The 132,320-nt window shown below is 44.4% G+C and overlaps 3 protein-coding genes across 5 annotated transcripts in view; 2 read left to right on the top strand and 1 right to left on the bottom strand.

Annotated features, from left to right (window-relative positions):
- The window catches only part of cd59a (CD59 molecule (CD59 blood group) a), a 7,567-nt gene extending 2,513 nt beyond the window's left edge, over window positions 1-5,054 (top strand). Inside the window, exons 4-5 of the mRNA XM_084326094.1 lie at window positions 246-319; window positions 3,916-5,054. Coding sequence (XP_084182220.1) covers window positions 246-319; window positions 3,916-4,038 — 197 coding nt within the window. The 3' untranslated portion in view covers window positions 4,039-5,054. The remainder of the gene's footprint in view (window positions 1-245; window positions 320-3,915) is intronic.
- Window positions 5,055-11,055: 6,001 nt separating this feature from the next.
- On the bottom strand, window positions 11,056-79,519 carry atg13 (ATG13 autophagy related 13 homolog). 2 transcript variants are annotated; one of them, XM_084335560.1, is made up of 17 exons: window positions 79,357-79,519; window positions 68,073-68,162; window positions 66,779-66,859; window positions 58,395-58,514; window positions 56,296-56,342; window positions 52,325-52,489; window positions 49,310-49,350; window positions 47,832-47,928; window positions 37,625-37,723; window positions 36,998-37,091; window positions 33,550-33,624; window positions 33,225-33,334; window positions 31,887-32,022; window positions 16,485-16,559; window positions 16,084-16,194; window positions 14,705-14,833; window positions 11,056-13,290 (listed from the first exon to the last, which is right to left on the bottom strand). In XM_084335560.1, exons 2-17 carry the CDS (start codon window positions 68,145-68,147, stop codon window positions 13,213-13,215), a joined length of 1,533 nt encoding a protein of 510 aa, XP_084191686.1. In that variant the 5' UTR covers window positions 68,148-68,162; window positions 79,357-79,519; the 3' UTR covers window positions 11,056-13,212. The 2 variants fall into 2 exon arrangements, with proteins under 2 accessions (XP_084191686.1, XP_084191687.1); XM_084335561.1 differs by having other exon boundaries at window positions 79,361-79,519.
- Window positions 79,520-79,752: 233 nt separating this feature from the next.
- harbi1 (harbinger transposase derived 1) lies at window positions 79,753-126,750 on the top strand. Of its 2 annotated transcripts, none has more exons than XM_084315194.1 (7): window positions 79,753-79,825; window positions 81,233-81,414; window positions 100,673-100,875; window positions 101,632-101,719; window positions 104,138-104,348; window positions 122,118-122,283; window positions 122,810-126,750. In XM_084315194.1, exons 2-7 carry the CDS (start codon window positions 81,250-81,252, stop codon window positions 123,030-123,032), a joined length of 1,056 nt encoding a protein of 351 aa, XP_084171320.1. In that variant the 5' UTR covers window positions 79,753-79,825; window positions 81,233-81,249; the 3' UTR covers window positions 123,033-126,750. The 2 variants fall into 2 exon arrangements, with proteins under 2 accessions (XP_084171320.1, XP_084171321.1); XM_084315195.1 differs by having other exon boundaries at window positions 122,118-122,293.
- Window positions 126,751-132,320: the final 5,570 nt, after the last annotated feature.

The raw sequence follows: 132,320 nt of genomic DNA, 5'->3' as shown, positions 1-132,320 counted from the left end.
CTGTCTGTCTGTCTGTCTGTCTGTCTGTCTGTCTGTCTGTCTGTCTGTCTGTCTGTCTGTCTGTCTGTCTGTCTGTCTGTCTGTCTGTCTGTCTGTCTGTCTATCTATCTATCTATCTATCTATCTATCTATCTATCTATCTATCTATCTATCTATCTATCTATCTATCTATCTATCTATCTATCTATCTATCTATCTATCTATCTGTCTGTCTATCTAAACCCTGTTTGTGTATTTGACTCTAGGAGGACAGACGTATCGTCAGTGTATGAAGTATTCAGACTGTGACTACAATCGACTGGCTCAGATGTTCCCTCAGGTAACAACCTCTATTATATTCTGGTCTGATCTGGTCTATTCTATTCTATTCTATTCTATTCTATTCTATTCTATTCTATTCTATTCTATTCTATTCTGGTTAGGGTCTATTCTCTATTCTCTAACAGTGTACTAGGCATAACCTTGTCTGTCATGGTGAGCATTAAAATAAACCAACCCAGATAACTGTAGTGTTACCATGACAGCCATTCCCCTAACAAACACAACAGTAGGTTACATTGTAGCGTTATGATACAACCCTTCCCGAACAAACACAACAGTAGGTTACATTGTAGTGTTATAATACAACCCTTCCCCAAACAAACACAACAGTAGGTTACATTGTAGTGTTATAATACAACCCTTCCCCAAACAAACACAACAGTAGGTCACATTGTAGTGTTATAATTAGGGCTGTCAGTTTATCGTGTTAATTAGATTAATTAATTACACAGCAAATTATCGCGTTATGAAAATTAACTCAAAATTAATTACAATTTATTTTTATTTTTTATAATATATATTTTTTTATCTCATTCATTCCATAAGAATGTAGAATACACATTTACAGACTTTTTTTTAATATGGTCCATTTGCATGTTCTTGGTATCTGATTCTAGGGACATCTATGGATCTCAGGGAATGTATTCCCAGTGTCAGAAATACTGTGGGCTAGATCCACAAAGAATGGATTGCACGGTGCAAGTTGCACCCTTACTTATTTCATTATGAATTGAAAATGGGGGACCCTGATGTAAACAAGACAAAAGTCTTTCTCTGGTCTGCATCCCCTTAACACTATGGCGACCGGCAGGGCGCGGCGATTTAGGCCTCAGAGGACAGAGGCTTGTAAACAAACCGATGTACTTTCTAAGAGCTTTATATATCATTTATAGTATTGCTATCTGTCCATTCTCATTGTCACTTGAGTGCATAAACCGTGCCTTCATAATGGCTTAAAGGGGAACTATCTTATAAATGGCCTTTTTCAGTGTTTAGCATTGTTTCCTAGCTATGTGGACTTATATTAATATGATCTATGTCTCTAATTCTCATATTGGAGCATTCTTCCAATTCTCCTCTCACAATATTCACCCTCACTGAACTGAGTCATCTGAAAATGTGCTGATTTGTGATGTCAGAGAGACTCAGCTGTGTGAGACTCTGCTGAGACTCACACACTCTACACAGTTCCGAACACAGTAAACTCAAAACGGCTTAAGATCTTGAGGTAGAAAAATGCTGTTTTTGAGGACTTCATTAGAAATACAAAACAATGAATTAAAAGAAATAAAAAATTACAGAGGTGTTCCATAAACTCACAGGAATTGTGTAAAAGTGCCCAAATAGTGAAAGAAATAGTAAAATAGTTCCCCTTTAAAGAAAATAAAAATCCATCGGTTGGTTGTCATTTTATAGCGTCGTGAATATAAGGTATATCACACTTTTCGTCTAGGCTTTTCTGCAGGAGGCTGCAGAAAAGGCTAAACGTTGGCGCCGTTATATCAAACGCCATTTCTGCTGTATATATACGAATGAAATAAAACAAACAGCGTAGCATCCGGACTATTACAGAGCATCTATGGATGAAATGGGGGCGGCGGGGAACGCCGATTACTATTATTGATTAGCAATACAGTGTGCGTTCAATATAGCATTTTCATTGATCGATCACGTTACGTTATAAAACAATGTCCAATCCAACTGTAATTTGGGGTAATATTATCCTACCGTCAGGCCATGTGATCGCCGGCAGCATTTCCTCACCAGTCATCGGATTCTGGTAGATCGATATGCACATTGGCTAATCATAAATCCCATTATTCCACGCTGAAAAAAACGCTTGGCAAGCTGATCCAAGATGGAGGGTCTTCTTTTGGAATCAAGGATCTATGATCCGCCCACAGAACTGTAAATGCATTTTTTTTTAAATCCACATAATGATACTGCAGTGGAGCGATGGCGCCCCTAAGCGGGTCTGGCCGGTACTGCATGTTTAGAAAATCAAATATGTGAAAAGATCCTGCTAGTGGATCGGGTACCTAAGAAGCGTTATAAATATGGAATAAAACAATAACAACTTGCCACGAGTATATACGTGGCTCTGGTCCACAACGCTCTTTTTCAAAACACGTATATATACATGGACGGACGCCATAGTGTTAACAATTGTGTGTATTGAGCCGTACTGTATTGTACCCATTCTGCAATCTGTTAATAACATTTTCATTCAATCAATCAATCTGCACGGTGATTGATTGAATGAAAATTTTATTTTGAGTAAATTGTAATGAACCAAATGAGAATATCAATAAACATTTTTTTATCTTTGACTGTGAATAACACCATGCTCAAATTGACCAGACCTGAAAAATCTAAGCAAATTAATAGATGGAAGATGATTAAACAGAAGGTTTTGTATAGTACTGAATTCTGCCATCCGGACACATGCAATTTGAAATATGATTATAGAATATAGAATATCAGGCATAAAATGGTTATGCGATTAAAATGCGATTAATTAGATTAATTAATTACAAATCCTGTAATTAATTAGATTAATTTTGTTAATCGCCTGACAGCACTAGTTATAATACAACCCTTCCCCAAACAAACACAACAGTAGGTCACATTGTAGTGTTATAATACAACTTGTCCCCAAACAAACACAACAGTAGGTTATGGTACATGGTAGACAGTCTCTATGTGTCAGGTACATGGTAGACAGTCTCTATGTGTCAGGTACATGGTAGACAGTCTATGTGTCAGGTACATGGTAGACAGTCTATGTGTCAAGTACATGGTAGACAGTCTCTATGTGTCAGGTACATGGTAGACAGTCTCTATGTGTCAGGTACATGGTAGACAGTCTATGTGTCAGGTACATGGTAGACTATGTGTCAGGTACATGGTAGACAATGTGTCAGGTACATGGTAGACAGTCTATGTGTCAGGTACATGGTAGACAGTCTCTATGTGTCAGGTACATGGTAGACAGTCTCTATGTGTCAGGCATGGTAGACAGTCTCTATGTGTCAGGTACATGGTAGACAGTCTATGTGTCAGGTACATGGTAGACAGTCTATGTGTCAGGTACATGGTAGACTATGTGTCAGGTACATGGTAGACAATGTGTCAGGTACATGGTAGACAGTCTATGTGTCAGGTACATGGTACAGTAGACAGTCTATGTGTCAGGTACATGGTAGACAGTCTCTAAATATCTCCTCTGTAATATTAATTATGGTAAATGGCTGCTTTTTTATATAGTGCTTTTATCCAAAGCGCTTTACAATTTGTTACTATTATTTTACACATTCACACACCGATGGCGGAGGCAACCATGCAAGGTGCCAACCTGCTCATCGGGAGCAATTATGGGTTAAGTGTCTTGCTCAAGGACACATCGGCACGCTGCCCGGGAGGAGCGGGAATCGAACCAGGAACCTCCGGATTGCCAGACGACTGCTCTACCTCCCGAGCCACTGTCACAGACCATTAATTAATTATTATTAATGAATGTGTTAAATATCTCCTCTCTGTAATATTAATTATTATTACTATTATTCATTAATAAATGTGTTAAATCTCTTTCAGGTCTCCAGTTTCACCTACAAGTGCTGCAACTCTGATCTCTGTAACTCCGCCCCTACTTCTGCTACCAGCTCCCTGATTGGTCTGCTGGCCTCCATGGGCATGATCTGGTGCTTTATGCTCTGAATAGACACAAGCTTACACACACACACACACACACACACACACGCAACACACACACACACACGTGCACGCACACACACACAAAGCTTCACTTTTGATGTTTGCATCACCTTCATCATCATCACCTTCATCATCATAGACTTAAACGGACATGATTTTACTGAATCAATTCTGTCTTCACCTCCTATGTGATTAAAATGTAAGATTAAGAGTAAATGACTGGATTCTGTTCAGTATTGATTAGGGGTGTGACCCACAGGACACAATTTGATTCGATACACAATACTGGGTTCACATTTCAAATTAAACTTTAATGAAATATTCAAGTTGAAGTTATTACTGAAAACATTTAGTGTTGTGTTGAGTTGAGTAATGTGTCATAGCATATAGCCCTTTCACTGCCACACGACAGAAGGTTAACCCTCTACTATCACACAACCGACAGTGGCAGTGAAAGGGTTAACCGGCTGTCGCGTGGTAGTGAAAGGGGTTAACCGTCTGTGTGTCATCGCAGTGAAAGGGTTAACCGTTATGGTAGCGTGGCAGTGAAAGGGATAGTCTTCTCACCATGAATGGCATAACTAAGTTTAGCTGACATTCTCAGGTTATGATTAGGATGGTTAGATGTAAAGGAGCTCATATCACCATCCATTTTTCATATTGTGGCACGATATTTCCTCACACCCTGACTATTATTAGTAGTATATCTATTGTAGTATATATATATTATAGTATTAGTATACCTGTAATATTATTATTAGTATACCTGTTATATTATTAATATACATGTTATATTATTAGTATACCTGTTATATTATTACTAGTATACCTGTTATATTATTACTATATCTGTTATATTATTATTAGTATACGTGTTATATTAGTATACCTGTTATACTATTATTATTATACATGTTATATTATTAATATACCTGTTATATTATTAATGTATCCTCTACTGCTATTTTTGATGTTTTCATTGTGTCTGTGGAGTTTTTAATGTAAGAGTTTGAGTTATGGTTGGTTTTAATATCCTCTGTGCCCAGTAATGATTAAAATGAGATTAATGGAGACAAAGATGGTTTGTCAGTTTATTGACAGTGAGGCTCCCCCTTCTAACCAATCAGAGAAGCTCAAAGGGAACCTCGTGAAAATAAGCATTTTAGTGGTTGAATCATTCAACACAGACTTCTTGGGACCAGACCAGTCTTTATGATGAGTGGGTTCCAAGTCATTCTTCTTAAAGGACCACACCAGTCTTTCTAGCCAGAATGAAGAGCACGTTTAGCCAAAGACTAGCTTTATATTCTTATATCATACATTTTAGGCCATGTTTAGATGAGTCCCGCAGAAGTCTGCCTCAGGTAGTTGAGACCATAGATATATATAGAACACTAGATAGCTTACCTGCGCTGCCGGCCTCGTCTATGCCAAATACAACGCTGTTCGGTTTCCGGGTTCCTCTGATTGGCCACGACGCCCACGTGACCCCACGCTAGCACGCCCCCTTATGCCTGCCTGCCTGCCGCTACGCCGCGCCAAGCTCCGCGCCGTGCGCGCGCTCCTCAGCTTCCTCAATTTATACGCATGGAAGTATTGACTACGCCGTAAGCGTAACGAATCATTACAAAAATATACCGTTAACTGGAATATGTTGTTTCTTTACACATATGTTGGATTATGTAATTGGTTTGTCATGACAAACAGAGTACAGAGCTACAGAGCTCTCATATTTGCTATGAGTGGCGACGACTTGACTTTCGTATTTCGCTTTCGTCTTGTTTAATCAGCCGCTTCTAAAGTCGCTGTCGAAGCCTGTTTCCGCCTCCGCGTGCTAAAGTTCTGGTAAATTTAAAGTGCTAAGTGCTGCTAAGTGCTTTATAATATAGAAAACGCAGTCATCTTATGCAACGCCACTCTGAGTCAAGAAACGACCCTCTCAGCAGCATCACTTATCACTTGAAACGCAGTCATCTTATGCAACGCCACTCTGAGTCAAGAAACGACCCTCTCAGCAGCATCACTTATCACTTTTCACATCAAAACAAAACGCAGAACTGTAATCCAGTTAATGGTATATTTTTTTAATAGTTTATGCATTCGCAAATATGAGAGCTCTGTCATTGAAGTGGGTGGTGTTACCAACAGCGTTCAGCCTGATGTAAAGTAGCGATTTTATTGGTTTGTCATGACAAACCAATTACATAATCCAACATATGTGTAAAGAAACAACATATTCCAGTTAACGGTATATTTTTTTAATGATTCGTTACGGCATAGTCAATACTTCCATGCGTATAAATTGAGGAAGCTGAGGAGCAAGCGCGCCGCGTATAGAGCTTAGCACGGTGTGGCGGCAGGCGGGGATAAGGGGGTGTGCTAGCGTGGGCGTCGTGGCCAATCAGAGGAACCCGGAAACCGAACAGCGTTGTATTTGGCATAGACGCCTGCCGGCCAATGGAGAGCGTCGTCGTCGTAGGGTGGCCATCTTGCCCCAGGCAGCTCAGCTACTGATAACATTAATGTCTATGGTGCATGTACTATTTAAATAACCATAGATTGCTCAATTCTTTACCGATTTTCAAACGGGTTGGTTTGCTATAAACATCAAAGATGTAGTTATGATACTGCATACTTATAATTTTATGTTTTTTTACAAACAGTTTGAATCATAGCCACATTAATAATGCTTGTAATAAACCAAACCGTTTGTAAATCCGTAAATATTTCAGCGAGTTATGAGTATTTTTGTCTGTGCAGATCACTCACCCTCACTCAAGGCTGACTGGGGCAAGATGGCGGCGGTTCAGCGACGCTGGTGACGCGTGTACCACTTCCGCAACGGATTTGATTTCCGGGGTTGGCCTGATTGGCCACTAAGCCCACGTGACCCTACGCTGGCCCGCCCCCCTTACCCCGTTTACGCCTTTAGTCACACACCAGCTAGCGGCAGCCAGAGAGCCTTGCTACTACTAGCCGAGTGATGAATGAAGCGCTATCTGTTGCGAATGTGTATCGTTTCTAGGATTTCCACCCAGGAAGGTGGCTTAACTTTTTTGCGGATTCTCCCAATAGTATCACCGCCACAGGCCCGCTCAGCAGCGCCACCCACCCAATGGCTGAATTGCCAATGGCTGAATTGGAGTATTGCACTGTGCGGGCGTTTATTTAGATCCGCGATGCGTTTATTTAAACTTTATTTAACAGATTGTAGAATGGGTACAGTACAGTACAGCTCAATACACACAATTGTTAAGGGGATGCAGACCAGAGAAAGACTTTCGTCTTGTTTACATCAGGGTCCCCCATTTCAATTCATGACATTTATGACATACTCAATGCAGTACGGTTACATTTGTGATACAGTAAATATATACAAGGGGGAGGGAACTGTACATTTATGATGAATTGAAAATGGGGGACCCTGATGTAAACAAGACGGAAGTCTTTCTCTGGTCTGCATCCCCTTAACAATTGTGTGTATTGAGCTGTACTGCAGATTTTGACAACAAAATTAACAATATGATGCCGCAAGTTCTGTTATATTTCAATTGCCTTACTTATTTACATAAGTATTATAGGCCTACAGCAGTATTGTACAGCCAGTAACTATACTTTTGCTCACACAATATCTTGAATGAATGAGTTTATTTATTTCAAACATAAATTGAAAATAAATAATAAAAAAACAACTTGATGGATTGTATCTCAGTAGAGATCTGAGAAACGTGATTGTCAGTTGTGTATACAGAGCTCCAGATTCCAGCATTGAAGCATTCAAAGACTGCATGGAGGTGTTATTTGCCAAGACTCAGAAGGTTACATTAATCTGTGGGGATAAATCGCTGTACATATACATTGTATAATATAATATAATTGTGGGGCGGCTTTGGCTCAGGGGTAGAGCGGTCGTCCAATGATCGAAGGGTTGGTGGTGCGAATCCCGCTCAAACCCATGTCCATCCCATCGCCGTTGTGTCCTTGGGCAAGACACTTAACCTACTTGCCTCGTATGAATGTGTATGCATGTGAATGAATGTTGGTGGTGGTCGGAGGGGCCGTAGGCGATGATTATTCACCACGCTTCAGTGAGTCTGCCTCAGGGCAGCTCTGGCTGCAATTGTAGCTTACCACCACCGGTATGACTGTGTATGAATGAATAATGGACTCTGTGAAGCGCTCTGGGTGTCATGAAGTAATCCAATGGCTGGTATTGTTATACCGGACGCTCTGAGCTAACCGGAGCTAACACAGATCAGGATGGTAAAGCATATATAATTTCTGGGGTTTTCAAAATAAAAGTGGGACGTTTATAGCAGCGGAAAACATTTATTTTGTACATTATCTAACGTTAACACGAACCTAAATACTGCTATATAAATCCAAGTCATTATTATTACATTCTATATTGCTCACTAGTATACCATATCTGAACTACTGTGTGGAGATTTGGGGTAACACTTATAAAAGTAAAACCATTTGCTATATGCTATACACTACAGTCTATGTGATGTGGTGGGTTCGTATGATGGTAATTAAGGAGTTATTATACATGACTATTATATGCAAGTATATTTATTTTCAATTTATGTTCGAAATAAATAAACTCATTCATTCAAGATATTGTGTGAGCAAAAGTATAGTTACTGGCTGTACAATACTGCTGTAGGCCTATAATACTTATGTAAATAAGTAAGGAAATTGAAATGTAACAGAACTTGCGGCATCATATTGTTAATTTTGTTTGTCAAAATCTGCAGTACAGCTCAATACACACAATTGTTAAAGGAAAACTCCAATATTTTGGGAAATTAGCTTATTTAACATCTTCCCTGGAGTTAGACAAGAAGATACATACCTTTTTTGTCTCTGTGCGTGCATTTAGCTTTGGGAACAGTCGCTCCGTTAGCATAGCTTAGCTTCATCACTGGAAGTGAGGGGGGGCCGGAGCCTGACGTTCCCTTACAGTGTATAGTTTGATTGATTGAAAAGTTTATTAACAGGTTGCAGAATACACTCCAAATACAACTCCAAAACGTTCATGTAAACATGTTGTGACCCGTGTATTCACCACGTGGAGAAATAAAAAATAATTGAATTAGACAATTACGTTTTATAAGCAAATATACTCGGAACTATTTTTAGGTTAGTTGTAACGTTAGTTTAGGTTCGTGTTAACGTTAGATAATGTACAAAATAAATGTTTTCCGCTGCTATAAACGTCCCACTTTTATTTTGAAAACCCCAGAAATGATATATGCTTTACCATCCTGATCTGTGTTAGCTCCGGTTAGCTCAGAGCGTCCGGTATAACAATACCAGCCATTGGATTACTGTTTTCTAAATTGGGGAGGCTTTTAATAGTCAAGGTAAGAGGATTTTACGTCATGGTATCCATAAACTTCAATCGGTTCGGATCCTTTGAATGAATGAGAATGTCAACAATCACGACGACACGTTGAAATCACTGGCTGCGCTCAGAGAGGAGTGGTTAGGCAAAAAATAGTTCAGAGTATATTTGCTTATAAAACGTAATTGTCTAATTCAATTATTTTTTATTTCTCCACGTGGTGAATACACAGGTCACAACATGTTTACATGAACGTTTTGGAGTTGTATTTGGAGTGTATTCTGCAATCTGTTAATAAACTTTTCAATCAATCAATCAAACTATACACTGTAAGGGAACGTCAGGCTCCGGCCCCCCCTCACTTCCAGTGATGAAGCTAAGCTATGCTAACGGAGCAACTGTTCCCAAAGCTAAATGCACGCACAGAGACAAAAAAAGGTATGTATCTTCTTGTCTAACTCCAGGGAAGATGTTAAATAAGCTAATTTCCGGGCAGCTACGTGGCGTAGTGGGCAAGGCGCTCGCCACGAAATCTGGAGACGCTGGGCTTGCCTGTTCGAGCCCAGCGCTCCACATTTGCTTTCAGTTTAGCTGGTCGTCCGTACTAATACACATTGGCCGTATTAGGGGGTGGGAAACTGATGGGTGGGGATCGGGCGTTGTGGACAGCGACTCCTACAGGTCGGTTGGTGCGCCTGCGCAGTAGAATCAGGAAGTGTCGGGGGCAGCGTGAGCCTCCCACGCGTTACTCCTCGCCACTGAGAGATCGAGCTGCGCAGGTGAAAAGATGCGACTGCTGTTACCTCAAGTACCGGAGGGGACTTGTGCTATGTATGACTTAGTCCACATTGCAGCCGGCTTGTGGGAGGCAAGAAACAGCGTTCGTGACAGGGGAGGGTTGAATTGGATGTTACGAAATTGGGATGGGAGAAAATATAGAAAATGGGAGAAAAAGTGGATAAAAAAAAATAAGCAAATTTCCCAAAATGTTGGAGTTTTCCTTTAAGGGGATGCAGACCAGAGAAAGACTTCCGTCTTGTTTACATCAGGGTCCCCCATTTTCAATTCATCATAAATGTACAGTTGCCTGTATATATTTACTGTATGTCACAAATGTAACAGTACTGCATTGAGTATGTCATAAATGTCATTATGAATTGAAAATGGGGGACCCTGATGTAAACAAGACGAAAGTCTTTCTCTGGTCTGCATCCCCTTAACAATTGTGTGTATTGAGCTGTACTGTACTGTACCCATTCTGCAATCTGTTAAATAAAGTTTAAATAAACGCATCGCAGATCTAAATAAACGCCTGCACAGTGCAATACTCCAATTCAGCCATTGGGTGGGTGGCGCTGCTGAGCGGGCCTGTGACAGTCTCGTGACCGAAATCAGGCATTGGGAGAGTGAGGGGCCTGACAGCGCGGGGACTGTGCTGCGCTGACGTTCTGCAGATGGGTGCTTCTCGATTCTCCCCGCAAAAACGCCGTTGCAGTATGAACAAAAGGCACATCCGGAAACATGTAAAATGGTGAGTTAAAAAGTTCCTAGGAGTCATTACAGTTTTGAAGCAGGAGTGAAAATCCTCAGCTTATGTCACGCTGTTAGCAATCTCATCCAGTTTACCCTCCAGATGAATGAATCAGACCAGTATAAATGACCAGGCAGAGACCATTGTAACCGGTTTAATGGGACAACAAAGTACTGAATAATAACAATATGAATTATTACACACTCAGTTTCAACTGTTGGAACTATAGATCCGCTTGCTGAATTGTTTCATATCAGGTGAATTGATATTAAAATATAAAGTCTCCATGATCAGCTTCTCCCCATTTCCATACAGCTCTGCTAGGCTTGTTCCCATGGCAACAGAGGAATCTGGTTCTTAACACTGTGTGCAAGATTGGCTGATTGGACAGAAGTTTATTTCCTGAAGGGATTTGATTAGTTAGTTCAGCTTTCTACTGTGTTTAAAAAAACAGAGATCAATGTTAACATATCACAGCACTGAAAGAAGATTAGGAAAGATTGCTTGATTGAATTTGTTTAATAAATTAAAATACAATCAACCTATAACCGCAATCAAATTACTGATCTGATCTGGACTCCAGGCGGTTTTCTGTTGTTGGGGTTAAAGGTCGGACACATTCTATACAAACAGAAGACAGGGCCTGCCGGGAAAGGGTGCGTGTATATAATATCCGAGTTTAGAGTGAAATATGTGTGTGTGTGTATATGTTCATTTGTGTGTGTGTGTGTGATTAAATGCATGCGTTTGTGTGAGCAGAGAGAAGCATTGAGTATTTACATTACAGAGGCATAGTATCTATACAAGCTGACAAAACACACACACACACAAGTTCTCTACAATTCACTTCCTAATGACATTAACGAGCATTCATCACAATGACTTTCTCTTAACACTTTGAGTGCCGGCGACGTGTTATGTCATCTTTTCATGCCCCCCGTTGAGTGCAGACGATGCGAATTGTCGTTTGATTTTTTTATTAGCGATCTGAATTCATATTCATATCAACCGAGTCTCCCGTTGGTACAGCAGCCCCTGTAGGAGCTCCGATGGGAAAATACAGCCCCCTATAGTCTATCCCTGTGTAACTGCAGGCCATTCGATTACACTGGTGGATCTGTGGGGGGGGGGGGGAGCCTATTGGCTCCACTATGCTGGCAAGCCGTCTGATGATGAGGGAAGTGATCGCGAGTTGGAAAGCAGCCTGGAATATATATTTACAGCAACCAATAATCAATCAATAAACGCAATCGATATTTGGAATGGCGATCAGGAATTGGAATAATCTTTTTGGAGAACATCTGATCTAAGGTAAGGAGTCTATGTTACCAGTTTTAGGATAATCAGAGCTGTATTCACCGAGATAACAGCGTGTCCCGTATATGTGTGTGATGTTGAGGAAATGAGAGAATCGATTTCTCAGCTCGCTTCTATAGAGTGCATAAGTACACATATACTATCGATAATCTAGTGTTTATTTGAAAACGATTCATAAATGGGCCGACAAATGACAACGCGTCTAATGTATTCGAGAATATTCCAATAAATGGCGTTTATGAGGGAATCTTTCTATTTTCCGAACATTTTCGAGAAAACGATAGCTTTTCGAAATGCTATAAAAAGGATATGAACCGATTAAAAACAATCCGTTTCGACAATGTTGACTGCAAACAAGTCATTGATAAGCGACGGGCAGATTAGACACATAACCATAATTTAAAACATAGATTATGCGTTTTTAACGCTAACATTGAAGTGGATGATGATGGCACTCAAGGACATTAATCAACGTTATGGCTGGCACTGAAAGTGTTAACAAACATTAATAATGAATATCTTCTGTTCTGATACTTACTGACACTTTGTCACCACCCTGTGGCCTTAAGATGGAACTACAGCTCTGGCAGGATGAAGCCCATAGATATACAAGTCACTACATATATAAAACTACATAGTTACTTCATAAATATATCTAAAATGAGGCCCATAGATGTATATTATAAGGAGTTATATATCTACGATGAGGCCAGAGGTTTCAGAGGAAATATGGATCAGAGGGTTCAGCAGAAATATTGATCACTGTCTGATCATGTTTTCAGCATTGCTATGAAGCCGGGCATTCCACACCTCTCAGCCAATCAGAATACAGTGTTCTACTTCCTGTTTGGAGTGAATGGAGAGAGAAGGCTCCTCCTCCTCCTCCTCCTCTCACCCCTCCCTCCTTCAGCTCCACTCTGCTTTTCACTCTTCTCTTGGTCTCCCCTTTTCTCCACCCCCCTCTCCTGCTGGGCTCTCTCTACTGGAGCATGTCAACGAAAGCATCAAACTCATCTATATTCTTCTCGTAGACAGCGAGCTTCTCTGGAAGAGAGTCCTAGAGAGAGAGAGAGAGAGAGAGAGAGAGAGAGAGAGAGAGGCAGAGGCAGAGGCAGAGAGAGAGAGAGAGAGATATTTATATATGTATTATGTATAATATATATATATATATTACCAGGTCGTGTCCATGCTCTGAGAATTGATGTGTAGTATTATAATTATCATATGTTGTTATATATTTATATGTATTATGTATAATATATATATATATTACCAGGTCGTGTCCATGCTCTGAGAGCTGATGTGTAGTATTATAATTATTATATGTTGTTATATATTTATAATAGGGGTGTAACGGTACACAAAATCCACGGTTCGGTACGTACCTCGGTTTTGAAGTCACGGTTCGGTATTATTTTCGGTACAGTAAAAAAAAATTGCTTTTCATTTATCCATTTAACTGTATTAAACAATATAAAACGAATTGGCCATAATTTACTGAGCAAACTAATGCTTACTGCTGTAACCTACTAATACCACTTAATGTAAATCTGAAGATTATTATATAGCAGATGCCTTGGACAACTGTAGCATGTGCTTGTTTTTACAGAGCCCCTTTCATGAGCAAGCCCTGCTTGAATACAGGGGCAGGGCTTGCTACAGTCACGAAAGGGGCTAGTTTATACAGAGCTGGTATGACTTGCTGGCTGAAATACGGACGAGAGGGAACTAGGTAGCGGGGCTCTATTACTTTTAACATGTGCTTAAACCCTGTGTTCTCGACAACAGAGTATGGTCGCAGATCTGCTGCTATAAAAACACATATGGCGTTTGTTATTGCTTTGGCCCGGTCTGAATTAATAGCGAGATGCTGCTTGAATGCCACTGGGAGCTGGGTTTGCTTCTTCGGTGTACCAGTGATATTCACATTAGGGTGATACCGTTTCAAATGCGTGATAATGTTCGCAATAAAGTTGAACAATGCCCCTTTCGTGACTGTGATGCAAGGCTTGCATCACAAGTGTGCATCACAGTCACGAAAGGGGCTAGCCGGCACGTAGCTTTAGTGCGATCCACCTGTCTTTGTCCATTACTGTGGTTAACTGGGAATCCGAAATGATCCCAAACGGGAGACTTGAATGTTGTGGGAGCATCTTCTAGCTCTGGCTGGTCAGTTAGTATTGACTCGCCATACTAAGGCTAATATGCTATGCTGAATTACAGGTCTCATTCAGTGTAGCTGCGCGCTGCGTGGGATGAACAAACAACATCCGGTTAGTTGTGCACGTTATATTAGGGCCGGGGGGATTTAAGTTCCGCAAAAAAAGGTTCCATAACGTTGCAATCGTTCGGTGCACAGCGCGTACTGTACCGGAGGACCACATTGAGGCGGTACAGTACGTATCCGCGTACCGTTACACCCCTAATTTATAATATATGTATTATGTATAATATATATATATATATATTACCAGGTCGTCTGCCATGCTCTGAGAGCTGATGTGTAGAGACAGACTGGCCAACTGAGGAGGATTCTGGAACTCTCTGTAGAATGTTCCCAAATCCATCGGCAACAAGTCATCTTTACTGAACGCTGGCTTCTAGAGGGAGAGAGGGAGAGAGAGAGAGAGAGAGAGAGAGAGAGAGAGAGAGAGAGAGAGAGAGAGAGAGAGAGAGAGAGAGATGAAGAGAGGGAAAGAGATGAAGAGAGGGAAAGAGAGAGGGAGAGAGAGAATGTGTCTGAATGAGAAGTTGTCTGTATTAAACAACCTATCAATTAGTAGAACATAAATCCTATTTTTTTTACTAGATTACAACCATGAAATATTCACCATAACATGAATTATATATGAACTAGATATTTTTTCATTATGATGAAATTAATTTACAGTCAAATGATCCAACAACAATGACGGCAACCTGCCAGCTTACTTCCTTGGCAATATGATGATATTTAAAGGTCCCCTGGCCTTTTCCAGTGTTTAGCATTGTTTTCTAGCAATGTGGGGTAGTATCAATGGGGTCTGTGTCTCTAATTCTCATTTTGGCTCATCAGTCCAGTCTCGAGTTCACGAGATCCTCCCTCACTGAACTAAGCCATTCTGATTTGACTCGCTCCCTGACGTCAGTAGGTGCTGCTGATCTGCATAACTAACGGCCCCTCTATGGTTGTAGCACACTCAACAACAGAGCGAGTGGAAATACTGACACTTCCTCAAACGGGTTGACATGCGCGGGTGCCGACAGAGAATCAACAATTCGCTCAACAACGGAGCAGTGGGAATAATGCGGAAGCGGTCTCCCTGTCCCTGACTCTCCCTCTCTCTCTCCACCTGCAGCATTTTACACACAATCGCAGTCAAGCTGCTCACACACGCGCACACGGAGCGATGTATCCTCTCTCTCTCTCTCTCTCCCTCTCGCTCGCTCGTTCGCTCATTGTCTCTCTCGCTCGTATACATGTATCAAGCTGTGTGGGTGCCTGTCACTCAAAGCGCTTATGGGCGGAGCCCAGCCCAAAACAGCCTGAAATCTTGAAGTGGAAAAATGCTGCTTTAGAGTACTTGATTAGAAATACAAAACAATTACTTTTTTTTTTTTTTTTTTTTTTTTATAAACCTTACAGATGTGTTCCATACACTCAATTGTGTAACATTGCCCAAATAGTGAAAGGAATAGCAAAACATGGGACCTTTAAACAGAACTTTAGTTGAAAGGAAAGGATTTGTTGAAGCTGTTGTCGTCCATCATGTAGCCTGTAGTGTGAAACTGAACACACGTGTAGCCTGTAGTGTGAACACACGCTAACCCTCATCCTAACTCCCTCCATCACATCTCTGCTCCAACGTACAAAGTCCACCATGACGAAGTCGTCCTGTTGTGGGTTTGAACCCTCGGACTCCTGGCTGTGCAGACTGCCCTGCAGGGGGGACGGGCAGGGGGGCGAGTCTGGGGGCTGGACCTACACACGTGTGTGCACACACACACACACAACACACACACAAAAAGCAGTACATAGCATTATAACAGTACACTAGTGTTTCAGGAGGTAGAGTGGTCATCTGGTAATCTGAAGGTTCCTGGTTCAATCCTAGTGTTGTGGTTGCTATGGTTACCGTGGGGAAATAGTGTTGTGGTTGCTGTGGTTACCATGATGGGGACATAGTATTGTGGTTGCTATGGTTACCATGATGGGGACATAGTGTTGTGGTTGCCATGATGGGGACATAGTGTTGTGGTTGCTGTGGTTACCATGGGGTCATTCTCTTCCGAGTCCAGGCCTCTGGGAGCCAATGCAGCAAACGGCAAGTCCAGGCTGGCTGTCACCTACGCACGCGCGCGCGTGGCACACACACACACACACACACACACACACACACACACACACACACACACACACACACACACACACACACACACACACACACACACACACACACACACACACACACACACACACACACACACACACACACACACACACACACACACACACACACACACACACACACACACACACACACACACACAGTGTGTTAGATTTCTGGATGTGTAGCAGTAGCAGTAGTAGTAGTAATAGCAGTAGTAGTAGTAGTAGCAGCAGTAGTAATAGCAGTAGCAGTAGTAGTAGTAGCAGCAGTAGTAGTAGTAGTAATAGCAGTAGTAATAGCAGTAGTAGTAGTAGTAGTAGTAGTAGTAGTAGTAGTAGTAGTAGTAGTAGCAGTAGTAGTAATAGTAGTAGTAGCAGTAGTAGTAATAGTAGTAGTAGCAGTAGCAGTAGTAGTAATAGTAGCAGTAGCAGTAGTAGTAGTAGCAGTAGTAGTAGTAGTAGTAGTAGTAGTAGTAGTAGCAGTAGCAGTAGTAGCTAAGGCTGTCCCCGAAGCCTGTTTTTGGGATTCGAACTTCATCCTGGGTTTTTCCGAACGGATGTTCGAACCTTCGTTTTTAATTATTATAATTTTTTTTAATCCTCAAACTAAATCCTCAATTTGAATAGTGATTAATCTGATTAAATTAGTATTTTTTCTTTTATCTAATCAACTTTCCCACCCCAGACCCAGCCCAGGGAGAAGCCCCAGCCCAACTAAATCAATTAAATCAACTTTCTAATGAATATAACTCATCAGTTTCTTTTAATACTATATTGGTGTAGCCTAATGTTTATCTGCAACTGTGAAGAAAAACCCCATTGGTTTAAACAGAATGAATAGGAAAAAAAAATATATATATATATTTTTTTTTCTTTATACATTTTTTTAATGTTGATTTAGAATTTGAATGACAATGTAACGAACAAAGGGATGAACGTTTGAACGTTTGGGCTCAGCCCTAGTGGACACTCGCCTTTCCATATCTAAACATCTTGTTTGAGAAATGCAGGTTTCAATCTATGTTCTTTAACAGTTGATATCTTCAGTCGTGCGCAATGATATCTTCTGAGAGAATTGTTGAATAGATACACAAATGTTCTAGAATGTCCTATTATAACATTATACTGTGACATCAGAACATGACATCATAGGCGGTTAGGTGGTCGAGCGGAGATTGCGTTCGTCACCAGCCCCGGAGCTGTGAGCTCGGTTCGCCCGTTCGAATCCAGCTCACAGCTCCGGGGTTGTCACCAGCTTGGCTGGCCGTCTGCACTGATACAATTGACTGTATCAGAGGGTGGGAGAAGCTGGCGGGGTGGGTCCGGGTCGTTGTAAACAGCGACTCCTACAGTTCGGTCGGGGCGCCTGCTAAGCGCGGATTGGACGTGAGGGGGATAGTGTGGTCCTCCCACACGCTACGCCCTCTCAATGAGAATCCGCGCTGCCAGGTGAAAAGAAGCGGTGATTGGCTGGACGTGTGTCGGAGGAAGCACGTGGTAGCCTCCACTCTCCCAAATGATCTGACTGTGGGGGGTAAAGCGCAGCGACCAGGAAGGGACTGGGAATTGGCATACGACTAACATTGGGATGGGAGAAAATCGGAGGAAAATGGAGGGGGAAAAAGACCAAAAAAAAAAAAAAAAAGAACATGACATCATAGTGTGACATCACAAATGTTCTAGAATGTGCTATTTACAATCGATCACGATATTCTAATCGATAGTCTTGAAAACCATGTCGGTTTCTCAGAACATGTGCTAGGCTGGTTTAAAACATACATCAGAGGGAGGAAATTCTATGTTAAACTAGGGCTGGGCGATATAACGATAAATATCGCGATATATTTTAATAATCGATATCGAATATCGAAATAAAAAAAAAATCGAAAAATCGTTTTTTTTTTTTTTTTTTTTTTTATACCTGCAACAGGGCAGTTTTAAGAGACAGTGGACAGACTTGTCTTTCTTGCCTGCAACTTAAAGTAATGGCTTTGCTTGTCCAAATGACAATACTGACCAAATTCAGATTTCTTTTTCTCTTGTCCATTTATTTTGTTTGCTTTCTAATTTAAAATACATTTTGAAACCGTCTGTACACAGTAGGCTATGTGTGCTAGCGGGAACTAGACTCCAGTCACGAGTCACAGTGCACATGTGCAGTGGTTTGTCCACCAAAAAAGCGCCAAAAGATCGAAAATAAACTAGCAGAGCCAGAACTGTTCAACTCCTCTGGAGCCACAGCCAGCAGAGAAGCCGGTTTACTTTAGCTTTTAAACCAGCTGCAGCCTGAGAACTGGAGTGTGAGGGGATGTAACACTAAAGATGGCGGCAATGACAAAGAATTGCTGCAAAATAAACATACATCTGTCATAAATTTTTTTTTTTTTTTTTTTTTATACTTATAACAATTCGATAATTATCGATATCGAGAAATAAAATAAAATTATCATATCGTTATCGCGATATGATTTTTTTCCATATCGCCCAGCCCTATGTTAAACTGTTACTAGGAGATCACATGTCTGATATATACGACAACAAGGTCCTTTACTCTTCTCCCTTTACATGTTACCGCTGGGTGATATCATCAGAGAACATAATGTAGATTTCCATAGCTATGCGGATGATACACAACTGTACATATCTGCTGAACCAAATTATACAGCGATTAGCTCCATTACAGACTGCTTACTGGCAATAAATAAATGGATGAGTAAGAACGTCCTGAAACTAAACGAGAACAAAACTGAAATTCTAATTATCGGCCCCAAAACTAAAAAAGAAACATTAATAAAGAACCTGGGAGGACTAACCCCTTGGATTAAATCTGAGGTCACTAGTCTCTGGGTTATCATAGATTCAGAACTGAACTTCAATTCTCATATTAGCAAAGTGACGAAAACATCGTTCTTCCATCTCAGAAATATAGCAAAAGTACGACCATTTATTAATCAGAACGATGCTGAGAAGCTAATTCATGCATTCATATCTAGCCGGTTAAACAACTGTAATGCACTTTTCACAGGTCTCCCTAAGAAAACCACAGAGAGGCTTCAGCTGATCCAAAACTCTGCAGCCCGACTGCTAACTAGAACCAAAAGGAGAGAGCACATTAGTCCAGTCTTAGCTGCTTTACACTGGCTTCCTGTAACATTTAGAATTGACTTTAAGGTCCTTCTCCTTACATACAAAGCTCTAAATCAATGGTGCCCAACCAGTCGATCGCGATCGACAGGTAGATCGCGGGCTGATTTCAAGTAGATCTTGATTAATAAAATTTTATTGTTAAAAAAAAAAAAAAAAAAAAAAAAAAAAATTTTGCAAAATCATCTCTGCCTCTCCTTGTTAACTACAACAAGCAATGCTGTTTGTTATTTAAGATGAGGTCGGACTCGGCACTGACAGATTTGTGTTCATTATGCTGCTTTTATAAAGCCTCAAATGACGGCTTACAATATACAATTTTGGCTGGTAGCTCTCGGCTAGGTGGTAAATTAAAAAGTAGATCTTGGTTCAAAAAAGGTTAGGCACCCCTGCTCTAAATGGACAGGGACCTAGCTACATCGCCAACACTCTAATAAATTACACACCAGCAAGAACACTGCGATCATCAGCTGCTGGACTACTAGAGGCTCCCAGAAACAGTCAAAAGAGGATCGGTAATGCAGCCTTTATCAACTATGCCCCAAAACGGTGGAACAAACTACCCCAAAACATCAGAGAAGCCAACTCGCTAGACATCTTTAAAAGACAGCTTAAAACCTATCTCTTTGCTCAGGCATTTCACTGTGGGGTAATGCAGGCAAATATCTGAAGATAGATATCTGCTACCACCTAGTGGCAAGGGGAAATATTATTATAGAAAGATCAGGGATATCCTGACACAAATTGTACTTACCTGCACTATTCTTACCCTGCCTACTATCAAATTCATGTGTCGGTTATCACACTTTTTACTTCTTACTGATGACTATTTTTAAACTGAATCATTTAAAACAATTTTTATTATTTGTATTACTGAATCAAACTGTAAACAGAGAGCCTATTGGGATGCTATATCCTAATGTGAAACACTGTGCTGTTGTATGTTAAATACCCTGTTGTATGTCCGTTCTATTTTATAATTCTTGACTTTTTTTATTTTTTATTACTGAATCAAACTGTAAACAGAGAGCCTATTGGGATCCTAATGTGAAACACTGTAATTTACCATACCTTGCTATATTCTTACCCTACCTACTTTCATACACTTCCAATGAAATTCATATGTCGGTTCTATGATGTTGGAGTGATACTCTGTTGTGAGGAGATGACTTTTGACCTAAATCTAGCAAAGTTGTTTACCATTCCAGTTAGGTACATCGTGAACCTCACCGCCTAGCCAAGGTTGATTGATTCTTATACTGTAACATTGCTATTTACATTTTTAATTTTTATGCTCGCTTATGCCTGTATTTTTTACTGTTGTTATATGTCCATTCTATTTAATAATTTTTAGACTATTTTTAAACTTAATAATTTTAAACTATTTTATTATTTGTATTACTGAATAGAGAGCCTATTAGGATGCTAGATCCTAATGTGAAACACTGATTTACCATACCTTGCTATGCTCGCTCATGCCTGTATTTTTTACTGTTGTGAAGCACTTTGAATTGCAACCTCTGTATGAAAAGTGCTATACAATTAAGTTATTATTATTATTATTATTATTATGACATCATACTGTGACATCACAAATGTTCTAGAATGTTCTATTATGACATCATACTGTGACATCACAACGGAACATGTTTGAGGCCCTGTCCACACGAGAGTTTGGATTTAATATGACCGAAGTTTGAAAAAATAAAACTCCGTCCACACGGTGAACACAGGTGGACAACCGTGTATAACTGCGTACTCACGGCAGAGCTGGAACCCAGCAACCGATACATTTAGTACAATGTAATACAATGCCAAAGCAGTAGGCGGCGATGTTGTTCAGACATGAAGGCCATTTCAACCAATCAGAAAAGACTGAACGCTCACTAAACTTCCTGTTGGGTTGCGATCTGCCATTAATTAACTGAAGAAGAAGAAGTAACGTTACCGATATGAAATGGATGTAAACGTTATTTAACAGATTGCAGAATGGGTACAATACAATACGGCTCAATACAAACAATTGTTAAGGGGATGCAGTCTGGACTGGGTTCCTTATAACAATAACTTGACAACACATGAGTTTAGTTTAGCTGCAGCTACATGTTTACTCTGAGCGTCAACGGACATCAGTCGATCACAACACTCTTCAACACAGACGATACGTTTTGAACAAAAGTTTGTTACAATCATTTTCATATAACGCTACTTGGGACAGCTCTGCTGTAAACACTGGTGTAGTTGGCTCTGCTCTAATCTCTCTACCCCGCGGTCTGCCGTGAACATGGGGAATAATTGCGACAGCTCTGCTGTAAACACTGGGAATAACCTCGGTTGCTATGCCCACACGCAACTGCAAAACCGCACAACTTCACCCTGGCCACCGGTTTCAAAAGACCGCGGTTGCAGTGTAGCAAATCCCCGGTTGTGTGTGGCCGAACAGTGCAACTGCGCACATACAATCACGGTTACATTAAACCCAGCGTTCGTGTGGACGGGGCCTGAGTCCATTTGAATAATATAAATAATATGTTTGGTAAGGCTGTCCCCGAAGCCTGTTTTTGGGATTCGAACTTCGTCAGGGTTTTTCGAATGGATGTTCGAACCTTCGTTTTTAATTATAAAAATATATATATATTTTTTTAATATATATATATATATATATATATATATATATATATATTTTATCCTCAAACTAAATCCTCAATTTGAATAAAGTGATTAATCTGATTAAATTAGTCTTTTTCCTTTTATTAAATCAACTTTCAATCAACTTACCCCTTTACCTGCGTTCAAACCAGAGTAATATTCGCTCTCCTATTGGACAGCGCCCCCAGGCGCCAGCGCGCAAGCCCCCAACGGCAGGTTCAAGGACAAGTTCAGGCATGTCAGAACATGCCCGGAGTCAGCGTATTGAGACCAGACAAAGACTGCGGTTTGGGACTAGATATTCACTTAAGTATAAATAGAGCGCAAGGTGCGCACAGCAGTAGTTCAGTTCAGTTCAATTCGAGTACGTTCAGTACCTTACCCACCTTCACCACGAGTCAACGTGCAGTGAAGTGAGCAACCTTGCGTCTAACAGAGCATTGAGGACCACGTGCGAATAGTTTAGTAAAGTAACGTCGAGTTCGACCTAATCTAATGTGAAGTAAATAGTCGTTCATTTATTGTATATCGTGCGGCCACAGTTCGTTCGGGTGTAGCATTACCCAGCGGTTCGTCGTGTCTTTAGCTAGTGTACTTAACCAATCTTAAACTTAAACAATCTTGTGGTCAGACTCCATGACCGTACTCACATGGATCCAGTCCGATTCTTGTAGATACAAGGTCTTCGTGGGAGTCAGAATCACAGAGATTCAAGACCTGGTAGGATCAGCGTGCTGGAGGTACGTGGACACGAAACAGAACCCAGCCGATGTCATCACACGGGGGATGTCCCTAGATGACCTCACACGTCACAATATCTACAGTGACGGTCCTGAGTTCCTCAAGCTCCCGGAGGAAGAGTGGCCTACCCCCACCCCTCGGGAGGCTAGTCAAGAGGAGGCAGAGATCAAGAAATCTATGTTCTGTGGGTTGACGCACACCCCAGTCCCCACTGACCCTAACATAGACGACTGCCTCACCTTTGAGAGTGCGCAGCTAAAGACATTCCTGTGGCACCACCCTGAGGTTCCCCCCACTACCGACATTGACGCATCGAACTACGCAGAGGCAGAACTCCTTCTGCTACAGCGAGCCCAAAGAGACTCGTTCCCCGACGAGCTAGACTGCCTGCAGGGAACAAAGCCAATCCCGTCAGACAGCAGACTGCTCCACTTAGGGATGGGAATTGATAGGATTTTATCGATACGATTCCATTATCGATTCTGCTTATCGATTCGATTCTTTATCGATACCCTTATCGATACCTGATCAATTTATAATTTACATAAATAAATTGGAAATGCAACAGAACTACATTTACATTTACATTTAGTCATTTAGCTGACGCTTTTATCCAAAGCGACTTATAAGTTCTGTACGACAAGCCATCAGGAAGGGCACAACTCTATCAGCTGAGCAACAATGTTCATCAAAGTGTTGAGTGCTACAGTGTAGGTTAGTTTATTAGGACAAGTGCATGACAGTACGGTTAGTTAGGGTTAGATATTTTTTTTTTTATTCAGATAATGGTTGAAGAAGTGCGTCTTTAGTCGACGGCGAAAGATTGGACGTGATTCGGCTGTCCTAACTGGGGTGGGTAGTTCATTCCACCATTGTGGGGCAAGGACTGAGAATAGGCGACTTCTCTTTGATGACCCTCCCGGAGCTTGGATAGGAGTAGGTCTGAGGCGGCCAGAAGATGCAGAGCGTAGGGGTCTAAGCTGGTTAGAATAACAACATGCAACTTGACATTTCTGATTGTCATTTATTGTTGAGCCCCCATGTCAGAAAAATACAAAAACTAAAAAATAAAACATTAACTATAGCCTACACTTAAATAAAATAATGTATTTGAGATTCTCTTAAAATGTATTTATTTTTTTATTCTTAAACTAATTTAATCTATTGAATAACAGGTCGTTATTCCTCCGACTTCTGTCTCACACACACACACACACACACACACACACACACACAGACACAGACACAGACACAGACAGAGACAGAGCTCCCTCCCCGGGCCCCTGTCCTATAGTATTGGCTTGTGTTGCTACACGGACACATTTGTATGTTGCACCACCATGGCTTACAGTGTTGAATTGTAAACAAACACTGCGGCTCTTTATTATATGTGAACTAAAGAGTACAAGGTTTACACAACAGCCCCCATCTGCTGCTTTATTGTATTTGTACCTGTACTATCCGCTGTCAGCTGTTTATCTCTCTTTGTGAGCTTGATTAAATAGCGTTAGCTCACGTTAAATAGCGTTAGCTCCGCGGCTAATTTTAGCTCACCCTGACCTAAATCAATGGCTAGGTTCTAAAGCATTCAAGTAGTTTTCACTGCACATAGAAGTAGCCAAACAGCGGGAGCATTTCGGGAGCATATTACCAAAATCCAGGCAATTTCGAGCCCTTAAGGAATCAAATAAGTCTGCCATGGCTACATGCTAACGCTAACGTTGTTTTGAAAACCTGGCAGCGTTAAGGGAATCGAAAGTCACGGGAGGCACACGGTTCCAGGCATCGGCCAATTAGGAACCGGTTCCCAATGGGAACCGGTTTTCGATTCCCATCCCTAGCTCCACTTGGCCCCCGAGCGCGACACCCATGGCCTCATCAGGGTGGGTGGTCGTCTGAGACGGGCCCCGGACTTAACGGATGACGTCAAGTTTCCTATAGTCCTCAACAGCCGACACAAGGTCACTGAGCTCATCATAAAGAAATACGACGAGGATGTGCACCACGCTGGGGCAGAGAGAGTCTTCGCTGAGATCCGACATCGCTATTGGATACTGAACGGAAGAGAAGCAGTACGTCGCTTCCAGCGGACTCGTCTAGACTGTCGCAAGTGGCGAGCACAGCCCAGTATACCCAGGATGGCCGACCTGCCTCACTGTCACACCCGACCCGTGGCGAGGCTGATAGAGTTGCCGAGGCTCCCTGACTCCCCTGATGACGATCATGACCCACTGACTTTGTAGATTGCCCTACTCCCCACAACAGACATTGAGCAGTTGACTGGACTATTAATCTGTCTCCTTTAACTAATTAGGTGCGGACTAATTAGGAGGCGGCTGTTGTGAAGGGCCAGATTAAACTGAGAATCTACCTTTATTGTTTGATATACTTTGTATATTATTTATATATATACACGGAATATCCCTTTACCTGCGTTCAAACCAGAGTAATATTCGCTCTCCTATTGGACAGCGCCCCCAGGCGCCAGCGCGCAAGCCCCCAACGGCAGGTTCAAGGACAAGTTCAGGCATGTCAGAACATGCCCGGAGTCAGCGTATTGAGACCAGACAAAGACTGCGGTTTGGGACTAGATATTCACTTAAGTATAAATAGAGCGCAAGGTGCGCACAGCAGTAGTTCAGTTCAGTTCAATTCGAGTACGTTCAGTACCTTACCCACCTTCACCACGAGTCAACGTGCAGTGAAGTGAGCAACCTTGCGTCTAACAGAGCATTGAGGACCACGTGCGAATAGTTTAGTAAAGTAACGTCGAGTTCGACCTAATCTAATGTGAAGTAAGTAGTCGTTCATTTATTGTATATCGTGCGGCCACAGTTCGTTCGGGTGTAGCATTACCCAGCGGTTCGTCGTGTCTTTAGCTAGTGTACTTAACCAGGGTGTGTGGCCTAAATACGTCGCCCACACCCGAGGAGTCCTAGGCGGAGAACCGTTGGACATGTACACAGGAGAATCGGCGTCGGCGATTGCAGAACCATTACTGCACCCCATACTCCACGGCTCTGGTGGCCCTCGACCAGCGTTATGGACGCATATGGGATTACGTGATCCAAGAAATACGGGATATCGACCGCCTCCCCCCAGCCAAAGACAATAGAGCACTGGATGACCTCTCTATCAAGGTACAATCCCTCGTGGGGATGCTGGGGTCCCAAAAGGAGAAGGGGAGATATGAACTGTATGCAAATTCTAATGTGGAGCGAATACTGGAGAAGCTCCCTCCAGCCCGCCAAGAGCGTTTTCGGCGACAGAGAGACCACCGTGATCCCAACGGCCCAGAGCCATCCCTCCTAGACCTGGCCGCTTTTCTCGCAAGGGAAGTTAGCAGCCTACGACTAGACACATTCGTGTGGAGTGGACCTAGCCCAAGAGATGGACCTCGGAGGTCCAACGATAACCGCCGGTCAGTGACAGTTATGCACCAGGCCGAGTCAGTGCCGCAGCACAAGAACCACAGCACCCCCCAGACCAAGGGGAAGTGGAAGATTGTATGCCAGTACTGTGAAAATGAACATTGGCTGTCTCAATGCGACACCTTCAAGAAGCTGACCGCTGACGAGGTGAGTCAGTGGATCAAAGCCAACCGCCGCTGCTTCCGCTGCGCGCGCAGCCATATGGCAGCTGAGTGCCTCCTAAAGAAAAGATGCAGCAAGTGCGACGGCGCCCACTTGGAGGTCCTACACGACAGCAACAAGAAGAAACCCGTACCCCCAAGCAGCTTGAGAGTGAACGTCATGTACATAGACCCTGCGAAGAGCGGGAGCTCCCGAGTGCTCTTGAAGGTGGTCCGAGTGATCTTAAGCTACGAGGACAAGGTCATGGACACTTACGCCGTCCTAGACGATGGGTCAGAAAAGACTCTCCTCCTCGCATCCGCCGCAGCCCGGCTGGGTCTGCGGGGGAGCGAAGAAACAATGACAATCCGTACCATTAGAAGAGACCTGAAGACCATAAAGGGTGAAAATGTCTCCTTCACGATAGCAGCGGTCGGGCAGCCCGAGAAGCAGTATAGCATCACTAACGCCTTCACTAGCCACGACATAGGCCTGTCACAGTACACCTACCCCATCCCAAAGCTGATGGAGAAATACGTGCACCTACGTCTACTACCTATAACGCTCATCGACGACGCCACCCCGACCCTGCTCATAGGATCCAACCACGCACACCTCATCGTCCCAACGGACCGGGTCCACATCGGGTCCACAAACAAAGAAGACACCACCCTCTTGCAGCACGTCGAGAGGCTATGGACATTAGACGCGATGCCCTTTAAGAATGAAAAGAAACTCATTCGCTCAAAGGAAGACACTTATGCCATAGCCCTCCTCGAGCAGAAGACAAAGAGAGTCGAGGTCAACGGAGTGATGAGATACGCAACTCCACTCCTGAGGCGAGAGGGTATGCCCACCCTCCACGCCTCAAGAGAAGCGACAGAGCGATATCTACTGAACACCGAGCGGCGTCTAGCCAAAGACCCCACTCAAGCCACTGTGTACCGCGCTGAGATCGACAAGCTGATCACAGCGGGACACATAAAGAAAATTGACATTCAAGAGGCCGACCAGACGATTGAATCCTGGTACGTGCCACACCACAAGGTCCACCACAACGGCAAGGATCGCATTGTATTCAACTGCAGCTACCAGATCGGACTACAGAATCTGAATAAAGAACTCTTGCCCGGCCCGACACTCGGCCCCTCTCTCCTCGGCGTACTACTACGTTTCCGCCAAGACAAGGTGGCCATCAGCGGCGACATCAAAGGGATGTTCCTGCAGGTGCGACTAATGGAGGAGGACAAGCCCTTGCTGCGGTTCCTATGGAGAGAGAGGATCAAAGATGAGCAACCATCCATCTACCAATGGGAGGTCCTCCCCTTCGGAACCACATGCAGTCCATGCTGTGCTACGTTCGCACTGCAAAAACATGTGACAGAAGACCCTGAAGCTGACGAGGAGGTCAGACAAAGTGTAGAGAGGAGTTTCTACGTGGACAACTATCTGCAAAGCGTCTCGACGCCAGAAGAAGCCGAAGCCCTCCTGCTCAAGCTCCGCGCCTCACTGATCAAAGGCGGCTTTGATCTCCGGCAGTGGGCCAGCAGTGACCCTCAAGTACTTCGCAGCCTCTCCCCAGAGACAAAGGCAGCAAGCAGCGAGACCTGGATGGCGACCACCCCAGGTGAAGCACAGGAAATGACATTGGGCCTAGTCTGGCGCTTCAAAACAGACTCGCTCCATTACAAATACACACCCCTGACTCCGGAGCAGGGAAGGTCGACCCCTCTACCGACCACCAGACGGAGCGTATACAGAACACTCGCAAGTCAATACGACCCGCTGGGGTGTATCCTACCTTACACCACTCGGGCGAAAATGATTGTACGAGAGCTGTGGGACAAGGAACAGGGCTGGGACGACCCCATACCCGACCACCTAGCTTCCACCTGGAGAGAGTGGGAGAGAGAACTCAGCTCGCTCCAAAATGTGAACATACGCCGGAGCTACTTCCCACCCACAGTGCGGCTGGAGACGTGCCAGATGGACCTGCACGTCTTCAGTGACGCCTCGGAAGTGGCCTACGGTTCGGTGGCCTACTTGCGGGCCCGAGAGGAGGGAGGAGAAATACACACAGCCTTCATCCTGGCTCGCTCAAGGATAGCCCCCCGCAAGCAACAATCGATCCCGCGTCTAGAGCTCTGCGCAGCTCTGGTAGGCGCGCAACTCGCCACGTTAATCCAACGTGAACTCACCATCCCGGTGCAAAGAACAATCTTGTGGTCAGACTCCATGACCGTACTCACATGGATCCAGTCCGATTCTTGTAGATACAAGGTCTTCGTGGGAGTCAGAATCACAGAGATTCAAGACCTGGTAGGATCAGCGTGCTGGAGGTACGTGGACACGAAACAGAACCCAGCCGATGTCATCACACGGGGGATGTCCCTAGATGACCTCACACGTCACAATATCTACAGTGACGGTCCTGAGTTCCTCAAGCTCCCGGAGGAAGAGTGGCCTACCCCCACCCCTCGGGAGGCTAGTCAAGAGGAGGCAGAGATCAAGAAATCTATGTTCTGTGGGTTGACGCACACCCCAGTCCCCACTGACCCTAACATAGACGACTGCCTCACCTTTGAGAGTGCGCAGCTAAAGACATTCCTGTGGCACCACCCTGAGGTTCCCCCCACTACCGACATTGACGCATCGAACTACGCAGAGGCAGAACTCCTTCTGCTACAGCGAGCCCAAAGAGACTTGTTCCCCGACGAGCTAGACTGCCTGCAGGGAACAAAGCCAATCCCGTCAGACAGCAGACTGCTCCACTTGGCCCCCGAGCGCGACACCCATGGCCTCATCAGGGTGGGTGGTCGTCTGAGACGGGCCCCGGACTTAACGGATGACGTCAAGTTTCCTATAGTCCTCAACAGCCGACACAAGGTCACTGAGCTCATCATAAAGAAATACGACGAGGATGTGCACCACGCTGGGGCAGAGAGAGTCTTCGCTGAGATCCGACATCGCTATTGGATACTGAACGGAAGAGAAGCAGTACGTCGCTTCCAGCGGACTCGTCTAGACTGTCGCAAGTGGCGAGCACAGCCCAGTATACCCAGGATGGCCGACCTGCCTCACTGTCACACCCGACCCGTGGCGAGGCTGATAGAGTTGCCGAGGCTCCCTGACTCCCCTGATGACGATCATGACCCACTGACTTTGTAGATTGCCCTACTCCCCACAACAGACATTGAGCAGTTGACTGGACTATTAATCTGTCTCCTTTAACTAATTAGGTGCGGACTAATTAGGAGGCGGCTGTTGTGAAGGGCCAGATTAAACTGAGAATCTACCTTTATTGTTTGATATACTTTGTATATTATTTATATATATACACGGAATATCCCTTTACCTGCGTTCAAACCAGAGTAATATTCGCTCTCCTATTGGACAGCGCCCCCAGGCGCCAGCGCGCAAGCCCCCAACGGCAGGTTCAAGGACAAGTTCAGGCATGTCAGAACATGCCCGGAGTCAGCGTATTGAGACCAGACAAAGACTGCGGTTTGGGACTAGATATTCACTTAAGTATAAATAGAGCGCAAGGTGCGCACAGCAGTAGTTCAGTTCAGTTCAATTCGAGTACGTTCAGTACCTTACCCACCTTCACCACGAGTCAACGTGCAGTGAAGTGAGCAACCTTGCGTCTAACAGAGCATTGAGAACCACGTGCGAATAGTTTAGTAAAGTAACGTCGAGTTCGACCTAATCTAATGTGAAGTAAATAGTCGTTCATTTATTGTATATCGTGCGGCCACAGTTAGTTCGGGTGAAGCATTACCCAGCGGTTCGTCGTGTCTTTAGCTAGTGTACTTAGCCAGGGTGTGTGGCCTAAATACGTCGCCCACACCCGAGGAGTCCTAGGCGGAGAACCGTTGGACATGTACACAGGAGAATCGGCGTTGGCGATTGCAGAACCATTACTGGTTGGATTATATTGATTTGGAACGTGGTACCCGGAGAAGAGCATCGTTGATTTCCACTGTCGTTTGGGATTCAACCTCGTGAGGATTACAACTCGGGCCGGCCTCGTGGACGGAGGCTGGCTAGCTGTCATCAATGCTGTCGAGCATTTGGATTACAATTATTACTTTGCTGCTGATCAAGGGAGTTTACAAGGACCGACTCCTGTACCTGGAGTCTCTTTATTCCTCATTGAATCAGGCGGAGTACCCGAACATTCCTCTACCCTCCAGGCCTTACACCCCCGGAGGGAACCCACTGTCTCCAGGCGGTACCAGTGTTGCCCTATCTAGTTGCTACTATACGACAGGTGGTGTCAACTTAGACCCATCGTAGGATTCCTGCTATTCTTAGTGACTCATGCTATTGACTGACTTTACGTATATTCTTCGCCATACAAGCGCAACCCTAATTCTCATTCTGTAACCTAATGTTGCCTAATAATAATAAATTACCCTCAAATACTATTTCTTTGTCAATGCCGTGTTCTTGTGGGTGTTCACCATCTATATTTGATGTACTGTCTGGCCAGTAATTAAAGTACATAACTAGCAGTGGTTTAATCTATCACAATCTTTAATACAGTCAGGGTTTTGTAACCCCTCAGTTACAGTAGCAGTAGTAGCAGTAGTAGTAGTAATAGTAGCAGTAGTAGTAGTAATAGTAGCAGTAGTAGTAGCAGCAGCAGTAGTAGTAGCAGTAGTAGTAGCAGTAGTAGTAGCAGTAGTAGTAGCAGCAGCAGTAGTAGTAGCAGTAGCAGCAGTAGTAGTAGTCGTAGCAGTAGTAGTAGTAATAGTAGTAATAGTAGTAGTAGTAGTAGCAGTAGTAGCAGTAGTAGTAGTAGTAGTAGTAGTAGTAATAGTAATAGTAGTAGTAGTAGTAGCAGTAGCAGTAGCAGTAGCAGTAGTAGCAGTAGTAGTAGCAGTAGTAGTAATAATAATAATACATTTAATTTGAAGAGAGAAGCGCCTTTCTCAGACTCAAGGACACTGTACAAGGAGAGAGAAGCTATATAAAAGGGTAGATACAAAATATAGTAACAACAGGAAAGAATATACAAAAAACAAGTAAGATAAAAAAAAGGAAGCAAGGTGCTGTCTAATTGGATGAAGTGGTAACAAGAAAGTTAACAAAACTAAAACAAAAAACAGAAATAGTAGCAGTAGTAGCAGTAGTAGTAGTAGTAGTAGCAGTAGTAGTAGTAGTAGTACTAACCTGTGTAGTTGGTTTGTTGATGAAGGCTCCAACCTTTCTGGTAAAGGCAGACAGAGCGTCTACAGGGTTGGAACATGGAGACATGCTTCTCCTCCCCTCCACCTCCCCACTCTGAGACAAGCCGTGGTCTTCGCAGCTAGGAGGAGGAAGACAGTGAGATGATAGCGATGGCCATGTTAGCTCTATGGTTGTTGCTATATATATATATATATATGAAAACTTCCAAGTTCCAAGTCATCAAACCAACCTGGAATACCTAAAGGCTAGAGATGCCTGACTGACCCTAAAAGCAATACCTTTATTAGATTAGATTAAAATGCATTGTCATCATGCAGTACAATGTAATACAATGGAAATAAGTTTGGCATCCAACCAGAGTGCAAATGTAGCAGTAAAGTGCTGTAGTAATATACAACGTACAGGTGATTAAACTGGGTATAACATTTATAAATGAGTAATTAGTGGTGTGCGGACGCATTTCCAATCTGTGTAAACTGGGAAACTCACCATTTCTCCAAACCAAATACCTGACTAACCCAAATCACCCAACTAACTAATCTACCCAACCAACTAACCAACTAACACATCCACCCAACTAACTAACTAACAAAACAACTCATCCATCCACTCAACCAACTAACTCATCCATCCACCCATCCAACCAACCAACCAACCAACCCACCCACCCAACAACTACCCCAACCAACCAACCAACCAACCAACAAACTCACAAACCCACCCACCCAAGTGTGTTGGGGGTGGGGGTGTGGTCTATTACCTGCTGCCAGGTGTGTTGGGGGCGTGGTCTAATACCTGCTGCCAGGTGTGTTGGGGGCATGGTCTAATACCTGCTGCCAGGTGTGTTGGGGGCGTGGTCTATTACCTGCTGCCAGGTGTGTTGGGGGCATGGTCTATTACCTGCTGCCAGGTGTGTTGGGGCGTGGTCTATTACCTGCTGCCAGGTGTGTTGGGGGCGTGGTCTATTAGCTGATGCCAGGTGTGTTGGGGGTGTGGTCTATTACCTGCTGCCAGGTGTGTTGGGGGCATGGTCTATTACCTGCTGTCAGGTGTGTTGGGGGTGTAGTCTATTACCTGCTGCCAGGTGTGTTGGGGGCGTGGTCCATTACCTGCTGCCAGGTGTGTTGGGGGCGTGGTCTATTACCTGCTGCCAGGTGTGTTGGGGGCGTGGTCTAATACCTGCTGCCAGGTGTGTTGAGGGCGTGGTCTATTACCTGCTGCCAGGTGTGTTGAGGGTGTAGTATATTACCTGCTGCTAGGTGTGTTGAGGGCATGGTCTATTACCTGCTGCCAGGTGTGTTGGGGGGCGTGGTCTATTACCTGCTGCCAGGTGTGTTGGGGGCGTGGTCTGCTGTCAGGTGGGCGTCGGCTCCATGACAGGGTTGGGCCGGAACCGAGGCAACCCCACCCTCCTTCCCAGCATGCACCACCTAAACAGGAAGTAGAGGAGGGACAGGATTTCAGCTGATGAATCGCAGAGGGATGGATGAACCTTTATCTTTTAGCTGCTGAAGCTAATTGTGTGTGTAATTGTGTGTGTGTGTGTGTGTGTGTGTGTGTGTGTGTGTGTGAGTGAGTGTGAAAGTTTGTGTGTGTGTGTCTGTGTATGCAAGTGTGTGTGTGAGTTTGTGTGTGTGTGTGTTACCTGATGAGTGTTGGCTGTAGGGTGGCAGAGATCAGCAGCGCCTCCTAGGGGCTGATAGAACCTGGAACTGTACAACTAGACAGACAGACAGACAGACAGACAGACAAGCAGACAGATGTTAAGAGCTGACTGCTGTTAACAGGAGAGGAGGGGTTAAGTGCCTTGCTCAAGGAGTTGTGCTGCAGAGTAGCAGCAGAAACAGGACACATATCTCTAAATGATAATACAATAGTCACAGTAGAGTGAGTGGGTAGAGTGAGTAGTGTGCAGACAGACAGCACGCCGGTTATTTGTTTTTCTTCACCAGGGAAAAGATTCTTCTGTCATCATCCACAACAGTTGTTTTCCGTGGTCTTCTGGGTCTTTTGGTGTTGCTGAGCTCACCAGTGCGTGCTTTCTTTTTAAGAATGTACCCAAACAGTTGATTTTGCCACACCAAATGTTTTTTGCCATCTCTGATGCTTTTGTTTGGGGTTTTTCAGCCTAATGATGGCTTGCTTCACTGATAGCGACAGCTCTTTGGACCTCATATTGAAAGCTGGCAGCAACAGATTCCAAATGCAAACACCACACTTGCTCCCTGTAAATGAAATAATGAGGGAATAACACACACCTGGCCCTGGAACAGCCAATTGTCCAATTACTTTTAGTCTTTTAAAAATTAGGACGCACATATAGAAATGGTTGTAATTGTTCAACTCATTTGGATGCAAAGGATGATTTAATTTAAAATCCATTGTGGTGGTGTACAGAGCCAAAATTATAAAAGTTGTGTTGATCCAAATGTTGTCCAAATATTTATGGACCCGACTGTATAAAACTAGGATGGAAATGTAGACATATAAAACTAGAATGGAAATGTAGACATATAAAACTAGAATGGAAATGTAGACATATAAAACTAGAATGGAAATGTAGACATATAAAACTAGAATGGAAATGTAGACATATAAAACTAGAATGGAAATGTAGACATATAAAACTAGAATGGAAATGTACATATAAAACTAGAATGGAGTATGTAGTGGCGCCAACATGCCTACTAGTGGTGGAGCAGGAATAATTTACTTGAATTTAAAAAGAAAAGTTGTTAGTTCTCTAATGTAATTCATTAGAGACTACTTACTAATGGTAGAACATGCAGCTACAAACACACACAAACACAAACACAGTGCAACAGGCAGTCTGATGGACTCACAGTGTGAGTGACAGGTCCAGGGACCAATGGGTGCTGCAGACTGTCCTTAGAAGCCTTGGAGGGTGAGGGGCTTAACGTACAGACACATTGACACTGACAGACAGACAGGCAGGCAGGCAGACAGGAGCAGAAGGAAATGAAAACAGAAGCTGGATAAAGAGGTGGAGTTATGGACAATGTATGGCTGAGTGTAAGGGAAAGAGACAAATTGCTTCAGTGTTTGTATCATATTTGCAGGGTTCCCAAAGACATTGCAAAAAGAAATTCAAGGACTTTCAAGTACTTTTCTAAGCACTATTTTCCAGTTTAAAAGGGCATTTAAAAGGATACAATTCACTTTTGAATGCCGTTTTATATAGGAAAAAAAATCAGATCCAATATTTATGGCTTAAAACCATTTTCCGACAATTAGTTACACTTTATTTCTTGATTGTTTTGTTGGAATCTCCTACCTGTGGTGTCACCTGTGTTGTTTTGGGATTTGGTGTGGATGCTGAACGTGTAGCAGGTATATATGTAATATACTGTTATGTATTCCACGAATAATCCTTCCCTCACGTTTTATTTTAATTAGTTTATTGTTATTTTTATTCAAAGTCTTTTATTTTGAAATAGTCACTTCCTGCCGAAGTGACGTATTTCCCCTTGCGCGTCCCTCTTCACGCCAGTCTATACTGGGTGCTTGAAGAGGTAAGATGGTCGCTCATCATCTCTAAACATATCGTTGGTCTAAAAGAACGTTATGATGGTTTAAATGTGTAAATAAGTTGCTGGGCAATGAACCAGTTGTATATAATAAGTATCTATGTTAAAGATGAGCAGTTGTGCACTTGTTGTAATGATATTTAACTGTGGTGACGATCTTTTGAATGAACACATGGTAAATGGTTTTGTAGCATGGATGAGGGGAAGGGGTGTACAGAGCTGGCGCCGATAGATTGTGACTGGTATTCTCCTCTCTGCAGCCTGTGAGCTGAGGGCGCCATCTTGTGGACAAGAGATAAAAGTGTTTATCTTTTGTGCTCCCAGGTAAATGAATGACTCATATTGTTTATTTTGTATTGGTTTATTGTACTGTTTTATTCCATGTGTTATTTCAATGTTGATTAAAAATGGCAGTATATACTGGGTGCTTGAAGAGCCTGTGAGCTGAGGGCGCCATCTTGTGGACAAGAGATAAAAGTGTTTATCTTTTGTGCTCCCAGGGCCATTAAAGAGCCTGAGATCCAGTGCTGCCTCCTGCCTGGTTACTGTCGCCACACACCACACAAGAACACAACGCAAGCGTAATCTATCGGTTACACTTACATTGCTTACAGCTTGTTATATTATGTTTTATTGTATTTTTTATTTATCTTGGTCTATATGTCATAATTTGTCACGTAATTTGTCAAGTATACTATTATATACTTATTGTTTATGTGTCTTGTAAGCCCATATGGGCTGGGCATACACCTGTATGTAAGACACGAAAATAAAAAACATCAAATCCAATCAAAATGCTGTTTTCAAGGAATTCCAGGCCTTGAGATTTTTTTGTCAAAAATCAAGCACTTTAAGCACTTCAAGGACCTGAACCCGTCTTTGGCGCCACAGCTCCAAGACCGACCAGCTCCACTGTAGTGGAGTGAGAGCAGACAGCTCCTTTTTTTTTTATCCAATTTTTCTCCCATTTTCTATTTTTCTCCCATCCCAATTTTCGTATCGTCCAATTCAACCCTCCCTTGTCTTTGAACGCTGTTTCATGCCTCCCACAAGCCGGCTGCAATGTGGACTAAGTCATACATAGCACAAGTTCCCTCCGATACTCGAGGTAACAGCAGTCGCATCTTTCCACCTGCGCGGCTCGATCTTTCAGCGTCAGGGGTCTGGGCTTTGGAGGGGCCCCGCCCCCGTCGCTTCCTAATTCTACTGCACAGGCGCACCAACCGACCTGTAGGACTCGCTGTCCACAACGCCCAATCCCCACCCATCAGTTTCCCTCACCCTAATACTGCCAATGTGTATTAGTGCGGACGACCAGCTAAACTGAAAGCAATGTGGAGCGCTGGGCTCGAACAGGGAGGCTTACCTCCCTGTTCGAGCCCAGTCTCCAGTATTCGTGGTGAGCGCCTTGCCCACTGCACCACGTAGCCGCCCTAAAGCAGACAGCTCCTGAACCAACTGCATGGAGAGATAGATAGCTCTCTGAGTGTTTGTTCTTTATTTTGGGTGAAGTGCCCCTTTAATGGTGCGTTAGTTGTGAGTTACCTGGGAGGGCGGAGAGGTGGAGAAGGAGGTGGTGCAGACCTCCTGGGAGTCCTCGACTCCTGCAAACGCACATCCCTCCTCGTCACCGGGAGCTCTGCACACACACACACGTCACACACACGTCACACGCACGCGCGCACACGCACGCACACACACAGACACACACACTGAGTGAGTAATTGACTGACTGAATGGTTTCCTGACAGTTTATACATTTCCTATCTCTATATGTATTTAACTCATCCTAACTAACTGGGGTTTGAACCCAGGACCATCCTAACTAACTGGGGTTTGAACCCAGGACCATCCTAACTAACTGGGGTTTGAACCCAGGACCATCCTAACTAACTAGGGTTTGAACCCAGGACCATCCTAACTAACTGGGGTTTGAACCCAGGATCATCCTAACTAACAGGGGTTTGAACCCAGGACCATCCTAACTAACTGGGGTTTGAACCCAGGACCTTCTTGCTGTAAGACAGCAGTGCTAACCACTGTGCCACCGTGCCTCAGAAACTGATAGCAATTAGATACATGGGAAATGGTTGCCATGGTTACCTGTAGTTACAAGTGTTTGGTTAACATGGTTACCTGTAGTTACAACAAGGGTCTGTTTGTCGTGGTTACCTGTAGTTACAAGGGTGGGGAGCCAGCTGGTTGCCATAGGGACGGTCCAGGAAGTGATCGATGATTATTCCCATAATGGGAGCGGAACGCTCAAACTGTCTGTTAGAGAGTGAGGGAAAGGACCTGTTACTATGAACACACAAATCCATTGTTTATAAAGTGTCATATTATGAAATTGAATGATTTGGTTTATTATAAAACTATGCAAATAATGTACAAAGCTAAAGCAAAGTTACTCCCAGACGGGGTGCAAAGGTTTTTTTCAATACATGAAAGAAAATATGATTTGAGAGATATTTGTAAATTTACTGTTCAAAAAGCGAAGAAAAGGATTAAAATTAGGTGTATTTCTATTATTGGCGTTAACAAGAATGAGTCATTCGCTTTTGGTTTTTAAGAAAAAAAACTACAAAGGTGAATAATACTGTTTTTTGCAATTTTCTTATAGAATACTGTTTGAGTCTTAATTTTGTTAAGAATATAGGACAGCCATATATAAGCATTATGCTTCAGTCTGTCCCTTTTCAGTCACTGTAAAATCAAATATTGTTAAATGATTGTGCATATTGTATTGTGTGAGATGAATAAACTACTACTACTACTACTAGGGATGGGTACCTTTCACATTTGAACCGATACCGGTACCTGTGAATCGATACCGGTACCCAACGGTACCTTTTTTCGGTACTTTAGTCTCAAGAAATTTAATTTACCTACCTCAGTCGTAAAAAAAAAATCCAAACTTCAAATAACTACAATTTCGACAGTTTTCGGCTTGTCATTGCTCCGACTGCTTTGTTGTTGAATCAAGTCAAATCCTAGGTAAGCATATATTGTGCGTGTGAACGTTGACATGAAAAGAAAAAATAAAAAAAAAAAAATTAATAACCCATTTTTTTATTTTTTTTCGGTTTCTCACTTGATTCGATACTCGGTAGTACCGACGTGTTTCGGTACCTCAAAAGTACCGAATTCGGTACCCATCCCTAACTACTACTACTACTACTACTACTACTACTACTACTACTACTACTACTACTACTACTACTACTACTACTACTACTACTACTACTACTACTACTACTACTACTACTACTACTACTACTACTACTACTACTACTACTACTACTACTACTACTACTACTACTACTACTACTACTACTACTACTACTACTACTACTACTACTACTACTACTACTACTACTACTACTACTACTACTACTACTACTACTACTACTACTACTACTACTACTACTACTACTACTACTACTACTACTACTACTACTACTACTACTACTACTACTACTACTACTACTACTACTACTACTACTACTACTACTACTACTACTACTACTACTACTACTACTACTACTACTACTACTACTACTACTACTACTACTACTACTACTACTACTACTACTACTACTACTACTACTACTACTACTACTACTACTACTACTACTACTACTACTACTACTACTACTACTACTACTACTACTACTACTACTACTACTACTACTACTACTACTACTACTACTACTACTACTACTACTACTACTACTACTACTACTACTACTACTACTACTACTACTACTACTACTACTACTACTACTACTACTACTACTACTACTACTACTACTACTACTACTACTACTACTACTACTACTACTACTACTACTAGTTAGGGTTACTTTAACCTTTAAGAGTTAGTGTTACTTTAACCTTTAATAGTTAGGGTTACTTTAACCTTTAAGAGTTAGGGTTACTTTAACCTTTAAGAGTTAGGGTTACTTTAACCTTTAAGAGTTAGTGTTACTTTAACCTTTAAGAGTTAGTGTTACTTTAACCTTTACGAGTTAGTGTTACTTTAACCTTTAAGAGTTAGGGTTACCTTAACCTTTAAGAGTTAGTGTTACTTTAACCTTTAAGAGTTAGGGTTACTTTAACCTTTAAAAGTTAGTGTTACTTAACGTCTCTCCAAATTGGTAGAACTGGAAGGGCTTCTCTCCACGTTGTTCTCCTCTTTACAACGCAACTACTCTTGTCGACTGGAGTTTCAAATTAAAATGTTGAAAAAGGAGATTAACTCCATTTTAAGACAACAATCTGAATTTCAAATACACAGAACAAGACAACATTATTACTTTCATGGCTCTAAACCTAGTCACCTACTAGCTATGAAGATACGGGCCAGTGAACAATTTGCGGATATCCCAGCCATCAAGGACCAACAGGGGATGGTTACCACCGACCCCAAAAAAATCAACAAGACTTTTTGTTCATTTTATTCTAACCTGTACGAGTCAGAAGTGATCTTCGATCATAATAAGCTGGAGGAGTCAGAAGTGATCTTCGATCATAATAAGCTGGAGGAATTCCTTGATCAAATTAACTTAACACAACTCTTAGAGGATGACGCTAAACGGTTAGAGGCACCTATTACACTAGAGGAACTTAGGGAGGCGATTTCTGACTTGCAAAGTGGTAAGGCCCCTGGCTGGGACGGTATTCCGCCCGAACTGTACCTCTCATGTTGGGATGTAATTGGACCCCTATTACTTGATATGATTTTACACTCAATCAAAGAGGGAAACTTTTCCAGGGATGTCAATATGGCACTCATATCTGTCCTACTTAAGAAAGATAAGGACCCCACCGAATGCGGCAGCTACAGACCCTCAAGCTGTACGCTAAGGTACTAGCCATCAGACTTCAAAAGCATATGACATCTCTAGTTCACCCTGATCAGACAGGCTTTCTAGTTCACCCTGATCAGACAGGCTTCATAAGAGGCCGCCTGATCACGGATAATATTAGACGGTTACTGCATGTGATAGATGCCAGCAAGGATGCCACAACCCCTACGGCTGTCATATCCTTAGACGCGATGAAGGCCTTTGACAGGTTGGAATGGTCTTATTTATGGGAAGTACTTAGAAGGATGGGGTTAGGTGAAGGGTTCATCCATATGATCAAAGTACTATATACAGATCCATCGGCCATGATTATAACAGGTAAACTCTGCTCTCCACTCTTCCCTGTATCGCGTTCATCCAGACAGGGTTGTCCCCTTAGTCCCGGACTATTTGCTCTATCCCTTGAACCTTTAGCACAGTACATAAGACAATCCCAGACCATAGCACCGATCTCAATTAAGGGCACACAGCATCACATCAGCTTATATGCAGATGATGTACTCTTGTTCATGCAGAAACCCGCCACCTCCCTACCTCATCTTCTCAAAGTAATAGATGATTTTGGCAATCTATCGGGATTTAAGATCAACTGGCCAAAATCGGCCTTCCTTCCACTCAATGTGACTGTGAAGGCTACCATGCTCCCAGCAAATATACCCATGGTAGAACACTTTAAATGTCTTGGAGTTGAAATATTCCCCACGATAAGCCAGACGGTGAAGTATAATTACTCTGGCTTGCGAGACAGGATCACAGATGACTTCAGCAGGTGGTCAAAATAAAAAAACTCATTATAGGCCCGAGCGTCAATAGTTAAGATGAATGTTTTGCCCAAAATTTTATTCATCAGCTCCATGTTGCCATTACACCCCCCCCCCCCCCCCCCCCAGCTGGTTACTGGCAAAAACTGCACTCTGCTGCATATAAATTCATTTGGAACAAACGCCCACGATTAAAAAGATCCACTGCACAGAGAAATAAAACCGACAGGGTTTTCAGACTTCAAATATTACTTTAAAGCGTTCTCTTTAAGACCACTGATCACCTGGTTTGATTCTCAAGCAGTGGTATCCTGGAGACCATTAGAGGAGAAGATAGTGGCCCCACATAGACGGCAGGATATAGTGTATCAATTAAGCAATGCAACTTAAGATTTGGCCCTCTTATTACACATGTGATCCGGATGTGGCGTGACACACAGAAAACGTGTACTAACCACCATAAATGGCACATGCATTCTCCCCCATTTAATAACTATTTACTCCTTATTGAACAACAACCTATCAGATACCCTGGTTGGGAAAAGAAAGACATACACACATTGGGGGATATCTTCGATGACTATGGTCTCCGCAGTTTTCAAGATATATCCTACAAATTTGACCTCCCCAGTTCCTCCTTTTTCTTCTATTTACAAATAAGAGCAGCTCTGAAGGCTCACGGCGTCCCATGGGACGTTCCACTTGAGCACCACAGGTTTCACAAATTATTTTATGACAAGGAGACGCAGAGAGGCTTCGTCTCTGACTTTTATCGCCACTTACTTACGCCCTCATATAAAGTCCTTCCCCTAGACTCGGTTTGGAGGAAGGATATCCCAGAGCTGGAAGTAGATTTTGATTGGGATGCAGTCTGGGAAAATGTTCGGCTATCATCACGCAAGCCAGATCACCAACAGATTAATCTTAACTTTGTTCATAGGACTTACCTGACCCCTTGTATCTAATGGGTCTCAGACCTGACTCTCGATGCTCCTTGTGTTCAAACGATGCTATTGGTACATATATGCATATGTATTGGGAATGCCCTCCTGTTGACTTTTTGGAAAAATGTTACCACTCAATTATCAGAGATTTTATCTCTGACCATACCAACACTGCCTTCTGTATTGTTGTTGAATGATGTTTCTCAGTTATCAACCTCTGTACATGTAAAGAGACTCATTTTGGCGGGTCTTACAGCTGCCAAAAAGTTGATAGCGTCACGCTGGATTCAACCGGATAAAATGTGCCAGAAGGTATGGATTCTTACCTATCTCGATGTGATTTATCTAGAGATATCTATTGCACGAATTTTAGGTGTTAACACATCCAGCGCCGGAAACGGCTTACGACGTGTTTCAAGTTCATGCTAATTCTGCCATTCCACGGCGTACAACGTTATTGAGATCATATTTCATTTTTTCGCCATGTTATTCATAATTCCCTCACGGAGCCTGGTCTGATGCAGTGGGAGCTTGCACAACTCTGCAACGCTTCAATACTGCCGCCTGGTGTTACCAAACCGGAAATGGACAAGTCGATCTCGGTGCATCTGGGAAATGCGTCTGGCACTCACATAGTATCGCGGGACTCAAGACACACACGGTGTATATGGATCGCTGCCATAACTCAATCATCGACAAGATTTGGGCTGTTATTATTATTATACAAACCGGAAATGGATCGACTCGATCGCCGTCAAATAAGTGGGATCTTTTTGCTCCAGTCTCGTCGGCCAACGGTAAGAGGACGCTGACGTCATTTTCAAGGCGATTGTACATTTCTTTGTTTACAAACCAACTGATCAATAAATCAACCCATACTACATTTACTGACGATCAGTCACGGACTTATAAACTACCCCCCCCGGTTCATCCGCGCATGAGTCATAACGTTTAGGATCGTATTCAGTTGGATTTTTTAATATAGCGTGTATCACGAATAAACTGCAATCGATAATCTATATTATGCATTTAGGCCTATAACTAGCGTTCTAGGAATTACTGCAGAAAACTATAAAAAAAACATATTTATATTCTAGACGGTATTTTCGTATGAATGAAAAAGTATAACGTTCCCACATCCTGAACGATAGATAATTGATGTTGAATGGGCCATAGTAATGTCAATTTAGCAATACAATTTAAAAAGTTATAGCCCTGCAAAGAAGGTGAACATCTCCATAGACTTAGAGTGTTGGCAGAGAGTGGTATAAGATGCTCAAATTGCGTGGCAGGGAATGTGTTAATGAAGCCAGCATAGCAGTCTGGGTAGCTGTGGTGGATAAGATAAAGGTACGCATATAAATATGGAGTTTTCTGGTGTTGAATGAAGTAGTGGATGTATAGCCCACGTGGGGGTCGTGATGGGGGGGGGGGGGGGGGGGGGGAGCGAGCGAGCGAGAGCCCATGGTATTGTATTTATTATTTTTATGTCTTTTAGTCTACTTAGTCTGATTTCATTACTGGACTGTCATTATTGTTATTATTATTTCGGTTATTGTCCTGTGATTTATTGTTGATTATTACTGTTACTGTATTGTTTGTCTTGTTAGTTAGTTAGTTAGTGTTACTTTAACCTTTAAGAGTTAGGGTTACTTTAACCTTTAACACTTTCCATGCCAGACCCGATGATAGTCGGGTTAACTCGCCGAACGTTCAGCGCCAGACCAGAGTATACGATATTTCCATTCATTATCCATCGAGGGAGCCTGATGTTATCATTGGGAATGGGTCTGAGATCGCAAAAGTCCAATACCGCTGCCTGGTGGGTTGACGAGCGGTTATAACGCATGGATTGATATGAATCAGACACTCCCGATTCATGTTCTTTGGTGGATTATGATGGCGACACGATCGACATCAATACTTGGAATGGCGATCAGATAATTGGAATATTCTTTTTGGGGTACATCCTAGTCAATGTAATATGCAGGGTTCCCACGCTTGCCTTGAATTTTTTTCCATGCTACCTCCTGATTTTCCAGGTACCATTAAGTGATGATCTATAGGCCCCTGAAGCTTTCCGCCCCCATCCGTGGCCCCCTCCACTCACACACACAAAACCCCCTAGGACACCTGACTACTTACTTGATTTAAAAGATGTGCCAGTCAAGTCTACATTGTAAATGTTTAGAGATTATGTCTTATTGATAATATCAATGCATGAAATAATGCAACAAGCTGTAGATGAAAAACTATTTATTGAACTGGAACTTTGAAACACATGAGCACTGGGATTGATATATGTTCTCTCTTCCACTCCTCTCCTATCTCATCCTGTCCTCTTCTCTCCACACCTCCCCTCTTGTGTCTGCTCCCGTCTTCTCTTCCTACTCTTCTCAACTCCTCTCCACTCCCTTTTCCTCTGTCATCCTCTACTCTCTTCTCCTCCTCTTTCATCTTCGCCCCTCTTCTCTTCCTCCTCACTCTTTCCTTTATTTATTAGTCTTATTAGATTATGAGTCTTACGTAGAAGGGGTAGTATGCCTACTCTTCTTTTGTAAATCAAATGAATGAACCTAAAAGGGAAAACATAAGGCTGGTTCCCCTGTGGTTCCTCAGTACAGCAACCCCACTAGTAAGCTTAGCTTAACAGTATAGATGTATAGAATGAGTCTAGGCATGATCAATGATTTAAAAAAAATATCTCATCCCAAATGTTCCTATTTAGTAGTATAACCTTTTTTAAGAAAAAAAACTAAAAATCACAAAATAGCTAAAAGTAGATATAAGAATGAATGTTACAAAATGTATCAAGACTAGACTATTCATGTCAACTAGTATAGAAGTAATGTCACAGCCTAATGTGAAAATGTATTGGTAGTTAGCTAGCAATGCAAGCTAGCCAACACTAGCTAGTAGCTAGTTAGTTAGCAAACTGAATGTTGGCTAGCAAGATTGCGCTCCATGTCATACCTGTGTCAACCGTCCCGTTTTTCCGGGATTCTCCCGTATTTCAACCTTCTCTCCCGCCGTCCTCCCGTTAAAATATTTTCCCGTATTTTCCCCCATTTCTTTTTATTTATACAAAATGGCTGCAATTCCACTCTGTGACGATAGGTGGCAGCAGTGTAGATTAGAACGTTAGCAGAGGATGTCAGAGCGGAAGCCGGTTGCGAGAAAACGTCGGGCAAAGTGGGGTTGTTCCCGGAGAGCTCACTCTCGGCCGTGGTTTCTCAGTGTATAATGACTGGTGCTCTCCCTCAACATGCGAGTAGGGTGCGACAACACCATTCTTTAGTCCAAATAATACCCTACTTTATACTATATTATTGTCATTAGTTTAATGTAAAGTCAGTCTTACATTGGCACTGCTTTAACGTTGCATTTACTTTTGCTCAGTTTCCATGACTTTTCCATACCTGGAAAATGAAAAAATGAATTCCATGTTTTCCAGGTACCGTGGGAACCCTGTTATGGTATCAATCTCGCGTTGATCCAATAATTCCTTCATTGCGATCGGAGCATATGCGTGTAATGTAGTGTAACGTATTCCGTTGGTGACGATCAAAGCATAAAAAAACTACCCCCCCCCCCCCTTTCATGCATTCATGATGAAACATAATACCGATAATATAGATGTGATTTCAAAATAGTAGCGTGTACCAACGACTTCCACTATCGGTCAAAGTCCTGCCACCTTCAGAAGTTTTCTGATGACTCTGCGATAGTGGGATGTATAAAGGACGGTGACGAGAGGGAATACCGGGAACTGGTAGTGGACTTCGTCACATGGTGCGATAAAAACCACCTGCAGCTAAATGTGGCGAAGACCAAGGAACTGGTTGTGGAGCTGGGGAGGAGGAGGAGTGCACTGTGACCCCCGTTTCCATCAGGGGAGTTGATGTGGACACGGTTGAGATGTGCACATCGACAACAAACGGGTCAAAACACGCAGAGGCACTGTACAAGAAGGGCCAAAGCCGATTCTACTTCCTCAGAAGGCTGAGATCCTTCAATGTCTGTACAAGGATGTTGAGGATGTTCTATGAGTCGGTGGTGGCAGGCGCCTTCTTGTACGCTGTGACCTGCTGGGGCAGCGGACTGAGAGCAGGGGACACAACCAGGCTGGATAAGCTGGTCAGGAAGGCCAGTAGCGTGGTTGGGGTGGAGCTGGACTCCCTAGCGAGGGTGGCGGAGAGGAGGAGCCTTGCTAAGCTCCAGGCCATCAGGGAAAACCCCTCCCACCCACTATACACAGACTTGGCTGACAGGAGGAGCATGTTCAGTGCTAGGCTCACACTACCCAAATGCAGCACTGAACGGCACAGGAAGTCCTTCATTCCAACAGCCATCAGACTATACAATGCATCACTGTGCCTCACTGCATCACTGAGCACAGAGTGGCAGCTCCATAGTGGCAGGAGGCCGCGACTAGCGGCCTCCAGGCTCCACAACAGGGGGCAGTGACTGCTGCCAGACATTGACCTAGGACTAATAGGAACCCAAGGAGGACAATAACACTACCTTAGGCATACTGCACCTTATGTGGATACTGTGATACTGTGAATAATGTATATTTCAGTTAGTTAGATAGTAAATTATAACACTAGTTGATGCATACTGCACCTTATGTGACACTGTGAATACTGTGAATATATATTTCAGTTAGTTAGATAGTAAATTATATTGACCTATTTGTTTACACTGCTTGTGTTGTTTTTACTACCTGTACCCCCCCCCTTCCCCAATGCTGCTATGATGCCTCTCAGTATATTTTTACTGTATATTTTATTCCATTTTTATTCTATTTTACTCTACTCTTATCCTAGGCAACTTGATTTGATTTGTTTTATTATTCTAATTCATAACCTGTTCTGTCTAAATGTTTAAATGTTGAGCGATTTGCAGTGTCAAATTTCCCACAGGATAATAAAAGTATTTCTATTCTATTCTATTCTACAGGTGAGAAATTACAAGGTTTTTAGTGAATTTCACGTATTGCTGCTGGGATTAGACAGGTTATTCTAAAACTATAGTCATATTCACCACGGTATAACACGGGAATGTATGGATGAAAAAATTATTTCTTTTTCTCATATTGAACGATAGATAGGTGATGTCAAATGGGCAATAGTATTATATCCATAGCTATAATATATAATACAGTTTTAGCCCTGCAAACACTGCCACGTATTCCTATACTTTAAAGCGTTGGCCTTTCAACCACACAGTAAACAGCGCCCTCTGGCGCTGAATGAGTTAAGAGTTAGGGTTATTGTGTTTTCTTTTGTAAAACAAAGACAAAAACAAAAATAATTTCTAATGGCTTTGGAAATACAGTAACCCTAACTAACCCTATCATATGGCTTTGATAAAAGTGTGTGTGTGTGTGTGTGTGTTAGGGCTGAACGATTAATCGATTTTAAATCGCAATTTGGAATGATGCAATTAGCAAATCGCAAAAAAAAAAAAATCGCAATTCTTTTTTTTCTTTTGAACCAGGAAGTCCCATTGAGATACAAGATCGGTTTGGGAGAGGGAGGTACAGGGTTTTAGATTGTGTGTTGTGAAGTTTAGACTTCAGAGTCCCGTGTCCCGAAAAGACCCACGCGTAGGCCAGATGCAAGCCGCATTTTACAATAAACCTCTGTGGGGCTGCTTTAAAAAAGAATTATAATCGCAAATGTAATCGCAATTGCAATATCTGTCAGAAAAATCGCAATTAGATTATTTCCCAAAATCGTGCAGCCCTAGTGTGTGTGTGTGTGTGTGTGCGTGCGTGCGTGCATGCGTGTGTGTGTGGTACCTGTTGGACATGAATGCCAGGTTGGTTCGGTAAGCACATGAGAGGGTCAGCGTGCCAACAGGTGTGGTGACCACCCCGACCCTCAGAGTCTGGAAGCCTAAACCAAAACAACACATGACATCATCACCAGGGACCCCTGGACCACGACCACGACGGATGTCCTGATCCAATTTCACCGATCGGTGTTGGTGCTGATCACGACATCAAGCCTTGATTGATTGATTGATTGATTTTTATTGTGGAGTAAAAGACAGCATCCAAGGGATAAAAACATGAGAAAGTGCACGCACTTATTTCCATCATGGTCCCTGATTTTGAACATGGACAGACATCATAAAACATAGAGCATCATAATAAAACAGAGCATCATAATAAAAAACATAGAGCATCATAATAAAACATATAGCAACCCCAAAAACTTGGGGGAACCACAGGCTTCTAAGTTGTAAGGCTGCTTCTAAAAGAGCTTTTCAGGGGAACAGCCTGGATTCCTGTCAGCTATTGATGTTAGAAAACACTGGATGGACCCATTTAGAATGTTTATGTTGAGTTAGAAACAGGCCATCAGTGTTGTAGTACTCCAATCTGAGTCCTGGACTGATTTTCAGGACTTGTGACTCGACTTGGACTTGAGCACTAATGACTCGGACTTGGACTCGAGCATCGACTGCATTCGGACTCGGTGCAGACGAGGACTCTGACTTGTTAATTGATAAATATTTTTATTTATTTTTTTGGTAATAGGCCCTAATCATTTGGCATAAGATATTGATGGCTAGTGCATTTGTTTAGCTATTGTGTCACAAAGTAAATAAACTCCCTTTGAAATGGTGACCGCTGTGTCATTTATGTTTAATGTAGACCTTTTTGTATTTGTATGTCAGCTCTTTGACTGCCAGAGTGGAGTGGACTCAACCTTGATGACTCGGACTCGGTCTAGGGTAATGGGGACTCGACTCGGGCTCAGGCTCTTCTTTGGTGACTCGGACTTGGATTCGGACTTGAACACTGGGGACTCGAGACTCGACTCGGACTCGAGATTTTGTGACTCGACTACAACACCGCAGTCTATAGACTGTTTCAAAGTGACAATAACGTCCAAAAAAAGGACCCAGGTGTATTTCCTGTTCGCTAATTGCAGTAGTTGACAGGAAATAATGTTTGGGTGCAAACGTTTCCCTAGCAACGGAATTCCAGTGAAACCGTCTAACGGGAAGACGCCCGAGTTCTAGCAGAGCTGTATCCATGGTAACCACATAAACAATAGTTCAGACCCAGCTGTTAATTAAGTGAAAAAATTTACAATTCCCGCACTCACTTTTTCTCTGCTTTTATTGTCGTCAACGTTTCGGCTATTCAGCCTTCATCAGGACAGTGGCTGTTAATTAAGCCTTTAAAGTTTATGTGTCAAAACATGGAGCTGGCTCAGCTAATTACTGTAGTCTAACAAGTCTCATACTAAACCCAATCTGTCTTACCTTCTCCCAATCCACTGAGCTGTACCTCCGAACAGTAGATCCTAGAGGAGAGGATGATGAGGAGAGAAAAGGAGGAGTCAGTCAATAATTCATTATAATGTTACTAGTAATAGTGTAGTTAAATTGTAGTCAGTCAGTCAGCCAGCCGGCCAGTCAAGACCGGTCAGTCCACAGAGACAACCCTCATAGCAGTCACAGAGGCTCTTCACTTAGCAAGAGCGAAATGCCTCTCTCCTGTCCCGATTCACCTGGACCTGTCGGCAGCAACTATCAGATCCTCCTCATATCATCCCTTGGGAGTTGTAGATTCTACGTTGGCCTTGGCGGGCCATCCTACCTCGCTGACCGCTCGTATTAAGTATGATGGAGAGGCACCTTATACGTCCGATACGGTGTATATTGTTGTTATTTTGTATATTGTACAGTATTGTAACATTGTTTTATTGTATAGTATTTTATGTTTCTCTTTTATTTCTTTTTTATATTTTATATTTGCTTCCACTACTGCACCTTAAGTCCCAAATCTCATATGTATGCAAATATATAATGACAATAAAGTACAATCTAATCTAATCTAATCTACAGACAGGTGTCCCCCAGGGCTCGGTTCTTGGACTCCTCCTCTTTTCTCTCTACGCCAAATGTCTGGGTAACATTATCACTTCTCATACCACTGCTATGCTGATGACACCCAACTCGTCCTCTTCTTTCCCCCCTCAGATACGCAAGTCTTTGAATGGATCTTTGCCTGCCTGTTTCCACCTGGATGACGACCGACCACCTCAAACTTAACCTGAGCAAGACCGAGCTACTTCACTTGCTGGCTGAATCCTCCCCGCTGACCGACCTTTCGATCACAGTGGAGAATGTAGCCGTGGCTCTGTCCCCGACCGCCAATAACCTTGGTGTGGTCCTTGACGACCAGTTGGACTTCTCACATGGCCTCAACAACCAGAACCTGAGCAATGTCAGAAGGATCCGCCCCTTCCTGACAAAAGAAGCCACCCAGCTCCTCCTGCGTTCAACAGTCATGTCTCGCCTCGACTACGGCGATGCACCGTTTGCCACCAAGGCGCTTCAACTCATACAGAATCTGGCGGCCCGCCGGAACTCCAAGCTACCAAAGCCTGCCCACGTCACCCCACTTCTCAGAGAGCTGCACTGGCTTCCCATCCGCTTCAAGGTCCTCGATCTGGCGTACAGCGCAGCGAGGGGAACGGCTCCCTGCTTCCTCCGCTCAATGGTCTAAAACTACACACCCTCAAGACTCCTACGCTCTGCATCTTCTGGCTTCCTGAGAACCACTCTATGCTGGGCTCCTGGGGGGCCATTGAAACAAAGCAAGCTATTCTCTGTCCTGACTCCATGGTGGTGGAACACATCTCAGGACACCTGAAACATGCCCAGTTTTCCACCGTAGACTAAAACACACTTTTTTATTCAATATCTGAAAAAAAAAAAAACTATACTACTATCTACTATGCTAATATGTATATATTACTATCTACTATGTACTATACCTATATTACTATCTACTATGTACTATACCTATATTACTATCTACTATGTACTATACCTATATTACTATCTACTATGTACTATACCTATATTACTATCTACTATGTACTATACCTATATTACTATCTACTATGTACTATACCTATATTACTACCTACTATGCTAATATGTCTATACTACTATCTACTATACCTATATTACCATCTACTATGTACTATACCTATATTACTATCTACTATGTACTATACCTATATTACTATCTACTATGTACTATACCTATATTACTATCTACTATGTACTATACCTATACTACCTGTTAATAATTGTTAGACTAGAAGTATTTATTTGTCATGCAGTTTTAACACACACACGTGAGATGGGCGACCCACAGGAACACACACACACATGCACTGAGTCGCAGATGAAATGTCTCTCTGCACTTTTCCCATCCAGTTGTCCTTCCCCCCATGGGCAGCCGGGAGCAGATAGGGCGTCAACGTGAGCCGCGCCCCGGGGACCAATCCAAGGTCTCCTGTCCGTCTTCGTCAAGGACGCCACAGCGTTAGCGATCTGTTGTGCATGTTTTTCCATTGGGTTTATCTTATCGGGGGGGAAACCCTTGCGAGCACGGGGAGAACATGCAAACTCCACACAGAAAGGCCTGGGAGATACCCCACCTGAGTACCTGGCATCATGGAAACCTGGTCCCCAAGCGGGAATCGAACCCTGGACCTTCTTGCTGTGAGGCGACAGTGTTAACCACTACACCACCGTGCCACTATCTACTATGTACTATACCTATATTACTATCTACTATGCTAATATGTCTATACTACTATTTACTATACCTATATTACTACCTACTATGCTAATATGTCTATACTACTATTTATGCTAATAATGTCTATACTACTATGCACTCAAGAGTGTAACACTCAAGCTCTGCACTGCTAAAGGAACAACACCACAGACCCTTAGCAGCCAGAAGTCTAGCCCTCCTGCTGACTTGTTGTTCACCATTTGCGAGTCACTTTGGATAAAAGCATTCAGCTAAATGACTAAATGTAAACGTCAGTCGGTCAGCCAGCCAGTCAGTCTAACTCACCTGTATAATATGACGTAGTCGTGCCCCTGTTTGCTCTAACTCACCTGTATAATATGACGTAGTCGTGCCCCTGTTTGCTCTAACTCACCTGTATAATATGACGTAGTCGTGCCCCTGTTTGCTCTAACTAACCTGTATAATATGACGGTCGTGCCCCTGTTTGCTCTAACTAACCTGTATAATATGACGTAGTCGTGCCCGTTTGCTCTAACTCACCTGTATAATATGACGTAGTCGTGCCCCTGTTTGCTCTAACTCACCTGTATAATATGACGTAGTCGTGCCCCTGTTTGCTCTAACTCACCTGTATAATATGACGTAGTCGTGCCCCTGTTTGCTCTAACTCACCTGTATAATATGACGTAGTCGTGCCCCTGTTTGCTCTAACTCACCTGTATAATATGACGTAGTCGTGCCCCTGTTTGCGGGACAGTTGATAAGCCGGAGTGACTCTGGTGATGGCCAGCAGAGACTTCAACAGCACCGACAGGCGGCTGTAGACGGCGGTTGTAGAAGCTCCCCCAGTAGCGAAGGACACTTTGATGTCCCTGTCACACCTAGACACACAGACAGACAGGCAGACAGACAGACAGGCAGACAGGTAGGCAGACAGACAGACTTGTTAGATGTAGATCATCATCCTCATCATCATCATCACTGTCACTCAAACAGATCCCTCCCCCAGTAGCACTTCACTCAGGGATTAAAGCAAAAAAAATCTCCTGACTGAACTTTTTTTCAGGCCAAGTCATATTCTTATTTTAATCTCCACTGTATTTTTTTTAATAGCGTTAGCGTTTTAAGGGAGCCTACTTGTAGAGCCTACTGTCCTGACTGTGACTATAGACCCTGCTGTTGTGGTTGTTGTGCCAGGCAGGGAGGCTGTGTGCTGGAGAGCATGAATGCAAGTCTTGTGGCTAGCTTCTGATTGATGGCAAGCTAGCACCCCTTTCCCATTACTTTGAACCATGAACTAAACGGCTTGTTATCATACAAACAAGGGACTAAACACGTTTCGCAATTATGCCACAACAACAATGGACAGTCTCCTCCCCACCGTTTGTATATATTTTTTACCACCCACCCCCTCCTAATGTACAGTCTCCTCCTCATCATATGTATATATTTACTGTTAGGATCTCTGGGTAATAGTACTGTGTATTTGCATATCGTATATGTGACAAATGTAACAGTACTATACCTGTAAGTCATGTATGTCCCTATGTCATAAATGGCATGTATGTTGTGTATGTCATAAACGTCACTATGAATTGAAAATGGGGGACCCTGATGATGTAAACAAGACAAACATCTTTCTCTGGTCTGCATTCCCTTAACAATTGTGGGTATTGAGCCGTACTGTATTGTACCCATTCTGCAATTCTGTTAATAAAATGTTCAATCAATCAATCAATCAATATTTAACAGATTGCAGAATGGGTACAATACAGTATGGCTCAATACACACAATTGTTAAGGGGATGCAGACCAGAGAAAAATGTTTGTCTTGTTTACATCATCAGGGTCCCCCATTTCAATTCATAGTGACATTTATGACATACATGACATTGACATCATGACATTTATGGCATAGGGACATACTATAGGTACTGTTACATTTGTGACATATACGATATGCAAATATACAGTAATGTTACCCATATATCCTGACAGAGATTATACATATGATGGGGAGGATACTGTACATTAGGAGGGGGTGGGCGGGTGGGAGAAAATATACAGTACTGTTACCCATATATCCTAACAGAGATTATATACATGATATGATGGGGAGGAGACTGTACATTAGGAGGGGGTGGGTGGGAGAGAAATATACAGTACTGTTACCCATAGATCCTAACAGAGATTATATACATGATATGATGGGGAGGATACTGTACATTAGGAGGGGGTGGGTGGGAGAGAAATATAAAGTACTGTTACCCAGAAACAGGTTGAATAGGATATAGATCGGGGAAAGACACTCTGAGAAAATACGGCGAGTCCGGGAGTCGAACTCGTGTACCCCGGATCCGTGACGCGCACGGTTGTCCCCGACACCGAAATAGCGCCGAGATACGCGGTGAGCTACTGGAGCTCCCCCCCGCTGATCCTTTTCATCCGAGAAACCCGCGGTGGGTTTTCTTTTTAGTGGCCGGCTTATTCCTTCCATTTAACCGACGCTATTAAGGTAACGTTAGCTAATCGGTATAGCAGCGAGTGCAAGCAGCGTGGTGGCTGTGACGTCGGTCAACAAGCAGAGTTGAGGCGCGAGGCTGCAAAAAAGGCGACTCGTAAAACCAAAACACACCGCAGTTTTTAATTATTTTACATGACTATTTTGTTACCCTGCCATGTGGCGGACAGACTTCTCAGACCTCGCAAATGTGTAACTCGCCCAATAGCCTGCAGCTGCAACCGCGGAGCGAGCCTCCGGAGCGAGCCTCCGGAGCGAGCAGCGTAATCCTGTCTCTCGAGTCGCTGAGTGATGACTCTGCTTGGCGCGGCACGATAGAATGTTTTTTTTTCATATTTGGCGCCTCTGATTGGCTCAATTTTGTTTCAATGTGTATGCATCTACAAATCATATTATAGCAGGTAGCCAATTCGGTCAGACTGCAAATCAAATGGACGGATCTCCCCAATCAAATTGACGGAAATCCGTCTGGAGACGGAACGCTTTAATGCATGACTTCACTACACTGACACTCAAACAGATCCCTCCCCCAGTAACACTTCACTACACTGTCACTCAAACAGATCCCTCCCCCAGTAGCACTTCACTACACTGTCACTCAAACAGATCCCTCCCTCAGTAGCACTTCACTACACTGTCACTCAAACAGATCCCTCCCCCAGTAGCACTTCACTACACTGTCACTCAAACAGATCCCTCGCCCAGTAGCACTTCACTACAGTGTCACTCAAACAGATCCCTCCCCCAGTAGCACTTCACTACACTGTCACTCAAACAGATCCCTCCCCCAGTAGCACTTCACTACACTGTCACTCAAACAGATCCCTCCCCCAGTAGCACTTCACTACACTGTCCCTCAAACAGATCCCTCCCCCAGTAGCACTTCACTACACTGTCACTCAAACAGATCCACGTTCTAGTCAACAGGGAATTAACTATCTGTAGGATGCGTTTCCTCCATTCTGCTTCCTTACTGTGCTTTAGCTCTGCCTTACTGTGTTTAAGCTCTGCCTTACTATATGTTATATAACTATACTATATAACTAACTAACTATATATTATATAACTATACTATATAACTAACTAACTATATTATATAACTACTATATAACTAATTAACTATACTATATACCGTAATTTTCAGACTATAAGCCGTGCCTTTTCGCCCCATTTTTCGACCCTGCAGCTTATATAACGGTGCGGCTTATATGTGACTCGACATGACCAAACCCCGAAAATGTAAAAATCGAAATATTGCTTTTTTTACTGCATTGAAATATTATTTATCTGTTCCCTTATTTGCTAAACTTAATACAACTTGTAAATGAGTTAATTCTTGTTATTTGTCCGACAGTATTGTGTCCCAATGCTAATTACATAATTATGGTAATTAAACATTAAAACACCTGCGTCTTATAGTCCAGTGCGTCTTATATATGTACACATCATTCAATTTAGCTGCTGAGGCTTATATTCAGGTGCGGCTTATAGTGCGAAAATTACGGTAACTAACTATATATTATATAACTATACTATATATCTAACTATATATATTATATAACTATACTATATATCTAACTATATAATAATAATAACTTTATTTGTATAGCACTTTTCATACAGAAATTGCAGTTCAAAGTGCTTCACAACAGTAAAAAATACAGGCATAAGCGAGCATAACAAATTAAATACAAAAAGATAGAGGTAGCAAGGTAAGGTAAATCAGTTTTTCAGTAATACAAATAATAAAATAGAATAGATTAGATAGAGTGAAAAAGTGCAGTTTGATTCAGTTTAAAATAGGCTAAAAATAATAAAATAGAACGGACAGTAAAAAGTGTGATAATATTTAACAGAGCAGTGTATCGCTCTTAATACTTTTTTCTTTACAAAGTTCTAACATAACAGAGCATTGCTCTAACAAAGGCCTTTTCAGTGAAACTTTACATACAATGACCTTTAATACCTACACAGCAAGGTTTCTCGGTTCCCTGTTCCTAAACCCTGTATCCACCCACGAACAGTTTCTCGACTCGCCTGTAATCATACAACAGAGCAGTGCATCGCTCTTACCACTATATATATTTAACTATATATTATATAACTAACTATATATTATACAACTATACTATATATCTAACTATATATGATATAACTAATACTCACTTCTCATTCATCTCCAAACACCATGTCTCCAGCTCCATAGAATCTCCCTGAAAGACACACACACAAATACACACGCAGAGAGATATAGAGAGAGAGACAGAGACAGAGAGAGAGACAGAGACAGAGACAGAGACAGAGACAGAGAGAGAGACAGAGAGAGAGACAGAGACAGAGAGAGAGAGAGAGACAGAGACAGAGAGACAGACAGAGACAGAGAGAGAGACAGAGAGAGACACAGAGAGAGACAGAGACAGAGAGACAGAGAGAGACAGAGAGAGAGACAGAGACAGAGAGACAGAGACAGAGAGAGACAGAGACAGAGAGAGACAGAGACAGAGAGAGACAGAGACAGAGACAGAGAGAGACAGAGAGAGACAGAGACAGAGAGACAGAGACAGAGACAGAGAGAGAGAGAGACAGAGAGCATTACTAGTTGTGTCCGGGTTCCGAGTGAACCGGGAAGCTTAAGACAGGCAGCTGGAACCAGTGGGATATCATGCATGTTGCCCCTCTGTGATGCCTACGCAGGCGCATCACAGCCGTGCAAGTATTTAAAAATCCCCAAACTGTCCCTTTAAGGTTTGTATTCTGGAATTAATATTACAAAATAAATTGCGCAGCACACCGTTTGTAATCATTTGAATCACGTGTATCCTGGTTCTTAACCCTTTCGCTGCCACATTAGAGAAGGTTAACCCTTTCACTGCCACACGACAGCAGGTTAAGAGACAGGATCTACAAGATACACTATACGACCGGGGTGCCCATGTACATGTCAAAATACTTCCCAAAGGTCAGTGAATACCACAACCACTACACCAGAGGAAGCTCAACAAATCATGTTAAACCCAGATTCGGCTCAAACAAGGGACTAAACACGTTTCGCAATTATGCCACAACAATGTGGAACGCCCTACCCAAAGCTGTAAAGGAATGTGAATCCCTGCCCACATTCAAAACCGCTCTTAAAGAGCACCTACGGGAGGCTGCAATTCGAAACTGGCCACCGTAAATGCCCAAAACCCCCACCACCTCCTAATAGACAGTCTCCTCACCACCGCATGTATATATTCCCTCCCCGCCGTATGTATATTTCCCTCCCACCCACCCACCCCCTCCTAATGTACAGTTCCCTCCCCATCATATGTATATACTCTGTCAGGATCTAGGGGTAACAGTACTGTATATTTGAATACCGTTATGTCACAAATGTATCAGTACTAAATACCTATATGTCCCTATGCCATAAATGTCATGTATGTTGTGTATGTCATAAATGTCTATATGAATTGAAAATGGGGGACCCTGATGGAAACAAGACAAACGTCTTTCTCAGGTCTGCATCCCCTTAACAATTGTATGTATTGAGCCGTACTGTATTGTACCCATTCTGCAATCTGTTAAATAAAGTTTTCATTCATTCATTCATTCATTCATTCATTCATTCATTAACACTTTCACTGCCACACAACAAAGGGTAAACCCTTTCACTGCCACACTACCGACGGTTAACCGGTTAAATATGGGTTAGGGTGGGACAGGTGTGGTCAGGTCTCTGTTGCAGATCTCAGGTTGAACACTGAGTCTGTCTGGTCTGGTTCTGGTGACACACAGCTGTTATCCAGTTTGTTTGGGTTGAGCTGAACAGCACCACAGGAAACAGCTGTTCCATGACACCACTAAAGGGGTGAAATGGTGAAATGTACACAAGTAAATAACAAGTCTCTTTAGTGAATATCTTAGTTGTGGCATCATTGTTCAGCTAGATCAAACAAGCTGGTGGATAACAGCTGTGTGACGGGGGAAATGTTTAGATTTCATTCATAGTTTTGAGCAGAATTATCAACGCCAAAAACATTTCAAACTGATCCGGTGTTTTATGTCTCCATGATAACGTGTAGGAACTGTTGAACCAGGGGGCGGGGACAGGGTGCGGACTGTCTCCATGGTAACGTGTAGGAACTGTTGAACCAGGGGGTGGGGACAAATGGCATGTCACTCACTTCTGCTGTCTATTATAACTACCTACTCAGCCCGGTCACAGCACTAGTCGTCATGGTTACTTCAGATGTGACCCTACTAGTCATCATAATGGTTACCTCAGACGTCTTCAGAGAGATCTCGACACACATGGGGCGTCCAACAGCAGGCAGCTGACCAGATAGAGCCTTTTTAGCTTCTGATGTCACCTCGGGGATGTCTTCAATAGCCAGGTTAAACTACAGAGAAGAGAGACATATAGTTAGAGAGACATGGAGTTATTTAATTTAATTTAAGAGGGTTGTGTATTCTTAAAACATATAAAAAGGTAAGAACTAAGGCTGTCAAAGTTAACGCGATATTAACGCGTTATCGCCCGATTCTATTAACGCCACTATTTTTTTTAAACTAAAGATTAACTAAAAAAATAAAAATAAATTCAAACAAATTTTTATTTATTTTTTTACTAGACTTCACTCAGGTGTATTATTGATGCTATCATTGATACTATGTTTGTTTCTGAAGTGTGTGTGTGTGATATAGAGAGATAGGGGGGTGAGAGAGATGAGGAAGGGGCAAGAGAGAAAGAGAGCTGGGAGAGTGTGTGTGTGAGAGAGAGGGGTGTGTGTGATTGATCAGCCCTTGTGTGGGTGAATGTAACAAGTTCCTAACGTTTTCTTTCCCCTATTATTTCATGCACACTTTATTCATTGTTTTAAATTATTATTTTCTTTTAAGTTATTTTGTGCATCACTCTGTTTTGAATTTGATACAAATGTGCAATGCATGAGGGTCATCCTTTTGTGTTAAATGGCTGCATAAAGCAAGCATTTGTTGACTCACATGTTGATAAGAGTATTAACCCTTTCTCTGCCACGCTTATATCCATCAATGTTTGATCACTGCCAGCTCTATTTGTCTATGGAGATGTTCACCTACTTTGCAGGGCTATAACTTTTTAAATTGTATTGCTAAATTGACATTACTATGGCCCATTCAACATCGATTAGCTATTGTTCAGGGTGTAGGAACGTTTTACTTTTTCATTCACACATTCATACTAAAATACCGTCCAGAGTATAAATATGTTTTTATCGTTTTCTGCAGTAATTCATAGAACGTGAGTTATAGCCATTTATGCATATATTAGATCATCAAATGCAGTTTGATAGCGATTGACGCCAGATTAAAAATTTCAATTGTACAAGGTCCTAAACGTCATGACTCATCATCTGCCAGTGACCGGAGGGGTAGGGGGTCGTTTATAATTCAATGACCGACGTTAAATGATTGATGTAGTATGGGTGATATATTGATCAGAGCAGTTTGTAATGAAAATGAAAAAAAAAATGGTAAAGAAAAACGCTGAAACTCACCCCAGTCTCCTCGTAGCGTTGGGCAATGAGAGTGGAGCAAAAAGTTCGCTATTATGGGATGTTGATCTAGATGAACCATTTGCGGGTTGTATAATAATTAGAGGTGGGCATAGATTAATTTTTTTAATCTAGATTAATCTATCTGCAATCCTGGATTTAATCTAGATTAATCTAGATTAAAATGGCTCAAAAAAAAAAAAAACTGCCGAAGGCATTCAAAATATGTGTGTTCTACCCAAATAATGACCAGAAGTAAGTCCTTACTTTTTCTTTCCTCCTTATGTTTCTCAGGCCAGGTGGCCCATTACAACATGAGCCCATCTCCCGTTTCCAAAATGCATTACAGACTGTTTGAAAAAGCTGTTTTGCTATGATAATTGGTAATGAAATATCAAAATAATGTTCAATAAGATGTACTTGTGTTTAATAAGTTGTTTTATTCAGAAGTTAACACAAATAAATAATATTACCAGTACAGTACAGTATCTAGCACTCTCAGGAGCAAAACAGAAAGAATCATTTCAAACTTGAACTATGTGACATGGCTTGAATCAACTGCTCCAGTGGAGTTGCTCAGTGGCCAATGGTGTCAACTGTGGTTGTACTGGGCAGCTCCCAGGTGTGAATGGAACTGTGTGAATGTGAAGCAGGGCGTTCCTGAAAAAGAGCATCTGTGCTCAGCGAACCTACCCTGGGTAAATAAAGGTAAAAAAAAAAAAATTTAAAAAACGCATTTGATTAATGCGTTAATTATATTATTGCGCGATACTAGTATAGCGTTAACGCAGCACGTTAACGCCGTTAACGGCCCAGCTCTAATAATAATATATACGTCCAAATAACGTTGTTTATTGAGTTATGGCAACCGATCGATTATCCAGTGTGTCAAGATGGAGTCCCGGGAGCGATTGCGAGTGGTGGACGGAATAGGGGGGACACCAAGCACTTCCGGCCCCACTTACCCACTTCCGGTTTGGCGATCGGCCACCAGGTGGCGATATTGAACCGTTGGAGAGTTGAGTGGAGATCCCCAGCACCCGTCAAGGATCCGTCGGTGAAATATGATTACCATGACAGATTTTTGAAATATTGATCTCAAAGACGCTGTAAAACGTCATTGGCAGATTACGCATGGCGAGGAATGACGTCTTAACACGTCATTGGCGATTAAAGGGTTAAAACTTTGAACTTGAAAAAGATCCGTTTAACACTTTCTGCGCCAAAGACGTCGTACAACGGGTTTCAAGTTCATGCGAATTCTGCCAGATCACGGCGTACAACGTTATTTTGATCACATTTCATATTTTCGCCATGGTATTCATATTTCACTCACGGAGCCTTGTCTGATGCTGTGGGACTCAGCACAACTCTGCAACGCTTCAATACTGCCACCTGGTGGATGATCTGCGAGTTGCCAAACCGGATATGCCGGTTGGATATCGGTGCGTCGCCTAATTACGTCCGGCCACTCGCATACAGGCATGCGTTGGTCATGGGACAGGGTTGCACTCCGTGCAGAGTAAGATTTGAGAGATGTTGTTGTGACGAAGTGATAGTCCACTCTGTCAGTCTGCAGTCTACAGCGAAACTCCCCCTACTTTGCATATCAATAGCGCCGGTCGTCAGGTGTGTTAAATACGTTCTCAGATACATTCACACCTAACTTGTGAATGATATGTCCAATCCAATCCAATCCAACTTTATTTATAAAGCGCTTTAACAGCCACAGGGGCACAAAGTGCTGTACAGGGGGAGCATATTAAAAACTATTAGCAGCACTAAAAATAGAAAAAAAAACAAGAGTACAAAAACAGAGATAAAAAACATTAGGTAAATATAGGCAGCAATACAAGTTTAAATAGATCAGAGTACTTAAAAAAAATATTTAAAAGCAAGGGAAACAGTAACAAAACGATACAACAACACAGTAAGACAATAAGATCATAAAATCAACAAGCTACATGGTGTCGAAAGCCAGAGAGAAGAGGTGGGTCTTAAGGAGGCCTTTAAAACGGGGCAGTGATGAGGCCTGCCTAATCTGCAGTGGCAACTCATTCCACATTTTGGGGGCGGCAACGGAGAAAGCACGGTCCCCCCTGAGCTTACGCCTAGTTGTAGGCACTACTAGGAGCAGCTGGTCAGTGTTACATTCCATTCGTAGAGGCAATTAGGCATTGTCTTTAGTCTATGCAAACACGAGGGAAAATGAATGCGCATGCGCGGGAGCGCGCGCACGCGCCCAGGAGCGCGCGACGTGGCGTCATTAAAACACTGTGCAGCCAGTCAGCCAATCAAGTTCAAGTTTCTTTAATAGTTGTCATACAGAAGTACAGAATACTTTTATACAAAATGCTTCTTACTGTTACGCTCCAGAGACTGTGCTAGACAAGATAAGTATGAAATAAGATAAAGTAGCATGTAAAAAGAAGTAAAAATAGAGGTCACAGTGTTCAGTATAGACATATGTACAATGTTCGATGCAGACTAGAAGTAACTGAGTTACCATACAATATACAATATACTATGCAATATACTAATATACAATACTATATAGTGCAAAGCAGAAATGGGATGAGGTACAATTTAGGTACAATTTACAGTAAGGTGTACGAGTTGTAGTGCAAATCCTTTACCAATAAATATAAAGTGTGTTTAGGTGATCTAAAGTGTGGAGAATGGGTGCTGCAGTGTTGTTTGTTTAAAGTGAGAGTGTGCGTGTGGATGTGTGTGCTGTGTGCATTTGATGGTTGTTGCATAGTGTTTATTGTTCGTTGAGCAGCCTGATGGCCTGGGGATAGAAGCTTCTTTGGAGTCTTTCTGTGCTCGCCTTGAGACTCCGGTATCGCTTGCCTGACCGCAGCAGTTCAAAGAGGCAGTTGTTCGGGTGGCTGGAGTCCTTGATGATTCTCTTAGCCTTGCCCCTGCACCGCTTGTTGTAAATGTTCTGGAGGGTGGGAAGCCCCCCTCCAATTGTGCGTTCCGCTGAACGTGTCACTCTTTGTAGTCTGCTTCGGTCTTGTGCAGTGCTATTCCCAAACCAGGAGGTGATGTTGCCAGTCAGGATGCTCTCTATTGTACATGAGTAGAAGTTCTTAAGGATCTTCTGACTGACTTGGAACTTCCTTAGGCGCCTGAGGAAGTAGAGGCGTTGTCGTGCCTTCTTCACAACACTAATGTGTGTGGTCCATGTCAAGTCCTCGGATATGTGGGCTCTGAGGTACTTGAAACTGTTCACTCTCTCAACCGGTGCCCCGTCGATGCTGAGGGGGCTGTAGTCCTTGACCCCCGACCTCCTAAAGTCCACAATCAAATCAATCATTTTGCTGACGTTCAGGGAGAGTCTGTTCTCCTGGCACCATCCTGCCAGGACCTTGACCTCTTCCAGGTAGGCCCTCTCGTCGTTTGCCGAGATCAGGCCCACCACTACTGTGTCGTCAGCAAATTTGATGATTGTGTTGTTGCTCCGCTGAGCCACACAGTCATGTGTGTACAGGGAGTAGAGGAGGGGACTCAGAACACAGCCCGGTGGGGCCCCTATGTTGAGGGTGATGGATGAGGAGGTGCAGTTGCCTGCTCTCACCACCTGGGGTCTGCCCGTCAGGAAGTCCAAGACCCACTGGCAGAGGTCATAGTTCAAGCCCAGGTCCCTGAGCTTGGCTATGAGTTTGGAGGAGACTATGGTATTGAATGCTGAGCTGTAGTTGATGAATAGTTCTCACATAGTTCCCCTGCCTCTTGTCCAGGTGTGATGCTGCTGTGTGCAGCACATGGGCTATGGCGTCCTCCGTGGACCTGTTGGGGCGCGGTATGCAAATTGCAGGGGGTCCAGGTTGATGGGGAGGGAGGAACAGATGTAGCCCTTCACTAGCTTCTCAAAGCACTTCATGGCTATGGAGGTGAGAGCTACAGGGCGGTAGTCGTTGAGGCAAGTGGGCGTAGATTTTTTGGGTACAGGGATGATGGTGGACTTCTTCAAACAGGTGGGGATGACAGCCTGTTCTAAGGACAGGTTAAATATGTCAGTGAATACCGGGGCCAGTTGGTTGGCACAGACTTTTAGGACGCGGCCGGGGATACCGTCCGGTCCTGCTGCCTTCCTGATATTCACTTTCTTAAAGGTCCTCCTCACCTCATGTTCTGTTATTCTGAACACTGAATCTCCATCAGCAGCGCCCCCCCCCTCCATTGCGGTGGTTTGTAGGCTGGTGTTGTTATTCACCGCCTCAAACCTCGCAGAGAAGGTATTGAGATCATTTGCTAAGGAGATGTCACTGTTCAGCTTGAGGGAGGTGCCTTTGTAATCTGTCATCGTTCTGAGGCCCTGCCACATGCCTCTAGAGTCAGCCTGTTCAAACTGAAGTTCAACTTTGTCCCTGTAACGCCGTTTTGCCTCTATTACTGCTCTCCTGACGTTGTATCTTGCCGTCTTGTGTTCATCCATGTTGCCTGTCACCAGCCCGGCGTTGTATGCTGAGGTGCGCACTTTCAGAGCCTCACGGACGGATTTATCTACCCAAGGCTTTTGATTTGGGTAAATTCTAATTGTGGTAGAGGGGATTGTTTCTTCTACCAGAGTACAGACAAAGTCAATCACTGTTTCAGTGTATTCGTTGAGGTTATCTGTGTTATCACGAAACACATTCCAGTCTGTGCATTCCAGCGCAGCCTGTAGTGTCTCCTCTGACGTCACAGTCCAACGCTTTAACCTCTCGCGATACTACCGGTGTGCGCTTGATACTCTGTTTATACTTTGGCAAAAGAAAGATGGCGGCGTGATCGGACTTACCGAATGGACTAAGAGCTTGTGACTTGTACCCATTCTTAAATTGCGAGTATACATGGTCTAATATGTTCTCGCCTCTGGTGGGACAGGTCACATGCTGATAGAAATTCGGCAACACCTTTTTAAGACGCGCGCTGTTGAAATCGCCCAGAACCAAAATAGCAGCGTCTACGTTAGCTGTCTGTTGTTTGTTTACCTCGTCGTGTAGCTTCGAGAGTGCGGCCCCAGTGCTTGCTTGTGGTGGGATGTACACTCCGATCATGATGATGGACGTTAACTCCCTCGGGAGAAAGAAGGGTCGGCATTTGATGGTGATAAACTCGAGGTCTGGGGAGCAGTGGTTAGACAATTCCTTTGCGTTGCCTATATCGCACCACTCCTTGTTTACCATGAAAGCTATGCCGCCTCCTCTCGTCTTTAGTGATTCTTCTGCCGTTCGGTCCTTACGGAGAACGAAGAAGTGATCTGCCAGTTCTATTGCATGGTTTGGGACGTCCGGAGACAACCAAGTCTCGGTGAAACAGAGGACGTTGCAGTCCCGAATGTCCCTCTGGAATTGGATCCGTGCTCTGATGTCGTCCAGTTTGTTTCCTATCGATTGCACATTGGCCAACAATATGCTGGGCAATGTGGTTCTGTGTCGCTTGGATCTCAATCTGTTTCGGACCCCAGCTCTTCTACCTCGTCGTCGCGCCTTTTCCTTGCTTCGGCCGCAACAAAGGATCTCTGCTGGCCACTGTTGTTGTTCAGCAATCCGATCCAGAGAGCAATCCAGTTGGTAAGTTTTCCTTAATCCAATGTCAATGAGTGACTGACGGTCATACACATATAATGCACCAACAGTTGGCAACGCATGCCTGCTCGCATATCATCCCAGGACTCTAGCCACACACCGTGGATAAGGATCGCTGCCATAACTCAATAATCTACATGATTTGGGCGTGTATTAGTATTATACAAACCAGAAATGGATCGCCTCGATCCCCATCAAATAACTGGGATCTGTTTGCTCCAGTATCATCGCCCAATGGTAAGAGGCTGCCGTGACTGTCAGCGTTTTTGTTTATTATTATCGATGCAAACTGCTCTGATCTATATATCACCCATACTACATAAATCATTTAACGACGATCACGGAATTATAAACGACCCCCCCCTCCCCCGCGCATGATCAGTCATAACGTTTAGGACCATGTACAGTTGAAATTTTTAATATAGCGTGGATCGGTATCAAACGGCATTTGATAATCTAATATATGCATTTATGCCTACATCTCACGTTCTAGGAATTACTGCAGAAAACGATAAAAACATATTTATACTCTAGACGGTATTTTCGTATGAATGTGTGAATGAAAAAGTAAAACGTTCCTACATCCTGAACGATAGATAATCGATGTTGAATGGGCCATAGTAATGTCAATTTAGCAATACAATTAAAAAAGTTATAGCCCTGCAAAGAAGGTGAACATCTCCATAGACTTAAGACTGGTGGCAGTGATCAAACATTGATGGATATAAGCGTGGCAGTTAATGTGTTAAGGTAAAAAAAAATTAAATGCGATTAATTTGCGATTAATCGCGAGTTAACTATGGACAATCATGCAATTAATATTAAATTAAATTAAAAAGTTAAATATTTTAATCGATTGACAGCACTAGTAAGAACTAATGTAAAAGCTAGACTATTGTGGAATAGTCTTAGTGACGGGTTGAAGTTGTGTACCTCTCAGGGGAGATTTAAAAAGGCCCTGAAGGATAAAATAATTCAGGAGTACAGTTTTGAGTAAACATCAAACATTTATTTTCTCTTTTCTTTTTTCCCTTAAACATTTTTCTTTCTTATATTAAAGTATATTTAGTTTTTAAGAATTGTAAAGGATAGGCAAAAATAAGCATGTGCTTCAGCCTATTCCTTTTTTTGGTCATTGAGTTTGGATTTTGTGTGTGAGCTTACTTTGAATATGTACATTTGTGATTTTTTCTTTTCCTTTTGAAAGTCCACACGTGTGTTTTTGATTTATCTGTAAACAAAGACCGAAAATAAAACTATTCATTGATCATTGATCATCAGTTAGAGAGAGAGAGGGAGACGAGACAGACATATAGTTAGAGAGAGAGACAGACATATAGTTAGAGAGAGAGAGACATATAGTTAGAGAGAGAGAGAGAGAGACATATAGTTAGAGAGAGACAGACATATAGTGAGAGAGAGAGAGAGAGAGACATATAGTTAGAGAGAGAGACATATAGTGAGAGAGAGAGAGTGAGAGAGAGAGAGACATATAGTTAGAGACAGACAGACAGACAGACAGACAGACAGACAGACAGACAGATAGATTACCCAGTCTAAACCAGTAGGAGAGGAGGATGAACAGGTGCATATCTTTTCTCCCAGACGAGCCTGAACGATCACCTGCGCTGTCTACACACACACACACACACACACACACACACACACACACACACACACACACACACACACACACACACACACACACACACACACACACACACACACACACACACACACACACACACACACACACACACACACACACACACACACACACACACACACACACACACACACACACACACACACACACATTTAGTAATTTAACTGATGCTTTTATCCAAAGCGACTTACAAGTTCTGTACGACAAGTCATCAGGAAGGGCACAACTCTATCAGCTGAGTAACAATGTTCATCAAAGTGTTGAGTGCTACAGTGTAGGTTAGTATATTAGGACAAGTGCATGACAATAAGGTTAGATTTTTGTTTCTTTCATTTCAGATAATGGTTGAAGAAGTGCGTCTTTAGTCGACGGCGAAAGATTGGACGGGTTTCGGCTGTCCTAACTGGGGTGGGTAGTTCATTCCACCATTGTGCGGCAAGGACTGAGAATAGCCGGCTTCTCCTTGATGATGACCCTCCCGAAGCTTGTATAGGAGTAGGTTTGAGGCGGCCAGAAGATGAAGAGCGTAGGGGTCTTGAGGGTGTGACGTGTGTAGTTAGAGACCATTGACCGGAGGTAGGGGGGAGCGGTTCCCTTTGCCGCATGGTATGCCAGGTCGAGGGCCTTGAAGCGGATTTGTGCGCCAATGGGGAGCCAGTGCAGGTCCCTAAGAAGTGGGGTGACATGGGCTGACTTCGGTAGGTTTGAGATCAGGCGGGCCGCTGCGTTCTGAATGAGTTGAAGAGGCTTGGTGGCAGTGGCCGGGAGGCCAGCAAGCAGTGCGTTGCAGTAGTCGAGGCGGGAGATGACTGTTGATTGGACGAGGAGTTGGGTGGCTTCTTTTGTCAGGAAGGGGCGGATCCTTCTGACGTTGCTCAGGAGGAATCTGCAGGTTCTGGTTGTCGCTATGATGTGAGCAGAGAAGTTCAACTGGTCGTCGAGGACAACACCAAGGTTCTTGGCGGTCGGGGACGTGGTCACACACACGAAAAAGGAAATTGCACAAATCAAACAACACAAACACCTTATAGTGGCTGAACTAATTGAAGGACACCAGGTAGCCTCCCAGTCACATGACAGAAAACAGCCATCTAGGCCATGAACACTATGACATGTAGTTCCTCCATCTAGAGCAAAATTATTAATAATTATACTAATCCTAATAGTAATTATAATCACCTTCAGGGAGAAGAACTTGATGAATTTGTCCAATTCCAATTCTTTCTTATCCTTAGGACTCAGTTCACCTTCCATGATGCCTCAGTCCCCCTGCAACCACAACACATTTAGCAATTCCATGCAACCTCACCATGAAAAAATTTAAATAACATGATCATAACCAAACCAATTTCGAATGTATCATCAAGGTCTATATTTTGAAGTACAAAATAGATTTGATCGTAATATTTATGAGAATGCATGTTTTTTCACACTACAGGAGGAGACACTGATGTAAAAATTTCGATTAACCTAATCAGGGTTCCCACGCTTGCCTTGAAATTTGTTTCCATACTACCTCCTGATTTTCCAGGTACCATATTAAGTGATGATCTATAGGCCCCTGAAGTTTTCCGCCCTCATCCGCGCCCCCCTCCCCCTCACACACACAACCCCCTAGGACACCTGACTACTTACTTGATTTAAAAGATGTGCCAGTCAAGTCTACATTGTAAATGCTTAGAGATTATGTCATTGATAATATCAATGCATGAAATAATGCAACAAGCTGTAGATGAACAACAATTTATTGAACTGGAACACATGAGCACTGGGATTGATATATGTTCTCTCTTCCACTCCTCTCCTATCTCATCCTGTCCTCTTCTCTCTACACCTCCCCTCGTGTCCGCTCCTGTCTTCTCTTCCTACTCTTCTCAACTCCTCTCCACTGTTCTCCCTTTTCCTCTGTCATCCTCCTCTTCCATCTTCGCGGCCTCTTCTCTTCCTGGCTAACTGGCTCGTTATGAGAGCTAACGTTGGCTAGCTACTGTACCCGGCGCTGGCTAACTGGCTATCGTTATGAGAGCTAACGTTGGTAGCTACTGTACCTGGTGCTGGCTAACTGGCTCGTTATGAGAGCTAATGTTGGCTAGCTACTGTACCTGGCGCTGGCTAACTGGCTCGTTATGAGAGCTAACATTGGCTAGCTACTGTACCTGGCACAGGCTAACTGGCTCGTTATGAGAGCTAACGTTGGCTAGCTACTGTACCTGGCGCTGGCTAACTGGCTCGTTATGAGAGCTAACGTTGGCTAGCTACTGTACCTGGCGCTGGCTAACTGGCTCGTTATGAGAGCTAACGTTGGCTAGCTACTGTACCCGGCACTGGCTAACTGGCTATCGTTATGAGAGCTAACGTTGGTAGCTACTGTACCTGGTGCTGGCTAACTGGCTCGTTATGAGAGCTAACGTTGGCTAGCTACTGTACCTGGCGCTGGCTAACTGGCTCGTTATGAGAGCTAACATTGGCTAGCTACTGTACCTGGCACTGGCTAACTGGCTCGTTATGAGAGCTAATGTTGGCTAGCTACTGTACCTGGCACTGGCTAACTGGCTCGTTATGAGAGCTAACGTTGGCTAGCTACTGTACCTGGCGATGGCTAACTGGCTCGTTATGAGAGCTAACGTTGGCTAGCTACTAGGGGTGGGAATCATCAGTTTCATCACGATACGATACGATATCGATTCTTTGGACAACGATACGATATTTGCCGATATCACAAAGTCTGCCACGATACGATACGATACGATTCAATTCAGGTGTCTGCGATCGATATGAGGCGATATTATGTGCCCATTTAACACAATCAGTCACATTTAGATCAACTAAAAAAAGGCTACGGAAATATCAATTGATGTATTTATTTTTGAGCTCTTCCAGACATTTAAATGAAAAACAATCTATTGTTTTTAATACAAATAGACCTCCTGTTCACTTTTGTTTTTATATATTGAGCTTTACCACACACACAGACACACACAGACACACACACACACAGTCCCCCACAGCCCCCACCCCTCCTCCTTCCAAGTCCCCTTTCCACTCTCCTGTTCTCTCTCACGGTTAGCTGCTTAGCTTTTAGCAGCCAACGCGACGTTCATTTAGATATTTAACGCGACGTTGGCATAAAGGAATGGCGACGATGCAACGCCTGTTATATGCATTTGACCCGTTGCGGGGAAAAAACTGCACAGACTTTTATCGGCTCGCAAAATAGACGCTCTGTAGTGCTTTACAGCAGACGCAAACACTGCTGTAATTTCTACACGGAGTTTCACAATACTGGGCGCCGGCGGATATGACTCGCGGGGATTTTCAAAATAAGAGTATCGCAATATGAATCGATCTTTTTACGTTGCGTCGATCCTATTTGATTATTGATAATAGATCGATATATCGATCTGGATCGATGTATTGTCCCACCCCTACTAGCTACTGTACCTGGCGCTGGCTAACTGGCTCGTTATGAGATCTAACGTTTTTTCTTTTTTTATCTTTTTCCCCCTCCTTCTTTTTCCGATTTTTCTCCAATCCCACCCTTCCTGGTTGTTGCGCACTTTCCCCTACTGTTGGTCCGAGAGACCGGAGACTGTCACATGCTTTCCAGCCTGGCCGCGCAGATTCTCACTGGGAGAGTGTAACGTGTGGGAGGCCGCACTACCTCTCTCCAGATCCTACCCTCGCTGAGCAGGCGCCCCGACCGAACTGTAGGGGTCGCTGTCCAAACCCGCCAGCTTTCCCACCCTCTAATACTGCCAATTGTATTAGTGTGAACGGCCAGCCAAGCTGGTGACAACGCCGGGAGCTGGATTCGAACACGCGAATCCAGCATCTCCGGCGTTGGTGACGAACGCAATCTTGGCTAGCTAGTTAGCAAGATTGCACTGCTTACTAACCAACGTTGATAAACCCAGGTTTACCACACAGTTAAAACACAGCTACTTACATTTGAGGATAAACTTGCATAAGAAGTTTCACTCAAGTTTCACTGTAGATGCCAAGGCTCCCTTGGCTCACCAAGTTGCCTGCATCAAATTCCAACATCCAATATACCATATAGGATGCCAAGAGCACGCTCTACAACATGGGATCATCCATTTCTATCTACAGTAAAAGCGGTTCACATGTAAAGGGTTTTTATAAACTCATGTTAATTCTGTGCTCAATAGTTAAATTGTATTACACATCATCCAATAGAATTTTCCAGGACAACTGTTTCTATTTCCATGTAATTGGTCACTTTTGCTCAGTTTCCATGCCTTTCCATACCTGGAAAATTAAAAAATTAATCCCATGTTTTCAATGTTTTCCAGGTACCGTGGGAACCCTGCTAATTGTATGACTTTCTGAATGGCCAGAATGGTAAAAAAATCAACAGATATTTTTCTAACCTCACCTTTGGTCATGAAGGGCTGTTGTATCAATATGTGAATCAATTATGTACTTTGTGTCTTTCCATTGGCAGGTGAAGCATGCTGTTATAATGCCCCTTTATGGGACAGGGAATGTAACATCCATAACGTTTTCCAGGAAAAGTTGTCATAAAACATGCATCTGGAATGCAATGTCAACCAAACTTCCTAAGCAAAGCCAACTTTTATAAAGATGACATATTAGCAACAATTAGTCAACAACATTTTTTTTTTTATTCTTTACAAGTGTTATGGATGTTAGTTGTTACCGTTATGGGTGTTACATTGCAAGTGACGGATGTTACATTGCAAATGTGTGTTGTTAAGTCCGATTATGACCCCTTTGTTTGAAGTATAATTTACACATTTTAGTTACACTTATTGAGATAAAGATGAGCCTGCAATAAGAAATGTTTTGACCTTTTGGATTTTGAGATAGGTGACAAAATACACAGGCGTTGTGGATGTTACGGAAATTGACAAGTTTTCGGACTCACTGAACACATGATAAACTCTGTGAATATCTTTTTCAAAGAATAACATGTTTACTATCACTTTGTAGGGAAGGGTTTGAGGTACCCAAAAAGCACATTCAGGAAAACGTGGCATTTCCTCTCAAGGAATGAATCACAAAAAAGTGCTGTTATGGATGTTACATTTTTGCGTTATGGATGTTACACGTCTGAAATAGACAAAAAACACTATAAAAATTTGTGTTGTTAAGTCCGATTATGACCCCTTTGTTTGATTTAAATCAGAAGTATTTTATGACTCCTTGTTTGATTAAAATCCAACATATTCCCAGACACAACTTTTTCACACATTGTTGGTCTAGGCAGAGCAGTGTCCACGTTAGCCGAACGCACAATTGGAGGGGGGCTTCCCACCCTCCAGAACATTTACAACAAGCGGTGCAAGGGGAAGGCTAAGAGAATTATTAAGGACTCGAGCCACCCGAACAACTGCCTCTTTGAACTGCTGCGGTCAGGCAAGCGATACCGGAGTCTTAAGGCGAGCACAGAAAGACTCAGAAGAAGCTTCTATCCCCAGGCCATCAGGCTGCTAAACGAACAATAAACACTATGCAACAACCATCAAATGCACACAGCACACACACCCACACGCACACACTCACTCAAACAAACAACACACTGCAGCACCCACTCTCCACACTTTAGATCACACAAACACACTTTACACTTTATATTTATTGATAAAGGATTTGCACTACAACTCGTACACCTACTGTGAATTGTACCTAAATTGCACCTCGTCCCATTTCTGCCTTGCACTATATAGTATTGTATATTAGTACACTGCACAGTATTGTATATTGTATGGTAACTACGTCTATTCTGCATCGAACATTGTACATATGTCTAAACTGAACACTGTGACCTCATTTTTTTACTTCTAATTTTACTATGTTATTTTATTTCATACTTATCTTGTCTTGCACAGTCTCTGGAGCGTAACAGTAAGAAGCATTTTGTATAAAAGTATTCTGTACTTCTGTATGACAAATATTAAAGAAACTTGAACTTGAACTACTGCTAATCGGCTGCTGTCGGCCATCTCCCCCTCGCGTCTGCTCAGCCTCAGCCTACATGTGTATTTGTTATTGTTTTGCCGAGTATCGCAACAAGAAGAAACCCACCCCAAATGAAACCAAAAAGTAAATGAGTATTATTCCAGGGACGACATTTCAAGACAGGCCCCAGGAATGAAGGATGCAGTGACCATAAGAGAAGGAGTCAAGCAGAAGGTTCAGAAACGCCACATGTCCATGTCCCTTATGGAGGCTTACCGCTGCACTTCCAACCAAAGAGGACAAGTCCTGGGTCAGTTTTGATCAGATTCGTGAACACCTCAATCCTCACATGGATAACAGAGATACCATTTCTCTGAACCAGTCCAGGCAGAGTGAATTGGACTTTTTTATTGGATTTTTTATAACTTTCTTTTTCATGGTGAGGTTGACATTTTCATGGAATTGCTCCAACTCATTTTCTGATTTAACCGATATTAATATTGCTGTTCTCTGTATAGAAAACACTTTTTTATGTTAATCAAATAAAGAGCTATTTTCCAAAAACTTTTTGTAATTTATTTTCAGAAGTGACTGATATTTTGAAACTATTTAAGACCAAACAATTTTTTTTTTTTTTTTTTGTGATGTCACAGTATGATGTCATAATAGATCATTCTAGAACATTTGTGATGTCACAGTATGATGTGATAATAGAACATTCTAGAACATTTGTGGTCACAGTATGATGTCATAATCAAACATTCTAGAACATTTGTGATGTCACAGTATGATGTCATAATCGAACATTCTAGAACATTTGTGTTCTATATATATTCAACTACAACATGAATCCAGACTGGTTTGACCCTCAAAATGGTCCACCGAAGTTAAACACATGTGGGTAAAGCCCTATTTTTGATAGTGGGTTTTGTCTATTTCAGACGTGTAACATCCATAACAGCACTTTTTTGTGATTCATTCCTTGAGAGGAAATGCCAGGTTTTCCTGAATGTGCTTTTTGGGTACCTCAAACCCTTCCCTACAAAGTGATAGTCAACATGTTATTCTTTGAAAAAAATATTCACAGAGTTTTCATCATGTGTTCAGTGAGTCCGAAAAGCTTGTCAATTTCCGTAACATCCATAACGCTGTGTATTTTGTCACCTATCTCAAAATCCAAAAGGTCAAAACATTTCTTACTGCAGGCTCATCTTTATCTCAATAAGTGTAACTAAAATGTGTAAATTATACTTCCAATTCAAATCGATGCCTTGTCAATGTTAAGTTAAGTTTCCAATGTTCTCTCTGAATGTAACATCCATAACGCTGGAATTGCCCATTATTATTATTATCTTTATTATTATTGTCGTTACTTAGGCAAATAGACATAGACAGACAGACGATATATAGACACAGACCTTTATCGTTACCTTAATTCTCTTTCATTTCATTCTCTTTAATGTCACTTTTGGAACATATTGGGCACACCTCGCAAATTCGCTCAAATCGCTTGGTCCAAGGACAAGACACACACAAGATTTGAGCAAGTTTGCGAGGTGTGCCCAATATGTTCCAAAAGTGACAGTGTGGAGGTGCGCCTCAGACTGCAGCAAAGTCATACATTTATATTAAATGTGTGCTTCTCACAGTATGAAACGATTTATTACAAAAGATTTGCAATACATCCATACCTCATTTTTGCATTTAGCATTTTATTTTTTTGCATTTTTGTACTTTAGTTTGTATATTGTGTACAGTGGGAGGACTTTATTCTTTTCACTTTTTCTTTTTTTTTACTGTATGAAGCACATTCTCAGGAGGCTCATACAGAACCAAGCATTTCACTGTAATGTACATTTACTTTATGTGACAAATAAAACAAAACTTGAACTTGACTGAGGATAAATGAGAGATATTACGCTGTTTGCTCGTAGTGCCTTTGCTCTACCTAGGTGCCAGCCACCCCGCGCCGAAACCAAGCTCAGAATTTCCATATGTCCGAACAGGTCTGCCCCAGAGAACCGCATGCTGTGTGCTACATGTCCGAAAGGGCAACTCCAGGGGCAACGCATCCGATTCTCCGCGCATTGTCCCAAGTGAATGTCGGAAAAGGGCTACAGTCTGATTAGATTAGATTCAAATTAGGGGTGTAACGGACGGTACACAAAAACGACGCTTCGGTACGTACCTCGGTTTTGAAGTCACGGTTCGGTACAGGTTTTCGATACAGTGGGGGGAAATTTGGCTTTCCATGTTCCACTCAGGGGTGATGTAGTGTGCACTGCAGTAACCAGGGAGCTAAATTAACTTTTTGACTCACCGGCCAGTGGCGGGTAGATGGGAAGAATCTACCCGCCAAGCATATTTCTTACCTGCCAACTTTTTTTTTATTAAAAAAATAATTATTATTATTTTATATAAAAAAAATGTTTTAATAAAATATATATATTATATAATCATACTTGTAGTTGTATTATCTGCGAGACATCGCCACCTCGCTGTCTGCAAACAGCTCCATTGTGTGTGTGTATACTCGAGTGGCCTCCAGCTCCAGCAAGGATTATCCGGCGCTGCAGCTGGACCGTAAACTCTACATTCAGCATGCAAAATAATTCTCCTGCGCTACAGCTGGACCCTATTCAGCAGCCCTCATGCGATGTAAGTCAGGGACTCGAATACGCATGTTGTAGGACATTGATGTCAGGAGCTATCTGTTAGGCTTGGGCGGTATGACGGTATTAAGGTATACCAGGGTATTTAGAAATACCTACGGTATTGATTTTCAATACCGTCCGTCACCGTCAAAATCACAGATGCGCTTCAGTTTCTATAACAGTGAAACGGAGTTTTGAGTGTAGTGCACACACTGAGTGTAGTGCACACACTCGCCAGCAGAGGGCGAGACCGCTCTAGTGGAGCGAGTGGGTCACAACGGTGTAATGTTGCGACAGTGCTGTGAAAATACCGTAAAGCGTTGTGACGAGAGCAGTGTTGTTGTGGTCCTTGTGGAGCAATCAGTCTCTTATTATATGTGAACTAAAGAGTACAAGGTTTACACAACAGCCCCCACCCGCCTTTTTATTGTATTTGTACCGTCCTGTACTATCCGCTGTCAGCTGTTTATCTCTCTCTGTGAGCTACTGAGCTTGAATAAATAGCGTTAGCTCAAGTTAGTAGCGTTAGCTCTGCGGCTAATCTTGGATTACCCTGAACTAAATCAATGGCTAGGTTATAAAGCATTCGAGTAGTTTTTACTGCACATAGAAGTAGCCAAACAACGGGAGCATTTCGGGAGCATATGACCAAAACCCAGGCAATTTCTAGCCCTTAAGGAATCAAATAGTCTGCCATGGCTATAGGCTAGATGCTAACGCTAAAACGGTGCGGGCTTCTACCGGTGCGGGACGGGACTATCATTCTGAGAGCTGACGATGATTTGTTTACTTGGTAACACGTAACACCCCCCCCCCCCCCCCCCCCGCTGATGAAAATGAAAGTCATACCGTCAAATACCGTGCACCGGGGTATTATAACATAAAGGTTTGCCGGTTTGAAAATAAGGATACCGCCCAAGCCTACTATCTGTAGCTACTGCTGGATGGCGTTGGGACAACGTCTCAGTGAACTATTTAGTTTACTGCGACATTTCGTAGTGACTAGTGAGCTACCTAGCCAACGGAGGTATTATGCACTGGACTATTGCTGGAGCATTTGTTGATGTCGGGAGCTATCAGTAGCTAGCCGGCTGGATAACGTTACACAATGCCTCATGTATTAAACTAAGTGAATAGTTGACTGGGTCATTTTGTAACGGTAGCTAACGTTATCTCACGAAGGTCCCACTGACTAGACTAACGTCACGGTGACTGTCGGAGGCAATAGCCTCTGTTTACATGCAGCATACAGAAACAGGTGCAGGAGGGGTAGGAGCAGCAGTGCGCTGCGTGTCTGTGCTGAGACAGCGAGTGAGAACTCCGCTAAAGAATTGGATCATGATTTTCGGTTTTCACATGACTATTTGATTGCCCGCCACACGGCGGGCAGACCTCTCAGTGGGAGGCGCCAAACGTAAAAACTGAGCGCCTTTAGTTTCGCCCCCTGGCAGTAACTAATTGTACTTGTAGGGCTGTCAACGAATATTCTATATTGAAGTTAATAATCGAGTTTTGAATTCAATTCTGCACGCAAAAAGAAGTTCTGCACGTGCGTTCGTTATTGGTTAACGTACCGTTGTATTCGTTCGGTACACAGCCGTACTGAACCTTAGGTCCAGTACTGAAACGGTTCGGTACGGATACCTTTACACCCCTTCAAATGTATTGTCATTATACAGCACAATTACAGTACAACAAAAAGAAGTTAGCATATAACCAGAGTGCAAATGTAAAAGTTACTAAAGTGCAATAGTAATATACAAGGTGCAGGTGATTAAACTGGAGTATATATAAATGAGTAATAATGCTAATAATCAGATGTACATACAATGTTATAGTATTATTATGTACAGTGACATAGGTATAAAGAAAGACAAGGTAGCAAGTCATACTGGCCTGTATAACTATTTATCTAGCCGTCTGTCTACCTACCTATCAATCTATAAGCTGTCTGTCTACCTACTTATCAATCTATAAGCTGTCTGTCTACCTACTTATCAATCTATAAGATGTCTGTCTACCTACCTATCAATCTATAAGCTGTCTGTCTACCTGTTCCTAATTTATGCAAATGACATGTCGTCATCTTGTGACTGCAACTTGTTCCTGTTTGCGGACGACTCAGCCCTGCTGGTCTCTGACAAGAACAAGTTGCAGGTTGAAAAAACCCTCAGCTCGGAACTAGGCAAAATCTGCATATGGCTCGCTGATAACAAACTATCATTACACATGGGCAAAACAGAGTCCATTCTCTTCGGTTCAAATAACAAACTCAGCAAGACCGACGGCTTCTCAGTTGCAGTGGGTGACAATATTGTCACAAGGAAAGACGAAATTACCTACCTGGGTTCCATCCTAGAGGCAAATCTTTCCTGTGACAAAATGGCATCCAATGTAATAAAAAAAGTCAACCAACGAACTAGATTCTTGTACCGGATCTCCTCTCTGGTAAACAAGAATACCCTGAAGACTCTGGCAGGAGCACTCATTCAAGGGTACTACGACTATGCGTGCACCTCATGTTACCAAAGCACCTCAAAGGCGCTTAAAACAAAATTACAATCATCACAAAACAAACTGGTCAGACTACTACTTGACCTTACCCCTAGAACCCACCTCACCCCTGCCCACTTTGACAACCTAGGATGGCTTAGAGTAGACGACAGAGTACAGCAACTTGCAATGGGTCTGGTCTACAAGATACACTATACGACTAAGGTACCCATGTACATGTCAAAATACTTCCCAAAGGTCAGTGAATACCACAACCACTACACCAGAGGAAGCTCAACAAATTATGTTAAACCCAGATTCGGCTCAAACAAGGGACTAAACGTTTCGCAATTATGCCACATCAATGTGGAACGCCCTACCTAAAGCTGTAAAGGAATGTGAATCCCTACCCACATTCAAAACCGCTCTTAAAGAGCACCTACGGGAGGCTGCAATTCGAAACTGGCCACCGTAAATGCCCAAAACCCCCACCACCTCCTAATAGACAGTCTCCTCCCCACCGCATGTATATATTCCCTCCCCGCCGTATGTATATCTCTCTCCCACCCACCCACCCCCTCCTAATGTACAGTCCCCTCCCCATCATATGTATATACTCTGTCAGGATCTAGGGGTAACAGTACTGTATATTTTTTGAATACCGTTTATGTCACAAATGTATCAGTACTATATACCTATATGTCCCTATGCCATAAATGTCATGTATGTTGTGTATGTCATAAATGTCTATATGAATTGAAAATGGGGGACCCTGATGGAAACAAGACAAACGTCTTTCTCAGGTCTGCATCCCCTTAACAATTGTGTGTATTGAGCCGTACTGTATTGTACCCAATCTGCAATCTGTTAAATAAAGTTTTCATTCATTCATTCACACTGTATTGTACCCATTCTGCAATCTGTTAATAAAGTTTTCAATCAATCAATCAACCTACCTATCAATCTCTATCTAGCTGTCTGTTGACAGACAGATAGACAAACAGATCACAGACAGACAGATAGACTGATAAATAGACAGACTAGACATATTGATAGCCAAGTCTATCGATCTACCTGTCTGTCTATCTAACTGTATCTCTGTCTGTTATGCCAGCATTGGAGTTTGGACGTGACATTATTTTCAACAGGAACGCATTTAGATTAAATCATCATAGCAGCCATCTTGGTAGGCAAATGACGTGACTGTAGATTAGAAAAGACTGAAACGTCATAGCTAAGAAGAATATTAGCTATAATACATAAACTAACACAGCCATCAAGTTCCTGAGCCCATCATAACCAGCAGCTGGGTGATATTGTCGATTAGACTGCAGACGTTAGCTTAAGTTATCCTGTAGCTACCTCGTACTTACTTACTATCTCATTCCAAAGTTAAATTGTCTCTTTCCCGGTTCTGCTTGTCGACAAAGCGATCTGAAATGTTTATAAATCCAACGTTGTGCTTTAAAATAAAAGATAAAAACCTCCAGATCAAAACATCACGTCAATAAAACAGCAGCTGGGCGCCATTTTGTGTTGTTTGTTATTCCTCTGCGCGACATCAACATCACTTCCGCTGCGGCACTTTGGTGCTTTATTATTTTCCAGTCTCTGGATATAAATAATACTAAATACAGTTTAGAGATAAAGCACACCATAAAAAAATATAAAACGATTATTATTTAATGTTAGATTCACTTATTGTCATTTATTATATCGCTCGAGTTATTATTTGTAGACGTCACGTGACTGAGCACCGAAAGTGCTGTCGCTGACAGTAAGGTAGCGCTGGTGTTGTTTGGGGAACGTTAGATGCTAACGTGCTGCTAACGCGATTTGAAGGTAAGTTAAAACCTCTGTCTTCATTCTTAACTCTACAGATCGAGTATTTTAACGATAGTGGATTTAATCTATTCGGTTGCCTGTGCTAGAAGAATGCTCAACTGTTTTAGTTTAGACGGATAACTTAACGCTGGCTAACATTGTAGCTAACCTGTCTGTGTAGCTGGTGCTGCTGTGTTGTGTTAAGATGCTCAACGTTAGCCCTGTACATCACTACAACATGATAGTACAGGAGGATATATAACAGATTAGTGCAGGATATAACAGAAAGCCAGGGTAGTATTATCAGCAACATATATTGTTCGATAGCCAGTGTAATATTATCACTAACATGAATCGAAAATGGGGGACCCTGATGTAAACAAGACTGTTCAATGGGTAGGAGTGGGGGGGTGGGTGGGGGGGGTTGGGTAGGAGGGGTGGGTGGGGGACACTGTACAACTGTACAAACAACACTGTACATTGGATTATTGACAAGACCATACTTGGTAATTTACTGTACATTGGAGGGGGTTGTGTTCGGACATTTACAGGGGCCAGTTTCGAGTTGCAGTCTCCCTTAGGTGTTTTTTGAGAGTGTTTTTGAAAGTGGGTAGTGATTCACATTCCTTTACAGCTTTGGGTAGGGCGTTCCACATTGATGTGGCATAATTGCGAAACGTGTTTAGTCCCTTGTTTGAGCCGAATCTGGGTTTAACATGATTTGTGGAGCTCCCTCTGGTGTTGTGATCGTGGTATTCACTGACCTTTGGGAAGTATTTTGTCATGTACATGGGTACCTTGGTCGTGTAGTGTATCTTGTAGACCAGGCCCATTGCAAGTTGCTGTACTCTGTCGTCTACTCTAAGCCATCCTAGGTTGTCAAAGTGGGCAGGGGTGAGGTGGGTTCTAGGAGTAAGGTCAAGCAGTAGTCTGACCAGTTTGTTTTGAGATGTTTGTAATTTTGTTTTTAGCGCCTTTGAGGTGCTTTGGTACCATGAGGTGCAAGCATAGTCGTAGTACCCTTGAATGAGTGCTCCTGCTAGAGTCTTCAGGGTATTCTTGTTTACCAGTGAGGAGATCCGGTACAAGAATCGAGTTCGTTGGTTGACCTTTTTTATTACATTGGATGCCATTTTGTCACAGGAAAGATTTGCCTCTAGGATGGAACCCAGGTAGGTAATATCTTCTTTCCTTGTGACAATATTGTCACCCACTGTAACTGAGAAGCCGTCGGTCTTGCTGAGTTTGTTATTTGAACCGAAGAGTGTCACAAGTCATCAGGAAGGGCACAACTCTATCAGCTGAGTAACAATGTTCATCAAAGTGTTGAGTGCTACAGTGCTACATACTGTCTTGTGTCATGTGTCTACCCAACCTTGTTTAAAATCAGGGACAGACCACTGATGTACTTTCTTCTTTCACTAGCCCCTCCCCAGGTAACCATGGCGATTCCCATAGCGATCCTGGATTGTGATTTGATGCTTCATGGCCGAGGTCACAAGACACTTGACCGCTTTGACCTGTCGTCTGTCTCTGACCACTTCCTGTTGACAACGTTTGGCTTCCCAAGGGAATTTATTTTATATCTAGTGGAGCTACTGAGAGAGGTCAGTTCTATTCCATTCTATTGTCTCTGACCACTTCCTGTTGACAAGAGTTGGTCAATCACAGTTTAACAATCACATAACTATTTAACCACAAAATCTTATTACCTAAATTCAATACATAGTACTACACCATTCAATACACACATGTACTACACCATTCAATATACATATATGTACTACACTATTCAATACACACATGTACTACACTATTCAATACACACATGTACTACACTATTCAATACATACATGTACTACAGTACACCATTCAATACACACATGTACTATACCATTCAATACACACATGTACTACACTATTCAATACACACATGTACTACACTATTCAATACACACATGTACTACACTATTCAATACACACATGTACTACACTATTCAATACACACATGTACTACACCATTCAATACACACATGTACTACACTATTCAATACACACATGTACTACACTATTCAATACACACATGTACTACACTATTCAATACACACATGTACTACACTGTAACTGAGGGGTACAATTCCCTGACTGTATTGATAAGTATGGTATCATTAAACCACTACCGATTATGTACTTTGAATACTGGCCACACAGTACATGATGTAGATATGATGAACACTTTCCCACCTGATGAAACGAAGTCCACACAAATGTATAAATCGAATATTTTATATAGCAAAGGGTATATACAACGTTCACTTAATGACATTTATGATTTGAATGCACTTGTAAGGCAAATGAGTATTTGTAGGCAAATCAACATTGAATGTCCAATCTCTGGTTACGCAGGGAGCAAGTATACAACCTGGTTCTTTAGGGAACTATAGCGATGGTACTTAAATGATTATAGCTGGATACACTAAAGGGGGGTCCCGCTGGTTGTAAGTCAGTAGGGGGGGGGGGGGTTAGGAGAGCCGCCGGCGATATCCCATCTGGCCAACGATTTCTTGGGAGAATTCAGAGTGCTGAACACGGTGCCCACAGAACCTCGGTCCACAGATGAATACAGCTGGGCCCTCTTGTAGACGGTAGCTGCCGGTCCACAACGAAGAGACGTGAGGCGACCTCACTCGGGGTAGAGCGCCGTCTCACCTGGACTCCTCTCGGGGGGTAGTTCCAACACTCAGCAGTGTTGGCTGTTATCCATGGCATAATCAAAGCACCCAAAGCATGTAGATAATCCAAGCCGTGTAGGGCTCACCGTCGTCCGGGTAAAGTAATCCAATGTACAGGTCCACTCGTCCTGGCCCAGAACTCCTCGGATGAAAGCACCACACGTGGTCTGCCCAGCCTGGTTAAGACTCTAGATAACGCCAGGAACGATGGGGGTACTGCTCACTTTATAACTCTAACTGAACGATGCACCATACATAATAGACTATTATTAACTTAATAGAAATACGTCCCACTCGACGGTATAGTGCCAAACTATGACAATTCAACTATTAATCCACACGATGTCTCAATGCCTATTCTGAGGCCAAGTAGGCCATACTGCACCACACGTGGGTCGTGGGTGAGGCTTCACGTCTGTTACTAGGTTGGAGGGTAAAGGACTAATGGACTAAAAAGAAAGTTCTACTTTACTTGCGCCATATATATATGCGCTGTGAACAAATAGTACCATTCGTATTTCGCCAGACGTATTCCTACGCGGAACCGGGCTTGTAACGACATGTTCGTCGGCACGATTGAACTTGAACCAAGGGGCTTGGCTGCTGGCGCCAGGTTCTTGTCCAATGGTAGAATGAAACTATTATGGGCTGTTAGTAGACTAAAGGGATATTCAGTGTATATGTACAAGGAATATACAAGGGATATCAAACGATATACAAATACTATTAAATATATATCCATAAATAAATATATATATTCGGTTTAATCTGATCCTTCACAACAGCCGCCCCCTAATTAGTCCCACCTAATTAGCTAAGCAGAGACAGATTAACCGCACTGTCTACCACTCAAGGTCCGCTGTAAGGGTCAGTCAACTCACAAAGTCGTGGGGTCATGGTCGTCATCGATAGTGTCTGGGAGTCTGGGCAGTTCTATTAGCCTCGCCACGGGTCGTGTGTAAGTTCGCCCTTGGACGAGCACCTCGGCTGCTCGGATTTTGCCATCGGCACCGGTGATCACTTTGCTTACGCGGCCAGCCGGCCACATAGCTCTGGGTAGTGACTGGTCGATAATCATGACGACTGTTCCTTCTGTCAAATTGTCTCTCTCTTTTACCCACTTCTGGCGGGTCTGTAGAGACGGTAGGTAGTGGAGTAGAAAGCTGTTCCAAAACTTGTCAGCTAGTACTTGACTGTACCTCCACATTCTTCGGCCGTTCGCTTCTTCAGGCCTGTACATTGTCTGGGGTAGCGCGGGGTCCAGCCGCCCCATCAAGAGTGTGTTGGGGGTGACTGGGTCGACATCTGCTACATCACTGGAGACGTAACCGAGGGGCTTTGAGTTCAATACTCCCTCGATCTCCGTGAGGACTGTCATTAGGACTTCTTCCGCCACAGTCTGGGCCCCAAGCACGGCGTACAGGGCTGTCTTTATTGAACGTACTTCTCGTTCCCAGGTTCCACCGAAGTGGGGTGCGTTCGGGGGATTAAACTGGAAGTCAATCTGGGATGGAGCGAGGTGGGTCTTAAGTTCTGGGCCCATAGCTTGGAAGCTCTCTCTCAGCTCTCTTTCTCCGCCTTTGAAGTTTGTCCCGTGATCAGACAACAATGTAGACTGTTTTCCTTTCCGTGATGTGAATCTTCGGAAGGCCATAAGGAATGAGTCTGTGCTCATGGTTGAAAGGAGTTCGATATGTATCGCTCTGGTGGTCATGCATTTGAATACAATACCCCACCGCTTCTCGATTCCTCTTCCTTTCTTTATATACAACGGGCCAAAACAGTCCATGCCTGTGGAGTGGAATGGCTTGTCGCCGAGTCGGAGGCGACAGGGAGGTAGGTCAGCCATCCGGGGTATGCTGGGCTGCGCGCGCCACTTTCGGCAGTCTAGACAGGTTCGCTGGAAGCGTCGCACTGCTTCTCTTCCTTGAAGTATCCAATAGCGACGTCTGATCTCCGCGAAGACTCTCTCTGCTCCTGCGTGGTGTACATCCTCGTCGTATTTCTTTATGATCAGCTCTGTGACCTTGTGTCGGCTGTTCAAGACTATCGGGTACTTAACGTCATCCGGTAGATTGGGGGCTCTCCGCAGACGACCACCCACTCTGATGAGATTATGGGCGTCGCTCTCGGGTGCCAGGTGGAGCAGTCTGCTGTCTGATGGCTGACATCATACCTCAATGACCGCTCCTACCAAGTGTCATGGAGAGGGACTCTGTCGGCCACCCGCCCCCTCCGGACGGGTGTCCCCCAGGGCTCGGTCCTAGGACCCCTTCTCTTCTCCCTCTACACTAAATCACTGGGTAACATTATCACGTCTCATGGCTTCTCATATCATTGTTATGCCGATGATACTCAACTCTTCCTCTCCTTCCCGCCCTCAGATATCCACGTCTCTGAGCGGATCTCGGCCTGTCTGTCCGACATCTCCGCCTGGATGACGACCAACCACCTCAAACTGAACCTAAGCAAAACAGAATTGCTCCACCTGCCGGCCAAATCCTCCCCCCTGACCGACCTCTCCATCACAGTCGAGAATGCAGCTGTGACCGCGTCGCCGACCGCCAAGAACCTTGGTGTTGTCCTCGACGACCAGCTGAACTTCTCTGCTCACATCGCAGCGACAACCAGAACCTGCAGATTCCTCCTGAGCAACGTCAGAAGGATACGCCCCTTCCTGACAAAAGAAGCCACCCAACTCCTCGTCCAATCAACAGTCATCTCCCGCCTCGACTACTGCAACGCACTGCTAGCTGGCCTCCCGGCCACTGCCACCAAGCCTCTTCAACTCATTCAAAACGCAGCGGCCCGCCTGATCTCAAACCTACCGAAGTCGGCCCATGTCACCCCACTTCTTAGGGACCTGCACTGGCTCCCCATTGCTGCACGTATCCGCTTCAAGGCCCTCGACCTAGCATACCGTGCGGAAAAGGGAACCGCTCCCACCTACCTCCGGTCAATGGTCTCTAACTACACACCCTCAAGACCCCTACGCTCTGCATCTTCTGGCCGCCTCAGATCTACTCCTATCCAAGCTCCCGGAGGGTCATCAAAGAGAAGCCGCCTATTCTCAGTCCTTGCCCCACAATGGTGGAATGAACTACCCATCCCAGTTAGGACAGCCGAATCCCGTCCAATCTTTCGCCGTCGACTAAAGACTCACTTCTTCAACCATTATCTGAAATGATAAAAAAAAAAAAAAAAAAAAAAATCTAACCCCGACTAACCTTAATGTCATGCACTTGTCCTAATAAACTAACCTACACTGTAACACGCAACACTTTGATGAACATTGTTACTCAGCTGATAGAGTTATACCCTTCTTGCTGTCTTGTCGCACAGAACTTGTAAGTCGCTTTGGATAAAAGCGTCAGCTAAATGACTAAATGTAAATGTGATGGGACGGGCTTTCCTCCCTGTAGACAGTCTAGCTCGTCGGGGAACGAGTCTCTCTGGGCTCGTTGTAGTAGAAGAAGTTCTGCTTCTTCGTAGTCAGCTGCTGAAATGTCGGCAGTGGACTGAATCTCTGGGTGGTGCCACAGGAATGTCTTTAGCTGCGCACTCTGTAGGGTAATGCAGTCATCTATGTTGGGGTCTGTGGAGGCGACTGTGCTCAGTCCACAGAACATAGGTTTCTTGTTCTCAGCCTCCTCTTTACTCGCTTCCCGTGGGGTGGGCGTAGGCCACTCTTCTTCCGGGAGCTTGAGGAACTCTGGTCCGTCACTGTAGATGTTGCGACGGGTAGGGATGCCCCCCGGACCCCGGTTTTAAACGGGAACCGGTACTATATTAGAAAATACCGGAGTATTTATAAGCTCCGACGTCCTCGGTACTGCTATCGATACTCTAGAGAAATTATTATTATTATTATTATTATTTAAAAGTTGCGAACGATCTCTCCTCTCTCTGTCTCTGCACGAGAAGCGAGTCGCAGCGAGTCATTATTACACACACTCCTCGCGAGTCGCGCTACACATACATACGGGTACTCGTTAATGAAACCGCTGTCAATAGTATGCAGCTGCAGCACGTCAGACCGCAGCGCTTACAAGCCCCGCACATACAAGCCCCGCACACCTGATGTGCTGCAGCTGGAAGCATCTCAGCGCTGTCTCCGTGCTGACGCGCGCTGCACACAGACACAGACAGCTCTGCATGGACTGAGTCGTGATGGCGGATAGAGCGAAGCGTTCACAAGTGCAACAAAACATTTGCCAGTAAGGGTGGCAATACGAGCAATCTATCAAAACATTTGTTTGCAAAACACTATATTAGTTTGCAGAAATGCGCCGTATTCGACTGCCTTGCGCGCAGTGGTCCATCTGCATCCACTGCAGCCGGTAAGCCAAGATACGGAGTTTCCTAGGCTAATAACGAATTATTACAAATAGGCTAATAAACAAAATAATTGTTTAGCTACACTACAATCTAAAAACTTTTTATAGATCGTCAAGCTGAGGTCAGCCACCAATGTGTCCCAGTGAGCCCACCACACATCCTCCTCGACCCTCTACCTCCACCACCCAAAGTCCTTTCTCCCTAGCAGCTAGAGGAAAGATGACAGAGGATAGGGTGAACGAGTGTCACAGGGCTGTGACAAAGTTTGTTGTCAAAGGCCTGCACCCGTTCTCTACAGTGGAGTCCAAGGACTTTAGGTAACAACTAATCATTCAGTGTATATCGTTTTTTTTGTATACATAGTTGTCTAACTTGTCTGTTGTTGTTATAAGTTATTATTGAAGCAGCTATTCCCACCACTCCACACAAATTTACAATAATTCAATCATTTCTAATCTTTACTGTAGGGAGATGACCAATGCTCTCAACTGCAAATATAAAAATCATAAAAAAATTATCAAAAAGAACCGATAAGAGTATCGATAAAGTACCGAACCGTTAAGCAGTATCGATAGGAGTAGTAGTATCGATAAAATCCTAACGATACCCATCCCTAGCGACGGGTGAGGTCATCTAGGGACATTCCCCGGGTGATGACGTCAGCTGGGTTGTGTTTGGTGTCCACATACCGCCAGCTCGCTGCTTCTGTTAACTCTTGAATCTCGGTGACTCTGACTCCCACGAAGACCTTGTATCTGCATGAATCAGACTTGATCCATGTGAGTACTGTCGTGGAATCTGACCACAAGATTGTTCTGTGCACCGGAATGGTGAGTTCACGTTGGATTAACGTGGCTAGATGCGCTCCTGCTAGGGCTGCGCAGAGCTCTAGACGCGGGATAGATTGTTGCTTTCGTGGGGCTATTCTTGAGCGAGCCAGGATGAAAGCAGTGTGTATCTCTCCTCCCTTCTCTTGGGCACGCAAGTAGGCCACCGATCCATAGGCTACTTCGGAGGCGTCACTGAAGACGTGTAGATCCATCTTGCATGTCTCTGGCCTCACTGTGGGTGGGAAGTAGCTGCGGCGTATATTGACGCCTGGGAGTGAGCGGAGCTCCGTCTCCCACTCTCTCCATGTGGAGGCAAGGTGTGCGGGTATTGGGTCGTCCCAGCCCTGGTCCTTGTCCCATAGTGCTCGTACAATCATCTTTGCCCTGGTGGTGTAAGGTAGAATACATCCCATATTATTGTCTGGCGAGTGTTCTGTACACACTCCGTCTGGTGGTCGGTATCGCCGTCGACCTTCCCTGCTCCGTGGTCAGGGGTTTGTGTCTATAGTGGAGCGAGTCTGTTTTGAAGCGCCAGACTAGTCCTAGTGTCATTTCTTGGGCTTCTCCTGGGATGGTCGCCATCCAGGTCTCGCTGCTGGCAGCCTTGTCCGCGGGGGAGAGGCTGCGCAATACGTGCGGGTCACTGCTGGCCCACTGCCTGAGATCAAAGCCGCCTTTGATCAGGGAGGCGCGTAGCTTGAGTAGGAGAGCCTCGGCTTCTTCTTGAGTCGAAACGCTTTGTAAACAGTTGTCCACGTAGAAACTGTTCTTCACACTGTGTCGGACCTCTTCATCTGCTGCTGGGTCCTCTGCGACGTGTTTCTGTAGTGCAAATAATACTGGGGGGTCGCTGCTGGCCTGCTGCCGGAGATCAAAGCCGTCTTTGATCAGAGAGGCGCGGAGCAGCGCTCGGCGTCGCCAGTCAATCTTCTTCTCGACATGCTGCAGGAGTGTGGTGTCTCCTTCTGTCACTCTGGAGTGGAGGCAGCTAGTGGCTGCTGTTCGGTTGAGAGATTTAGCGAGGGGGCCTTGTAGTGTCCATCCTAGGCGGGTCTCGACTGCTGCAGGACAGCCTCGGGGTCCTGTATGGACCCGGTCTATCGGGACTATGAGATCTGCATGGTCGGAGCCTATCAGCAGGGTCGGGGTGGCGCCGTCTATGAGCGGGATAGGTAGTTGACGCAGGTGCACATATTTATCCATCAGCTTGGCGATGGGGTAGGTGTACTGTGATAGTCCTATTTCTTGGCTGGTGAAAGCATTTGTAATCCTATACCGTCGCTCTGGCTGCCCGCTTGCTGCGATAGTGAAGGAGACATTCTCGCCCTTTATCGTCTTTAAATCTCTTCTTATTGTCCGAATCGTCATTTGGTTCTCGCTCCCCCGCAGTCCCAGCTGGGCCGCAGCGGACGCGAGCAGAAGGGTCTTCTCTGACCCGTCATCAAGGACGGCGTAAGTGTCCATGACTTTATCTTGGTAGCTCAATGTTACACGGACTACCTTTAAGAGCACTTGGGCGCCGCTGCTGCTGGCGGGGTCAATGTACATGACACTTGCCTTGGTGCTGCTCGATGGTGCAGGTGCAGGCTTTCTTCTGTTACTGTCGTGTAGTACATCTAGATGGGCTCCGTCACACCGACTGCACCTCTTCTTTAGGCGGCATTCGGCTGCCATGTGACTGCGCGCACATCGGTAACTATCGGGACTATGAGATCTGCATGGTCGGAGCCTATCAGCAGGGTCGGGGTGGCGCCGTCTATGAGCGGGATAGGTAGTTGACGCAGGTGCACATATTTATCCATCAGCTTGGCGATGGGGTAGGTGTACTGTGATAGTCCTATTTCTTGGCTGGTGAAAGCATTTGTAATCCTATACCGTCGCTCTGGCTGCCCGCTTGCTGCGATAGTGAAGGAGACATTCTCGCCCTTTATCGTCTTTAAATCTCTTCTTATTGTCCGAATCGTCATTTGGTTCTCGCTCCCCCGCAGTCCCAGCTGGGCCGCAGCGGACGCGAGCAGAAGGGTCTTCTCTGACCCGTCATCAAGGACGGCGTAAGTGTCCATGACTTTATCTTGGTAGCTCAATGTTACACGGACTACCTTTAAGAGCACTTGGGCGCCGCTGCTGCTGGCGGGGTCAATGTACATGACACTTGCCTTGGTGCTGCTCGATGGTGCAGGTGCAGGCTTTCTTCTGTTACTGTCGTGTAGTACATCTAGATGAGCTCCGTCACACCGACTGCACCTCTTCTTTAGGCGGCATTCGGCTGCCATGTGACTGCGCGCACATCGGTAACGGCGCCTGTTGGACTTTATCCATTGACTCACTTCTTCTGCATTCATCTTTGTGAACAGGTCACATTGTGACAGCCAGTGTTCCTTCTCGCAGTACGGGCACACCATCTTCCACTTCTCTTTTCTCGAGGGGGTACTGTGGTTCTTACTGCTCGGTACTGATTCTGATTGGTGCATGACAGTCACCGATCTTCTTCCATCGTTTATTCTCCTGGGTCCCTCTCTGGAGCTTGGTGTGCTCCGCACGAACGTATCCAGTCGTAAGCTGCTGACTTCTCTCGCCAGGAAGTCGGCTAGATCGAGGAGGGATGGTTCGGGACCGTTAGGATCACAGTGGTCTCTCTGCCGCCTGAAGCGCTCTTGTCTGGCGGGTGGCAGCTTCTCTAAAATCCTCTCGACGTTAGAGTTGGCGTATAGCTCGTGCATACCCTTTTCCCGTTGCGCTCCCAGCATCCCTACCAGGGACTGCACTTTTATAGACAGGTCGTCTAATGAGCGATTGTCTGTTGCTGGGGGTAGGCGATCAATATGCCTTATCTCTTGGATTACGTAATCCCATATACGTCCATATCTCTGGTCCAGCGCTGCTAGAGCCGCGGTGTATGGGGTCGTAGAGGTGGCATAGGCTAGCGCTATATTGTGCGCTCGCGGTACTTTCAGGTGCTTCAGTAATATTGCATACTTGTGGCGTTCATCAGCGACATCCACCATCATTGTCTCTAAGCACATCCGGAGCTCCGTGTACTGTGCTCGATTCTCATAGGTGAAGTCTGGAAACGTCGGCGTGGCAATGTATGACGCCGTGGATGGCTGATACATCGGCGAGCGTTGGGGGAGAGACCTCCTAGGCGAGTCTCCTCTTGCGCCTCTCTGTGGGCTGGTACCGGCAGGGTACCATGGCCCGCTGGTCCAGGTGCTATTCCTCGGGGCTGGTCGTGCGTCGTGCTCACCCGTGAATAGAGTCGGGGGTCTGTAGCGCAGCGCCGCGGGGGTATAGCCTGGGCTGTACTGGACCTCCTGGTCCGGTGGAGTACTGTGCTGTCGTCGGGCTTGGTTCTCCTCCTCTCCCTCTTCTTCTTCTATCAGGTCCTCTAGATCCTGTAGTCGTTTATTTAGCTTCTCCGCAGTGTATGCTGCTCCTTCCTTGTAGCTGGGTCTCGCTTGGACCGGTCGGGGAAGGGGGTCTGCGGGGGGTATAGGCTTGGTCTGTTGGTCAAGTTCAGGGTCGCTTGCTCGGTTAGGAGACGCTGCCCTTGACTGTTGTCTCGACGAGTTCCTTGAACCCCTGGCGGAGGGAGAGGGTGTTGCCTTGAGGATCAGCTGCTCCATTAGCTGCGCTTGTAACTTGTCGCGCTCGGCTTGTAGTCTGTCGCGCTCGCCCTGTAGTCTGTCGCGCTCGGTTTCGCGCTGGATGAGAGCGAGGTCGCGCTCTGTTTCTCTTTGGGCACCGGCAGCGGCACGCTGGGTGTCTGCTCGGTCTCTTGCCATATTCTCTTCCGTCTGAAGGCGTCTCATCTCCAGGCGTATGCGCTCTTCTTCGCTCCGTTGCTGTGTCTGGAGTCGATCGCGTTCACCCTGAAGTCGATCGCGTTCACCCTGGAGTCGATCGCGTTCGGTAGAGGCTGTCAGGCTGACGAGGAACGCCTGTGATAGCATCCTCTCCGCTTCGCTGGGGGAAGACGGTTGTAGAGGTGAGCCGCTCCTGGCGGTACTCGTTGGGGAGTCCTGGAGCTCTATTTCCTCGGCGCTCTCCTCCTCTTCTTCCGTGCAGAGTTCTCTCTCTGTAGGGTTGTCTTCCTCCCGGGGCTGGTCGGGGACTACTTCTTCGGTATTGGCGGGGGGTAAAGGCATGTCAGCTCCCTCCTGGTCCCCACCGTGAGCTTGGTCAGTTACATTAGAACCCACTAGGGCCTCTGTGGTCGGGGTAACCTGTTCGTTAAGGTCAGACATAATTTTACTTTCTACTTTTACCGCGTTTACCGTTTGTCGAAGGCTAGGTAGTTGACTGACAGCGTAATCCTCTAAGTACTGAGGTGTCTGTCGTCTGCGCCGCGGGCGTTCTACGTTAGGAGGACCGTTTCGTGGAGTGTTCATCATAGGCCATTTCAATATTAATAACACTATATTAATATTACACTAGTTACCCTCCGGCTCGAAGGACCAATTGTAACTGAGGGGTACAATTCCCTGACTGTATTGATAAGTATGGTATCATTAAACCACTACCGATTATGTACTTTGAATACTGGCCACACAGTACATGATGTAGATATGATGAACACTTTCCCACCTGATGAAACGAAGTCCACACAAATGTATAAATCGAATATTTTATATAGCAAAGGGTATATACAACGTTCACTTAATGACATTTATGATTTGAATGCACTTGTAAGGCAAATGAGTATTCGTAGGCAAATCAACATTGAATGTCCAATCTCTGGTTACGCAGGGAGCAAGTATACAACCTGGTTCTTTAGGGAACTATAGCGATGGTACTTAAATGATTATAGCTGGATACACTAAAGGGGGGTCCCGCTGGTTGTAAGTCAGTAGGGGGGGGGGGGTTAGGAGAGCCGCCGGCGATATCCCATCTGGCCAACGATTTCTTGGGAGAATTCAGAGTGCTGAACACGGTGCCCACAGAACCTCGGTCCACAGATGAATACAGCTGGGCCCTCTTGTAGACGATAGCTGCCGGTCCACAACGAAGAGACGTGAGGCGACCTCACTCGGGGTAGAGCGCCGTCTCACCTGGACTCCTCTCGGGGGGTAGTTCCAACACTCAGCAGTGTTGGCTGTTATCCATGGCATAATCAAAGCACCCAAAGCATGTAGATAATCCAAGCCGTGTAGGGCTCACCGTCGTCCGGGTAAAGTAATCCAATGTACAGGTCCACTCGTCCTGGCCCAGAACTCCTCGGATGAAAGCACCACACGTGGTCTGCCCAGCCTGGTTAAGACTCTAGATAACGCCAGGAACGATGGGGGTACTGCTCACTTTATAACTCTAACTGAACGATGCACCATACATAATTAGGGATGGGTATCGTTAGGATTTTATCGATACTACTACTCTTATCGATACTGCTTAACGGTTCGGTACTTTATCGATACTCTTATCGGTTCTTTTTGGTTATTTTTTTGCAAGAAAAAAAGACAATTAATTAAGAACAGAATCAACATTGCTTTATTATTTATAAATACAACTTTATAAATAAGTATTATAAATAAATATAATTTCTTCAGCAACAGCAGCAGCAATGTTCTTTTATATAACTTTATAAATAAATATAATAAATTAATATAATTTCTTCAGCAACAGCAGCAACAATGTTTTAAATGTGTCTGACTCTGAATTATAGACTTTTTATAATAAACAACAAATGCAAAAGGCTAACAGAACTGTGACACTCGTTCACCCTATCCTCTGTCATCCTTCCTCTAGCTGCTAGGGAGAAAGGACTTTGGGTGGTGGAGGGAGGTAGAGGGAGGATGTGTGGTGGCCCTGGGCTCACTGGGCTGGGACATAGTGGCTGACGCCTCAGCTTGACGATCTATAAAAAGTTTAGATTGTAGTATTTGTAGCTAAACAATTGTTTTGTTTATTAGCCTATTTGTAATAATTTGTTATTAGCCTAGGCAACTCCGTATCTTGGGTTACGGCTGCAGTATGCAGATGGAACACTGCGCGCAAGGCAGTCGAATACGCGCATTTCTGCACACTAATATCATGTTTTGCCAACAGATGTTTTGATAAATTGATTTGCTCGTATTGCCACCTTTACTGGCAAATGTTTTGTTGCACTTGTGGCAACGTGCATTGTCGGCATTGACCCTTGTAAAGTATATCCATACTTTAGAACGCTTCGCTCTATCCGCCATGATCACGACTCAGTGCATGCAGAGCTGCTGTCTGTGTGCAGAGCGCTATAGCACGGGGCGTCGGGGCACTTTCATTAAGGAGTACCCGTATGTAGTACCCGTATGTCTATGTGTAGCACTAGCGAGCGACTCGCGAGGAGTGTGTGTAATAATTGACTCGCTGGCTGCGGCTCGCTTCTCGTGCAGAGACAGAGAGAGGATCGTTCGCAACTTTTAAATAATAATAATAATAATAATAATAATAATAATAATTTCTCTAGAGTATCGATAGCAGTACCGAGGACGTCAGAGCTTATAAATACTCCGGTATTTTCTAATATAGTACCGGTTCCCGTTTAAAACCGGGGTCCGGGGGGCATCCCTATACATAATAGACTATTATTAACTTAATAGAAATACGTCCCACTCGACGGTATAGTGCCAAACTATGACAATTCAACTATTAATCCACACGATGTCTCAATGCCTATTCTGAGGCCAAGTAGGCCATACTGCACCACACGTGGGTCGTGGGTGAGGCTTCACGTCTGTTACTAGGTTGGAGGGTAAAGGACTAATGGACTAAAAAGAAAGTTCTACTTTACTTGCGCCATATATATATGCGCTGTGAACAAATAGTACCATTCGTATTTCGCCAGACGTATTCCTACGCGGAACCGGGCTTGTAACGACATGTTCGTCGGCACGATTGAACTTGAACCAAGGGGCTTGGCTGCTGGCGCCAGGTTCTTGTCCAATGGTAGAATGAAACTATTATGGGCTGTTAGTAGACTAAAGGGATATTCAGTGTATATGTACAAGGAATATACAAGGGATATCAAACGATATACAAATACTATTAAATATATATCCATAAATAAATATATATATTCGGTTTAATCTGATCCTTCACAACAACACCATTCAATACACACATGTACTACACTATTCAATACACACATGTACTACACTATTCAATACACACATGTACTACACTATTCAATACACACATGTACTACACTATTCAATACACACATGTACTACACTATTCAATACACACATGTACTACACCATTCAATACACACATGTACTACACTATTCAATACACACATGTACTACACTATTCAATACACACATGTACTACACTATTCAATACATACATGTACTACAGTACACCATTCAATACACACATGTACTATACCATTCAATACACACATGTACTACACTATTCAATACACACATGTACTACACTATTCAATACACACATATACTACACCATTCAATACACACATGTACTACACTATTCAATACACACATGTACTACACTATTCAATACACACATGTACTACACTATTCAATACACACATGTACTACACTATTCAATACACACATGTACTACACTATTCAATACATACATGTACTACAGTACACCATTCAATACACACATGTACTACACTATTCAATACACACATGTACTACACTATTCAATACACACATGTACTACACTATTCAATACACACATGTACTACACTATTCAATACACACATGTACTACACTATTCAATACATGCATGTACTACAGTACACCATTCAATACACACATGTACTATACCATTCAATACACACATGTACTACACTATTCAATACACACATGTACTACATCATTCAATACATACATGTACTACATAGGGGTGGAACGGTATGCATTCGAACCGTACACCGTTCGGCACGACCTCCACGGTTCGGGACGTGTGGGTATTGTTCGGTTCAGGGGATGCAAAAAAATAAGTTGTCTTCATTTGGCACGGAGAGGTGAAGCGCCGGCTGCTGCAGGAGGTGCTAGTCAGTTCGTAGAAAGTGCGTGGAAATGGCAAGCGCAATATAAATCAATCTCCATTACGACTTTAAAAACATTTGGCATTAACAGTTAGCATCCCTGCAACAATTCTACCAGTTCCCTCTCTGTCCGTTCAGTAGAAAGCTATCTGGCTGCGTGTTAGCCTAGCTTAGCACAATGAATCGAAGCGGACATGACTGGTTAGTATCAAAATAAATGGTTTGGTTCCGGTTGCCGACCGACCCTGCCGATTTATGTGCGACCCAATTTATTTTATGATTTAAATATATATAGTTTTTTTACAATAAAGTTTAATAAAAATCGTAGTCAAACCTTTAGTATTATGGATATTAAACATGCTGGCAGAGTACATGCATCCATGTTGTCGTGAACATTTTAATTAAATAAAGAAATTCCCTATCCATAGTCGCCATGGGAAAAAATTTAATAAAAAATAAAATAAAATAAAATGAATTCCCTACCTACCCATGGCCTTAACTGACAACCAACAGGAACCAAACAATTTATTTTGTTAGGCCTTAGCCCTAGGCATTGTCCAACTAACACCCCTCCCGAAGGCTAACCGGTCATGCAGCCAGATAGCTTTCTACTAAACACACAGAGAGGAAACTGGTATCTATTTGGCATTAACATTACATAGGCCTACATCTTGCCATAACGTTAGCACGGTTTGTGACGCTACAAGTACAATGCACGTTGGTAGCCTGCAAGCTTCAATACAGCCAGTGAAATCATTATCAGACATCAATGAAATAAGGCGGTCGGGTGGCGTAGCAATCTCACTCAGTCACTCAGGTAGACTGCGGTCTCGACTCCCGGAGTCAGCATTGCCTGCGGCTTGGGCCGATCGTCATACTAACTCGTTTGGCTGAGTTAGCGGGAGGGAAGTCGTGGGTGGGAATCTGGCGTTGTGGACAGCGACGCCTACAGGTCAGGTCTGGGCGCCTGCCAGCGAAAGGCAGGAAGTGGTGAAGGCAGCGTGACCTCCCACACGTTACACTTCACCAATGAGAGTCCTCGCTGCCAGGTGAAAAGAGAGCCGCTGGCTGTCTCTGCATGTGTCGGAGGAAGCATGTGGTAGACTTCAGGGTTCCCTTGTACCGACCAGTAGGGGGAACATGCGCACAACGACCAGGTAGGGGAGGGGGGGAAATTGGCATAACGACTAAATTGGGATGGGGAGGAAAGCATAGAAAATCAGGTGGAGAAAAAGAGGATAAAAAGAAAAAAAGACATCAATGAAATGTTACCGTAGCTAGCAGAGGATAAAATGGAGTCTGAGGCGGGGTGTCGAAAGACAATGAATGACGTTTATTCAACATCCAAGAAGGCTAACATTGTGTTTACTAACTCCAACCGGGACTATTGCCGCTTTCCCACTCCATGGTATCAACTCGATTCAACTCCACTCAACTTCCACTGTAGGTAGAGTCGACCCATAGACCCAACCCATAGATAGACAGTTTCGTGTGTGAATTGCGTTAATCCACCACCGTTTCACAATTACTGTGTTGCACTCAATATTTAAATAATGTTAGAGAGTAGTGTTGTTTTGAAACAGTAGGCCTACAGTGTGTGTGTGTTAGTTTGATTTATGCTGCATTCTATATTGATGGCCTTCTAATTTGTTTGTTTATTTATTTTAAATAACACAGTGACACTTTTCCCTTTGATAAGAAATCCAGCCATATTCCTTTCATTGTATTTCAAATACTGCACTTTAATTTCAAGCGGAAAACTAATCTTTCCATTAACACATTGGGTGCCATGCAGTATGCACATCTTTACCACTCTCTGCCAGTGCTGTAACCCTATGGAGTGGCTCACCTTCTTTGCAGGGCTATAACTTTTTAAATATTATAGCTATATCGACATTACTATGGCCCATTCAACATCGGGTATCTATCGTTCCGGATGTGGGAACGTTATATTTTTCCATTCATACATTGTCGTGTTAGTACCGCCGAGAATATAAGTATGTTTTTAGACTGTATAGCAGTAATTCCTAGAACGCGCGTTATAGGCCCCGACGCGTATTATACATTATCGATTGGCGTTTCGTCCCTATACACGCTATATAAAATTTTTCAAATGCATATGATCGCTATACATTATGCTCCATCATGCGTGAAGGAAAGGGGGGGGGGGGGGGGGGGGGGCGTTTATGATTCCTTGATTGTCACTAACACCATACGTTGATCGGACAGATTGCAATGAAATAAATGGACAATCGAGCTGGAAATAACGTTAGATTCCTCTTACCTGTGCCTGATGAGACTGGAGGAAAAATATTCCAATTATATGACGTCGATCTGCTAGATCCATTTTCCGTTTGTATGACGCAATAAACGCTGAAAGCATATTGATTCTTGCGTCTTGAAAGCGATCCAATGCACTCGAGGTGTGTATATTGATCCACGTTACAAGATATCTCTGGCGGAGCTTTTTCCCCGATGCACCGAGCGGCGCGCCACTTCCGGTTTAGAGTGGAGTGTAACTCGCCCGAAATCCACCAGGCGGCGGTATTGAGGCGTTGCAATATCAGACAGGGTCCAGCTGGCTCCCGGAGGCTTCCTGGATGAATTATGAATGCCAATAGCTAATAAAAGAAACAACGATCATAAAAACGAGTTTACTTGTTGTTGGCACTCAACGCATGGCGGCAATTAATGTGTTAAGAACTGACGATCAGGGAATTTAAACATTGTTGACATTGTTTTTTTGTGTTTATTTTAAAGAAAGGAAAGTCTAGTGCTGGTTAAGCATATCATGCATACTTTATGTTACTGGCCTTTGTCTATAATGTGGCCACGAAAATAGAAAGGTTTAATTATTTAGTTTGTTTGCACTAAGTTAATACTTTGACAAATGTAGCATATATTTTTCAGTCAGTTCGGTCTTTGTGTGCCAAACATTATTTAAGGCAAACCGCTGTTAACCTTTATTTTTTTTCAAATAAATGAGAATCATGTTTACATTTTGAGTGTTAAATTTTTTTATATATAAAAACCTGCTAGATCCATTTTCCGTTTGTATGACGCAATAAACGCTGAAAGCATATTGATTCTTGCGTCTTGAAAGCGATCCAATGCACTCGAGGTGTGTATATTGATCCACGTTACAAGATATCTCTGGCGGAGCTTTTTCCCCGATGCACCGAGCGCCACTTCCGGTTTAGAGTGGAGTGTAACTCGCCCGAAATCCACCAGGCGGCGGTATTGAGGCGTTGCAATATCAGACAGGGTCCAGCTGGCTCCCGGAGGCTTCCTGGATGAATTATGAATGCGAGTTTACTCGTTGTTGGCACTCAACGCATGGCGGCCAACGTGGCAATTAATGTGTTAAGAACTGACGATCAGGGAATTTAAACATTGTTGACATTGTTTTTTTGTGTTTATTTTAAAGAAAGGAAAGTCTAGTGCTGGTTGAGCATATGCATACTTTATGTTACTGGCCTTTGTCTATAATGTGGCCTACAAAAATAGAAAGGTTTAATTATTTAGTTTGTTTGCACTAAGTTAATACTTTGACAAATGTAGCCTATATTTTTCAGTCAGTTCGGTCTTTGTGTGCCAAACATTATTTAAGGCAAACCGCTGTAAACCTTTATTTTTTTTTCAAATAAATGAGAATCATGTTTACATTTTTTGAGTGTTAAATTTTTTTATATATAAAAAACCACACATCGAACCGAACCGAAAACCGTAACCACAAAACCGTGATACGAACCGAACCGTTGATTTTGTGAACCGTTCCACCCCTAGTACTACAACATTCAATACATGCATGTACTACACCATTCAACACATACATGTACTACACTATGAACAAATAAACATTTCTATACGCTGCCAGGTTGTAATATGTAATAGAAATGACATCTGTAGATGTGTTACTGTTAAGTGGATATAAAGCTCTTAACTCTAGAGGGCACTGTCTGGCCCTGTGACAGAGGGTGTCTAGGGGGCTGTTTTTACCTCTAGAGGGCGCTGTCTGGCCCTGTGACAGAGGGTGTCTACTGTCTAGGCCAGGGGGCTGTTTCTACCTCCTAGAGGGCGCTGTCTGGCCCTGTGACAGTGGGTGTCTAGGGGGCGTCTATATTTATCACAGCCGAAGAGTGCGTCGCTTTTCTCTGATTGGCCATGACGCCCATGTGACCGCGGCAGCGCGAGAGAGCGGCAGTGTGGAAATAGGCTGCATCCTCCACGTCAAGAAAGACAGACAGGCATTCTCTGTGACAAACCCTAACCTTAACCAACTCCGAAATAATGCCTAACCTTAACCCTCCCTAACCTTAACTTAACCCTAACCTTAACCAACTCCGAAATAATGCCTAACCTTAACTTAACCCTAACCTTAACCAACTCCGAAAGAATGCCTAAACTTAACCAGCGGAAGAATGCACGTTTATAGCGAGAGATGATAGACGTAAAAAAAAAAAAATAAAAAATTGAAGTGATTCGAACTTGTGACCAACCGCACTGCAGGCTCCACAGCACGGCGGCGTACCAGTTGAGCTAAGCGTTGATGGAAAAATATCATGGATTACGGCTACATAATGCCGCAAGCTCTGCCGCTCCGCTCTGCGGCTGCCGCAGCCAATCAGGGAAAACGCGGAAGCTATCGGCAGCACTCTTCGGCTCCAATTAAAGAATAGGCGTCTAGGGGGCTGGATGTAACTCTAGGGGGCGCTGTCTAGCCCTGTGACAGGGTGTCTAGGGGGCTGTTTTTATGGCGATTCTAACATTTGAATGCTCTCTTTTGAATGTCAATTTTCAATGGGTGGGTCTCTGCCTAATTCTGATCTACATGCATTTGTTGGTGTTTTACTGTGTATGTGTAAAATGTATTTAAAGATTCTGTTGGATGTTTATCCAAAATGGTGTTGCTATGATTCCATAAAATATTTAAATTTAAATTCTCTCACTCTCACTCTCTCCCTCTCTCTAGGTTCTGGTCAGACGGACCCAGAGATCAAGGGCCATCAGTCCGGAGGTTCAGGTCCTGGCAGCATTGGGTTTCTACACCAGTGGTTCGTTTCAAAGCAGCCTGGGAGACTCCATGGGCATCAGCCAGGCCTCCATGTCCCGCTGCCTGGCTAACGTCACCAGGGCTCTGGTGGAGCAAGCTCCACACTTTATTACTTTTAACAGGTTATTACTACTACTACTATTACTATTATTACTACTACTACTATTATTACTACTACTATTACTACTACTATTACTATTACTACTACTACTACTACTACTACTACTACTATTATTATTATTATTATTACTACTATTACTATTACGACTACTACTATTACTACTACTGCTACTACTACTACTACTACTACTACTACTACTACTACTACTACTACTACTACTACTACTACTACTACTACTATTATTATTATTATTATTATTATTATTATTATTATTATTATTATTATTATTATTATTATTACTACTACTACTACTACTACTACTACTACTACTACTACTACTACTACTACTACTACTACTACTACTACTACTACTACTACTACTACTACTACTACTACTACTACTACTACTACTACTACTACTACTACTACTATTATTATTATTACTATTACTATTACTATTACTACTACTACTACTATTACTACTGCTATTATTATTACTACTACTATTACTACTATTACTACTACTATTATTACTACTACTATTATTACTACTACTATTATTACTACTATTACTACTACTACTATTATTATTATTATTATTATTATTATTATTACTACTATTACGACTACTACTATTATTACTACTACTACTACCACTACTACTATTATTACAATAATAATCATTATTATTATTTATACTAGTACTACTACTACTACTGTGTGTGTAACACTACCAGTGCTGTGTTTAATACTACAGAGATGCCAGCAGTAGGCAGCAGTCCATGCAGGACTTCCAGAGAGTGGCAGGACTTCCTGAAGTCCTGGGAGTGTTGGACTGTGTCCAGGTAAACAACAACAACAACCTGCTGCATAGAATAATAACATTACTGTAATATAAACCAACAACCTGCTACATAGAATAATAACATCTACTGTAATATAAACCAACAACCTGCTACATAGAATAATAACATCTACTGTAATATAAACCAACAACCTGCTACATAGAATAATGACATCTACTGTAATATAAACCAACAACCTGCTACATAGAATAATGACATCTACTGCAATATAAACCAACAACCTGCTACATAGAATAATAACATTACTGTAATATAAACCAACAACCTGCTACATAGAATAATAACATCTACTGTAATATAAACCAACAACCTGCTACATAGAATAATAACATCTACTGTAATATAAACCAACAACCTGCTACATAGAAGAATAACATCTACTGCAATATAAACCAACAACCTGCTACATAGAATAATAACATCTACTGCAATATAAACCAACAACCTGCTACATAGAATACTAACATTACTGCAATATAAACCAACAACTTGCTACATAGAATAATAACATTACTGTAATATAAACCAACAACCTGCTACATAGAATAATAACATTACTGCAATATAAACCAACAACCTGCTACATAGAATAATAACATTACTGCAATATAAACCAACAACCTGCTACATAGAATAATAACATTACTGTAATATAAACCAACAACCTGCTGCATAGAATAATAACATTACTGTAATATAAACCAACAACCTGCTACATAGAATAATAACATCTACTGCAATATAAACCAACAACCTGCTACATAGAATAATAACATTACTGTAATATAAACCAACAACCTGCTACATAGAATAATAACATTACTGTAATATAAACCAACAACCTGCTGCATAGAATAATAACATTACTGTAATATAAACCAACAACCTGCTACATAGAATAATAACATCTACTGCAATATAAACCAACAACCTGCTACATAGAATAATAACATTACTGTAATATAAACCAACAACCTGCTACATAGAATAATAACATTACTGTAATATAAACCAACAACCTGCTGCATAGAATAATAACATTACTGTAATATAAACCAACAACCTACTACATAGAATAATAACATCTACTGTAATATAAACCAACAACCTGCTACATAGAATAATAACATTACTGTAATATAAACCAACAACCTGCTACATAGAATAATAACATCTACTGCAATATAAACCAACAACCTGCTGCATAGAATAATAACATTACTGTAATATAAACCAACAACCTGCTGCATAGAATAATAACATTACTGTAATATAAACCAACAACCTGCTACATAGAATAATAACATCTACTGTAATATAAACCAACAACCTGCTACATAGAATAATGACATTACTGTATTATATACGAACAACCTGCTACATAGAATAATGACATTACTGTAATATAAACCAACAACCTGCTACATAGAATAATGACATTACTGTATTATATACGAACAACCTGCTACATAGAATAATGACATTACTGTAATATAAACTACTGTATACTCATCTTATCCCCTCTTCTCTCCTGTCCTCTCCTCCCCCTCTCCTCATGTCCTCTCTTCTCCTTTCTCCTCTCCCCCTCTCTTCTCTACTGTTCTCCCTTCTCCTGTCCTCTCATCTCCTCCTCTACCTCCTCTGTCCTGTCCTCCTCTCTTCTCTCCTCTCCCCCTCTCCTCCGGTTCTCCTCTCCTCTCCTCCTCTCTCCTGTCCTCTCTTCTCTCCTCTCCCCCTCTCTTATCCTCCTCTCTTCTCCTCTCCTCCGGTCCTCCTCTCTTCTCTCTCCTCTCCTGTCCTCTCTTCTCCTCTCCTCTCCCCCTCTCTTGTCCTCTTCTCTTCTCCTCTCCTCCGGTCCTCCGCTCTTCTCCTCTCTCCTCTCCTGTCCTCCTCTCTTCTGTCCTCTCCTCTCCTGTCCTCTCCTCTCCTGTCCTCTCTCCTCCTCTCCTCTCTCCTGTCCTCTCTTCTGTCCTCTCCTCTCCTGTCCTCTCTCCTCCTCTCCTCTCCTCTCTCCTGTTCTCCTCTCTCCTGTCATCTCTTCTCCTCCCCTCCTCTCTCCTGTCCTCCTCTCTCCTCCTCTCTTCTCTCTCCTCTCCTGTCCTCTCTTGTCCTCTCCTCTCCCCCTCTCTTGTCCTCTCTTCTCCTCTCCTCCGGTCCTCCGCTCTCCTCCCCTCCTCTCTCTCCTGTTCTCCTCTCTCCTGTCCTCTCTTCTCCTCCCCTCCTCTCTCTCCTGTCCTCTCTTCTCCTCCCCTCCTCTCTCTCCTGTTCTCCTCTCTCCTGTCCTCTCTTCTCCTCCCCTCCTCTCTCTCCTGTCCTCCTCTCTCCTCCCCTCCTCTCTCTCCTGTCCTCTCTTCTCCTCTCTCATCTCTCCTGTCCTCTCTCCTCCCCTCCTCTCAGGTGGCGATAAAGGCTCCAAACAGTGAGGATTCCTCCTATGTGAACCAGAAGGGTTTCCACTCAGTGGGGTGCCAGTTGGTGTGTGACTCCCGCGGCCTCCTGCTGAGCGCCAAGACTCACTGGCCCGGAGGTCTGAGAGACACAGAGGTTCTAGAGAGATCCGCTGTGTCCACAACACTACTGCAAGACACTCAGGACGGATGTTTACTAGGTCAGTCAGACCCTTAGAACTCTCCAGGATAGCTGGATATGTGCACCCCCAATCTTGCTTATTGTGTGAGCGATATGGCATGATAAATACCTTAGGTTTGACCAGTGTGTATAGCACCCCCCTCAGGTCAGTCAGTATCATGTTGTAAATGATGGGACACGGTGGTAATGTCTGAAAAGTCCTCAGTACCTACTAACCTTAACCCTACCACCCACAGTACCTACTAACCCTAATCCTACTACCTTCAGTACTTCAGTACCTTCAATACAACCAGACAAGCTACTAACCCTACTACCCTCAGTACCTACACAGTCAGACAGAAGCTACTAACCCTACTACCCTCAGTACCTACACAATCAGACAGAAGCTACTAACCCTACTACCCTCAGTACCTACACAATCAGACAGAAGCTACTAACCCTACTACCCTCAGTACCTACACAATCAGACAGAAGCTACTAGCCCTACTACCCTCAGTACCTACACAACCAGACAGATGCTACTAACCCTACTACCCTCAGTACCTACACAATCAGACAGAAGATACTAACCCTACTACCCTCAGTACCCTACACAATCATACAGAAGCTACTAACCCTACTACCCTCAGTACCTACACAATCATACAGAAGCTACTAACTTACTACCCTCAGTACCCTACACAACCAGACAGAAGCTACTAACCCTACTACCCTCAGTACCTACACAATCAGACTGAAGCTACTAGCCCTACTACCCTCAGTACCTACACAACCAGACAGAAGCTACTAACCCTACTACCCTCAGTACCTACACAATCATACAGAAGCTACTAACCTACTACCCTCAGTACCTACACAACCAGACAGAAGCTACTAACCCTACTATCCTCAGTATCTACACAATCAGACAGAAGCTACTAGCCCTACTACCCTCAGTACCTACACAACCAGACAGAAGCTACTAGCCCTACTACCCTCAGTACCTACACAACCAGACAGAAGCTACTAACCTACTACCCTCAGTACCTACACAACCAGACAGAAGCTACTAACCCTACTACCCTCAGTACCTACACAATCAGACAGAAGCTACTAGCCCTACTACCCTCAGTACCTACACAATCACATAGAAGCTACTAACCCTCCTACCCTCAGTACCTATACAACCAGACAGAAGCTACTAGCCCTACTACCCTCAGTACCTACACAATCAGACAGAAGCTACTAACCCTACTACCCTCAGTACCTATACAATCAGACAGAAGCTACTAGCCCTACTACCCTCAGTACCTATACAATCAGACAGAAGCTACTAACCCTACTACCCTCAGTACCCTACACAATCAGACAGAAGCTAGACTGTACTGCTACTAAACCATCATAGTCTATTTGCCAACACAATGAACCCGGAAATTTTGGAACCACCAAACTTTTATGATAGATATGGATAGTATGGGTCACCAGCACTTAGAAACTGCCGGATGCTAAGTTTAACATGTTGGGCAATTTTTTTTATTTGCATAATTAGCATACATTTGTTTAATCACCTAAATGGACAAATCTCGGAAAGTACTTGATCAATTTCAACAATGTTGGAGTGGTTTTGGGGGTTATTCGGGATGCTGAATCCATTGATGATACTCAAGAGTTTCGAAATTGCAATATTGACTGGAATTTACCAAATTTCTACTAATTTTGGTGCAATATTTGTGCATTTTCAGTCAATTAGAAAGTTTTAGAGGACACTGAAATTATTACATTTGGACAGCACAGACATTATGTATTCACAATATCTCTACTGACCCCAAATAGTTCATATGGTAATGTCATATTGTCATAGTACAGTAGATAGGCAGGTGTATAAAGATTGCGTTGTCAAGACAAAGACTCAGATGTGAAGGGCATCCGCTCTTTTATTTACTACCTGTAACGTTACAGCAAGGAAAAACACTAAAACTGGTCAAACTGTGTACAATAACATAGCTTAATAAAACAGAAATAACAAAAGAAAGATATTTACATTACTCAAGCATATAGGCCACAACATAACAATATGTGCTTCCTCCTACTGCATAGTAGTAGATAATTACTTCTCACTCAGAAAGTGGCTACCGTGTTCAGAACTCTGAATCCACATCATCAAACTCCTCATCATCAAACTCCTCCCCACTGTCTTCATCTTCCTCTGAATTTACTTTAATGTCATCACTTATGGTCTTCAGTTTTGGAGCTCTGTTATCATCACTGCGATCTTGCACAGCATTGTATGCTGACCAGTCCAGGGGAAGACGGGAAGAGTGGAGCTGCGAGAGCCAAGCAGCATCCTTCTTCTGTGCTCTTGACACACTGTGTGATGGCATCTTGGATAGCATCAGTTCTTGGGACTTCTTTCAGAGCTGGTGGTGTCATCTTCTTGGGGCCTGTGTAATGTTCGATCACAAAACTGCTCTTGTGAGCCAGACAGAGTTTCCCAGCGTCAAGCTTTGTCAGACGAGGTAGTTTTAGTGACATGACCCCACCACCAGGAGTGGCTCCTCCAGGGAACAGAATACCTGCAGGATTCTGCATAAACTGAGTGGCCATGGCATGAGTCGTGCGGCAACCGTTCAGTGTGAGACCACAAGGTCAAAATTGTCACCCCAACTGTGGATGGGGCCAATCTGCCTCTCCAAGCCAACTGTGCGCAGATACTTATCTGGGTACTCTGAAGCAAATTTGGCAGCTGACTTCCGGAACCGTATGACTTCATCATAGGTGGTGACAATGCCATGCTCGTTAAGATTCTTGACCAGCTCTGCGCTACCATATTTATGGTGGAGTCTTACGGCAAGCCCGGAGTTGGCTACATATATATCATGTAACTCTGACACTGTCCAGGTTGATGACTTGTCTGCATTCATGTGGTCAATGACAGCAGCTAAATAGCTATCAAACGGTCTGCACTGGGAACTTGCACTTGAGGAAACTCTCTTGAAGTCATCGTAGCACTTGGTGGGATACTGGGCATCAGTTGCATGCAGGTCCAGGACGGCATTTACCCGTAGAGCCACTTCCTCAGCCCATTGATCCTGGCGCTCATCACATTTAGACTAGATGATGTTTTTGAAGGATGGCATTCCTGGTCTCTCAACAGTCCGGCATTGTTTCACTGGCTTCCATCTATCAGGGTGTTTGGTGTCTTTAGGTTTGCAAATGATACCACAAAACAGACATTGTTTCGAAAAGTCAAAGGCATGAGAACGAGACATACGTTTCCCTAGCTGACCATCAGATGAGCTGAGCTTGCCTTTGGTTGCCTTTCTAGACTTAGAGGTATATGAGCTATAACATGATTTGTGACAAACTACAGAGGCTGACACACCATGGGTAGCAATGATGTTCGATAAAGTCTCAGTTGTAGCTGAATCGTCAAGCTCTTCACTCTTCTGAAGCAAAGCTGTAATGCCTTTTGGTCCAGTTGTCTTGAAGTCATTGTTCTTGCCGTCACAGGGCTTGAATAGGCATTTCTTCCTTGACATGTCAATCTGAAATTAACAAAAGAAGAATGCACTATGTAACTGAGGGGTACAATTCCCTGACTGTATTACTAGATATGATACTTACTACCACTACCTTTGTACTTAATATTCGGCCACCCAGTACACGGCATAAATATATTATCATAAACACTCTCACGTAGATGAAACGGATCCAACACAAATGTACGAAGTCGAAGTATGCGTTTATTACTACACAGCAATGGTGTGTAGAGCAAGCACTTAATCACTTAATTACATTTATGAATTGAAATAGTATGCACTTTTATGGCAAAGAGTATTCGTCGGTATATCAATAGAGAATGTCCAATCTCTGATGGCGCAGGTGGTAAATATACGACCTGGAATAGTTAAGGAATAACAGCAATGATACTTTAATGATTATATACTAGATACACTAAGGGGGGGTTAATCCGGTCGCTTGTAAGCCGACAGGAGTAGGAGGGGGGGGGGGGGTAGAATCCGGCTGCCTCGTCCGGCCAAGGGTATCCCAGGTGAACCCACTGTAGTGCCGTTCAATGCGCCGGCGATCCTTGGACCACAGATGAAAGCAGGTGGACTCTTTGTGGGCCGGCTCTCTCCGGTCCACGGGGGAGAGACGTGAAGCGACCTCGTCTTGCAGAGCGTCTCCTCACCTTGCGTCCTCTCCGGGGGGGGGGTTCCAACACACGGCAGTGTCGGGGGTCTTTATCCATGGAATAATCAAAGTATACAAAGCATAATCCGTGCCTGGGAAGGCGGGCTGTCGTCGGTAGAATAATCCGGTATACAGGTCCACTCGCTCGTCGGCTCTGGGGCTCCTCGGGTGCAGCTTCACATGGGGTCAACCACCCTGGGTAAGCAGCCAGTTTTCTGCCCGAAACGATGGGGTACTGACTACGGTAGTATTCTCACCGCACGAAGCACTATATATTAACAGACTATTATTAGCTTAATAGACTACGTCCAACTCGACGATATAGTGCCAAATATGACTATTCAAATATTAATATACACGATGTCTCAATACCGAAGGTAGGCGAACTTGGCCTTACTCCCACACGTGGCGTCGCGGGGAGGCTTTACGTCTGTGACTCTATTGGAGGGTAAGAAACTGGACTGAAAAGAAAGTCCTACTTTAGTAGCGCAGTATATATACGCACTATGAACAAATAGTCCCATTAGTGGTGCGGTAGCCAGATTCCTACGCGGAACTAGGACTTGTTCGTACATGTGGAGCGGTACGTTTGAACTGGGTCTGAGGGGTATGGCAGCCTGGCACCAAGGTCTCGACCAATAGTAGAATGGAGACTATTATGGGATGTTCAGTAGGCTAGAATGGATATTCAATGCATATTGTACAAGGAATATACAAGGGATATCAGGGAATATTAGAGAATATACAAATACAATTAAATATATATATATAAATAAATATATATATTCGGTTTAATCTGGCCCTTCACAACAGCCACCCCCTGAATAGGTCCCAGACCTAATCAGTTAAACAGAGACAGATTAATCGCGTTGTCTATTTACACATAAGGGTTTGCTGTAGGGGTCAGTCAACTTCACAAAGTCATAGGGTTGTAGGGTCATGGTCATCATCGATTGTGTCTGGGAGTCGAGGCAGTTCTATGAGCCTCGCCACGGGACGGGTGTAAGTGCGACCCTGGACGAGCACTTCAGCTGCTCGGACCTTGCCGTCGGTACCGGTGATCACTTTGCTTACGCGGCCGGCCGGCCACATAGCTCTGGGCAGTGATTGATCAATAATCATGACGACTGTTCCTTCTGTCAAATTGTCTCTCTCCTTTACCCACTTCTGGCGGGTCTGTAGAGACGGTAGGTAGTGCAGTAGGAAACTGTTCCAAAACTTGTCGGCTAATACTTGGCTGTACCTCCACATTCGTCGGCCGTTCGCTTCTTCAGGCCGGTACATTGTCTGGGGTAATGCAGGATCTAGCCGCCCCATCAGGAGTGTGTTGGGGGTAACTGGGTCGATATCCGCCACATCACTGGAGACATATCCGAGGGGCTTCGAGTTAAGTACTCCCTCAATCTCCGTGAGGACTGTCATTAGGACTTCTTCCGCCACAGTCTGGGCCCCAAGTACTGCGTACAGGGCTGTCTTTATGGAGCGCACTTCTCGTTCCCAAGTGCCACCGAAGTGGGGTGCGTTTGGGGGGTTGAATTGGAAATCAACCTGTGCTGGAGCGAGGTGGGTCTTAAGTTCTGGGCCCATAGCTTGGAAGCTCTCTCTCAGCTCTCTTTCGCCGCCTTTGAAGTTTGTCCCATGATCGGACAATAGGGTAGACGGTCTTCCTTTCCGTGATGTGAATCTTCGGAAGGCCATAAGGAATGAGTCTGTGCTCATGGTCGGGAGAAGCTCGATGTGTATCGCTCTGGTGGTCATGCATTTGAATACAATACCCCACCGCTTCTCGGTTCCTCTTCCTTTCTTTATGTGCAGCGGGCCAAAGCAGTCCATACCCGTTGAGTGGAATGGCTTGTCACCGATTCGGAGGCGACATGGAGGAAGGTCAGCCATCCTTGGTATGCTGGGCTGCGCGCGCCACTTGCGGCAGTCTAGACATGTTCGCTGGAAGCGTCGTACCGCCTCTCTTCCTTGTAGGATCCAGTAACGACGTCTGATTTCCGCGAAGACTCTTTCTGCTCCTGCGTGATGTACATCCTCATCGTATTTCTTTATAATCAGCTCTGTGACCTTGTGTCGGCTGTTCAATACGATCGGGTATTTAATGTCATCCGGTAGATTGGGGGCTCTGCGTAGGCGACCACCCACTCTGATGAGGGTATGAGCGTCGCTCTCGGGGGCCAGATGAATTAATCTGCTGTCGGATGGGACGGGCTTTCCTCCCTGTAGACAGGCCAATTCATCGGGGAACGAGTCTCTCTGGGCTCGCTGCAGTAGAAGCAATTCTGCTTCCTCGTAGTTAGCTGCTGACATATCAGCGGGGGACTTGCACTCCGGGTGGTACCGCAGGAATGTTCTTTGTTGTGCACTCTCTATGGACGTGCAATCGTCTATGTTAGGGTCGGTGGAGGCTACGGTGCTCAATCCACAGAACACAGACTTCTTATTTTCCACCTCCTCTGGACTTGCTTCCCTCGGGATAGGCATGGGCCACTGTCCTTCCGGGAGTCTTAGGAATGCGGGGCCGTCACTGTAGACATTGCGACGGGTGAGGTCATCCAGGGGCATCCCCCGGGTGATGGCGTCAGCTGGGTTCTGTTTTGTATCAACGTAGCGCCACTCTGTTTCTCCGGTTAACTCTTCGGTTAAGTCTTGAATCTCGGTGACTCTGACTCCCACGAAGACTTTGTACTTGCATGAGTCCGATTTGATCCAGGCGAGTACCGTCGTGGAATCTGACCACAGGATTGTTCTAGACACCGGTATGGTGAGCTCACGTTGGATGAGCGTGGCTAGGTGCGCTCCGGCTAGGGCTGCGCAGAGCTCTAGACGTGGGATAGATTGTTGCTTGCGTGGGGCTATTCTCGAGCGGGCGAGGACAAATGCTGTGTAGATCTCTCCCCCCTGGTCTTGGGCCCGCAAGTAGGCTAATGATCCGTATGCGACCTCTGAGGCGTCACTGAAGACGTGTAAGTCCATTTTACATGTCTCTGGCCTCACCGTGGGTGGGAAGTAGCTTCGGCGCATATTAACGCCTGGGAGTGAGTGGAGCTCCATCTCCCACTCTCTCCAGGTGGATGCAAGGTGTGCGGGAATGGGGTCGTCCCAGCCCTGGTCCTTGTCCCACAATGCTCGTACAATCATTTTTGCCCTGGTGGTGTACGGTAGAATACATCCTAGCGGGTCATATTGTCGGGCGAGTGTTGTGTACACACTCCGTCTGGTGGTCGGCGCCGCCGCCGGCCTTCCCTGCTCCGTAGTCAGGGGCTTGTGTCTGTAGTGAAGCGAATCTGTTTTGAATCGCCACACCAATCCCAGGGTCATCTCCTGGGCTTCTCCCGGGATTGTAGCCATCCAGGTCTCGCTGCTGGCTGCCTTGTCCTCGGAGGAGAGGCTGCGCAGTACTTGCGGATCGCTGCTGGCCCACTGCCTGAGATCAAAGCCGCCTTTGATCAATGAGGCGCGGAGTTTAATCAGGAGAGCCTCGGCTTCTTCCTGGGTTGAAAGGCTTTGTAGACAGTTGTCTACGTAGAAGCTGTTCTTTACGCTGTGTCGGACCTCTTCGTCCGCTGCTGGGTCCTCTGCTACATGTTTCTGTAGTGCAAATGTAGCACAGCAGGGGCTGCACGTCGTTCCGAAGGGGAGGACTTCCCATTGGTAGATGGCTGGGTGCTCATCTCCTGGCTTCTCTCTCCATAGGAACCGTAACAGGGGCTTGTCCGCCTCTACTAATCTCACCTGCAGGAACATTCCTTTAATGTCCCCGCTGATGGCCACCTTTTCCTGGCGGAAGCGGAGTAGAACGCCGAGTAGGGAGGGGCCGAGTGTGGGACCGGGCAGTAACTCTTTATTTAGATTTTGGGATCCGATCTGGTAGCTGCAGTTAAATACTATGCGGTCTTTACCGTTGTGATGGACCTTGTGGTGGGGCACGTACCACGATTCAGTGGTCTGGTCAGCCTCTTTAATGTCCATCTTTGTGACGTGTCCCGCTGTGATGAGCTTCTCAATCTCAGCGCGGTATACACTCTCTTGGGCGGGGTTCTTGGCTAAGCGCCGCTCCGTGTTCAGCAGGTACCGTTCTGTGGCGTCTGTCTTGGCGTGGAAAGTAGGCATTCCTTCTCGCCGCAGGAGTGGCGTGGCGTATCTCAACACGCCGTTGACCGGGACTCTCTTGGTCCCTGTCTCGAGGAGGTGAATGGCGTAAATGTCATCTTTAGAGCGAATGTCTTTCTTTCCGTTCTTAAAGGGCATTTGTTCCAAGGTCCATAGCCGCTCTACGTGTTGCAGGAGTGCGGTTTCTCCCTCTGTGACTCGGGAGTGGAGACATCTAGTGGCTGTACTTCGGTTGAGAGATTTGGCGAGCGGGCCTTGGAGAGTCCATCCCAAACGGGTCTCGACTGCTGCAGGACAGCCTCGGGGTCCGGTATGAACCCGGTCTATCGGGACAATGAGGTCTGCATGGTCGGAGCCTATCAACAGGGGGAGACAGCATTGTCTATGAGCGGGATCGGTAACTTGCGCAGATGTGCATATTTCTCCATCAGCTTGGCGACGGGGTATGTGTACCGCGACAGCCCTATTTCTTGGCTGGTGAAAGCGTCTGTAATCTGGTACCGTCGCTCAGGCTGGCCGCTTGCTGCGATAGAGAATGAGACATTCTCGCCCTTTATCGTCTTCAAATCTCGTCTTATTGTCCGAATTGTCATTTGGGTTTCGCTTCCCCGCAGCCCTAGCTGGGCCGCAGCGGAGGCGAGCAGCAGGGTCTTCTCTGACCCGTCATCGAGGACGGCGTAAGTGTCCAGGACTTTATTCTGGTAGCTTAGTGTCACACGCACTACTTTTAGGAGTACTCGGGCTCCACTGCTGCTGGCGGGATCGATGTACATGACGCTCGCTTTGCGGCTGGATGGTCCGGATGAAGGGCGCCGTCTGTTACTGTCGTGAAGTATGTCCAGATGGGCTCCATCGCACTTGGTGCACCTTTTCTTTAGGCGGCATTCGGCTGCCATGTGTGAGCGCGCACAGCGAAAACAGCGCTTGTTGGACTTTATCCATTGACCTGCTTCCTCCGCGTTCAGCTTGGGGAAGGAGTCACATTGCGCTAGCCAGTGTTCTTTCTCACAGTAGGGGCACACTATCTTCCACTTCTCCGTTCTGGAGGGGGTACTGTGGCTCCTGCTGCTCGGTACTGACTCCGATTGGTGCATCACAGTCACCGATCTTCTTCCATCATTTAGTCGTCTGGTTCCTTCTCTGGAGCCAGGGGTGCTCCGTCCGAATGTATCTAGCCGTAGGCTGCTGACTTCTCTCGCCAGGAAGTCTGCTAGATCGAGGAGGTTCGGTTCGGGGCCATTCGGGTCTCTGTGGTCCCTCTGCCGCCTAAAGCGCTCCTGACGAGCGGGCGGCAGCTTCTCCAGAATCCTTTCCACATTTGAGTTGGCGTAAAGTTCATGCCTCCCCTTCTCTCTTTGCGCTCCCAACATCCCTACCAGGGACTGCACTCTGATGGACAGGTCGTCCAGTGCTCGATTGTCTATTGCTGGGGGTAAGCGGTCGATGTGTCGGATCTCCTGGATCACGTAATCCCATATGCGCCCATACCTCTGGTCCAATGCTACCAGCGCTGCTGTGTATGGGGTGGTGGAAGTCGCGTAGGCGAGCGCTATATTATGTGCGCGGGCTACCTTTAAGTGCTTCAGTAGGATGGCGTATTTGTGGCGTTCATCCAATACATCCACCAACATGGTCTCCAGACACATGCAGAGTTCTGTATACTGGGCCCGGTTCTCTTGGGTGAAGTCGGGTACCATAGGCGTGCCAATGTATGACGCTGACTGTGGATACATCGGCGAGCGTTGGGGGAGAGGCCTCCTAGGCGAGTCTCCTCCCGCTCCTTGGTATGGGCTGGTACCGGCAGTGTACCATGGCCCGCTTGTCCAGGTGCTGTTCCTCGGTGCGGGTCGTGCGTCGTGCTCACCCGTGTATAGAGTCGGGGGTCTGTAGCGCAGCTCCGCGGGAGTATAGCCTGGGCTGTACCGGACCTCCTGGTCCGGTAGAGTACTGTGCTGTCTTCGGGCGTGGTTCTCCTCCTCTTCCTCTTCGTCTTCAGTTAGGTCATCCAGTGCTTGTAGTCTCTGGTTTAGCCTCTCCACAGGATATGCTGCTCCTTCCCGGTTGCTAGGTCTCGCTTGGACCGGTGGGGGGAGGTGGTCTGTGGGGGGTATAGACCTCGTCTGTTGGTCAAGTTCAGGGTTGTTTACTCGGCTAGGGGATGCCGCCCTGGAGGTGTGTCTAGACGAGTTCCTGGAGCCTCTGGCGGAGGGAGAGGGTGTTGTCCGTCTGATCAGCTGTTCTATTAGTTGCGACTGCTGTCTGTCGCGCGCTGCGTCCCGTTGAGCACCGGCTCGTTCTCGGGCCACATTCTCTTCCATCTGAATGCGTCTTATTTCTAGACGTATCTGCTCGTGTTCGCTTCGCTGCTGGATCTGCAGTCGGTCGCGTTCAGCAGCGGCGTTCAGGCTGATGAGGAAGGCCTGCTGTAGGGTCCTCTCTGCCTCGCTGGGAGAAGGCGGTTGTATAGGGGAGCCTTCCCTCGGGGTACTCCTTGCGGAGCCTTGGAGCTCTATCTCCACGGTGCTCTCCCCGTCTTCTTCCGTGCCGAGTTCTCTCTCGGTAGCGTTGTATTCCTCCCGGGACTCATCGGGGACTACTTCAGTACTGGCGGGGTGTGAAGTCATGTCTGGTTCCCACTGGTCCCCACCGTGAACTTGGTCAGTTACATTAGAGCCCGTAGGGGCCTCTATGGTCGGGGTAGTCTGGGCGTTGGGGTTAGACATACTTTTACTTTCTAGTTTTACCGCGTTTACTGTTAGTAGAAGACTAGGTTGTTGACTGACAGCGTAAGCCTCTAAGTACTGAGGGAGCCGTCGTTCGCGCTGCGGGCGTTGGTTAGGAGGATCGTTTCGTGGAGTGTTCATCATAGGCCATTTCAATATTAATAACACTATATTAATATTACACTGATTACCCTCCGGCTCGAAGGACCAATTGTAACTGAGGGGTACAATTCCCTGACTGTATTACTAGATGTGATACTTACTACCACTACCTTTGTACTTAATATTCGGCCACCCAGTACACGGCATAAATATATTATCATAAACACTCTCACGTAGATGAAACGGATCCAACACAAATGTACGAAGTCGAAGTATGCGTTTATTACTACACAGCAATGGTGTGTAGAGCAAGCACTTAATCACTTAATTACATTTATGAATTGAAATAGTATGCACTTTTATGGCAAAGAGTATTCGTCGGTATATCAATAGAGAATGTCCAATCTCTGATGGCGCAGGTGGTAAATATACGACCTGGAATAGTTAAGGAATAACAGCAATGATACTTTAATGATTATATACTAGATACACTAAGGGGGGGTTAATCCGGTCGCTTGTAAGCCGACAGGAGTAGGAGGGGGGGGGGGGTAGAATCCGGCTGCCTCGTCCGGCCAAGGGTATCCCAGGTGAACCCACTGTAGTGCCGTTCAATGCGCCGGCGATCCTTGGACCACAGATGAAAGCAGGTGGACTCTTTGTGGGCCGGCTCTCTCCGGTCCACGGGGGAGAGACGTGAAGCGACCTCGTCTTGCAGAGCATCTCCTCACCTTGCGTCCTCTCCAGGGGGGGGGGGGTTCCAACACACGGCAGTGTCGGGGGTCTTTATCCATGGAATAATCAAAGTATACAAAGCATAATCCGTGCCTGGGAAGGCGGGCTGTCGTCGGTAGAATAATCCGGTATACAGGTCCACTCGCTCGTCGGCTCTGGGGCTCCTCGGGTGCAGCTTCACATGGGGTCAACCACCCTGGGTAAGCAGCCAGTTCTCTGCCCGAAACGATGGGGTACTGACTACGGTAGTATTCTCACCGCACGAAGCACTATATATTAACAGACTATTATTAGCTTAATAGACTACGTCCAACTCGACGATATAGTGCCAAATATGACTATTCAAATATTAATATACACGATGTCTCAATACCGAAGGTAGGCGAACTTGGCCTTACTCCCACACGTGGCGTCGCGGGGAGGCTTTACGTCTGTGACTCTATTGGAGGGTAAGAAACTGGACTGAAAAGAAAGTCCTACTTTAGTAGCGCAGTATATATACGCACTATGAACAAATAGTCCCATTAGTGGTGCGGTAGCCAGATTCCTACGCAGAACTAGGACTTGTTCGTACATGTGGAGCGGTACGTTTGAACTGGGTCTGAGGGGTATGGCAGCCTGGCACCAAGGTCTCGACCAATAGTAGAATGGAGACTATTATGGGATGTTCAGTAGGCTAGAATGGATATTCAATGCATATTGTACAAGGAATATACAAGGGATATCAGGGAATATTAGAGAATATACAAATACAATTAAATATATATATATAAATAAATATATATATTCGGTTTAATCTGGCCCTTCACAACACACTATTTGTATCCTCCGTCTCTGCACTACCACACACTCTACATTACAGAGCAATATGGATACATTGCCAGAATGTACATTTCGGACAGGCTGTTCACTATTCCAATGAAAACATGTATTTCCCATGTTATTGGTATCCTACATGATCTTGACTGGTATTTGCATTACCTTTTGGGTCTCTTTCTCTGCCTCAGATCTTCTATCACACAATTCTACATTAAGGAGAGCAAAAGTACCATATGAATACTCTATACAATATTTAGAATCAAACTTGATGCTTCTCTGTGTGACAAGGGATAGAGCCTGGTGACGCGAGGCTAGGTAATAATCACACATTCATGTCATTAGGGGTATAACGATTCATTGATGCATCGAAATGCATCGATTCTAATGTGACGATTCAACTGCATCGATTTGAAAATGTTAGAATCGATTATAATCAAAAAAATATATATATATTTAAAAAAACTTATTTTTTTTTGTGTATTGTTTTTGTTGACCTATAGTCCATTCATGCTGAGTGAATCAGTTCCCCCAGCCACATTTGTGTATTCAACATTTTTGGGGGAATTAACTGATCGAAAATTAATCGAATCGAATCGTGGTCAAATGAAGAGATTTCATGATGCATTGAAACGTTGCCTGAAGAATCGTAATCGAATCTAATCGTTGTGAGGTCGAATCGTTACACCCCTACATGACATACATTGCTAACATAGCTAACTAGCTATGCATTAACATTAGTTACCGTCAGGGGGCTAACGTTAACCCTAAGAGCTAGCTTACTGTAGCTTACTGTAGAGCTAGCTTACTGTAGCTTACTGTAGTAAGCTAGCTCTTAGGGTTAACGTTAGCCATCTGACAGCTTGTGATCATATTATATTCAGTGTTTGTTATTGGATAGTAAAACCACAGTTTGTGTATCTGTTTCTATTTTCTCAACTTACTTGCATTGAAACAACAATCCTTGAAAATCAGGGGTCTGTATTTTCTGCAGCTGCAGTTGCTCGTTGCCACAGTAGGAAAGAGATCATGATGCAAATTAGCCACTACTCACTTGGAAGTTTTGCGTTAACGATTAGCGCACTGAAGTCTCAGTCAAGGCTAGGAACTGGGGTTCTGAGGACATTTGATAAGGTAACAGTTACATACAAAAATTCAGTAGAATAGTTTCTAGTTGTGGCAGCAAACTGCTCCGCTGCCACGTGGACTCATGGCAGAGCTCAACTGCAGCAGACCCCAGTAACCAAGCATAAGCACCTAGAGTACCCCATTAGGCGCTCTACAAATGAAAGTTATTATTATTATTATTATCATTCTGTTTACAATTGAACTTTCCATGAAAATGATCTATAAATTCAGCATCTTCTGAAACATTTATAAACAGAAAATCATTAAAAATGGCACCAAAATGAGTAGAAATTTGGTAAATTCCAGTAAATATTGCAATTTTGAAACTTTTTTCTTCTCTTAAGTATCATAAATGGATTCAGCATCCTGAATAACCCCCTAAACAACTCCAACATTGTTGAAATTGATCAAGTAGTTTCTGAGATTTGTCCATTTAAGCGATTATGGAAATTAATGCTAATTATGCAAATAAAAAAAGTTGCCCAACATTTACAACTTAGCATCCGGCAGTTTCTGAGTGCTGGGGACCCGTACTATCCATATCCATCATAAAACTTTGGTGGTTCCGAAATTTCCGGGTTCACAATGGGGCTCTATGGGATGGCAAATAGACTATCATGGCGTTAAGATACTGAACCTCTGAAAAGGCCGTACTTCAAGGGTTTTCAGACACCGAAAGTGACAAAATGCAGATGGTAAATGCAGAGCCTCCGCAACTTGTGCTTGTGGATAAAGAAAGCAGCAGAAGTGCTGTTTGGAGGTACTTCGGGTTTCAAGTAAACAACGAAGGACAAGCTACAAATGCCCCAATGCTATTTGCAAGCGGTGTTAATAGCAGTGCCAGCGCCGATCTCCATAAAGAAATGAAAGAGGTTCGTGACGGCTGCTCTTTCAACGTCACTGTGACTGAAGCATTAAACCATTAACTCTAGTTTAATACATGATACGTTGTCTACTGATGACGCATAATATCAACAGCTGCTTCGTTGTAACGTTACAGCTACCAGCTAAAGTTAGCCCCCTTAGCTTAGCTTGCCACCGTTATAAATACTGCATGTAAACGTTATGTCGAGGTCATACAATACTACAGTCGACATAAGGTTAACGTTACCCCGTTTCCACCAAGTGTTTAAATAGCAGCAATCTTGTTGAAAATGTAACATTACTAAAATTCTCCGAGCATAGCCTCTCTCTCTGTCTCTCCATCTATCGCTACCTCTCTCTCTCGCTCTCTCTCTCTCTCTCTCTCTCTCTCTCTCTCTCTCTCTATCTACCGCTACCTCTCTCTCTCTCTCTCGCTCTCTCTCTCTATCTACCGCTACCTCTCTCTCTCTATCTACCGATACCTCTCTCTCTCGCTTGCTCTCGTTATCTTTAAATAAAAACTGTTACTAACTGTTCAGTTTGTGAGGTACATGCAACACAGATTACAGTGTTTACATCTGTCTGCTTGAGAAAATACCATGTTCTGCATTTGCAATAAAAATGGTTGAAGTGAGATGAACAGTTATTTTTAAATGTGTGATCTAAAGATAAACAAAGGGTTTTAAAAGTGTTATATTTATCTTCTCTTAGTACCAGACTCGAAGCTGAGGAGAATCAACCAGCAACAAAAGCTAAATTTGTTATAAAAAAAATAAAAAATAAATATATATATATATATATATTTTTTTTTTGGTATCGAAATGGTATCGAAGTATCGATACTTTTCAAGGTATCGTATCGAAGTCGAAATTCCAGTATCGTGACAACACTAGTACCTATACAATCAGACAGAAGCTACTAACCCTACTACCCTCAGTACCCTACACAATCAGACAGAAGCTAGACTGTACTGCTACTAAACCATCATGGCGTTAAGATACTGAACCTTTGAAAAGGCCGTACTTCAAGGGTTTTCAGACACCGAAAGTGACAAAATGCAATATCCTCATTTGATCTTTCGAATTCTTATCGTCAGACGGTCTTACCACCTGATTATCTCAGTACTGAGCTGTATCAAAAGCACTTCTAGCTTTGCTATTTGCTATCTAGCTAATATAGCTTTGCTATATTTCTACAAATATATTTCCCTCAGAATAATGTTTTTTTTACCTGCAAAATTACAAATGGCAAAATACACACAATAAATAAATACATCTAACTATAGGAAGGAATCTCTGTCTGTATGGACGTATATGTCTTCCCCTCGCTTTGTTCTTTGCATATCTTGAGAACTGTTCATCCAATCGACATCACCCATGGCTGGTATATTGCAGAGGAGCCGAGGGAGTTCAGTGTTGTGTGAAGTCAATCAGATGAGTGGTTCTCAAGAACGCTCCAAGCAGCCATACCACAGGTCTCTAGAACGCTGCAAGCAGCCATACCACATGTCTCTAGAACGCTGCAAGCAGCCATAACACAGGTCTCTAGAACGCTGCAAGCAGCCATACCACAGGTCTCTAGAACGCTGCAAGCAGCCATACCACAGGTCTCTAGAACGCTGCAAGCAGCCATACCACAGTTCTCTAGTCTAGAACGCTGCAAGCAGTCATACCACAGGTCTCTAGAACGCTGCAAGCAGCCATACCACAGGTCTCTAGAACGCTGCAAGCAGCCATACCACAGGTCTCTAGAACGCTGCAAGCAGCCATACCACAGGTCTCTAGAACGCTGCAAGCAGCCATACCACAGGTCTCTAGAACGCTGCAAGCAGCCATACCACAGGTCTCTAGAATGCTGCAAGCAGCCATAACACAGGTCTCTAGAACGCTGCAAGCAGTCATACCACAGGTCTCTAGAACGCTGCAAGCAGTCATACCACAGGTCTCTAGAACGCTGCAAGCAGCCATACCACAGGTCTCTAGAACGCTGCAAGCAGCCATACCACAGGTCTCTAGAACGCTGCAAGCAGCCATAACACAGGTCTCTAGAACGCTGCAAGCAGCCATACCACAGGTCTCTAGAACGCTGCAAGCAGTCATACCACAGGTCTCTAGAACGCTGCAAGCAGCCATACCACAGGTCTCTAGAACGCTGCAAGCAGCCATACCACAGGTCTCTAGAACGCTGCAAGCAGCCATACCACAGGTCTCTAGAACGCTGCAAGCAGTCATACCACAGGTCTCTAGAACGCTGCAAGCAGCCATAACACAGGTCTCCAGAACGCTTCAAGCAGCCATACCACAGGTCTCTAGAACGCTGCAAGCAGCCATAACACAGGTCTCTAGAACGCTGCAAGCAGCCATACCACAGGTCTCTAGAACGCTGCAAGCAGCCATACCACAGGTCTCTAGAACGCTGCAAGCAGCCATACCACAGGTCTCTAGAACGCTGCAAGCAGCCATACCACAGGTCTCTAGAACGCCGCAAGCAGCCATACCACAGGTCTCTAGAACGCTGCAAGCAGTCATAACACAGGTCTCTAGAACGCTGCAAGCAGTCATACCACAGGTCTCTAGAACGCTGCAAGCAGCCATAACACAGGTCTCCAGAACGCTGCAAGCAGCCATAACACAGGTCTCTAGAACGCTGCAAGCAGCCATACCACAGGTCTCTAGAACGCTGCAAGCAGCCATACCACAGGTCTCTAGAACGCTGCAAGTAGCCATAACACAGGTCTCCAGAACGCTGCAAGCAGCCATACCACAGGTCTCTAGAACGCTGCAAGCAGCCATACCACAGGTCTCTAGAACGCTGCAAGCAGCCATACCACAGGTCTCTAGAACGCTGCAAGCAGCCATACCACAGGTCTCCAGAACGCTGCAAGCAGCCATACCACAGGTCTCTAGAACGCTGCAAGCAGTCATACCACAGGTCTCTAGAACGCTGCAAGCAGCCATAACACAGGTCTCTAGAATGCTGCAAGCAGCCATACTGGGAGCCAAGTAATCATCCCGTTCTGAACGGGCACTGTACTAGTATTTTAAATACATGAAATGTGATGCAGATGCTCATTCTGTGGTGACTGGGTGATAGATAGGCACACACACCTCAAAGGTCTTGTTTCTGTCTCCTAGGCGACCGTCGCTACCCTCTCAGGAAGTGGCTGATGACTCCGGTCCGTTACCCACAATCCTCAGCAGAATTCCGCTACAACCTGGCGCACGCCACAACGCACGAGATCGTGGACAGAACCTTCAGGGCGATCCAGACCCGCTTCAGATGTCTAGATGGAACCAAGGGGTATCTACAGGTCTGTTCTCTACTCTATTCTCATCTGGTCTATTTTGATCTGTTCTATTTTGTTTTTTACTCTTGTTCTCTTCTATTCTGTTCTACTCTGTTAAATTCTACTCTGTTCTATGCTATTCTGTCCTGGTCTAGTCTTTGCTGTTCTGTTTTCTTCTATTCTGTTCTACTCTGTTCTACACTGTTTTCTTCTATTCTGTTCTACTCTGTTCTACACTGTTTTCTTCTATTCTGTTCTACTCTGTTCTACTTTGTTCTACTCTGTTCTACACTGTTTTCTTCTATTCTGTTCTACTCTGTTCTACTTTGTTCTACACTGTTCTATGCTATTCTGTCCTGGTCTAGTCTTTGATGTTCTGTTCTACTCTATTCTATGCTGTTCTACTCTGTTCTCGTCTACTCTGTTCTTGTCTATTCTGTTCTGTTTTCTTCTATTCTGTTCTCCGCTGTTCTATGCTCTTCTGTCCCGGTCTACTCTGTGCTGTTCTAAGTGTCTTTCTGTGGTTGTGTGCGTGTTCAGTATTCTCCGGAGAAGAGCTCGTCCATCCTGCTGGCCTGCTGCGTGCTGCACAACGCCTCCCTCCAGTCGGGCCTGGACGCCTGGACGCTGGAGAGGACCGAGGCCCCGGAGGAACCGGACTCTGCAGAACTACCGGAGGACCGGGACCCCGAGGCCGAGAAGATCCGAACGCAGCTCATCAACAAACACTTCGGTTAACAAAACCCAGGAGAGGACGGTTTAAAAGGGACGATACCAATCATCACCATGGTTACTGGGAGAGCAGACTGACCTACTACGGGTTAAAGTAGAGGTCTGCTAACCAGCGGCTTTCTCAAGCTGAGCTCTTTGTGTCTGATTATCACATGTCCTCCACATAACAGAAGAAGAACAGTTGAAAATCTGTGAGGTGGCCCTTTAAAAGACGATACTAATTATCACCATGGTTACGAGGAGTGGAAGTTAAAAGACGATACTAATTGTCACCATGGTTATGAGGAGTGGAAGTTAAAAGACGATACTAATTGTCACCATGGTTAATATGAGTGGAAGTTAAAAGACGATACTAATTGTCACCATGGTTACGAGGAGTGGAAGTTAAAAGACGATACTAATTGTCACCATGGTTACGAGGAGTGGAAGTTAAAAGACGATACTAATTGTCACCATGGTTACGAGGAGTGGAAGGTAAAAGACGATACTAAGGGGGTGCCTGGGTAGTGTAGAGGTCTAAGCACTGTCCTACCACCGCAGGTTCAATCACCATCAGCAGCTCCGGCGTGGTCATTCGTCCCTACGAAGACAGTCAGCAGTGTTCAGTGAGTCCTGGGCGGTGCAATGGCGACTCCTACTGGTGGGTCGGGGGAACCTGTTCAGCAGGGAGAGCATCTGGGGGAGATGGGTGTGAACCTCCACATGCGCTACGCCCTCCCAGTGAAGCTACTCGGGTGAAAAGAAGTGGCTGGCGAATCCCCCTGACGACACTAATCATCACCATGGTTACTAGGAGATGACGGGCTTCATGGAACAAAGACCTGCAGATGATTCATGTTCTTCCTGTGCTCCAGGACAGTTCAGTCAGTATGTTCTTCCTGTCCTCCAGGACAGTTCAGTCAGTATGTTCTTCCTGTGCCCCAGGACAGTTCAGTCAGTATGTTCTTCCTGTGCCCCAGGACAGTTCAGTCAGTATGTTCTTCCTGTGCCCCAGGACAGTTAGGGATGGGAATCGAAAACCGGTTCCCATTGGGAACCGGTTCCTAATTGGCCGATGCCTGGAACCGTGTGCCTCCCGTGACTTTCGATTCCCTTAACGCTGCCAGGTTTTCAAAACAACGTTAGCGTTAGCATGTAGCCATGGCAGACTTATTTGATTCCTTAAGGGCTCGAAATTGCCTGGATTTTGGTAATATGCTCCCGAAATGCTCCCGCTGTTTGGCTACTTCTATGTGCAGTGAAAACTACTTGAATGCTTTAGAACCTAGCCATTGATTTAGGTCAGGGTGAGCTAAAATTAGCCGCGGAGCTAACGCTATTTAACGTGAGCTAACGCTATTTAATCAAGCTCACAAAGAGAGATAAACAGCTGACAGCGGATAGTACAGGTACAAATACAATAAAGCAGCAGATGGGGGCTGTTGTGTAAACCTTGTACTCTTTAGTTCACATATAATAAAGAGCCGCAGTGTTTGTTTACAATTCAACACTGTAAGCCATGGTGGTGCAACATACAAATGTGTCCGTGTAGCAACACAAGCCAATACTATAGGACAGGGGCCCGGGGAGGGAGCTCTGTCTCTGTCTGTGTCTGTGTCTGTGTCTGTGTGTGTGTGTGTGTGTGTGTGTGTGTGTGAGACAGAAGTCGGAGGAATAACGACCTGTTATTCAATAGATTAAATTAGTTTAAGAATAAAAAAATAAATACATTTTAAGAGAATCTCAAATACATTATTTTATTTAAGTGTAGGCTATAGTTAATGTTTTATTTTTTAGTTTTTGTATTTTTCTGACATGGGGGCTCAACAATAAATGACAATCAGAAATGTCAAGTTGCATGTTGTTATTCTAACCAGCTTAGACCCCTACGCTCTGCATCTTCTGGCCGCCTCAGACCTACTCCTATCCAAGCTCCGGGAGGGTCATCAAAGAGAAGTCGCCTATTCTCAGTTCTTGCCCCACAATGGTGGAATGAACTACCCACCCCAGTTAGGACAGCCGAATCACGTCCAATCTTTCGCCGTCGACTAAAGACGCACTTCTTCAACCATTATCTGAATAAAAAAAAAAATATCTAACCCTAACTAACCGTACTGTCATGCACTTGTCCTAATAAACTAACCTACACTGTAGCACTCAACACTTTGATGAACATTGTTGCTCAGCTGATAGAGTTGTGCCCTTCCTGATGGCTTGTCGTACAGAACTTATAAGTCGCTTTGGATAAAAGCGTCAGCTAAATGACTAAATGTAAATGTAAATGTAGTTCTGTTGCATTTCCAATTTATTTATGTAAATTATAAATTGAGCAGGTATCGATAAGGGTATCGATAAAGAATCGAATCGATAAGCAGAATCGATAATGGAATCGTATCGATAAAATCCTATCAATTCCCATCCCTAAGGACAGTTCAGTCAGTATGTTCTTCCTCTATCCCAGGACAGTTCAGTTAGTATTTGTGAACAGACACCACTCTCTCCTATAGCAAGACATCAGAGAGAGAGAGAACTCTCCAACCGGTGATGTCATTGTGATGTTATTGGGATGTAAAATCTGGGGCTGCTTCATAAGCAATGAATGGGGCTCAGACTCTATGAGGCATGTTTGTGTGAGTTTTTACATCCAAAGGAGATTTGAGGTGGTAATTCTGTGACATCCCCATCTCTGTTTGTTTTGGCGACATCCAGTGGTGATACGCGATCATTGCTATAGCATCCTTACACTGTATTGACTTGCTTGCAATCATGAAAAGTCATGCTAATTACTGAGTTAGTCTTCTATTCATTCTAAACAAACTGCTGTCGCTGCTGGTGATGTAAAACGCACCACTTCCTGTGTGACAGATGATTTCCCCCGGGAATTGACAAGAACAGCAAATGTAAAAACATTCATGAACCGAGTATAGGTAAAATCACTATTAAGTTCTGACTCAGACATGTTAGCAATACGAGATGAATATAAACTTCCTTCAGGAGTGAGAACAACATTTGAGGGCTCCACAAAGAAAATGAGCTTTTTGCAACTTTCATAATTCATATTAAAGGTTTCAAGTTTCAAGTTTCTTTAATATTTGTCATACAGAAGTACAGAATACTTTTATACAAAATGCTTCTTACTGTTACGCTCCAGAGACTGTGCAAGACAAGATAAGTATGAAATAAAATAACATAGTAAAATTAGAAGTAAAAAATGAGGTCACAGTGTTCAGTTTAGACATATGTACAATGTTCGATGCAGAATAGACGTAGTTACCATACAATATACAATACTGTGCAGTGTACTAATATACAATACTATATAGTGCAAGGCAGAAATGGGACGAGGTGCAATTTAGGTACAATTCACAGTAGGTGTACGAGTTGTAGTGCAAATCCTTTATCAATAAATATAAAGTGTAAAGTGTGTTTGTGTGATCTAAAGTGTGGAGAGTGGGTGCTGCAGTGTGTTGTTTGTTTGAGTGGGTGTGTGTGCTGTGTGCATTTGATGGTTGTTGCATAGTGTTTATTGTTCGTTTAGCAGCCTGATGGCCTGGGGATAGAAGCTTCTTCTGAGTCTTTCTGTGCTCGCCTTAAGACTCCGGTATCGCTTGCCTGACCGCAGCAGTTCAAAGAGGCAGTTGTTCGGGTGGCTCGAGTCCTTAATAATTCTCTTAGCCTTCCCCTTGCACCGCTTGTTGTAAATGTTCTGGAGGGTGGGAAGCCCCCCTCCAATTGTGCGTTCGGCTGAACGTGTCACTCTTTGTAGTCTGCTACGGTCTTGTGCAGTGCTATTCCCAAACCAGGAGGTGATGTTGCCGGTCAGGATGCTCTCTATTGTACATGAGTAGAAGTTCCTAAGGATCTTCTGACTGACTTGGAACTTCCTTAGGCGCCTGAGGAAGTAGAGGCGTTGTCGTGCCTTCTTCACAACGCTGTCAATGTGTGTGGTCCATGTCAAGTCCAATATTCCAATATTTGTTTTACCATATAATTGTGGGATATATTGCCCTACAGTGTGTAAATAAAAACAAGCCTTTCTGGAACTTTCATTATAAATCTGAATATATATCTGTTTACTCATACTCATTGCAGACACAAAATACAGAAATACAATTACAAATGATATTATGACCGCATGTTGTCTAGTGTTAGTCCTTGTATCTAGAGCTCAGTCAACTAGAGCAGGGGTTCTCAAACTTTTCAGGCCGCGACCCAAAAATAACGGGGTCAGAGCCGCGACCCGCACTATTATAGGAGGATTTTTATTTATTTTTTTAATAAATGGAAATGTATGGTTGAAACATGCACACGTTCAAACGCACACACACTAATAAGCATTGGATGCTTTTAACCAGGGCCGGACTGGGGAAATCATTCAGGCCAGGAAATATAGTGCAAAATATAGCCCCAGTCAGGCCACTTTTTAAGCAGGGGGTCTGGGGGTCCCCCACCAGGACATTTCTTGTTACAAAGACTTCATTTCCTGCATTCTGGTGCAGGATTTTTTTTATTTGTACCCTTTAAATGCCAGTGTTTGTGATGGCATCACAAATTATTGTTTAAAAACAGGCTAGCATATGTATGATTAGCAACAACACTGATTTTGATGGATTTTCAGTTTTTTTGTAATGTCAGATTGAAAATAATACAATCTTTTATTCAACTTCAGCCCTGATCATAACACCACATATTAATTTTATAATTCTAACTGTTACAAAGGGTCAGATTAAACCGAATATATATATTTATTGCCTGAGATCCCATGTATAATATTTGTATATCGTTTGATATCCCTTGTATATTCTTTGTACATATATACGGAATATCCCTTTACCTGGTACAGGACAGACCATAATATTCGTTCTCCTATTGGAAGCGACCCCCTAGGCGCCAATGACTTACCCCCTAGACCCGACTTGAAAGGTGCCGACGAACATGTCCCAACTAGCCCCGGTTCCGCGTAGGAATACGGCTACCGAAATACGAATGGTACTATTTGTTCACCGTACATATAAATAGGGCGCAAGAAATGTAGAATTCCTTTAGTCCCTTGTCCTGTTCAGTCTCGTTCAGTTCCAGTTATCCAAGTGACGTCTCTCCCCACTACGCAACGTGGGCAGAGTAGGGCTCGCATCGCCCCAAGATAGAGTCTCGTGTTATCCTAATACGTTTGTTTAACGTATCGTTCGCTATTTATTAGTAAACCTTCATTACGAGTCAAAGACCACGTGAAGTGGGTAATTGTGTGTCTACATAGAGCATTTATTGCCGCGTACTAATAGGATAGTAACGTCAAGTTCAACCGTGCACTACCGCGCACCGGAGGATACCTACACCGGACCAGCAGAGCCACTTTCCGGCAATGATTATTATTCTTCATTGCTTTGACCAAGCTGCTGGAGCAGAGAACCGCCTACCCCACTGCTACTGTGGGATCTACACCTGCCCGTGAGACCATCACTCGAGCCCGTCTCTGTCGTACCAGAGGCTCCACGGCTTTCATCTGCGCGGAGCGCACCCTGGGACCAGGCTGCCTTCCCCCGCTGACACAGGGGTGATATCGCCTCCGTGGACCCTTGACTTTCATAGAGCATTGCCCCCCTCTGCTGGCTTACAACCGGTAGTACACCCTTCCCAGAATATCCCTAGATCTAATTCCTAAACATTCATTATTGATTTACCTGCACATTCTTTGCCTTATAAGCGCATCCAAAGTGACAAAAGTAATGTAATCTAATATACCTTTGTACGGTATTGGCCAGTAATGTACAAGACGGTAGTAGTTTAATGATACTAATACTTGATTAATACAGTCAGGGAATTGTACCCCTCAGTTACAATTGGTCCTTCGAGCCGGATAATAATTAGCGTAATATTAATATAATATTAATATTGACATGGCCGATGACGAACACTCCACAAACGGTTCTCCTAAGCTAGATCGCCCGCAGCGCAGACGGCAGCCACCTCCCTATCTAGAGGCATACTCTGTCAGTCCAATACCAAGCTTTAAAGGGAAGTTAAACGCGGAAAAAGTAGAAAGTAAAATTATGTCCGACCCTAACAACCAGGCTACCCCGCCAACAGAGGTCCTAGTGGGTTCTAATGTAACTGACCAAGCTCACGGTGGGGACCAGGAGGGAACTGACACGACTTTACCCCCAGACAATACCGAAGAAATAGTCCCCGATCAGCTCCGGGAGGAAGACAACCCTAAAGAGACGCGCACCCAGGAGACGGATCTCCTCGGTACGCAACAGGAGAACGGATCTCCAACAAGTACTGCCGGGAGCCGATCGCCCCGAACGGCGTCTTCCCCCAGCGAGGCGGACAAGATGCTGGCGCAGGCACTCATCGCCACCCTGGCAGCCTCCACCGAACGCGATCGACTTCAAGCGCAACAGACGTGCGAGCGTGAACATTTTGCAGGCGAGCGAGAGCGCTTCCAGGCGCAACAAAGGAGTGAAGACGACCGAATAAGACTGGAGACCAGACGCCTCCAGACAGAAGAGAACATCGAGAGAAGCCGCGCCGACGTCGCAAATGCACAGCTCCACGCTGCCCATGCCAGCGCCAATGCCCAGCGCGACGTCGCCAACGCACAGTGCGACGCTGCCCAGGCCAGCGCCAATGCGCAGCGCGACATCGCCAATGCCCAGCGCGAAGCCGCGCGCGACGCAGCCCATGCCCGGCGCGAGGCAGAGCGCGACCGGCTGCAGGCGGAGCTGATGGACAAACTGGTTGCCATGGCGACACCCCCTCACTCCGCACGGAGCTCTCAGAGATCGTCAAGACATGGCCCGGGTCTAGGACACATTCCCCTACCCGACGAAGCGACCCGGGACCCCGCCAACAGGAGGATCCTGTCCACGTCTCGGAACCCCCTCCCCGGCCGGTCCATACGAGACCTAGCAACCGGGAAGAACCGGACCACGCCGAGAGACTGAACAGAAGACTCCAGGTCCTAGCAGAGGGAGAGGAGGAGGAGGAGGAGGAGTGTCAAGCCGACCAGCAGCAACGTGCTCTGGCCCAGGAGGCCCAGTACAGCCCCGACCAGCAGCAACGTACTCAGGACCAGGAGGTCCAGTACAGCCCAGAAGTCAGCCCCGAGGCCCTGCGCTACAAACCCCCGACTCAACTCACGGGTGAGTTTGACGCACCGTCAGCCCCGAGGAACAGCACCTGGGTACCCGACCTTCGGTACCCACCAAGTACCAGCCCAAGACGACACGCAAGAGGAGACTCGCCTAGGAGGCCTCTCCCCCAACGCTCACCGATGTGCCAGTCATCCATGGCATCATACATTGGCACACCGACGTTTCCAGACTTCACCCATGAGAATCGAGCACAGTATACGGAGCTCCGGATGTGCTTAGAGACAATGATGGTGGATGTCGCTGATGAACGCCACAAGTATGCAATATTACTGCAGCACCTGAAAGTGCCCCGGGCGCACAATATAGCGCTAGCCTATGCCACCTCTACGACCCCATACACCGCGGCTCTAGCAGCGCTGGACCAGAGATATGGACGTATATGGGATTACGTAATAGAAGAGATAAGGCATATTGACCGCTTACCCCCAGCAACAGACAATCGCTCACTAGACGACCTGTCTATAAAAGTACAGTCCCTGGTAGGGATGCTGGGAGCGCAACGAGAAAAGGGTATGCACGAGCTATACGCCAACTCTAACGTCGAGAGGATTTTAGAGAAGCTGCCGCCCGCCAGACAGGAGCGCTTCAGGCGGCAAAGAGACCACCGTGATCCTAACGGTCCAGAACCATCCCTCCTAGACTTGGCCGACTTCCTGGCGAGAGAAGTCAGCAGCCTACGATTGGATACGTTCGTGCGGAGCACACCAAGCTCCAGAGAGGGACCTAGGAGAGTAAACGATGGCCGAAGATCGGTGACTGTTATGCACCAAGCCGAATCAGTACCGCAGCACAGGAACCACAACACCCCCTCGACGAAAGAGGACCAGTGGAAGATTGAGTGCCAGTACTGTGAGGGAGAACATCGGCTCTATCAGTGCGAAGATTTCAAGAAGCTGACCACGGATGATGTGAGCCAGTGGGTCAAGGACCACCGCCGCTGCTTCCGCTGCGCGCGCAGCCACCTAGCAGCTGAGTGCCGCTTGAAAAAGAAGTGCAGCAGGTGCGGTGGCACCCACCTGGAGGTCCTGCATGACATCAACAAGCGTCAGCCAGGACAACCGAGTGGGCCCGTCGCGGTAATGTACCATGCCGAGGCGGTGGCACCAGAACCAAAGTTCCACCAGACCGCTCCCTGGTGTCCCGACTGCTACGGCAGACACTGGGAGTCACGGTGCGACTCGCACCATATAGAGTCTACGTCACCACCCGAGACAGGAGTGCTCCACATAGACCCCCAGCATAGCGGGACCCCCCGTGTGCTCCTCAAAGTGGTCAGAGTGCTCCTGAGCCACGAGGACAAGGTCCTGGACACTTACGCCGTCCTGGACGATGGGTCCGAAAAGACTCTCCTCCTCGCTTCCGCAGCAGCCCAGTTGGGCCTGCGAGGTGTCAAAGATACGATGACCATACGCACCATCAGAAGGGACCAGAAGACCATAAAGGGTGAAAAGGTCTCCTTCGAGATAGCAGCGGTGGACAAGCCCGAGAAGCAGTATAGTATAAGTAACGTCTTCACCAGCCACAACATAGGCCTGTCGCAGTACACCTACCCCATCCCACAGCTGATGGCTAAGTATGGGCACCTACGTCAACTACCTATACCGCTTATCGACGGCGCCACACCGACCCTGCTCATCGGCTCCGACCACGCGGACCTCATTCTCCCAATTGAGGCGGCCCACGTCGGACCCAAAGGATGCCCGGTCGCGGTTCAGACCCGACTGGGATGGACGCTCCAAGGCCCCCTCTACGGACTTGACAGTCAACCCACGTCTACAAGCTGCCTACACACAGAGGCGAGCGACACCGGCCTCTCCCCCGTACAGCAGAGGCTATTGACATTAAGCGAGAGGCCCGTGAGAGAACCGTGGGTACCAGAGGGAGTTCGGAACTCCACCCCCCTCAGCTGCGCTCCAGACGTGGCTGACCTCGAACCCAGCACCCCAAGCGACTCCTTGACGGGGCGGCCGGGACCGGCCCCTCCTCAGATGGGGTACAGAGCGAACAAGAGAAACAGACGGAGGAGGAGAAAGCACAGCCAAGCACAGATCAAAGCAGTCTCAGGCCCGCTTCCTCCTAAGCCCCCCTTCATCCCGTCCAGTCGTCATGACCATAGACCAGTCACCACCCCGAGCTGCGTGGCCGGCCGGCCGCGTAAGCAAAGTGACCACTGGTGCCGACGG

Source organism: Notolepis coatsorum (genome assembly GCF_963971535.1).
Source record: "Notolepis coatsorum genome assembly, chromosome: 1".
Lineage (NCBI taxonomy): Eukaryota > Metazoa > Chordata > Actinopteri > Aulopiformes > Paralepididae > Notolepis > Notolepis coatsorum.
This window is presented reverse-complemented; position numbering and strand designations above follow the sequence as displayed.

Bases quoted from the DNA above. Each gene is read 5' to 3' on its own strand.
- atg13 (XM_084335560.1), bottom strand. From the start codon at position 68,147: ATGGAAGGTGAACTGAGTCCTAAGGATAAGAAAGAATTGGAATTGGAC. The intron at 47,929-49,309 runs GTAAGACAGATT...GTTTTGGTTTAG, and splicing joins GCTCAGTGGATTGGGAGAAG to GCTTCCAGACTCTGAGGGTC. The intron at 33,335-33,549 runs GTAACACACACA...CTTCCTGTTTAG, and splicing joins CTACAGCCAACACTCATCAG to GTGGTGCATGCTGGGAAGGA.
- harbi1 (XM_084315194.1), top strand. From the start codon at position 81,250: ATGGCGATTCCCATAGCGATCCTGGATTGTGATTTGATGCTTCATGGC. The intron at 81,415-100,672 runs GTCAGTTCTATT...CCCTCTCTCTAG, and splicing joins TAGTGGAGCTACTGAGAGAG to GTTCTGGTCAGACGGACCCA. The intron at 100,876-101,631 runs GTTATTACTACT...TTAATACTACAG, and splicing joins CACTTTATTACTTTTAACAG to AGATGCCAGCAGTAGGCAGC.